Source organism: Danio rerio, chromosome 15 (genome assembly GCF_049306965.1).
Source record: "Danio rerio strain Tuebingen ecotype United States chromosome 15, GRCz12tu, whole genome shotgun sequence".
Lineage (NCBI taxonomy): Eukaryota > Metazoa > Chordata > Actinopteri > Cypriniformes > Danionidae > Danio > Danio rerio.
Window position 1 is genome coordinate 22,387,828 of NC_133190.1, and position 127,326 is coordinate 22,515,153.

Sequence of the window (127,326 nt, forward strand, 5' to 3'; positions counted from 1 at the left end):
TTTTGAGTGTATTTGACATTTATTATTGTGGCAAAAAATGGTTTGCTCTCTTGTAGATGATTTAATATAATTCATAATTTAATATGAATTATTCTAATATTGTGCTAAAATTGTTGATTCTATTCTCTTGAATAAGTGATGGAAACCGCTTTATTTATAAACACTGTGTGCAATACATTAATTACAAGTACAATCACTTTGGATGGAAACATAGCTATACTGTCATCTGTATGTCAGTCATCAATTATTGTGAGTGGGTCTGGAGGGGTGAGAGCCCTCTCAGTGTTGATCTACAGCCTCTTGGTCCCGAGCTGCTCCTGGGTTGTCCCACACGTGCTGTGCACACCATTTCTAGGTGCTATTCTCAAGCTATGCTTTCCATTACGGCAGTGCCTGTATATTAAGCAACATAGGGCCATCAGATGTGGCAATTCTTAAGTGTGATGTGCTTGTGTTGTGAGCTTGCATTGAATGAAACTGATTAAAATCATTAAAGCTATGCATTTGTGATGTTGTTTGTTGATCAGTCTCAATGTACTATTACTTTTCCTTGAGTACATTTTTATTGCAGTATCGATACTTTTACACCTACTTTCTTTTAACCTGCAGTCACTACTGTATATATATATATATATATATATATATATATATATATATATATATATATATATATATATAAAATATATAAAATATATATATTTTTTTTTTTTGTCTATGGAGATTTTAAAAATCAATCCTGTAATTCCTGTCCACTTAAATCGCACATAGAAGGTGAATCACATCATAATAAACTACCTTAAGACATGGGTGATTTATAATTGCAGCAAACTGTTTGGTAGAATTAAAAAAAGTCCAAGAAGATGTTCAAAACCTTACACACATTGATCCAGAGACTGTGTAGATGCATGTCACTGATGAGAAGATGACGCCAGCAGGCACAAGACATCAACATAATGTCAAATTGATGTTGTACTCCAACGTGCATGATGTGTTACATTTTGTTTTGATAATTAAAATCAGATTGACGTCATTGTCCAACATCCAACCTAAAATCAACCAAATATCAATGTCTGATGATAACAATTTGACGTTGTCAGGGAACGTTACCAGTATGGCGTCTATCAGATGTTGGATTTTGTTTGCCATACCTGACGGATAAATGTCAGTATTTTACGTCAATATGATGTTGGTTTAAGATGTTGGCTCGACGTTGGATTTTAGTGGCTTTCCATCACAACCTAAAATCAACCAAATATTAATGTAATTTGATGTCTTTATAGGACATCAAAATAACCTTGTCCTTAGACACTGATAGGCATTGAATTTTGGTCACCTGACATCATAACCTAAATCTAACCCAATATTAATTTCTTATGACGTTGTGTGCCATTTGGGTAATAACTAAATGCACTGCAGAATGTTACGTTTACACACATCAACAAATTACATGTAAATGCATCAGCTTTTTACAGTTTAATATTCACTACTCTTGAGTACTTCTGAAAGCTCTACTTTTTACTTATACTTTGAGTAATATTCACAACAGATACTTTTCATTTATTTGCACTATATTTCTGGGCAAGTAAATGTACTTTTACCCAAGTAGGATTTTTCAGTATGAAAATGTCAAATGTCCTTTCTGAATGTGCTTGTTAACAGGGCTAATAACTACATGCCCTGGTATACTTCAAAATAAATAAATAAAAAGAGCAGAAATGACACAAAATAACAGCTCACCAAAGAAAACTTTTTTTGGCTCCTAAACTCCTTTGAACAAACTTCGACCCATAACAATTATGCGGTCATTTAATGTTTTGTGGAACTGTGCCATCTTTGACATGCTATCCATAGAGGGTGATTGTGGTGGGGAAGGAATGATCGAACACCTAGAAAGGGGTGAGAGCAAGCGGAGACACCGGCGGCTGGTCAGTGGTCTAATCATAAATATCAACACCTGTATTTTCTAGTGATTGGGCCGGAGAGACACCTTCATAAGGGGATGAGAAGGAGAAGCCGGGAGAGAGGAGAGCCTGTACACTTGCAGACTCGACACGCACATACCCACACAGAACATTAAAATAAAAAGTTTGTGCTTACCTGATATCGCCGACCCTGCCTTCTTCTTCCCACAAAACGAACATTATTACAGTGGTGCCGAAACCAGGGAAGAAGAGTAGACTTCGCTGCCAAGATGACCACTCCATCAGCTACTCCATTTGCGGAAGTGATCCAGGCACTCGCGGTCCTCCATCGCGAACAACATGAGGCGCTGGTGGAGATCCGGGCGGACCAGGACCAACGGTTCCACGCTTTGGTGGAGGCCCAGCGCGAGGACAGCAAGCTCATTCGGAGACTGCTGGACCAGGGGATCCAGGCCACGTCGACATCTGCCGCCCACCCTTCCATCTGAAAGCGTGTGGCTGGCCGCGGGCCACGTGGCCGGTAAGAGTCATCCCGCTGCTGTCAGGCGAAGCCTAGATCGTGGCGCAGCAGCTACCGGCCCAGAATCTCCTGGACTATGCTCACTTGAAGCGAGCCATTCTCCAACGGCCCTTCGTGTTCACCCAGCAGCTCCGGGACGCCTGCCGCAGATGGCTGATCCCGGATGGCCAAGACATCGACCAGGTGGTGGACTCTGTGGTGTTGGAGCAATTAATCGCCCACCTACCCTCCCGAAAATCGGAGTGGGTCCAGTGCTACCGGCCCACCGATCTTGAGACGGCCATCCAGTTGGCGGAGGATCACCTGGTAGCGAGGTCCAGGGTCGGCGATATAACCTCTCTCTCTCTCTCATTCTCTTTCTCTCCCCGTTCCCAGACCCAGACAGCAGGGACCTCCTGTGCCAGCGCCGAGGAAGCTGGGCTCTGGGTCGGATACCTCTCGCTCGATGCCTCGGTGGGGCAGATATCCTGACAGGGGTGGGGAAGCACGCCCTCTAGTGGCTTCTCCAGCCACAACAGGTCTCTTCCGGCTCAATCGGTTGGACCAACTGGCCCCGGGGGTGCAGTGGTGAGGTCTGGGCCGATGTGTTGGCGGTGCCGGGGTGTGGACCATGGCCCTGAGAATTGCTCCACGATGGAGGTGGGGGCTTTGATCCGCGTACCCGACGCCCCGGCTGTCGCCTCCGGCTACATCAGATACCGGTGAGTATAAAGGGGGATAAATATCAGGCCTGGATTCAGGGTGTAACCAAACCTCTATCCACCCATGCCTGATGCAAGACACGGCATTGGATAAAAGCCGCATGGTTAGGGTGAGGTGTGTGCACGGTGATGAAATTCACTACCCGCTAGCGGCCATAGAAATCCAATTTCGGAGTCAAAAACATAGCGTAGAGGTAGCACTCAATCAAAAGAAGATACTACCCAATTATTGGTTCCTAAAAGCCGTCGGGAAATTCTTTTCCAGGCGGCTCATGCTAACCCTATGGCCGGACATTTAGGTCAAGCGGGCATTCACGGAGACGTCAGCAGATGGTGCGCTGCATGTCCTGAATGTCAGCTGGTAAATCCACCGGCCACCCCAAAAGGGCCATTGCGCTCGTTACCATTAATGGAGATCCCCTTCGAGAGAATTGGTATGGATCTCATCGGGCCATTAAAGCGATCCGCACGCGGGCAGCGATTTGCATTGGTCCTAGTGGATTATGCAACCCAGTACCCGTAAGCTGTAGCTCTCCGCAACATCTCCGCTAAGAGTGTTGCGGAGGCTCTCTTCCGCTTAATCTCCCAGGTGGGGATCCCCAAGGAGATCCTTACCAACCAAGGCACCGCGTTTATGTCACGCACTTTGCGCGAATTATACAAATTATTGGGCATTAAATCGATTCGCACTAGCGTCTATCACCCACAAACAGAGGGACTGGTGGAACGGTTTAATCGCACACTTAAAGCAATGATTCGTAAATTCGTTCACGAAGACGCGAAAAATTGGGATAAATGGTTAGAGCCCTTGTTATTCGCTGTGCGGGAGGTTCCCCAAGCCTCCACTGGGTTTTCCCCATTCGAGCTCCTCTATGGCAGAAAGCCCTGAGGGGTGTTGGATGTCGTCAGAGAGGCTTGGGAGGACGAGCCTTCTAACAGCAAAAATGAAATTCAGTACATTCTGGACCTGCGGGCAAAACTCCATGCACTGGGGCAGCTATCCATGGAGAATTTGCTCAAGGCTCAGAATGAACAACGCCGGCGTTATGATAAGGGAACTAAGCTACGAACATTTTCACCGGGAGATAAAGTACTTGTACTGCTGCCTCTTCTAGCTCTAAATTACTCGTCAAGTGGCAAGGGCCATTTGAGGTCACACGGAGAGTGAACGATCTCGATTATGAGGTGGTAAGAACGGAGAGGAGTGGGGCACGTCAAATTTATCATATTAATTTATTAAAACTGTGGAGGGAGCCGGAGAACATGGCGTTAGCAACGGTGATTACAGGCAAGGATTACCGGGGGCCGGAGAACGTAGACCGGAATCGGTTGAGCGCTCTGGTCGCCAGGGGTGATCATCTCTCGCCCGCCCAGCTCGCTGATGTCTGGCTCCTACAAAATGAATTTGCAGATGTGTTCTCACCCCTGCTTGGTTGTACTAATATGATTCAGCACCACATCGAGACCGAGCCAGGCATGGTCGTTAAGACTCACCCGTACCGTCTGCTTGAACTAAAAAAAAGTGATTCAGGAAGTATAGGGGAAAATGTTAGAGATGGGAGTAGTAGAAGAATCACACAGCGACTGGCCGAGCCCAATCGTCTTAGTTCCTAAGACGGTCCGGTTCTGTGTAGATTATTGCAAATTAAATGCCGTATCAAAATTTGATGCGTATCCAATGCGGCAGATTGACGAGTTGCTCGACCGGTTAGGCGCTGCTCGCTTTTATTCGACATTGGATTTAACGAAAGGGTATTGGCAAATTCCCCTTTCTCCAATATCCCGAGAAAAAACTGCCTTCACAACGCCGTTTGGATTGCACCAGTTCGTGACACTTCCGTTCGGACTGTTCGGGGCTCCGGCGACGTTTCAGCGCCTGATTGATAAAATACTTGCCCGCTTATTTGGATGACATCATTGTCTTCAGTAATGACTGGCAGCGGCATATGCAGCACCTGCGGGCAGTATTATCAGCGCTGAGACAGGCCGGGCTCACGGCCAACCCGAGGAAGTGTGCAATTGGGCGAGTGGAGGTAAGGTATCTGGGCTTCCACTTGGGTCATGGGCAGGTTCGGCCACAAATTGATAAAACCGCAGCTATTGCAACCTGTCAGAGGCCCAAGACCAAAAACGAGGTGAGACAGTTTTTGGGGCTGGCGGGATATTATAGACGGTTTGTCCCTGAATATTCGGCCCTTAACAGATCTCACTAAAAAGGGGGAACCAGATACCGTCCAGTGGATGAAGCAGTGTCAACAGGCCTTCACCAAAGTTAAAGCTGCACTTTGCGGGGGGCCGCTATTGCATGCTCCTAGTTTTGCTCTTCCCTTTATTTTACAGACGGATGCGTCCGATCGGGGTTTGGGGGCGGTGCTCGCCCAGGAGGTGGAGGGTGAGGAACGGCCAGTGCTGTACATTAGCCGCAAACTATCCAACAGGGAGGCGAAGTACAGCACCATATAAAAAGAGTGTTTGGCGATCAGGTGGGCTGTCCTCACTCTCTGCTATTATCTCCTGGGCAGGGAGTTCGTCCTCTGTTTGGATCATGCCCCCCTCCAGTGGCTCCACCGCATGAAGGATACCAACGCGCGGATCAGCCCTTTGGTATCTTGCTTTACAGCCTTTTAAATTCAAAGTGATTCACAGGCCGGGCGCGCAGATGGTCGTAGCGGACTTCTGACGTCAATCTGATTCAAATGTTATCACTCGATTGAATGGGCGATATCAGTGATTATCTGCTGATAGATATGGGCCAGTAGGGGCCTTCTGCACCTACTAATAATCTCAAAAGGCTGTTATCATCCATTTACATGCTTAATCAGCTATAGATAAAATAAGGCTATGGCCTAAAGTGAACAAGATTTATTCATATTATTTATTAAATTTCCCTTTATATTTATTTTATTAACCTCTACCCCAACCCTAAACCTAACCGTCACAGTAATTTAAAAATAGATCTGGATCTGGACTCTTCTCTATTAGTATAGTAGGTGCAGAAAGCCCATACTGGTCCATATCTATCAGCTGATAACGACTGATAATGCCCATTAATTTTTACATTTTCAAAATACCTAATTTACTATGAATAGTATTAAATTTTATTGGTTTATTTGAAGGGATATTTGGTCTCCACAACCTTGTGAATACCAGGACCACACACAAACGCACTCATGGTTAAACGGGACTCTATAGGCTTAATGCTTTTTATACAATACAAATGGTACATATATGTAGTTCAATTAATGTTACTATTTCGTCACCTTGGAATTATAAGGTTCTCTCTGCGTTCTGAATGACTTTGAGATATTGAGCTTCAAAGTTTGTGCATTCCATAGCAAACAGTATGTGTGTAACATTTGCTTTTTAAATAAAAAGTCTTAAAATGTAAACAACTTATAAAAAAACATCCCATAATGTAATTAAGTTGTCATTTAATAAGAATATGTCAATAACTCTATTTTGACAAAAATGTCAGATAGAACCTTATAATTCTAAGGTGACAATTTGTATTGTTTTATCTAAGTGATAAAAATTGTTTCTTTTATCTTGAGGAGTAATCTAGAAATTACCCAGTCAAGAAAAAGCTTTTTTTTAAATGAGTAATTTTTCAAGGAAACAAATAAATAATTTTTTTGTGACGCTATTGATCAAACCTCAGACATTTAGACAGTTGAAGATTATGGTTTTGCTGGCCTGCAGTGTCAAAAAGGAGGATCACAGATGCACTGAACCCCTGACTCAGTCGTCCTTACAAAATTCAATGAATAATTTAAGATCAGGCTCTGCATAGTGCTGGAAAATTGAAGTGGCACGCATACTGTAAGATTACTGCAAAGTGAAAATGTGGATACTATTTGATAATGACTCAGCACCCCTATGTGTGGCATATACTGCATACCCCTTTTTGCGCCCCTGTCTGGACCATCATCATCATTTAATTACAGTGTAAATTCACTAAAGTTGATCCTGGATCATCATAATCAATTAAATACAATGTAAATTCACTAACGCTGATCCTGGACCATCATAATCAATTAAATACAGTGTAAATTTACTGTATCATACACCATACACATTTACACATATCATACATCATAAACATTTAATTACAGTGTAAATCAGTGGTCACCAAACTTGTTCCTGCAGGGCCGGTGTCCTGCAGATTTTAGTTCCAACCCTAATCAGACACCCCTGAACAAGTTATTTAAGGTCTTCATAGGTATACTTTAAACATTCAGGTAGATGTGTTGAGGCAAGTTGAAGCTAAACCCTGCAGGGACACCGGCCCTCCTGGACCGAGATTGGTGACCCCTGGTGTAAATCGTCAGTGGTTAGTGTGTCGACACATGACACACTGGTGTTCATGCCTAACCAAGTTCAAAACTCCCCTTGAGGTTCTATTTTGAGGTCCTAATGTTGATCTTGGACTACCATAAACATTTAAATGCAGCATAATTTCACTAATGTTGATCCTGGACCATCATCATTCAAATAGAGCGTAAATTGTCAGGGCTTATGGTGTAGTGTTTAGTGTGTTTACACATGACACATGGATGTTCATGGTAACCGGAGTTCAAATCCTGCCTTGAGGTCCTATGCTGAAGTCCTAGGGCCCTATCATACACCCGGCGCAAAGCGCAATGAAGTTGTTGTTTGCTAGTTCAGCTTGGCGCAAGAGTCAATTTGATGTTTTGCGCAAAGCTGAACTAGCAAACAACAACTGCGTTCTGAGGTGCATTGCTGGCGCGTTGCTATTTTGAGAAACTAGAATAGATTTTCACTAGACCAGAACAAAGCTGGTCTATTGTCCAGCGCAGACCGTGTTAGTTGTGCGCCTCGCTTAAACACTGTTTAATACACACAAGATGTAGAGCAATACACAAATATCTTTACATATGAAAAAGAATTAAAATATTAAGGATATATATAGGATATAATAAGGATATATATATATATATATATATATATATATATATATATATATATATATATATATATATATATATATATATATATATATATATATATATATATATAGGACATAAATATAAAGGATTAAAATCTAACAAAACATATTATTTTCTAGCTAACATAAATATAAAAATTATATTTTCATGCCGTCTTCATCTCGGGGGGCTTTTTCAGTTTATTCGTGACAATTTGCTTTTGTATAATCTATTACTATTATCAGTATTATTTATTATATCCATATTTATATTTGTTTTATTAAAAACAAGCTTAGATTTGCCCACCTGTCAGGTTTCAGAACATGTGGGGCACAGCATGTGTATTTGGATGTAACTCAGTTTTTTGACCACACTTCGTTATTATTGTTCATTTATTCGTTTGCTGGAAATTGGAACTGAATTTAGAAATAGTTCTGAAATAAATCTTTGCGCTTAACAAACGAAATTAGTTATTTATAGGCCAATTGATGTCTGTGCATGCAAGGTTTCCACAAGAGCATAAGTGAAAGTAGATAAGGAGAGGCCTTATCTCTCATTCTCGCGCTGCAGATGCTCCGTTTAACTGTTTTCTTGCTAGTGAAATGCTCAGTTTTTCCACTTCCAAAGTCGGTCATGTAAATAGCAAATGCGCTTATGGCGCGACGCAACTGACTCTTAAAGGGAATGGGAGATGAGACTCTGATTGGTTTATTCTCAAAACACTACGGCGCAGAGCGGATTTTTTCATCCTTAAAATGGCAAAAGTGGATTCTGACACGCCCTAATGCGTTTGCGCCCTGCACTGTGTACATGGATGGTAAAAATAGAGCCCCTAATGTTGATCGTGGCCCATCATTTAAATACATTGTGAATTCAATAATGTTAATAATGGACCATCATAAACATTTAAATTTTGCTTTAATTGTCAGCACCAATGTTGTAATGGTTAATGTGTTGACACATGATACAACGGTATTCACAGTAACCTGAGTTCACATCTTGCCTTCAGGTTCTATGCTGTTGATCCTGGACCATCATAAACATTAAAATAAAGTTAAAAATTCACTAATGTTGATCCTGGACCATCATCATTTAAACACAGTGGAAATTTACTAATGTTGATCCTGGACCATAATAAACAATTAAATACAGTGTAAATTCACAAATGTTAAACCTGGACCATCATCATTTAAATACAGAGTAAATTCACTATTGTTGATCCTGAACCATAATAAACATTTAAATATAGTTCAAACTCACTATTGTTGATCCTGGACCATCATCATTTAAATGCAGTGTAAATTTACTAATGTTGATCCTAGACCAGCATCATTTAAATACAGTGTAAATAAGCTAATTTTGATCCTGGACCATCATAAACATTTAATTATCGTCTAAATTCAGTAATATTGATCCTGGGCAATCATCATTTAAATACAGTGTAAATTGACTAATGTTGATCCTGGACCATCATAATCATTTAATTACAGTGTAAATTGACTAATGTTAATCCCGGACCATTATAAAAATGTAAAAACTGTGCAAATTCACCAATATTGATCCTGGACCATCATCATATATTTACAGTGATAATTCACTAATGTTGATACTGGATCCTCATCTTTTAAATACAGCGTCAATTCAGTAATGTTGATCTTTGACAATCATCAGTTAATTATAGTGTAAATTCACTAATGTTGATCCTGGTCCATCGTAAACTTTTAAATACAGTGTAAATTCACTAATGTTGATCCTGGACCATCATAAAAATTTAAATACAGTGTAAATTCACAAATTTTCATGCTGTATCATAATCATTTCAATACAGTGTAAATTCACTATTGTTGATCCTGGACCATCTTCATTTAATTACAGTGCAAATCCACTAATGTTTATCCTGGACCATCATAATCATTTATTTACAGTGCAAGTTCACTATTGTTGATCCTGGACCATCCTAGTCATTTAATTAAAGTGTAAATTCACTATTGTTGATCCTGGACCATCATCGTTTAATTACAGTAAAAATTCACTGATCCTGGATCCTCATAAACATTTAAATACAGTATAAATTCACTAATGTTGATCCTGGACCATCATCATCGATTAAATACAGTGTGAATTCACTAAAATTAATCCTGGACAATCATAAACATTTAAATACAGTGTAAATTCACCAATGTTAATCCTGGACCATCAAAATAATTTAAATACAGTGTATATAGACAGGGCGATGGTGTAGTGGTTAGTGTGAGGACATATAATTCACTGGGGACCACAGTGACCTGAGTTCAAGTCTTGCATTGAGGTCCTATGCTGTAGTCCTAATGTTGATCTTGGACCCTCATAATTTAAATACAGTGTAAATTCACTAATTTTGATCCTGGACCATCATAAACATTTAAATTCAGTTTAAAGGGTGAAGTTTATGGTGAAAAATCAACTTAAATTCAGTTTATGGTGAAAAATCAACTTTTCAAGCTGTTTGGACATACATGTGTGTAAGTATAGTGTATAGACTGTCATATTGGGGTGATATAAACACACCCAGTACTTTATTTTTCAATTTAACAACATAAAAACGGTGGACCAATTGGATCGGTTTTTAGATCGCCCGCAACTTGATGTAGGAGTGCAGTCCCCCTGCCCACCAATATTGATTGACAGGCACGTGCCACCTAATCCTCAGTTTGTCGTTTCACGTCCGCCATTTTCAGCTAAGAGTCGAAGCAGTGACACTAAAGGAACACCCTTGCTCTATTTTTAGATGTAAGGCTCATTGGGCTCAACACAAGATCAGTATTCACCACATGATCGCTCTCATTGGAATTATTGTTTGTAACTTAGATTGTATGTAGGTGGGTTTGCAAACTAGTGTATTTTTCATTGCTTCTATCCTAAACTTCAGCCGTTTGCATTTCTCGCAATCACAGAAGCTTCCTGTGAGTGTGATCTTAACTAGGTGCAGCTGTAAAGTGCTAGTGCCTTTGCCTCACGTGACTGTAGCTCCATTGGAAATAAAATAACAAACTTGCCTGCAGGTCGCACACCAAAGTGCCGCTCGTCGATGCGGAATGTTGCGCCATGCATTTTAGAATTCTAAAAATAGGTTTTTATCAGGGTACACACAACAGCGATTCAAGTCGCCGGCTGTCCGCAGCGCCCAGCACGCATATGTATGTGTGTGAATTAGACAGCGTCATAAGACCTTTGTGCTGTCTGTGTGTGTGTGTGAGAGAGAAAAAGAGCGTGATGCCTATGTGTGTGTGTGTGTGTGTGTGTGTCACTTGCTTGGTGCTTGTGTGTGTGTGTGTTGATACAGACAGCTTGTAGGCTGTCTGGACTCTGTATAGCTGGGTGGTTTTCGGTTTTGTTCTCCCCCCACTTGTTAGTTGGGTTCGGGCTAAAACCTGGCGGTAGCGGCATTCAAAATTTAGTCCTGCGCAGATCTCTACTACAAAGCGCCATCTGAACATGAGAATGTCCATGTCTGGTGTGCCGTGTCGCGGCTCTAAGTGGGTTGTAAGAGTTGAAATATTGCAAATATTCTGATATCTTTGACAATTCAAAACATGAGCTGAAAACAGAGACTGGTGACTTCACAACCCAGCAAGGGGGAATGCGGGAAAAACCAGTTCCTGCTGCATTTGCATCTGAGTATGCTGAAACTCAGCTTCATCCCCCCAACTCACACATAGGGTCATTTCAATGTTTGAATGTTCTAGATTAACCAAACTGACTTTAACTATCATGTTTGATATCAATTGAAATGTCTCAATGCGATTGGTACAATGGTCTCATTCTCTCAGAAATAGACATAATCAAAACAATAAATATATAACTTCAGGCATCTTTTGAACCACTGTGAAGGGTGTGACTTTTCCCTGAGTGTGAATGCCTTTTGTTATTCACACCCCCTTCCTTGAGGGAATTCTTGGATTATTTAAGGTAAGGTCTGAGAAAGACCCAGCGCGATTCTGCCTAACCAGATCAGCCCATAACATGGCTTGTTCCATGTTATGTATATTTCAAAGTCAGGAATGCATCTTTTTCATCTTGGATTTATCTTTGTTAATTTGATGTTTTGTATTGATCGTTTATGAATTGACTGATTGAATTGGCATAATACATTTACCTGACTAATAAATTGTTATGTTTTGAATGATTCAAACAGAGTTCGTGTTATTATCTTTAGTAGATTGTGGTAATTTCATAGCACCACAAACCCGTTCAGGTTAGTAGCGGACTAGGACACGGTAGACGGAGCATTGCGGCACGCTATACGATGTCTCTAGAGCTCCGACTAACAAATTGGCATTTATTCATGTATACTTAGGCTGTAAAAAGATATCTAAGGGGATAGTCCTTCACCCGATAAACTTATAATACTATTTAGATAGTATAGTGATTATTCAAAGTTACTACTAGTTTAAGTACGACTGGTCTGCTTAATTCTATAGTAATGATCGTTATATGACTAAATAGCTCTGTCTGATTAAGGAGGTAGCAGACCTATGGGGACCGCATAAAAAATATCCTAATCTGAGTAAGTAGGGTTCTGCCTTTTTAGGATAGCGGTCAATCGCCCCTGTTTAGTGACCAAGACTGACATGCTTGTGCTTAAGAAATCGTATACTCGGCCGGTACAAGATTCAGGATGTTATAGGAATCCCAATGAACGAGAATAACATAAAATGATGAACCGAAGAGAATATTCAATCATAATCTGAATTAATGTGAACGGAAACAAAATAACCTTCTCAATGTTTTATAATTGGAGTCAGATAAAACGAGGATAAATATATTAATATTCTAAACCACCTCATACTAAAATTGGAGTCAGATATGAGTTAAGTTTAATATAAATCAACATTGTGCTCTGGAAAGACCGAACATGCAGTGAACCTTCATCCACCAGTGGATACAGTCATTGGACCAACTGGCTGGACCCTACAGGGTCATCCGGTGCCTCAGTCAAAGTTAACAGTGTTAGTGGTTATTAGTCTCGGTGTACAAGCTCGGCACTTTAAACTAGCACACAGTTGGCTGTAAAACTATACAAAGACACAAATGATTGTGTACTCTCTGCTTGGTCAGTGGCAGAGGCGTACATGTACGGCTGAATGCTGATCCTCCCATGCAGCGTCTCTGTCTGCCTGTTTGTTGCCAAACACAGAGCGGGGGAGCTCTTGGCTCCGCCCACTTGTCACGTTGGGTGGGAATTTGTAACAAATTTTCATGTGAAGCAACACGCCCCTAAAACGGCGAGCTGTGTACACGCCCACAAAATGACACTGTTTAACACATTCTAATAAAAAACATCTGAACTGTGTTTTGAACAGAACCTAAACTGGCACACTCAGAACCATAATATTAAAATTAAATCATAAAAAAGGGGTAAACTATGTGCCCTTTAAATTCACTAATGTTGTTCCTGGACCATCTTAAACGTTTAAATGCAGCGTTATATGTCTGCGCTGATGGTGTAGTGGTTAGTGCGTCAACACATGATACACATGATCATTCTTCTTTGGCTCTCGGCGAAGGCGGTCGCATTTTTCCCTCTCCGTCCCATATCTCTCCTTGCTAGCTCCTCTTGTCTTCGTTTTATTCTATCTTTGAGGATCTCCATGGCCTGCTATCCAAACGAATAAGGAATTATGGATTTGATCAACTGGTCTCTGAATGCGATTGACACTATCTTCTCGATGAGAAATTTGGGCTCGGGAGAGCCCACTTATCCTGCAGAGATGTTTGCAGCTGGATACGTGATGGACGGGTGGGAGAAATGGTGCGTTGTGTGCCTGGCTGTTCTGTCTCTGGAGGATATTGAAGATATTTACCTATTCGAAACTTTGATATCAGGGTTTCTGCTGATGGGCTTATGCAGAGCCCTAGGGTATCGATGTTTAATGAAAGCGGTCAGTGCTGCTCAAAACCCCACCAGTCTGGCCGGCTAGATTGAAATGTATATGGGTAGGGTCGCAAATGCTCAGACCATGGTTCTAGACCGCAAATTTTAAAACATCAGGGTAAAACTAGCGGCTCTGCAACAAGATTTGGCCAGTACTGGAGACGAGTGATCGACATTAAATATATGTGAAATTGGCAAATAATGACCGAAATTGACATAACTTTTCTTCTCTTTCGGCTTCCCTATGTTTTCCTGCCAGACGGCCTCGGCTGGAGAAAAACAACTTCTCCCGGAGAGCAAGATAAGGAGACGCTTTGAAATTCCTACTCCCTGTCAAGGACACCTGTTCGACTCTACAGGCTTACACACACATACACAGCTACAGATAAACAATCACCACCTAGCCCTGATCCTACACCTTCGTGTGCTTTCACCCACTGGAGGGGGTAGGCTGGTCTGCGACCAGCACCTCCATGGCTGCAGGACCAGATAGCTGCTCGCCCTCAGCGAACTATATCTAAACCCCCTGTTCCCATTCCCTGTGGCAGTGTTGTGTCTTGTCTTTGTGTTTCTGTGGTGGTTGCTGGGCTTTTTTTTCTCCCTGTTCTCACCCTGCCCTAATTCAAGGGCAAGGTAAGAGGGAATATTTTTGCCTCCCTCTCCTTAAATGTATCTCCTTCCTTTTCTAAATGCTACCTACTGTGACCTGTCTTCCCCCGAAAATTGGGGGGTTGACAGAAGATATTTTGAAGGAAGCTGAAAACCTGTAAAAAAACACTATGGAAGTCAATGGTTACAAGTATTCAGCTTTCTTCAAAATATCTTGTGTTCAACAGAATAAAGAAACTCAAAGGCTGTTATGTTTGCTTTATATGCATATATTTATTTTATATGCATATTTACCCACTGCACTTTCAGTCCTGAAGAAAAAGTAAAAAGACCTTTTCAAGACACAATCATGCTTGATGGTTACATATTAAAACTAGAAGAAAAAAAACTCCTATCAACATAAAAAAATAGCCAGAGGTTTACAGCTTAAAGTTGATGACTTATTTACACTTTAAATTCAATTATATAATCACTTATTTGAACTATTTTAGTATCAAAGAGTTATATTCAATGTTTCTTTGTCAACCGCAGTTTTATGGATTATGCATAATGTAGGGTCCAGCCAGTTGGTCCAAAGACGGTGTCCACTGGTGGATGAAGGTTCTCTGCATGTTCGGTCTTAACTCATATCAGAATATTAATATATTTATCCTCATTTTATCTGACTCCAATTATAAAACATTGATAAGATTATTTTGTTTTCCTTTCACATTATTTTAGATTATGATTGAATATTCTCTTTGGTTCATCATTTTATGTTATTCTCGTTCATTGGTATTCCTATAACATCCTGAATCATGTACCGGCCGAGTATACAATTTCTTAAGCACAAGCATGTCAGTCTTGGTCATTAAACAGTGAAGATTGACTGCTATCCTAAAAAGGCAGAACCCTACTCGTTCAGATTAGGATATTTTTTTATGCGGTCCCTATAGATCTGCTACCTCCTAAATCAAACAGAGCTATTTAGTCATATAATGATCATTACTATAGAATTAAGCAGACCAGTCGTACTTAAACTATTAAATAAATAAATTAATGCCAATGTGTTAGTCGGATCTCTAAAGACATTGTATAGCGTAGCCGCAATGGTCCGTCTATCGTGTTTTAGTCCGTTACTAACCTGTACAGGGGCTTGTGGTGTTATGAAATTACCACAATCTACTAGAGATAATAATTCAAAACATAACAATTTATTAGTCAGGTAAATATGTATTATGCCAATTCATTCAGTCAACTCATAAATTATCAATATAAAACATCAAATTATCAAAGACAAATCATAGATAAATAGATGCATACCTGACTTCAAAATACATAACATGGAGCGTTAGCTCCATGTTACGGGCTGATCTGGGTAAGCAGAATCGCCCCGAACATTTCTCAAACCTCCCTTAAGTAATCCAAGAATCCCCTTAAGGAAGGGGGTGTGTAAATAACAAAAGGCATTTGCATTTAGTGCTGCCTGTAGGAAAGGCACACCCTTCACAGTGGTTCAAAAGATACCTAATTATATATTTATTGTTTTGATTATGTCTGTATGATATCAAACATGATAGATAAAATCACTTGGGTTAATTTAGAACATTCAGACTTTGAAATGAACATATTTGTGAGTTGGGTGGTTGAAGTCGAGTTTTAGGGGATTCAAATGTAAATGTAGCTGGTTCTTTCCCGCATTTCCACCTGCTGGGTTGTGGAGTCAATTGTCTCTGTTTTAGCCTCATGTTTGAATTGTCAAAGACATCAGAATATTTGTAATATCTCAATTCTTACATAAATATGGATTAAAATTTTCATTTTGTGTGCTTAATGTGACTCAAAAGCTTGTTCCAGCTTGTGAATGTACATGGACAATCTGCATATGGACAGGGATACCAGCAAATTTGGTCATAGTGTAAATGTTTTTGTCTAAAATGTTTAATGTTTACCTGCTAGACTGCTCTTTTTACATAGCCATACTCAAATATCTGTAGAGAAAAACAAATAGCTACAAATATTGGAGAAGCATTATAGTAATAATTACCATCAGCTTACTTTATACAAGATTTTACTGTGTCAAGTCAAAATACAGTCAATCATATAACAAAAAAAAGACATTTTTCATAAAATATTATTTTATAAGTTTATTTGTGAAATCTAAATCAATAACCTTGTAGCAGCATACACAGTGGAGAAGGCTGTATTGTCAAGTTATGCTTGAATTGGTCTGTAAGAGACAAATGTCTCTAAGTAAAAACAGAATTAACTTGGTGTTTAAAAGTCTCGTTATGAAATCACAAGCAAACATTAAGTTAGAACTGCAAAAGTTTCATTTCATGACTGACTTTTTAAAAAGACTTCATAGGGCAATTTAATAAAGACAACTCACAATGTACAACATAAATGCACTTAATCAAAAAAACTTTGCTTAATAAGTGTTTAATTTTGCATGTTTAAAATGTTGTAACACTCCCTCACACAGATTTTATATTCGTCTAAGATTTTTAAAATAAAGGATGCCTAAGCATAGATATTAGCGTAATACTATATTACAGTAAAACATGCACATGCAATAAAAAACATTACCAAACAACATGGTATTGAAGCAGATTACACTTACCTTGCAAGCCACTCACGCCGGCAAATTTCGAAGGACAACAGCTTTCTTCCTCTTGATTTGCAGGTCTATTTTAGCCGAGTCGACTCACTAAATATGCAATACCGCCATCTATGGTGTGAAGTACGGAGCTGCGCCTTTTTTTTTTAGCATCTGGTAAGATCTGGCTTGTTTTACCGTAAGATATATGTAAAGATATATGAGATATTATAAATAAGATATAATATACCATATTCATTTTTAAATTAAATATAAAAAGGCAGTAAGTCTAAAAATAATTTTTTTAATGTCAATTTTGCAAGGTGGGTAAAGCCCATTTAATTCAAAGCTAAATTATGGCCGGCCGGATGACTAGCTAATTTAAAGCTACGCTCTGGCTATACAAATAACATATATATTTAAAAACCCAAACACTTTATAAATGCAATTGACTTTCCTTATTTGAAGGAATATCATACATATTACAAGGTATTTTGCCAAAAGAAGACAGGTAAGCAAATGTAAGGTTTTTTGGGCTAGAGTTTAAGTTCAATTTATTTATATAGCACGTTTCCAATTCCCACAAGGCTGCACAAAGTGTTTTACAGGGATAAAATACTAAACTGGTTATTCTGAGGTTTTGTTTAGGGTTGGGGTAGGTGTAAAATTGAACAAAACATAGCAGATTACAGTGAGGTTGGGCCTAGAGCTGGGGTGGGTGTTATATTAACAAAATGCAATAGGTTGTATTTTGTGCCATGTACAAGACATTGAATAAATCAAAACCTTATGGAGGTATGTTACTGTGAGGTTGGGTTTTGAGTTGGGGTAGGTTTAGAGGTTAATAAAACAAAGCAGGATACTGTGAGGTTGGGTTTAGGATTGGGGTAGGTTTGATATTCAAACATAATAGGTTGGACGCAGTGTCATGTACGAGACATTAAATGAATGAAAACTCCAGGTTTGTACAGCCCACTTGGAGCTCAAGTCTCACCCACTTGGAGCTGAGCAGGCTCCGATTTCTATTTATACCTTTCTCAGTCAGGTAACTTCCTTTTCAGTAGTATGAGCATCTGCACTGTGTGGCATATTTGCAGACATATAACAGAGACTGAAACATTGCTCACACTTGTCTGAGATGGTCATTTGGACTGCAATCTTGTTTTAGGTTGGCACTTTGTATTTAAATCTTGTCTGCTTTACGTATTTGTATCTGTGCTGCAGTAGAACGCCTCAGCCTCACAGCAAACATTTTGGTCTACAAGCTGTCACTGGCGTCTTCCCAGGAGAGCGGCTGTACTGGTTTCTTCTGGAGGTCCTGAGGGATGTACGGGACCAAGGCATGAGAGCAGTTAGGGGATCCTTTGTAAAGCAGGGGAGCACCCCACAGGCTGTGTGCTGGCGGCTCCAGAAACTTGATTCACTCCGGAGTAGAACTGAACAGCTCGGGCAGGGGCAAACGGTGTGCGTGGTGCGCTGATGGACACCAATGCAAAAAGTCCTGAGCGAGCCAGCCAGGAGTCGAACCTAGAATCTTCTGATCCGTAGTCAGACGCGTTATCCATTGCGCCACTGGCCCTGTCTGTTTTGGTGGGCCTCAAGTTGTGGTGTCGATAGGATGCTCCTACACAGAGCATGTGGCAGTCCCTCGCTAAAAGAACTGTGATCCAAGCTCTGAGACTTTCTCCTCTCCAGGAGGAGGGTACAAGCGTTAGAGTTATTTTTGTCAGAGCAGTTGCGGCACACTTGGGTGGAGGCGCAAAGCTAGGCTTGAGGGCAAGTGTTTGCCAGCACTTCCCTGGTGGTCTAGTGGTTAGGATTCGGCGCTCTCTCACCGCCGCGGCCCGGGTTAGATTCCCGGTCAAGGAACTTCCTTTATACCTTCATGGTGAACTTCGAGCTGTAGTGCCGATTTTATCTTCGCAAAGGCAAAAAAAAAAGAAGCGTCTCTGAGCGCAAAAGACATCCTTCGAGCCGGAGTCAAACCAGCGACCTAAGGATTGCCAACATGCCACCTACTGTCCTCCGCTCTACCAACTGAGCTATCGAAGGCTTATGATGGCTGTTCACAACCGCACCCTATAAAGTCGACGAAGTCCAATTGCTGGCCAAGAGCACTCATGCCTTCCCATACCGGGAGTCAAACCCGGACCACCTGGGTGAAAACCAGGAATCCTGGCCGCTAGGTATATGGAAGCTGCCGCTTTTGGGCCCCAGTCTTGGCACAAACTCCAGTTCTTTCTGATCGCTCGCACTTCACGGCTCCACTTGCACAAGTGCCACTCACACACTTATGCATTCTCTCATACACAGTTCCCTGGTTTCCGTAACCTAGAATCTTCTGATCCATAGTCATAAGCGTTATCCTTTGTGCCACCGGCACTCTGTTCAGCATTTTGTTACCACATTGCTTGAAGCAAGGACAAGGCTCTGTCAATCTGGAGTTCCTTCACCACACATTCTGCTTTGTTTTTATGGCAAAAGGTTGTGTGGAGGGGATGCTCTTACAGGATTCCTTACAGTCCCTCCATAGAAGACCTGAAATCCAGGGTCGGAGACTCTCTCCTTTCCAAGAGGAGGTTAAAGCAATGGTTTCTATTATGACTGTGTGTCAGAGCACTTAGGTGTTGCTGCAGCTCAGAGACCTACAAGCGGAGGAGATTACACTGCAAGTTGGCTGGGTGACCTCTATGTGGTAGGGACTTGTGCCACAAGTAGGCTGGGTTTACGATTGATGTAGCTGTAGTGGACATTAATAAAAGGAGAAAAAAACTGGTTACTCTGAGGGTTGTTTTTAGGGTTGGGGTAGGTGTAAAAATTAATCAAACACAGCAGGTTACTGTGAGGTTGGGCCTAGGGCTGGGGTAGGTGTTATATTAACAAAATGCAATAGGTTGTATTCTGTGCCATGTACAAGACATTGAATAAATCAAAACCTTATGGAGGTTTGTTACTGTGAGGTTGGGTTTTGAGTGGGGGTAGGTTTAGAGGTTAATAAAACAAAGCAGGATACTGTGGGGTTGGGTTTAGGATTGGGGTAGATTTGATATTCAAACATAATAGGTTGGACGCAGTGTCGTGTACGAGACATTAAATGAATGAAAACTCCAGGAGGTTTGTACAGCCCACTTGGAGCTCAAGTCTCACCCACTTGGAGCTGAGCAGGCCATTTGGAGCAGGCTCCAATTTCTATTTATACCTTTCTCAGTCAGGTAACTTCCTTTTCAGTAGTATGAGCATCTGCACTGTGTGGCATATTTGCAGACATATAACAGAGACTGAAACATTGCTCACACTTGTCTGAGATGGTCATTTGGACTGCAATCTTGTTTTAGGTTGGCACTTTGTATTTAAATCTTGTCTGCTTTACGTATTTGTATCTGTGCTGCAGTAGAACGCCTCAGCCTCACAGCAAACATTTTGGTCTACAAGCTGTCACTGGCGTCTTCCCAGGAGAGCGGCTGTACTGGTTTCTTCTGGAGGTCCTGAGGGATGTACGGGACCAAGGCATGAGAGCAGTTGGGGGATCCTTTGTAAAGCAGGGGAGCACCCCACAGGCTCTGTGCTGGCGGCTCCAGAAACTTGATTCACTCCGGAGTAGAACTGAACAGCTCGGGCAGGGGCAAACGGCGTGCGTGGTGCGCTGATGGACACCAATGCAAAAAGTCCTGAGCGAGCCAGCCAGGAGTCGAACCTAGAATCTTCTGATCCGTAGCCAGACGCATTATCCATTGCGCCTCAAGTTGTGGGCCTCAAGTGGGCCTCAAGTTGTGGTGTCGATAGGATGCTCCTACACAGAGCATGTGGCAGTCCCTCGCTAAAAGAACTGTGATCCAAGCTCTGAGACTTTCTCCTCTCCAGGAGGAGGGTACAAGCGTTAGAGTTATTTTTGTCAGAGCAGTTGCAGCACACTTGGGTGGAGGCGCAAAGCTAGGCTTGAGGGCAAGCGTTTGCCAGCACTTCCCTGGTGGTCTAGTGGTTAGGATTTGGCGCTCTCACCGCCGCGGCCCGGGTTCGATTCCCGGTCAGGGAACTTCCTTCATACCTTCATGGTGAACTTCGAGCTGTAGTGCCGATTTTATCTTCGCAAAGGCAAAAAAAAGAAGCGTCTCTGAGCGCAAAAGCCATCCTTCGAGCCGGAGTCGAACCAGCGACCTAAGGATTGCCAACATGCCACCTACAGTCCTCCGCTCTACCAACTGAGCTATCGAAGGCTTATGATGGCTGTTCACAACCGCACCCTATAAAGTCGACGAAGTCCAATTGCTGGCCAAGAGCACTCATGCCTTCCCATACCGGGAGTCAAACCCGGACCACCTGGGTGAAAACCAGGAATCCTGGCCGCTAGGTATATGGAAGCTGCCGCTTTTGGGCCCCAGTCTTGGCACAAACTCCAGTTCTTTCTGATCGCTCGCACTTCACGGCTCCACTTGCACAAGTGCCACTCACACACTTATGCATTCTCTCATACACAGTTCCCTGGTTTCCGTAACCTAGAATCTTCTGATCCATAGTCATAAGCGTTCTCCTTTGTGCCACCGGCACTCTGTTCAGTATTTTGTTACCACATTGCTTGAAGCAAGGACAAGGCTCTGTCAATCTGGAGTTCCTTCACCACACATTCTGCTTTGTTTTTATGGCAAAAGGTTGTGTGGAAGGGATGCTCTTACAGGATTCCTGACAGTCCCTCCATAGAAGACCTGAAATCCAGGGTCGGAGACTCTCTCCTTTCCAAGAGGAGGTTAAAGCAATGGTTTCTATTATGACTGTGTGTCAGAGCACTTAGGTGTTGCTGCAGCTCAGAGACCTACAAGCGGAGGAGATTACACTGCAAGTTGGCTGGGTGACCTCTATGTGGTAGGGACTTGTGCCACAAGTAGGCTGGGTTTACGATTGATGTAGCTGTAGTGGACATTAATAAAAGGAGAAAAAAACTGGTTACTCTGAGGGTTGTTTTTAGGGTTGGGGTAGGTGTAAAAAATAATCAAACACAGCAGGTTACTGTGAGGTTGGGCCTAGGGCTGGGGTAGGTGTTATATTAACAAAATGCAATAGGTTGTGTTCTGTGCCATGTACAAGACATTGAATAAATCAAAACCTTATGGAGGTTTGTTACTGTGAGGTTGGGTTTTGAGTGGGGGTAGGTTTAGAGGTTAATAAAACAAAGCAGGATACTATGGGGTTGGGTTTAGGATTGGGGTAGATTTGATATTCAAACATAATAGGTTGGACGCAGTGTCATGTACGAGACATTAAATGAATGAAAACTCCAGGAGGTTTCTACAGCCCACTTGGAGCTCAAGTCTCACCCACTTGGAGCTGAGCAGGCCATTTGGAGCAGGCTCCGATTTCTATTTATACCTTTCTCAGTCAGGTAACTTCCTTTTCAGTAGTATGAGCATCTGCACTGTGTGGCATATTTGCAGACATATAACAGAGACTGAAACATTGCTCACACTTGTCTGAGATGGTCATTTGGACTGCAATCTTGTTTTAGGTTGGCACTTTGTATTTAAATCTTGTCTGCTTTACGTATTTGTATCTGTGCTGCAGTAGAACGCCTCAGCCTCACAGCAAACATTTTGGTCTACAAGCTGTCACTGGCGTCTTCCCAGGAGAGCGGCTGTACTGGTTTTTTCTGGAGGTCCTGAGGGATGTACGGGACCAAGGCATGAGAGCAGTTGGGTGATCCTTTGTAAACCAGGGGAGCACCCCACAGGCTCTGTGCTGGCGGCTCCAGAAACTTGATTCACTCCGGAGTAGAACTGAACAGCTCGGGCAGGGGCAAACGGCGTGCGAGGTGCGCTGATGGACACCAATGAAAAAAGTCCTGAGCGAGCCAGCCAGGAGTCGAACCTAGAATCTTCTGATCCGTAGTCAGACGCGTTATCCATTGCGCCACTGGCCCTGTCTGTTTTGGTGGGCCTCAAGTTGTGGTGTCGATAGGATGCTCCTACACAGAGCATGTGGCAGTCCCTCGCTAAAAGAACTGTGATCCAAGCTCTGAGACTTTCTCCTCTCCAGGAGGAGGGTACAAGCGTTAGAGTTATTTTTGTCAGAGCAGTTGCAGCACACTTGGGTGGAGGCGCAAAGCTAGGCTTGAGGGCAAGTGTTTGCCAGCACTTCCCTGGTGGTCTAGTGGTTAGGATTCGGCGCTCTCACCGCCGCGGCCCGGGTTCGATTCCCGGTCAGGGAACTTCCTTCAAACCTTCATGGTGAACTTCGAGCTGTAGTGCCAATTTTATCTTCGCAAAGGCAAAAAAATAGAAGCGTCTCTGAGCGCAAAAGCCATCCTTCGAGCCAGAGTCAAACCAGCGACCTAAGGATTGCCAACATGCCACCTACAGTCCTCCGCTCTACCAACTGAGCTATCGAAGGCTTATGATGGCTGTTCACAACCGCACCCTATAAAGTCGACGAAGTCCAATTGCTGGCCAAGAGCACTCGTGCCTTCCCATACCGGGAGTCAAACCCGGACCACCTGGGTGAAAACCAGGAATCCTGGCCGCTAGGTATATGGAAGCTGCCGCTTTTGGGCCCCAGTCTTGGCACAAACTCCAGTTCTTTCTGATCGCTCGCACTTCACGGCTCCACTTGCACAAGTGCCACTCACACATTTACATTTTACATTTAGTCATTTAGCAGACCCTTTTATCCAAAGCGACTTACAAATGAGGACAAGGAAGCAATTTACACAACTAAGAGCAACAATGAATAAGTACTAAAGGCAAGTTTCAGGTCTGTAAAGTCTAAGAAGGGAAGTGTTAGTAGTTTTTTTTTTTTTTTTTTTTTTTTTTTTGTACAGTTAGTGTGAAATTCAAAGAGGCAATTGCAGATTAGGAAGTGAAGTGGAGACTAAATAGTTGAGTTTTTAGTCGTTTCTTGAAAATAGCGAGTGACTCTACTGTTCTGATGCAGTTAGGGAGTTCATTCCACCAACTGGGCAGATTGAGCGTGAGCGTTCGCGAAAGTGATTTTTTCCCTCTTTGGGATGGAACCACGAGGCGACGTTCATTCACAGAACGCAAGTTTCTGGAGGGCACATAGATCTGCAGAAGTGAGTGCAGAGAAGAAGGTGCTAGGCCAGAAGTCACTTTGTAGGCAAACATCAGAGTTTTGAATTTGATGCGAGCAGCAACTGGCAGCCAGTGCAAACGGACTAGCAGCGGAGTGACATGTGCTCGTTTAGGTTCATTGAAGACAACTCGTGCTGCTGCATTCTGGAGCAGTTGAAGAGGCTTGATAGAGTTAGCTGGAAGCCCAGCTAGTAGAGAGTTGCAGTAATCCAGTTTGGAGAGAACAAGAGCTTGAACAAGGAGTTGAGCTGCATGTTCAGATAAGAAGGGTCGGATCTTTCTGATGTTATAGAGTGCAAATCTGCACGATCGAGCAGTTCTAGAAATGTGGTCAGAGAAGTTTAGTTGGTCATCAATCGTTACTCCAAGGCTTTTCACCATTTTGGATGCAGTAATGGTTGCCCCATCCATCTGGATTGAAAAGTTATGGTGTAGAGTCGGGTTGGCAGAAACTACAAGCATTTCCGTTTTTGCGAGGTTCAGCTGAAGATGATGATCTTTCATCCAGTGTGAAATATCCAACAGGCAGGCTGAGATACGAGCAGGAACCGAGGGATCATCAGGATGAAAAGAGAGGTATAGCTGGGTATCATCAGCATAGCAGTGGTAGGAGAATCCATGTCTCTGGATGACTGGTCCTAGAGATGATGTGTAGATGGAGAAGAGAAGTGGCCCAAGAACAGAGCCTTGAGGTACCCCAGTGTTTAGATGCTGTAGGTTGGACACTTCTCCCCTCCAAGACACCCTGAATGACCTGTCAGAGAGGTAAGATCCGAACCATTGTATAACAGTGCCCGCAACGCCCAGTGACTCAAGCGTAGATAGCAGGATCTGGTGGTTGACAGTGTCAAAAGCAGCTGACAAGTCCAGCAAAATGAGGACTGATGATTTAGAGTCTGCTTTAGCCAGTCTGAGATCCTCCACGACCGAGAGCAGGGCAGTCTCAGTTGAGTGACCTTTCTTAAAGCCGGATTGCTTGTTGTCCATGAGGTTGTTTTGAGTAAGAAAGTCCAGGACTTGATTGAACACTACTTTCTCCAGAATCTTGGCCATGAATGGAAGCAGGGATACTGGTCTGTAGTTTTCAAGTAGCGTATGGTCCAGGTTGGGTTTCTTTAGCAGTGGGGTTACCCTAGCCTGCTTAAATGTAGTGGGGAATAAACCAGAGTCAAGAGATGTGTTAATTATGTGAGTCAGTGTTGGTATGACTGCAGGAGAGATGGCTTGCAAGAGATGAGAGGGAATGGGATCGAGTGGACAGGTGGTTGCATGGCTAGATAGCACAAGTTTGGACACCTCAGACTCAGAGAGCTGAGAAAAAGAGGTGAGTGTGTGTGGTGTTGGTGTTGTATCTTGCGTGTTTGTTGTAGGTGCAGCAAATTGAGCACTGATTTTTGCAGTTTTGGTGCAGAAGAATGTAGCAAAGTCATCAGTAGTAAGTGTGGAGGATGCGGGTGGAGGAGGAGGATAGAGGAGGGAGGAAAATGTTTTAAAAAAGAGGCGAGGATTAGTGGCATTGTTGATTTTCAGACGGTAATACGTCTGCTTTGCAGAAGTAACCTCAGCTGAGAAAGAGGACAGAAGAGTTTGGTATGTTAAGAGATGTGCAGGATTTTTAGTTTTCCGCCAAATTCTCTCCGCAGCCCGAAGTTTTGAGCGATGCTCACGGAGAGCATCCGAGAGCCAGGGTGCAGGAGGACTGGCACGGGCTGGCCTGGATGCAAGAGGACATAATCGGTCTAGACATGATGCTAGTGTGGAGCAGAGTGTATTAGTGGCACTGTTCGAATCAAGTGAAGTGAGTTTGCGAGATGGAGGAAGAGAGTCTGAAACAATGGTGGATAGTCTATTGGGTGAGAGAGATCGTAGGTTTCTGCGAAAGGTAACCAGTGTTGGAGTGTGTGGCGGCTCAGGAGTAATGTGGATGTTGAGAGACAGAAGGAAATGATCAGATATTTGTAGTGGAGTTACTATTGTTTGATCAGTGAAGCAGTGTCGTGTGTAAATAAGGTCTAGCTGATTACCTGATTTGTGGGTAGCAGAAGTAGGTGCTCTTTTTAGGTCAAAAGAGGCAAGCAAAGTCTGAAAGTCTGCAGCTTGCGGTTTGTCAACGTAAATGTTGAAGTCACCTAGCACCAATAAGGGAGTGGCAAAATTAGAAAAAGATGAGAGAAGAACATCCAGTTCATCTAGGAAGTGACCTAATTTACCTGGTGGGCGGTAGATGACAACCACATTTATGTAGAAGGGGTGGATAATGGTGACTGCATGGAATTCAAAGGAGCTGATTGTTGGCAGGGACGGTATCAGAGTAAATTTCCATTCTTTGGAAATTAGTAGTCCAGTCCCACCCCCTCTCCCTGTCTGACGAGGAGTGTGGGAAAAAGAGAAACTAGCAGAAAGAGTAGCATGTGTAGCAGTGTCCTCCGGCCTCAACCAGGTCTCAGTTAGAGCCATGAGATTATAGTCAGAATATGTAGCTATGGAGGTAATAAAATCAGCCTTGTTAACAGCTGATTGACAATTCCAGAGGCCCAGGGAGAGAGAGAGTTGTGAAATAGTAAATACATGTATTGAACGAAGGTTGTGAGGATTACGCCTGCAGCGTACCTCCCGTGTTTTGCGAGTGTTAGTAACAACAGGAATTAGAACACACATAATAAAAGTGCACTGACAACAAAAAATAAGTGTAAAGTAAAACAATAAAGTAAAGTACTCAAGTGCTTTGTCGGTAGAGTGCCGGTGGCACTTATGCCGGTGCCGGTGACACTTATGCATTCTCTCATACACAGTTCCCTGGTTTCCGTAACCTAGAATCTTCTGATCCATAGTCATAAGCGTTCTCCTTTGTGCCACCGGCACTCTGTTCAGCATTTTGTTACCACATTGCTTGAAGCAAGGACAAGGCTCTGTCAATCTGGAGTTCCTTCACCACACATTCTGCTTTGTTTTTATGGCAAAAGGTTGTGTGGAGGGGATGCTCTTACAGGATTCCTGACAGTCCCTCCATAGAAGACCTGAAATCCAGGGTCGGAGACTCTCTCCTTTCCAAGAGGAGGTTAAAGCAATGGTTTCTATTATGACTGTGTGTCAGAGCACTTAGGTGTTGCTGCAGCTCAGAGACCTACAAGCGGAGGAGATTACACTGCAAGTTGGCTGGGTGACCTCTATGTGGTAGGGACTTGTGCCACAAGTAGGCTGGGTTTACGATTGATGTAGCTGTAGTGGACATTAATAAAAGGAGAAAAAAACTGGTTACTCTGAGGGTTGTTTTTAGGGTTGGGGTAGGTGTAAAAATTAATCAAACACAGCAGGTTACTGTGAGGTTGGGCCTAGGGCTGGGGTAGGTGTTATATTAACAAAATGCAATAGGTTGTATTCTGTGCCATGTACAAGACATTGAATAAAATCAAAACCTTATGGAGGTTTGTTACTGTGAGGTTGGGTTTTGAGTGGGGGTAGGTTTAGAGGTTAATAAAACAAAGCAGGATACTGTGGGGTTGGGTTTAGGATTGGGGTAGATTTGATATTCAAACATAATAGGTTGGACGCAGTGTCATGTACGAGACATTAAATGAATGAAAACTCCAGGAGGTTTGTACAGCCCACTTGGAGCTCAAGTCTCACCCACTTGGAGCTGAGCAGGCCATTTGGAGCAGGCTCCGATTTCTATTTATACCTTTCTCAGTCAGGTAACTTCCTTTTCAGTAGTATGAGCATTTGCACTGTGTGGCATATTTGCAGACATATAACAGAGACTGAAACATTGCTCACACTTGTCTGAGATGGTCATTTGGACTGCAATCTTGTTTTAGGTTGGCACTTTGTATTTAAATCTTGTCTGCTTTACGTATTTGTATCTGTGCTGCAGTAGAACGCCTCAGCCTCACAGCAAACATTTTGGTCTACAAGCTGTCACTGGCGTCTTCCCAGGAGAGCGGCTGTACTGGTTTCTTCTGGAGGTCCTGAGGGATGTACGGGACCAAGGCATGAGAGCAGTTGGGGGATCCTTTGTAAACCAGGGGAGCACCCCACAGGCTCTGTGCTGGCGGCTCCAGAAACTTGATTCACTCCGGAGTAGAACTGAACAGCTCGGGCAGGGGCAAACGGCGTGCGTGGTGCGCTGATGGACACCAATGCAAAAAGCCCTGAGCAAGCCAGCCAGGAGTCGAACCTAGAATCTTCTGATCCGTAGTCAGACACGTTATACATTGCGCCACTGGCCCTGTCTGTTTTGGTGGGCCTCAAGTTGTGGTCTCGATAGGATGCTCCTACACAGAGCATGTGGCAGTCCCTCGCTAAAAGAACTGTGATCCAAGCTCTGAGACTTTCTCCTCTCCAGGAGGAGGGTACAAGCGTTAGAGTTATTTTTGTCAGAGCAGTTGCAGCACACTTGGGTGGAGGCGCAAAGCTAGGCTTGAGGGCAAGCGTTTGCCAGCACTTCCCTGGTGGTCTAGTGGTTAGGATTCGGCGCTCTCACCGCCGCGGCCCGGGTTCGATTCCCGGTCAGGGAACTCCCTTTATACCCTCATGGTGAACTTCGAGCTGTAGTGCCGATTTTATCTTCGCAAAGGCAAAAAAAAGAAGCATCTCTGAGCGCAAAAGCCATCCTTCGAGCCGGAGTCAAACCAGCGACCTAAGGATTGCCATCATGCCACCTACAGTCCTCCGCTCTACCAACTGAGCTATCGAAGGCTTATGATGGCTATTCACAACCGCACCCTATAAAGTCGACGAAGTCCAATTGCTGGCCAAGAGCACTCATGCCTTCCCATACCGGGAGTCAAACCCGGACCACCTGGGTGAAAACCAGGAATCCTGGCCGCTAGGTATATGGAAGCTGCCGCTTTTGGGCCCCAGTCTTGGCACAAACTCCAGTTCTTTCTGATCGCTCGCACTTCACGGCTCCACTTGCACAAGTGCCACTCACACACTTATGCATTCTCTCATACACAGTTCCCTGGTTTCCGTAACCTAGAATCTTCTGATCCATAGTCATAAGCGTTCTCCTTTGTGCCACCGGCACTCTGTTCAGCATTTTGTTACCACATTGCTTGAAGCAAGGACAAGGCTCTGTCAATCTGGAGTTCCTTCACCACACATTCTGCTTTGTTTTTATGGCAAAAGGTTGTGTGGAGGGGATGCTCTTACAGGATTCCTGACAGTCCCTCCATAGAAGACCTGAAATCCAGGGTCGGAGACTCTCTCCTTTCCAAGAGGAGGTTAAAGCAATGGTTTCTATTATGACTGTGTGTCAGAGCACTTAGGTGTTGCTGCAGCTCAGAGACCTACAAGCGGAGGAGATTACACTGCAAGTTGGCTGGGTGACCTCTATGTGGTAGGGACTTGTGCCACAAGTAGGCTGGGTTTACGATTGATGTAGCTGTAGTGGACATTAATAAAAGGAGAAAAAAACTGGTTACTCTGAGGGTTGTTTTTAGGGTTGGGGTAGGTGTAAAAATTAATCAAACACAGCAGGTTACTGTGAGGTTGGGCCTAGGGCTGGGGTAGGTGTTATATTAACAAAATGCAATAGGTTGTATTCTGTGCCATGTACAAGACATTGAATAAATCAAAACCTTATGGAGGTTTGTTACTGTGAGGTTGGGTTTTGAGTGGGGGTAGGTTTAGAGGTTAATAAAACAAAGCAGGATACTGTGGGGTTGGGTTTAGGATTGGGGTAGATTTGATATTCAAACATAATAGGTTGGACGCAGTGTCATGTACGAGACATTAAATGAATGAAAACTCCAGGAGGTTTGTACAGCCCACTTGGAGCTCAAGTCTCACCCACTTGGAGCTGAGCAGGCCATTTGGAGCAGGCTCCGATTTCTATTTATACCTTTCTCAGTCAGGTAACTTCCTTTTCAGTAGTATGAGCATTTGCACTGTGTGGCATATTTGCAGACATATAACAGAGACTGAAACATTGCTCACACTTGTCTGAGATGGTCATTTGGACTGCAATCTTGTTTTAGGTTGGCACTTTGTATTTAAATCTTGTCTGCTTTACGTATTTGTATCTGTGCTGCAGTAGAACGCCTCAGCCTCACAGCAAACATTTTGGTCTACAAGCTGTCACTGGCGTCTTCCCAGGAGAGCGGCTGTACTGGTTTCTTCTGGAGGTCCTGAGGGATGTACGGGACCAAGGCATGAGAGCAGTTGGGGGATCCTTTGTAAACCAGGGGAGCACCCCACAGGCTCTGTGCTGGCGGCTCCAGAAACTTGATTCACTCCGGAGTAGAACTGAACAGCTCGGGCAGGGGCAAACGGCGTGCGTGGTGCGCTGATGGACACCAATGCAAAAAGTCCTGAGCGAGCCAGCCAGGAGTCGAACCTAGAATCTTCTGATCCATAGTCAGACGCGTTATCCATTGCGCCACTGGCCCTGTCTGTTTTGGTGGGCCTCAAGTTGTGGTGTCGATAGGATGCTCCTACACAGAGCATGTGGCAGTCCCTCGCTAAAAGAACTGTGATCCAAGCTCTGAGACTTTCTCCTCTCCAGGAGGAGGGTACAAGCGTTAGAGTTATTTTTGTCAGAGCAGTTGCAGCACACTTGGGTGGAGGCGCAAAGCTAGGCTTGAGGGCAAGCGTTTGCCAGCACTTCCCTGGTGGTCTAGTGGTTAGGATTCGGCGCTCTCACCGCCGCGGCCCGGGTTCGATTCCCGGTCAGGGAACTTCCTTTATACCTTCATGGTGAACTTCGAGCTGTAGTGCCGATTTTATCTTCGCAAAGGCAAAAAAAAGAGGCGTCTCTGAGCGCAAAAGCCATCCTTCGAGCCGGAGTCGAACCAGCGACCTAAGGATTGCCAGCATGCCACCTACAGTCCTCCGCTCTACCAACTGAGCTATCGAAGGCTTATGATGGCTGTTCACAACCGCACCCTATAAAGTCGACGAAGTCCAATTGCTGGCCAAGAGCACTCATGCCTTCCCATACCGGGAGTCAAACCCGGACCACCTGGGTGAAAACCAGGAATCCTGGCCGCTAGGTATATGGAAGCTGCCGCTTTTGGGCCCCAGTCTTGGCACAAACTCCAGTTCTTTCTGATCGCTCGCACTTCACGGCTCCACTTGCACAAGTGCCACTCACACACTTATGCATTCTCTCATACACAGTTCCCTGGTTTCCGTAACCTAGAATCTTCTGATCCTTAGTCATAAGCGTTCTCCTTTGTGCCACCGGCACTCTGTTCAGCATTTTGTTACCACATTGCTTGAAGCAAGGACAAGGCTCTGTCAATCTGGAGTTCCTTCACCACACATTCTGCTTTGTTTTTATGGCAAAAGGTTGTGTGGAGGGGATGCTCTTACAGGATTCCTGACAGTCCCTCCATAGAAGACCTGAAATCCAGGGTCGGAGACTCTCTCCTTTCCAAGAGGAGGTTAAAGCAATGGTTTCTATTATGACTGTGTGTCAGAGCACTTAGGTGTTGCTGCAGCTCAGAGACCTACAAGCGGAGGAGATTACACTGCAAGTTGGCTGGGTGACCTCTATGTGGTAGGGACTTGTGCCACAAGTAGGCTGGGTTTACGATTGATGTAGCTGTAGTGGACATTAATAAAAGGAGAAAAAAACTGGTTACTCTGAGGGTTGTTTTTAGGGTTGGGGTAGGTGTAAAAATTAATCAAACACAGCAGGTTACTGTGAGGTTGGGCCTAGGGCTGGGGTAGGTGTTATATTAACAAAATGCAATAGGTTGTATTCTGTGCCATGTACAAGACATTGAATAAATCAAAACCTTATGGAGGTTTGTTACTGTGAGGTTGGGTTTTGAGTGGGGGTAGGTTTAGAGGTTAATAAAACAAAGCAGGATACTGTGGGGTTGGGTTTAGGATTGGGGTAGATTTGATATTCAAACATAATAGGTTGGACGCAGTGTCATGTACGAGACATTAAATGAATGAAAACTCCAGGAGGTTTGTACAGCCCACTTGGAGCTCAAGTCTCACCCACTTGGAGCTGAGCAGGCCATTTGGAGCAGGCTCCGATTTCTATTTATACCTTTCTCAGTCAGGTAACTTCCTTTTCAGTAGTATGAGCATCTGCACTGTGTGGCATATTTGCAGACATATAACAGAGACTGAAACATTGCTCACACTTGTCTGAGATGGTCATTTGGACTGCAATCTTGTTTTAGGTTGGCACTTTGTATTTAAATCTTGTCTGCTTTACGTATTTGTATCTGTGCTGCAGTAGAACGCCTCAGCCTCACAGCAAACATTTTGGTCTACAAGCTGTCACTGGCGTCTTCCCAGGAGAGCGGCTGTACTGGTTTCTTCTGGAGGTCCTGAGGGATGTACGGGACCAAGGCATGAGAGCAGTTGGGGGATCCTTTGTAAACCAGGGGAGCACCCCACAGGCTCTGTGCTGGCGGCTCCAGAAACTTGATTCACTCCGGAGTAGAACTGAACAGCTCGGGCAGGGGCAAACGGCGTGCGTGGTGCGCTGATGGACACCAATGCAAAAAGTCCTGAGCGAGCAAGCCAGGAGTCGAACCTAGAATCTTCTGATCCGTAGTCAGACGCGTTATCCATTGCGCCACTGGCCCTGTCTGTTTTGGTGGGCCTCAAGTTGTGGTGTCGATAGGATGCTCCTACACAGAGCATGTGGCAGTCCCTCGCTAAAAGAACTGTGATCCAAGCTCTGAGACTTTCTCCTCTCCAGGAGGAGGGTACAAGCGTTAGAGTTATTTTTGTCAGAGCAGTTGCAGCACACTTGGGTGGAGGCGCAAAGCTAGGCTTGAGGGCAAGCTTTCGCCAGCACTTCCCTGGTGGTCTAGTGGTTAGGATTCGGCGCTCTCACCGCTGCGGCCCGGGTTCGATTCCCGGTCAGGGAACTTCCTTTATACCTTCATGGTGAACTTCGAGCTGTAGTGCCGATTTTATCTTCGCAAAGGCAAAAAAAAGAAGCGTCTCTGAGCGCAAAAGCCATCCTTCGAGCCGGAGTCGAACCAGCGACCTAAGGATTGCCAGCATGCCACCTACAGTCCTCCGCTCTACCAACTGAGCTATCGAAGGCTTATGATGGCTGTTCACAACCGCACCCTATAAAGTCGACGAAGTCCAATTGCTGGCCAAGAGCACTCATGCCTTCCCATACCGGGAGTCAAACCCGGACCACCTGGGTGAAAACCAGGAATCCTGGCCGCTAGGTATATGGAAGCTGCCGCTTTTGGGCCCCAGTCTTGGCACAAACTCCAGTTCTTTCTGATCGCTCGCACTTCACGGCTCCACTTGCACAAGTGCCACTCACACACTTATGCATTCTCTCATACACAGTTCCCTGGTTTCCGTAACCTAGAATCTTCTGATCCTTAGTCATAAGCGTTCTCCTTTGTGCCACCGGCACTCTGTTCAGCATTTTGTTACCACATTGCTTGAAGCAAGGACAAGGCTCTGTCAATCTGGAGTTCCTTCACCACACATTCTGCTTTGTTTTTATGGCAAAAGGTTGTGTGGAGGGGATGCTCTTACAGGATTCCTGACAGTCCCTCCATAGAAGACCTGAAATCCAGGGTCGGAGACTCTCTCCTTTCCAAGAGGAGGTTAAAGCAATGGTTTCTATTATGACTGTGTGTCAGAGCACTTAGGTGTTGCTGCAGCTCAGAGACCTACAAGCGGAGGAGATTACACTGCAAGTTGGCTGGGTGACCTCTATGTGGTAGGGACTTGTGCCACAAGTAGGCTGGGTTTACGATTGATGTAGCTGTAGTGGACATTAATAAAAGGAGAAAAAAACTGGTTACTCTGAGGGTTGTTTTTAGGGTTGGGGTAGGTGTAAAAATTAATCAAACACAGCAGGTTACTGTGAGGTTGGGCCTAGGGCTGGGGTAGGTGTTATATTAACAAAATGCAATAGGTTGTATTCTGTGCCATGTACAAGACATTGAATAAATCAAAACCTTATGGAGGTTTGTTACTGTGAGGTTGGGTTTTGAGTGGGGGTAGGTTTAGAGGTTAATAAAACAAAGCAGGATACTGTGGGGTTGGGTTTAGGATTGGGGTAGATTTGATATTCAAACATAATAGGTTGGACGCAGTGTCATGTACGAGACATTAAATGAATGAAAACTCCAGGAGGTTTGTACAGCCCACTTGGAGCTCAAGTCTCACCCACTTGGAGCTGAGCAGGCCATTTGGAGCAGGCTCCGATTTCTATTTATACCTTTCTCAGTCAGGTAACTTCCTTTTCAGTAGTATGAGCATTTGCACTGTGTGGCATATTTGCAGACATATAACAGAGACTGAAACATTGCTCACACTTGTCTGAGATGGTCATTTGGACTGCAATCTTGTTTTAGGTTGGCACTTTGTATTTAAATCTTGTCTGCTTTACGTATTTGTATCTGTGCTGCAGTAGAACGCCTCAGCCTCACAGCAAACATTTTGGTCTACAAGCTGTCACTGGCGTCTTCCCAGGAGAGCGGCTGTACTGGTTTCTTCTGGAGGTCCTGAGGGATGTACGGGACCAAGGCATGAGAGCAGTTGGGGGATCCTTTGTAAACCAGGGGAGCACCCCACAGGCTCTGTGCTGGCGGCTCCAGAAACTTGATTCACTCCGGAGTAGAACTGAACAGCTCGGGCAGGGGCAAACGGCGTGCGTGGTGCGCTGATGGACACCAATGCAAAAAGTCCTGAGCGAGCCAGCCAGGAGTCGAACCTAGAATCTTCTGATCCATAGTCAGACGCGTTATCCATTGCGCCACTGGCCCTGTCTGTTTTGGTGGGCCTCAAGTTGTGGTGTCGATAGGATGCTCCTACACAGAGCATGTGGCAGTCCCTCGCTAAAAGAACTGTGATCCAAGCTCTGAGACTTTCTCCTCTCCAGGAGGAGGGTACAAGCGTTAGAGTTATTTTTGTCAGAGCAGTTGCAGCACACTTGGGTGGAGGCGCAAAGCTAGGCTTGAGGGCAAGCGTTTGCCAGCACTTCCCTGGTGGTCTAGTGGTTAGGATTCGGCGCTCTCACCGCCGCGGCCCGGGTTCGATTCCCGGTCAGGGAACTTCCTTTATACCTTCATGGTGAACTTCGAGCTGTAGTGCCGATTTTATCTTCGCAAAGGCAAAAAAAAGAGGCGTCTCTGAGCGCAAAAGCCATCCTTCGAGCCGGAGTCGAACCAGCGACCTAAGGATTGCCAGCATGCCACCTACAGTCCTCCGCTCTACCAACTGAGCTATCGAAGGCTTATGATGGCTGTTCACAACCGCACCCTATAAAGTCGACGAAGTCCAATTGCTGGCCAAGAGCACTCATGCCTTCCCATACCGGGAGTCAAACCCGGACCACCTGGGTGAAAACCAGGAATCCTGGCCGCTAGGTATATGGAAGCTGCCGCTTTTGGGCCCCAGTCTTGGCACAAACTCCAGTTCTTTCTGATCGCTCGCACTTCACGGCTCCACTTGCACAAGTGCCACTCACACACTTATGCATTCTCTCATACACAGTTCCCTGGTTTCCGTAACCTAGAATCTTCTGATCCTTAGTCATAAGCGTTCTCCTTTGTGCCACCGGCACTCTGTTCAGCATTTTGTTACCACATTGCTTGAAGCAAGGACAAGGCTCTGTCAATCTGGAGTTCCTTCACCACACATTCTGCTTTGTTTTTATGGCAAAAGGTTGTGTGGAGGGGATGCTCTTACAGGATTCCTGACAGTCCCTCCATAGAAGACCTGAAATCCAGGGTCGGAGACTCTCTCCTTTCCAAGAGGAGGTTAAAGCAATGGTTTCTATTATGACTGTGTGTCAGAGCGCTTAGGTGTTGCTGCAGCTCAGAGACCTACAAGCGGAGGAGATTACACTGCAAGTTGGCTGGGTGACCTCTATGTGGTAGGGACTTGTGCCACAAGTAGGCTGGGTTTACGATTGATGTAGCTGTAGTGGACATTAATAAAAGGAGAAAAAAACTGGTTACTCTGAGGGTTGTTTTTAGGGTTGGGGTAGGTGTAAAAATTAATCAAACACAGCAGGTTACTGTGAGGTTGGGCCTAGGGCTGGGGTAGGTGTTATATTAACAAAATGCAATAGGTTGTATTCTGTGCCATGTACAAGACATTGAATAAATCAAAACCTTATGGAGGTTTGTTACTGTGAGGTTGGGTTTTGAGTGGGGGTAGGTTTAGAGGTTAATAAAACAAAGCAGGATACTGTGGGGTTGGGTTTAGGATTGGGGTAGATTTGATATTCAAACATAATAGGTTGGACGCAGTGTCATGTACGAGACATTAAATGAATGAAAACTCCAGGAGGTTTGTACAGCCCACTTGGAGCTCAAGTCTCACCCACTTGGAGCTGAGCAGGCCATTTGGAGCAGGCTCCGATTTCTATTTATACCTTTCTCAGTCAGGTAACTTCCTTTTCAGTAGTATGAGCATCTGCACTGTGTGGCATATTTGCAGACATATAACAGAGACTGAAACATTGCTCACACTTGTCTGAGATGGTCATTTGGACTGCAATCTTGTTTTAGGTTGGCACTTTGTATTTAAATCTTGTCTGCTTTACGTATTTGTATCTGTGCTGCAGTAGAACGCCTCAGCCTCACAGCAAACATTTTGGTCTACAAGCTGTCACTGGCGTCTTCCCAGGAGAGCGGCTGTACTGGTTTCTTCTGGAGGTCCTGAGGGATGTACGGGACCAAGGCATGAGAGCAGTTGGGGGATCCTTTGTAAACCAGGGGAGCACCCCACAGGCTCTGTGCTGGCGGCTCCAGAAACTTGATTCACTCCGGAGTAGAACTGAACAGCTCGGGCAGGGGCAAACGGCGTGCGTGGTGCGCTGATGGACACCAATGCAAAAAGTCCTGAGCGAGCAAGCCAGGAGTCGAACCTAGAATCTTCTGATCCGTAGTCAGACGCGTTATCCATTGCGCCACTGGCCCTGTCTGTTTTGGTGGGCCTCAAGTTGTGGTGTCGATAGGATGCTCCTACACAGAGCATGTGGCAGTCCCTCGCTAAAAGAACTGTGATCCAAGCTCTGAGACTTTCTCCTCTCCAGGAGGAGGGTACAAGCGTTAGAGTTATTTTTGTCAGAGCAGTTGCAGCACACTTGGGTGGAGGCGCAAAGCTAGGCTTGAGGGCAAGCTTTCGCCAGCACTTCCCTGGTGGTCTAGTGGTTAGGATTCGGCGCTCTCACCGCTGCGGCCCGGGTTCGATTCCCGGTCAGGGAACTTCCTTTATACCTTCATGGTGAACTTCGAGCTGTAGTGCCGATTTTATCTTCGCAAAGGCAAAAAAAAGAAGCGTCTCTGAGCGCAAAAGCCATCCTTCGAGCCGGAGTCGAACCAGCGACCTAAGGATTGCCAGCATGCCACCTACAGTCCTCCGCTCTACCAACTGAGCTATCGAAGGCTTATGATGGCTGTTCACAACCGCACCCTATAAAGTCGACGAAGTCCAATTGCTGGCCAAGAGCACTCATGCCTTCCCATACCGGGAGTCAAACCCGGACCACCTGGGTGAAAACCAGGAATCCTGGCCGCTAGGTATATGGAAGCTGCCGCTTTTGGGCCCCAGTCTTGGCACAAACTCCAGTTCTTTCTGATCGCTCGCACTTCACGGCTCCACTTGCACAAGTGCCACTCACACACTTATGCATTCTCTCATACACAGTTCCCTGGTTTCCGTAACCTAGAATCTTCTGATCCTTAGTCATAAGCGTTCTCCTTTGTGCCACCGGCACTCTGTTCAGCATTTTGTTACCACATTGCTTGAAGCAAGGACAAGGCTCTGTCAATCTGGAGTTCCTTCACCACACATTCTGCTTTGTTTTTATGGCAAAAGGTTGTGTGGAGGGGATGCTCTTACAGGATTCCTGACAGTCCCTCCATAGAAGACCTGAAATCCAGGGTCGGAGACTCTCTCCTTTCCAAGAGGAGGTTAAAGCAATGGTTTCTATTATGACTGTGTGTCAGAGCACTTAGGTGTTGCTGCAGCTCAGAGACCTACAAGCGGAGGAGATTACACTGCAAGTTGGCTGGGTGACCTCTATGTGGTAGGGACTTGTGCCACAAGTAGGCTGGGTTTACGATTGATGTAGCTGTAGTGGACATTAATAAAAGGAGAAAAAAACTGGTTACTCTGAGGGTTGTTTTTAGGGTTGGGGTAGGTGTAAAAATTAATCAAACACAGCAGGTTACTGTGAGGTTGGGCCTAGGGCTGGGGTAGGTGTTATATTAACAAAATGCAATAGGTTGTATTCTGTGCCATGTACAAGACATTGAATAAATCAAAACCTTATGGAGGTTTGTTACTGTGAGGTTGGGTTTTGAGTGGGGGTAGGTTTAGAGGTTAATAAAACAAAGCAGGATACTGTGGGGTTGGGTTTAGGATTGGGGTAGATTTGATATTCAAACATAATAGGTTGGACGCAGTGTTATGTACGAGACATTAAATGAATGAAAACTCCAGGAGGTTTGTACAGCCCACTTGGAGCTCAAGTCTCACCCACTTGGAGCTGAGCAGGCCATTTGGAGCAGGCTCAGATTTCTATTTATACCTTTCTCAGTCAGGTAACTTCCTTTTCAGTAGTATGAGCATCTGCACTGTGTGGCATATTTGGAGACATATAACAGAGACTGAAACATTGCTCACACTTGTCTGAGATGGTCATTTGGACTGCAATCTTGTTTTAGGTTGGCACTTTGTATTTAAATCTTGTCTGCTTTACGTATTTGTATCTGTGCTGCAGTAGAACGCCTCAGCCTCACAGCAAACATTTTGGTCTACAAGCTGTCACTGGCGTCTTCCCAGGAGAGCGGCTGTACTGGTTTCTTCTGGAGGTCCTGAGGGATGTACGGGACCAAGGCATGAGAGCAGTTGGGGGATCCTTTGTAAACCAGGGGAGCACCCCACAGGCTCTGTGCTGGCGGCTCCAGAAACTTGATTCACTCCGGAGTAGAACTGAACAGCTCGGGCAGGGGCAAACGGCGTGCGTGGTGCGCTGATGGACACCAATGCAAAAAGTCCTGAGCGAGCCAGCCAGGAGTCGAACCTAGAATCTTCTGATCCGTAGTCAGACACGTTATCCATTGCGCCACTGGCCCTGTCTGTTTTGGTGGGCCTCAAGTTGTGGTCTCGATAGGATGCTCCTACACAGAGCATGTGGCAGTCCCTCGCTAAAAGAACTGTGATCCAAGCTCTGAGACTTTCTCCTCTCCAGGAGGAGGGTACAAGCGTTAGAGTTATTTTTGTCAGAGCAGTTGCAGCACACTTGGGTGGAGGCGCAAAGCTAGGCTTGAGGGCAAGCGTTTGCCAGCACTTCCCTGGTGGTCTAGTGGTTAGGATTCGGCGCTCTCACCGCCGCGGCCCGGGTTCGATTCCCGGTCAGGGAACTTCCTTTATACCTTCATGGTGAACTTCGAGCTGTAGTGCCGATTTTATCTTCGCAAAGGCAAAAAAAAGAAGCGTCTCTGAGCGCAAAAGCCATCCTTCGAGCCGGAGTCGAACCAGCGACCTAAGGATTGCCATCATGCCACCTACAGTCCTCCGCTCTACCAACTGAGCTATCGAAGGCTTATGACGGCTGTTCACAACCGCACCCTATAAAGTCGACGAAGTCCAATTGCTGGCCAAGAGCACTCATGCCTTCCCATACCGGGAGTCAAACCCGGACCACCTGGGTGAAAACCAGGAATCCTGGCCGCTAGGTATATGGAAGCTGCCGCTTTTGGGCCCCAGTCTTGGCACAAACTCCAGTTCTTTCTGATCGCTCGCACTTCACGGCTCCACTTGCACAAGTGCCACTCACACACTTATGCATTCTCTCATACACAGTTCCCTGGTTTCCGTAACCTAGAATCTTCTGATCCTTAGTCATAAGCGTTCTCCTTTGTGCCACCGGCACTCTGTTCAGCATTTTGTTACCACATTGCTTGAAGCAAGGACAAGGCTCTGTCAATCTGGAGTTCCTTCACCACACATTCTGCTTTGTTTTTATGGCAAAAGGTTGTGTGGAGGGGATGCTCTTACAGGATTCCTGACAGTCCCTCCATAGAAGACCTGAAATCCAGGGTCGGAGACTCTCTCCTTTCCAAGAGGAGGTTAAAGCAATGGTTTCTATTATGACTGTGTGTCAGAGCGCTTAGGTGTTGCTGCAGCTCAGAGACCTACAAGCGGAGGAGATTACACTGCAAGTTGGCTGGGTGACCTCTATGTGGTAGGGACTTGTGCCACAAGTAGGCTGGGTTTACGATTGATGTAGCTGTAGTGGACATTAATAAAAGGAGAAAAAAACTGGTTACTCTGAGGGTTGTTTTTAGGGTTGGGGTAGGTGTAAAAATTAATCAAACACAGCAGGTTACTGTGAGGTTGGGCCTAGGGCTGGGGTAGGTGTTATATTAACAAAATGCAATAGGTTGTATTCTGTGCCATGTACAAGACATTGAATAAATCAAAACCTTATGGAGGTTTGTTACTGTGAGGTTGGGTTTTGAGTGGGGGTAGGTTTAGAGGTTAATAAAACAAAGCAGGATACTGTGGGGTTGGGTTTAGGATTGGGGTAGATTTGATATTCAAACATAATAGGTTGGACGCAGTGTCATGTACGAGACATTAAATGAATGAAAACTCCAGGAGGTTTGTACAGCCCACTTGGAGCTCAAGTCTCACCCACTTGGAGCTGAGCAGGCCATTTGGAGCAGGCTCCGATTTCTATTTATACCTTTCTCAGTCAGGTAACTTCCTTTTCAGTAGTATGAGCATTTGCACTGTGTGGCATATTTGCAGACATATAACAGAGACTGAAACATTGCTCACACTTGTCTGAGATGGTCATTTGGACTGCAATCTTGTTTTAGGTTGGCACTTTGTATTTAAATCTTGTCTGCTTTACGTATTTGTATCTGTGCTGCAGTAGAACGCCTCAGCCTCACAGCAAACATTTTGGTCTACAAGCTGTCACTGGCGTCTTCCCAGGAGAGCGGCTGTACTGGTTTCTTCTGGAGGTCCTGAGGGATGTACGGGACCAAGGCATGAGAGCAGTTGGGGGATCCTTTGTAAACCAGGGGAGCACCCCACAGGCTCTGTGCTGGCGGCTCCAGAAACTTGATTCACTCCGGAGTAGAACTGAACAGCTCGGGCAGGGGCAAACGGCGTGCGTGGTGCGCTGATGGACACCAATGCAAAAAGTCCTGAGCGAGCCAGCCAGGAGTCGAACCTAGAACCTTCTGATCCGTAGTCAGACACGTTATCCATTGCGCCACTGGCCCTGTCTGTTTTGGTGGGCCTCAAGTTGTGGTCTCGATAGGATGCTCCTACACAGAGCATGTGGCAGTCCCTCGCTAAAAGAACTGTGATCCAAGCTCTGAGACTTTCTCCTCTCCAGGAGGAGGGTACAAGCGTTAGAGTTATTTTTGTCAGAGCAGTTGCAGCACACTTGGGTGGAGGCGCAAAGCTAGGCTTGAGGGCAAGCGTTTGCCAGCACTTCCCTGGTGGTCTAGTGGTTAGGATTCGGCGCTCTCACCGCCGCGGCCCGGGTTCGATTCCCGGTCAGGGAACTCCCTTTATACCCTCATGGTGAACTTCGAGCTGTAGTGCCGATTTTATCTTCGCAAAGGCAAAAAAAAGAAGCATCTCTGAGCGCAAAAGCCATCCTTCGAGCCGGAGTCAAACCAGCGACCTAAGGATTGCCATCATGCCACCTACAGTCCTCCGCTCTACCAACTGAGCTATCGAAGGCTTATGATGGCTATTCACAACCGCACCCTATAAAGTCGACGAAGTCCAATTGCTGGCCAAGAGCACTCATGCCTTCCCATACCGGGAGTCAAACCCGGACCACCTGGGTGAAAACCAGGAATCCTGGCCGCTAGGTATATGGAAGCTGCCGCTTTTGGGCCCCAGTCTTGGCACAAACTCCAGTTCTTTCTGATCGCTCGCACTTCACGGCTCCACTTGCACAAGTGCCACTCACACACTTATGCATTCTCTCATACACAGTTCCCTGGTTTCCGTAACCTAGAATCTTCTGATCCATAGTCATAAGCGTTCTCCTTTGTGCCACCGGCACTCTGTTCAGCATTTTGTTACCACATTGCTTGAAGCAAGGACAAGGCTCTGTCAATCTGGAGTTCCTTCACCACACATTCTGCTTTGTTTTTATGGCAAAAGGTTGTGTGGAGGGGATGCTCTTACAGGATTCCTGACAGTCCCTCCATAGAAGACCTGAAATCCAGGGTCGGAGACTCTCTCCTTTCCAAGAGGAGGTTAAAGCAATGGTTTCTATTATGACTGTGTGTCAGAGCACTTAGGTGTTGCTGCAGCTCAGAGACCTACAAGCGGAGGAGATTACACTGCAAGTTGGCTGGGTGACCTCTATGTGGTAGGGACTTGTGCCACAAGTAGGCTGGGTTTACGATTGATGTAGCTGTAGTGGACATTAATAAAAGGAGAAAAAAACTGGTTACTCTGAGGGTTGTTTTTAGGGTTGGGGTAGGTGTAAAAATTAATCAAACACAGCAGGTTACTGTGAGGTTGGGCCTAGGGCTGGGGTAGGTGTTATATTAACAAAATGCAATAGGTTGTATTCTGTGCCATGTACAAGACATTGAATAAATCAAAACCTTATGGAGGTTTGTTACTGTGAGGTTGGGTTTTGAGTGGGGGTAGGTTTAGAGGTTAATAAAACAAAGCAGGATACTGTGGGGTTGGGTTTAGGATTGGGGTAGATTTGATATTCAAACATAATAGGTTGGACGCAGTGTTATGTACGAGACATTAAATGAATGAAAACTCCAGGAGGTTTGTACAGCCCACTTGGAGCTCAAGTCTCACCCACTTGGAGCTGAGCAGGCCATTTGGAGCAGGCTCCGATTTCTATTTATACCTTTCTCAGTCAGGTAACTTCCTTTTCAGTAGTATGAGCATCTGCACTGTGTGGCATATTTGGAGACATATAACAGAGACTGAAACATTGCTCACACTTGTCTGAGATGGTCATTTGGACTGCAATCTTGTTTTAGGTTGGCACTTTGTATTTAAATCTTGTCTGCTTTACGTATTTGTATCTGTGCTGCAGTAGAACGCCTCAGCCTCACAGCAAACATTTTGGTCTACAAGCTTTCACTGGCGTCTTCCCAGGAGAGCGGCTGTACTGGTTTCTTCTGGAGGTCCTGAGGGATGTACGGGACCAAGGCATGAGAGCAGTTGGGGGATCCTTTGTAAACCAGGGGAGCACCCCACAGGCTCTGTGCTGGCGGCTCCAGAAACTTGATTCACTCCGGAGTAGAACTGAACAGCTCGGGCAGGGGCAAACGGCGTGCGTGGTGCGCTGATGGACACCAATGCAAAAAGTCCTGAGCGAGCCAGCCAGGAGTCGAACCTAGAATCTTCTGATCCGTAGTCAGACGCGTTATCCATTGCGCCACTGGCCCTGTCTGTTTTGGTGGGCCTCAAGTTGTGGTGTCGATAGGATGCTCCTACACAGAGCATGTGGCAGTCCCTCGCTAAAAGAACTGTGATCCAAGCTCTGAGACTTTCTCCTCTCCAGGAGGAGGGTACAAGCGTTAGAGTTATTTTTGTCAGAGCAGTTGCAGCACACTTGGGTGGAGGCGCAAAGCTAGGCTTGAGGGCAAGCGTTTGCCAGCACTTCCCTGGTGGTCTAGTGGTTAGGATTCGGCGCTCTCACCGCCGCGGCCCGGGTTCGATTCCCGGTCAGGGAACTTCCTTTATACCTTCATGGTGAACTTCGAGCTGTAGTGCCGATTTTACCTTCGCAAAGGCAAAAAAAAGAAGCGTCTCTGAGCGCAAAAGCCATCCTTCGAGCCGGAGTCGAACCAGCGACCTAAGGATTGCCAACATGCCACCTACAGTCCTCCGCTCTACCAACTGAGCTATCGAAGGCTTATGATGGCTGTTCACAACCGCACCCTATAAAGTCGACGAAGTCCAATTGCTGGCCAAGAGCACTCATGCCTTCCCATACCGGGAGTCAAACCCGGACCACCTGGGTGAAAACCAGGAATCCTGGCCGCTAGGTATATGGAAGCTGCCGCTTTTGGGCCCCAGTCTTGGCACAAACTCCAGTTCTTTCTGATCGCTCGCACTTCACGGCTCCACTTGCACAAGTGCCACTCACACACTTATGCATTCTCTCATACACAGTTCCCTGGTTTCCGTAACCTAGAATCTTCTGATCCTTAGTCATAAGCGTTCTCCTTTGTGCCACCGGCACTCTGTTCAGCATTTTGTTACCACATTGCTTGAAGCAAGGACAAGGCTCTGTCAATCTGGAGTTCCTTCACCACACATTCTGCTTTGTTTTTATGGCAAAAGGTTGTGTGGAGGGGATGCTCTTACAGGATTCCTGACAGTCCCTCCATAGAAGACCTGAAATCCAGGGTCGGAGACTCTCTCCTTTCCAAGAGGAGGTTAAAGCAATGGTTTCTATTATGACTGTGTGTCAGAGCACTTAGGTGTTGCTGCAGCTCAGAGACCTACAAGCGGAGGAGATTACACTGCAAGTTGGCTGGGTGACCTCTATGTGGTAGGGACTTGTGCCACAAGTAGGCTGGGTTTACGATTGATGTAGCTGTAGTGGACATTAATAAAAGGAGAAAAAAACTGGTTACTCTGAGGGTTGTTTTTAGGGTTGGGGTAGGTGTAAAAATTAATCAAACACAGCAGGTTACTGTGAGGTTGGGCCTAGGGCTGGGGTAGGTGTTATATTAACAAAATGCAATAGGTTGTATTCTGTGCCATGTACAAGACATTGAATAAATCAAAACCTTATGGAGGTTTGTTACTGTGAGGTTGGGTTTTGAGTGGGGGTAGGTTTAGAGGTTAATAAAACAAAGCAGGATACTGTGGGGTTGGGTTTAGGATTGGGGTAGATTTGATATTCAAACATAATAGGTTGGACGCAGTGTCATGTACGAGACATTAAATGAATGAAAACTCCAGGAGGTTTGTACAGCCCACTTGGAGCTCAAGTCTCACCCACTTGGAGCTGAGCAGGCCATTTGGAGCAGGCTCCGATTTCTATTTATACCTTTCTCAGTCAGGTAACTTCCTTTTCAGTAGTATGAGCATTTGCACTGTGTGGCATATTTGCAGACATATAACAGAGACTGAAACATTGCTCACACTTGTCTGAGATGGTCATTTGGACTGCAATCTTGTTTTAGGTTGGCACTTTGTATTTAAATCTTGTCTGCTTTACGTATTTGTATCTGTGCTGCAGTAGAACGCCTCAGCCTCACAGCAAACATTTTGGTCTACAAGCTGTCACTGGCGTCTTCCCAGGAGAGCGGCTGTACTGGTTTCTTCTGGAGGTCCTGAGGCATGTACGGGACCAAGGCATGAGAGCAGTTGGGGGATCCTTTGTAAACCAGGGGAGCACCCCACAGGCTCTGTGCTGGCGGCTCCAGAAACTTGATTCACTCCGGAGTAGAACTGAACAGCTCGGGCAGGGGCAAACGGCGTGCGTGGTGCGCTGATGGACACCAATGCAAAAAGTCCTGAGCGAGCCAGCCAGGAGTCGAACCTAGAATCTTCTGATCCGTAGTCAGACGCGTTATCCATTGCGCCACTGGCCCTGTCTGTTTTGGTGGGCCTCAAGTTGTGGTGTCGATAGGATGCTCCTACACAGAGCATGTGGCAGTCCCTCGCTAAAAGAACTGTGATCCAAGCTCTGAGACTTTCTCCTCTCCAGGAGGAGGGTACAAGCGTTAGAGTTATTTTTGTCAGAGCAGTTGCAGCACACTTGGGTGGAGGCGCAAAGCTAGGCTTGAGGGCAAGCGTTTGCCAGCACTTCCCTGGTGGTCTAGTGGTTAGGAATCGGCGCTCTCACCGCCGCGGCCCGGGCTCGATTCCTGGTCAGGGAACTTCCTTTATACCTTCATGGTGAACTTCGAGCTGTAGTGCCTATTTTATCTTCGCAAAGGCAAAAAAAAGAAGCGTCTCTGAGCGCAAAAGCCATCCTTCGAGCCGGAGTCGAACCAGCGACCTAAGGATTGCCAACATGCCACCTACAGTCCTCCGCTCTACCAACTGAGCTATCGAAGGCTTATGATGGCTGTTCACAACCGCACCCTATAAAGTCGACGAAGTCCAATTGCTGGCCAAGAGCACTCATGCCTTCCCATACCGGGAGTCAAACCCAGACCACCTGGGTGAAAACCAGGAATCCTGGCCGCTAGGTATATGGAAGCTGCCGCTTTTGGGCCCCAGTCTTGGCACAAACTCCAGTTCTTTCTGATCGCTCGCACTTCACGGCTCCACTTGCACAAGTGCCACTCACACACTTATGCATTCTCTCATACACAGTTCCCTGGTTTCCGTAACCTAGAATCTTCTGATCCATAGTCATAAGCGTTCTCCTTTGTGCCACCGGCACTCTGTTCAGCATTTTGTTACCACATTGCTTGAAGCAAGGACAAGGCTCTGTCAATCTGGAGTTCCTTCACCACACATTCTGCTTTGTTTTTATGGCAAAAGGTTGTGTGGAGGGGATGCTCTTACAGGATTCCTGACAGTCCCTCCATAGAAGACCTGAAATCCAGGGTCGGAGACTCTCTCCTTTCCAAGAGGAGGTTAAAGCAATGGTTTCTATTATGACTGTGTGTCAGAGCACTTAGGTGTTGCTGCAGCTCAGAGACCTACAAGCGGAGGAGATTACACTGCAAGTTGGCTGGGTGACCTCTATGTGGTAGGGACTTGTGCCACAAGTAGGCTGGGTTTACGATTGATGTAGCTGTAGTGGACATTAATAAAAGGAGAAAAAAACTGGTTACTCTGAGGGTTGTTTTTAGGGTTGGGGTAGGTGTAAAAATTAATCAAACACAGCAGGTTACTGTGAGGTTGGGCCTAGGGCTGGGGTAGATGTTATATTAACAAAATGCAATAGGTTGTATTCTGTGCCATGTACAAGACATTGAATAAATCAAAACCTTATGGAGGTTTGTTACTGTGAGGTTGGGTTTTGAGTGGGGGTAGGTTTAGAGGTTAATAAAACAAAGCAGGATACTGTGGGGTTGGGTTTAGGATTGGGGTAGATTTGATATTCAAACATAATAGGTTGGACGCAGTGTCATGTACGAGACATTAAATGAATGAAAACTCCAGGAGGTTTGTACAGCCCACTTGGAGCTCAAGTCTCACCCACTTGGAGCTGAGCAGGCCATTTGGAGCAGGCTCCGATTTCTATTTATACCTTTCTCAGTCAGGTAACTTCCTTTTCAGTAGTATGAGCATTTGCACTGTGTGGCATATTTGCAGACATATAACAGAGACTGAAACATTGCTCACACTTGTCTGAGATGGTCATTTGGACTGCAATCTTGTTTTAGGTTGGCACTTTGTATTTAAATCTTGTCTGCTTTACGTATTTGTATCTGTGCTGCAGTAGAACGCCTCAGCCTCACAGCAAACATTTTGGTCTACAAGCTGTCACTGGCGTCTTCCCAGGAGAGCGGCTGTACTGGTTTCTTCTGGAGGTCCTGAGGGATGTACGGGACCAAGGCATGAGAGCAGTTGGGGGATCCTTTGTAAACCAGGGGAGCACCCCACAGGCTCTGTGCTGGCGGCTCCAGAAACTTGATTCACTCCGGAGTAGAACTGAACAGCTCGGGCAGGGGCTAACGGCGTGCGTGGTGCGCTGATGGACACCAATGCAAAAAGTCCTGAGCGAGCCAGCCAGGAGTCGAACCTAGAATCTTCTGATCCGTAGTCAGACGCGTTATCCATTGCGCCACTGGCCCTGTCTGTTTTGGTGGGCCTCAAGTTGTGGTGTCGATAGGATGCTCCTACACAGAGCATGTGGCAGTCCCTCGCTAAAAGAACTGTGATCCAAGCTCTGAGACTTTCTCCTCTCCAGGAGGAGGGTACAAGCGTTAGAGTTATTTTTGTCAGAGCAGTTGCAGCACACTTGGGTGGAGGCGCAAAGCTAGGCTTGAGGGCAAGCGTTTGCCAGCACTTCCCTGGTGGTCTAGTGGTTAGGAATCGGCGCTCTCACCGCCGCGGCCCGGGTTCGATTCCTGGTCAGGGAACTTCCTTTATACCTTCATGGTGAACTTCGAGCTGTAGTGCCGATTTTATCTTCGCAAAGGCAAAAAAAAGAAGCGTCTCTGAGCGCAAAAGCCATCCTTCGAGCCGGAGTCGAACCAGCGACCTAAGGATTGCCAACATGCCACCTACAGTCCTCCGCTCTACCAACTGAGCTATCGAAGGCTTATGATGGCTGTTCACAACCGCACCCTATAAAGTCGACGAAGTCCAATTGCTGGCCAAGAGCACTCATGCCTTCCCATACCGGGAGTCAAACCCAGACCACCTGGGTGAAAACCAGGAATCCTGGCCGCTAGGTATATGGAAGCTGCCGCTTTTGGGCCCCAGTCTTGGCACAAACTCCAGTTCTTTCTGATCGCTCGCACTTCACGGCTCCACTTGCACAAGTGCCACTCACACACTTATGCATTCTCTCATACACAGTTCCCTGGTTTCCATAACCTAGAATCTTCTGATCCTTAGTCATAAGCGTTCTCCTTTGTGCCACCGGCACTCTGTTCAGCATTTTGTTACCACATTGCTTGAAGCAAGGACAAGGCTCTGTCAATCTGGAGTTCCTTCACCACACATTCTGCTTTGTTTTTATGGCAAAAGGTTGTGTGGAGGGGATGCTCTTACAGGATTCCTGACAGTCCCTCCATAGAAGACCTGAAATCCAGGGTCGGAGACTCTCTCCTTTCCAAGAGGAGGTTAAAGCAATGGTTTCTATTATGACTGTGTGTCAGAGCACTTAGGTGTTGCTGCAGCTCAGAGACCTACAAGCGGAGGAGATTACACTGCAAGTTGGCTGGGTGACCTCTATGTGGTAGGGACTTGTGCCACAAGTAGGCTGGGTTTACGATTGATGTAGCTGTAGTGGACATTAATAAAAGGAGAAAAAAACTGGTTACTCTGAGGGTTGTTTTTAGGGTTGGGGTAGGTGTAAAAATTAATCAAACACAGCAGGTTACTGTGAGGTTGGGCCTAGGGCTGGGGTAGATGTTATATTAACAAAATGCAATAGGTTGTATTCTGTGCCATGTACAAGACATTGAATAAATCAAAACCTTATGGAGGTTTGTTACTGTGAGGTTGGGTTTTGAGTGGGGGTAGGTTTAGAGGTTAATAAAACAAAGCAGGATACTGTGGGGTTGGGTTTAGGATTGGGGTAGATTTGATATTCAAACATAATAGGTTGGACGCAGTGTCATGTACGAGACATTAAATGAATGAAAACTCCAGGAGGTTTGTACAGCCCACTTGGAGCTCAAGTCTCACCCACTTGGAGCTGAGCAGGCCATTTGGAGCAGGCTCCGATTTCTATTTATACCTTTCTCAGTCAGGTAACTTCCTTTTCAGTAGTATGAGCATTTGCACTGTGTGGCATATTTGCAGACATATAACAGAGACTGAAACATTGCTCACACTTGTCTGAGATGGTCATTTGGACTGCAATCTTGTTTTAGGTTGGCACTTTGTATTTAAATCTTGTCTGCTTTACGTATTTGTATCTGTGCTGCAGTAGAACGCCTCAGCCTCACAGCAAACATTTTGGTCTACAAGCTGTCACTGGCGTCTTCCCAGGAGAGCGGCTGTACTGGTTTCTTCTGGAGGTCCTGAGGGATGTACGGGACCAAGGCATGAGAGCAGTTGGGGGATCCTTTGTAAACCAGGGGAGCACCCCACAGGCTCTGTGCTGGCGGCTCCAGAAACTTGATTCACTCCGGAGTAGAACTGAACAGCTCGGGCAGGGGCAAACGGCGTGCGTGGTGCGCTGATGGACACCAATGCAAAAAGTCCTGAGCGAGCAAGCCAGGAGTCGAACCTAGAACCTTCTGATCCGTAGTCAGACGCGTTATCCATTGCGCCACTGGGCCTGTCTGTTTCGGTGGGCCTCAAGTTGTGGTGTCGATAGGATGCTCCTACACAGAGCATGTGGCAGTCCCTCGCTAAAAGAACTGTGATCCAAGCTCTGAGACTTTCTCCTCTCCAGGAGGAGGGTACAAGCGTTAGAGTTATTTTTGTCAGAGCAGTTGCAGCACACTTGGGTGGAGGCGCAAAGCTAGGCTTGAGGGCAAGCGTTTGCCAGCACTTCCCTGGTGGTCTAGTGGTTAGGAATCGGCGCTCTCACCGCCGCGGCCCGGGTTCGATTCCCGGTCAGGGAACTTCCTTTATACCCTCATGGTGAACTTCGAGCTGTAGTGCCGATTTTATCTTCGCAAAGGCAAAAAAAAGAAGCGTCTCTGAGCGCAAAAGCCATCCTTCGAGCCGGAGTCGAACCAGCGACCTAAGGATTGCCAACATGCCACCTACAGTCCTCCGCTCTACCAACTGAGCTATCGAAGGCTTATGATAGCTGTTCACAACCGCACCCTATAAAGTCGACGAAGTCCAATTGCTGGCCAAGAGCACTCATGCCTTCCCATACCGGGAGTCAAACCCAGACCACCTGGGTGAAAACCAGGAATCCTGGCCGCTAGGTATATGGAAGCTGCCGCTTTTGGGCCCCAGTCTTGGCACAAACTCCAGTTCTTTCTGATCGCTCGCACTTCACGGCTCCACTTGCACAAGTGCCACTCACACACTTATGCATTCTCTCATACACAGTTCCCTGGTTTCCGTAACCTAGAATCTTCTGATCCATAGTCATAAGCGTTCTCCTTTGTGCCACCGGCACTCTGTTCAGCATTTTGTTACCACATTGCTTGAAGCAAGGACAAGGCTCTGTCAATCTGGAGTTCCTTCACCACACATTCTGCTTTGTTTTTATGGCAAAAGGTTGTGTGGAGGGGATGCTCTTACAGGATTCCTGACAGTCCCTCCATAGAAGACCTGAAATCCAGGGTCGGAGACTCTCTCCTTTCCAAGAGGAGGTTAAAGCAATGGTTTCTATTATGACTGTGTGTCAGAGCACTTAGGTGTTGCTGCAGCTCAGAGACCTACAAGCGGAGGAGATTACACTGCAAGTTGGCTGGGTGACCTCTATGTGGTAGGGACTTGTGCCACAAGTAGGCTGGGTTTACGATTGATGTAGCTGTAGTGGACATTAATAAAAGGAGAAAAAAACTGGTTACTCTGAGGGTTGTTTTTAGGGTTGGGGTAGGTGTAAAAATTAATCAAACACAGCAGGTTACTGTGAGGTTGGGCCTAGGGCTGGGATAGATGTTATATTAACAAAATGCAATAGGTTGTATTCTGTGCCATGTACAAGACATTGAATAAATCAAAACCTTATGGAGGTTTGTTACTGTGAGGTTGGGTTTTGAGTGGGGGTAGGTTTAGAGGTTAATAAAACAAAGCAGGATACTGTGGGGTTGGGTTTAGGATTGGGGTAGATTTGATATTCAAACATAATAGGTTGGACGCAGTGTTATGTACGAGACATTAAATGAATGAAAACTCCAGGAGGTTTGTACAGCCCACTTGGAGCTCAAGTCTCACCCACTTGGAGCTGAGCAGGCCATTTGAAGCAGGCTCCGATTTCTATTTATACCTTTCTCAGTCAGGTAACTTCCTTTTCAGTAGTATGAGCATTTGCACTGTGTGGCATATTTGCAGACATATAACAGAGACTGAAACATTGCTCACACTTGTCTGAGATGGTCATTTGGACTGCAATCTTGTTTTAGGTTGGCACTTTGTATTTAAATCTTGTCTGCTTTACGTATTTGTATCTGTGCTGCAGTAGAACGCCTCAGCCTCACAGCAAACATTTTGGTCTACAAGCTGTCACTGGCGTCTTCCCAGGAGAGCGGCTGTACTGGTTTCTTCTGGAGGTCCTGAGGGATGTACGGGACCAAGGCATGAGAGCAGTTGGGGGATCCTTTGTAAACCAGGGGAGCACCCCACAGGCTCTGTGCTGGCGGCTCCAGAAACTTGATTCACTCCGGAGTAGAACTGAACAGCTCGGGCAGGGGCAAACGGCGTGCGTGGTGCGCTGATGGACACCAATGCAAAAAGTCCTGAGCGAGCAAGCCAGGAGTCGAACCTAGAACCTTCTGATCCGTAGTCAGACGCGTTATCCATTGCGCCACTGGCCCTGTCTGTTTTGGTGGGCCTCAAGTTGTGGTGTCGATAGGATGCTCCTACACAGAGCATGTGGCAGTCCCTCGCTAAAAGAACTGTGATCCAAGCTCTGAGACTTTCTCCTCTTCAGGAGGAGGGTACAAGCGTTAGAGTTATTTTTGTCAGAGCAGTTGCAGCACACTTGGGTGGAGGCGCAAAGCTAGGCTTGAGGGCAAGCGTTTGCCAGCACTTCCCTGGTGGTCTAGTGGTTAGGATTCGGCGCTCTCACCGCCGCGGCCCGGGTTCGATTCCCGGTCAGGGAACTTCCTTTATACCCTCATGGTGAACTTCGAGCTGTAGGGCCGATTTTATCTTCGCAAAGGCAAAAAAAAAGAAGCATCTCTGAGCGCAAAAGCCATCCTTCGAGCCGGAGTCAAACCAGCGACCTAAGGATTGCCATCATGCCACCTACAGTCCTCCGCTCTACCAACTGAGCTATCGAAGGCTTATGATGGCTATTCACAACCGCACCCTATAAAGTCGACGAAGTCCAATTGCTGGCCAAGAGCACTCATGCCTTCCCATACCGGGAGTCAAACCCGGACCACCTGGGTGAAAACCAGGAATCCTGGCCGCTAGGTATATGGAAGCTGCCGCTTTTGGGCCCCAGTCTTGGCACAAACTCCAGTTCTTTCTGATCGCTCGCACTTCACGGCTCCACTTGCACAAGTGCCACTCACACACTTATGCATTCTCTCATACACAGTTCCCTGGTTTCCGTAACCTAGAATCTTCTGATCCATAGTCATAAGCGTTCTCCTTTGTGCCACCGGCACTCTGTTCAGCATTTTGTTACCACATTGCTTGAAGCAAGGACAAGGCTCTGTCAATCTGGAGTTCCTTCACCACACATTCTGCTTTGTTTTTATGGCAAAAGGTTGTGTGGAGGGGATGCTCTTACAGGATTCCTGACAGTCCCTCCATAGAAGACCTGAAATCCAGGGTCGGAGACTCTCTCCTTTCCAAGAGGAGGTTAAAGCAATGGTTTCTATTATGACTGTGTGTCAGAGCACTTAGGTGTTGCTGCAGCTCAGAGACCTACAAGCGGAGGAGATTACACTGCAAGTTGGCTGGGTGACCTCTATGTGGTAGGGACTTGTGCCACAAGTAGGCTGGGTTTACGATTGATGTAGCTGTAGTGGACATTAATAAAAGGAGAAAAAAACTGGTTACTCTGAGGGTTGTTTTTAGGGTTGGGGTAGGTGTAAAAATTAATCAAACACAGCAGGTTACTGTGAGGTTGGGCCTAGGGCTGGGGTAGGTGTTATATTAACAAAATGCAATAGGTTGTATTCTGTGCCATGTACAAGACATTGAATAAATCAAAACCTTATGGAGGTTTGTTACTGTGAGGTTGGGTTTTGAGTGGGGGTAGGTTTAGAGGTTAATAAAACAAAGCAGGATACTGTGGGGTTGGGTTTAGGATTGGGGTAGATTTGATATTCAAACATAATAGGTTGGACGCAGTGTTATGTACGAGACATTAAATGAATGAAAACTCCAGGAGGTTTGTACAGCCCACTTGGAGCTCAAGTCTCACCCACTTGGAGCTGAGCAGGCCATTTGGAGCAGGCTCCGATTTCTATTTATACCTTTCTCAGTCAGGTAACTTCCTTTTCAGTAGTATGAGCATCTGCACTGTGTGGCATATTTGGAGACATATAACAGAGACTGAAACATTGCTCACACTTGTCTGAGATGGTCATTTGGACTGCAATCTTGTTTTAGGTTGGCACTTTGTATTTAAATCTTGTCTGCTTTACGTATTTGTATCTGTGCTGCAGTAGAACGCCTCAGCCTCACAGCAAACATTTTGGTCTACAAGCTGTCACTGGCGTCTTCCCAGGAGAGCGGCTGTACTGGTTTCTTCTGGAGGTCCTGAGGGATGTACGGGACCAAGGCATGAGAGCAGTTGGGGGATCCTTTGTAAACCAGGGGAGCACCCCACAGGCTCTGTGCTGGCGGCTCCAGAAACTTGATTCACTCCGGAGTAGAACTGAACAGCTCGGGCAGGGGCAAACGGCGTGCGTGGTGCGCTGATGGACACCAATGCAAAAAGTCCTGAGCGAGCCAGCCAGGAGTCGAACCTAGAATCTTCTGATCCGTAGTCAGACGCGTTATCCATTGCGCCACTGGCCCTGTCTGTTTTGGTGGGCCCCAAGTTGTGGTGTCGATAGGATGCTCCTACACAGAGCATGTGGCAGTCCCTCGCTAAAAGAACTGTGATCCAAGCTCTGAGACTTTCTCCTCTCCAGGAGGAGGGTACAAGCGTTAGAGTTATTTTTGTCAGAGCAGTTGCAGCACACTTGGGTGGAGGCGCAAAGCTAGGCTTGAGGGCAAGCGTTTGCCAGCACTTCCCTGGTGGTCTAGTGGTTAGGATTCGGCGCTCTCACCGCCGCGGCCCGGGTTCGATTCACGGTCAGGGAACTTCCTTTATACCTTCATGGTGAACTTCGAGCTGTAGTGCCGATTTTATCTTCGCAAAGGCAAAAAAAAGAAGCGTCTCTGAGCGCAAAAGCCATCCTTCGAGCCGGAGTCGAACCAGCGACCTAAGGATTGCCAACATGCCACCTACAGTCCTCCGCTCTACCAACTGAGCTATCGAAGGCTTATGATGGCTGTTCACAACCGCACCCTATAAAGTCGACGAAGTCCAATTGCTGGCCAAGAGCACTCATGCCTTCCCATACCGGGAGTCAAACCCGGACCACCTGGGTGAAAACCAGGAATCCTGGCCGCTAGATATATGGAAGCTGCCGCTTTTGGGCCCCAGTCTTGGCACAAACTCCAGTTCTTTCTGATCGCTCGCACTTCACGGCTCCACTTGCACAAGTGCCACTCACACACTTATGCATTCTCTCATACACAGTTCCCTGGTTTCCGTAACCTAGAATCTTCTGATCCATAGTCATAAGCGTTCTCCTTTGTGCCACCGGCACTCTGTTCAGCATTTTGTTACCACATTGCTTGAAGCAAGGACAAGGCTCTGTCAATCTGGAGTTCCTTCACCACACATTCTGCTTTGTTTTTATGGCAAAAGGTTGTGTGGAGGGGATGCTCTTACAGGATTCCTGACAGTCCCTCCATAGAAGACCTGAAATCCAGGGTCGGAGACTCTCTCCTTTCCAAGAGGAGGTTAAAGCAATGGTTTCTATTATGACTGTGTGTCAGAGCACTTAGGTGTTGCTGCAGCTCAGAGACCTACAAGCGGAGGAGATTACACTGCAAGTTGGCTGGGTGACCTCTATGTGGTAGGGACTTGTGCCACAAGTAGGCTGGGTTTACGATTGATGTAGCTGTAGTGGACATTAATAAAAGGAGAAAAAAACTGGTTACTCTGAGGGTTGTTTTTAGGGTTGGGGTAGGTGTAAAAATTAATCAAACACAGCAGGTTACTGTGAGGTTGGGCCTAGGGCTGGGGTAGGTGTTATATTAACAAAATGCAATAGGTTGTATTCTGTGCCATGTACAAGACATTGAATAAATCAAAACCTTATGGAGGTTTGTTACTGTGAGGTTGGGTTTTGAGTGGGGGTAGGTTTAGAGGTTAATAAAACAAAGCAGGATACTGTGGGGTTGGGTTTAGGATTGGGGTAGATTTGATATTCAAACATAATAGGTTGGACGCAGTGTCATGTACGAGACATTAAATGAATGAAAACTCCAGGAGGTTTGTACAGCCCACTTGGAGCTCAAGTCTCACCCACTTGGAGCTGAGCAGGCCATTTGGAGCAGGCTCAGATTTCTATTTATACCTTTCTCAGTCAGGTAACTTCCTTTTCAGTAGTATGAGCATTTGCACTGTGTGGCATATTTGCAGACATATAACAGAGACTGAAACATTGCTCACACTTGTCTGAGATGGTCATTTGGACTGCAATCTTGTTTTAGGTTGGCACTTTGTATTTAAATCTTGTCTGCTTTACGTATTTGTATCTGTGCTGCAGTAGAACGCCTCAGCCTCACAGCAAACATTTTGGTCTACAAGCTGTCACTGGCGTCTTCCCAGGAGAGCGGCTGTACTGGTTTCTTCTGGAGGTCCTGAGGGATGTACGGGACCAAGGCATGAGAGCAGTTGGGGGATCCTTTGTAAAGCAGGGGAGCACCCCACAGGCTCTGTGCTGGCGGCTCCAGAAACTTGATTCACTCCGGAGTAGAACTGAACAGCTCGGGCAGGGGCAAACGGCATGCGCGGTGTGCTGATGGACACCAAGTCAGTCGCGTTATCCATTGCGCCACTGGCCCTGTCTGTTTTGGTGGTCCTCAAGTTGTGGTGTCGATAGGATGCTCCTACACAGAGCATGTGGCAGTCCCTCGCTAAAAGAACTTTCCACATTGTTTTGAATGAATTGACGAAAAGAGATTAACCCTCCTTGTCTTAATTGTGTGACCATGACAGATGGATTGGGCTCACAACTTTTTTTTTTAAAACAATTTTATTATACAAAACATTATTTTTAGCCTATTATAATTTTATTATTGATGATAATAGATCACAGGAAAAAAGTGACTCTCCAGGTTTGATGGCGCTTCTAAAGGAACAACTTTTCTAATTATATAAAACAATTCATGGCTTATTTGAGGATTTTACCGAACAGATCCATCGCAAAATTACAAGCAATATCCTTTGTTGAGTAATAAATAGTCTTTTATGCAATTATTTAGGAAATTAACTTACCTTCACAATTCATGGTGATGCCCTTAGGATGGTATTTTTTAAAACTGGCACCTAAATTCGCCCAAATTCAGCCCAACTGAAACAGTAAAAAACAACAACAATAGAAACCACTAAACAAATAACCAAAATTACTAATTTTGAGCATCTACAGCTGTCATTTCAATGGTTGACAAAAATATGTAAATACCCATTTTTGCAATATTTTGAAATAGATTATTGTTAGTTGCATATTATGAAGGACCAGGAGCAACACTTAAATAAATGAAGAATGAAATTATAAATGGATAAATTAGGCATTAAAACCTATTCATGTAGTATATGTCGGTTAATTATGTTTTTAAATGCCATATATTGTTTTACAAAGATAATTGAAAATTCAAATAGCTAAAAATATACTAAAAGATAGCTTACAAAAAAGTCAACAAATACACATTCATAATAACTTGTATTTCTTCTGTTTAAAATTTTCTTTTAAGCATAAAAGCATTATGTAAGCATTCAAAATGACATCTAAATATTGACTATAATCAAATGAACAAAATAAATTTTGCATGAAAATAGTTTATGAACTTCCACTTTTAATATAACATCTGTCTTCTTGTACTGGCTCATATGCATTATATGTATATAGATAATATTCATTTATATATCAGGCCCCTTCTATATCAAAAGTAGCTATGTTTGCTTTCTGTCTGATATTTCCAAACAATCATCCTGACTTTTATTTTGCCCCTGACCAGGAAACACACGTCATGACCTTCCCCATCCTCTCAAACAAACATATTACCCGCGTTTCCCTCCGTCTGCTCATCCGTTCAACGGACATGGAGTTTTATATATTTTAATTTCCCCTCAAATGAAGCAGTTTTACCGAACAGAGTTTAACGTTAATTATTCACCACGTTTTAAGACCATGTAAATTTCACTCTTTGTTGCTGTCTTCAATGTTTTGCGCTTTCTGAGCCTCGACCAGTTGATGAAACCCAACTAGCATCTGATCTACAAAGCAGACTCAATTAAGTTACATCCGAGTAAGTGCATTTAATCTTTCATCATCCATTCGACACTATAAGTATGTTGTAATGCAATCTTTTAGCTTTTGTTTTGTGCGTGGAATGATAAGTAGTTAACCTTGTTTACATTCTGAATCAATACGTTATATGTTTGTTTACGTTACATCTTTAGAAGTCAGCACTTATATAACAGCTTGATGGTTCACCCAAAAAAATAATAATTATTTACTCGCCTTGCAATTACTAAACCTTCTTGAGTTTCAGTTTCCTTCTGTTGTACACACATGACTGTTGACATCCATAGTAGGATAAACAAATGCTATTTTACTATTATTGTCAGTGTTTGGCAGCATTATTCAAAATATCTTCTTTTGTGTTGTCAAATTGAGTAAATTGTGACAAAATGTTCTATATGCACAGCTAGTGCCAATGATAAACTTCCGGTAATGCTTAATGTAAAAAATATTTTCAATTTCTTGACGTTCCTTTTACAGCATCAATGTTGTTATGTAAGTACAATACAGTCATTAAATAGACTCAGTTAGATAGACATTTATTAAGTTGATCAAGTGTAAAACGAGATGAAAGACAGAAACTATTAAAAATACTGGTGTAAAATAAACTGTCATTTTTAAGGACATGGCGGGGGGAAATGGAATTGAATGCAGTGCTTATTGTGCAGTCTGAGACCCACTTCATACCATATGTCTATCAGGCAGTGAAGATCACTGATTTTTAAAGAAATCAGACCTTAAACGTGGCCATTTTGTAATGGAAAGGCAGTTCATTGAAAGCGCTGAGGCTGGCTGTCTAAAATTAAAAGTCATTATGCATGTTTACCCTATTGTATTTATTTATTTTTGGTAAACCATCCATTTGAAATCATGTGTTATATTATATTATTGCAAAATAAAAAGTGTTTAATTTATGTAGTTGTATGCTCTCTCTAAGGTTAAGATGGCGAAAAGAAGAAATGCTTCAAACATAGTAGTGGCCTGCGAATGGGCATCTTGCTCTTTCAAGAGTCAAAGTATGGAGGAGTTGAGTGATCACATGTCTCTACATCTGAAAGAGCATCTTGGGGAAGGAGACGCCATGGAGGAACTGGGTAGGAGATTGTAATTTATGATCAAATGAAATAAAGACATCTATTCTAATCACCCTCTTTCTTTTAAAGGGATAGTTCCTTTCTTAGCTTTATATATGTGTCATAATAGTCTTTTTAGCAACATGGGACATATGTATATATATATATATATATATATATATATATATATATATATATATATATATAAATAGCTGCTTTTCCACTATTGTGCCGAACCGTTCTAAGAACACTTCAGTACGGTTACGGTTGTTTCTCCACTGAGCCTGAAATGGCGCGGCACGATTACAAACCGTTCACGGCATGGAATTCTCGGCACGGTTAGACTGTGCTAAACTGTGCCGACAGATTCTGTTTGTTGATGTCGCGGCTCTGTTGCCAGGCTACCACAGCTGGCTCAGTGGAAGTATGCAACTACAAGGCAACTACTGATACAGTTTGTGTAATGTTTCAAAGAGCTTTGTCGCAGCACGACAGTGGAAAATGAAACCATATCCTTGCTGTCTGGCCTGGTTTGGCACGGAATGGAACGGTTCTGCTTTAAGAACAATTCAGCACGATAGTGGAAAAGCAGCTTATGACTGTCATCATCTCAAACAATATGTTTTGGTTTTTCGTGACCCTTTAAGTATACTTTTTTTGACATCTTCTCTATTGTAGAGGATTATCCGTGTCTCTGGAGGGGTTGTGAGTTCCTAGCAATGGGAAGCCAAAGTGAGCTCATGGCTCACGCACATTTCCACATCTTTCACAGCAAGTTGAAATACATCGGGACTCAACTTCTGGAGTCGCACCCTGACCTGCCCAGCTGCACTCAGGATCTCCACAACAGCAGTCTGGTGCCGGACGTCTCGGAGGGATTTGTCTGTCAGTGGCAGCACTGTGAGGTCAGTATTGAGAATTACATACAAAATACATCTGTTTGAGATCAACATAAACATTACATAACAAGCTTGTCTGAAATTCTGCACCATCAGAGTTCATTTAATAACCCAGAGTGGTTCTACCGCCATGTGGACATGCACGCGCACTGCACAGAGCTTCAGCCTCTTCCTGACAGACAGCAGGCTCTCTTCTGTAGCTGGTCAGGTAAATGCTTTCTGCAAACCAGGATGGACTCTTTTTACATTTCCAGGGTTCCTCAGTGGCGGAAAGCATCATAGTTGCGTAAACTTATAGTGCAGTGAATGGGAGAGTACAAAAAATAAATATTTTGTATTTCTGTTTGGTCAAATAATAAAAAAACACACTCAGCAGTTGTGTTTTCAAGACTTTCAGAAAACGGAAGAAAATTTGTGTGCAGGTAATAACGAAAGCCAGAAGAGAGAACAACATAAAACTTACTGTGCCACCCATAGACACTGCATTAGAAACAGCCTTGTCAGTTATTCATTTTTTTTATAATTAGATGATGTAATACAAATTATAGCTTTATTATGTACATAATTTTTAAAAAATCTAAATATTAAAAACTTTACAGTATTTAAGATGCTGATGACCATAATTATTGTGTAAAAAGGGTCCATTATTTTTCCGTGTGTTTAAAAGTTGTGTCTCTATGTAGGGCTGCACGATATTGGAAAAAATTGACATTGCGATATTTATTGCAATATATATATATATATATATATATATATATATATATATATATATATATATATATATATATATATATATATATATATATACTTAAGACTAGGGCTGTGATGGTCACCGAGACAACCGCGTCACCGCCGTGGTCAATTGCCACCGCCGTTGTCCATTGCCACCGGCTGTAGTACGTGACGTCACGCACTTTAAAACACAAATACTGTTATGTTGCCAAGTATTACATATCTGTTAGAATATAACATTAGGCGCGATTTAGCAAGTTAAAGTTCAACCATGAATCTTGTTAGAAAACGAAATCTTACATTTGGGAACACTTTGGATTCATGCCGACCGAGAAAGGTGAACGAATTAATTTGGATTAAGCTTTTTGTAGGGGGGTTTTAAGTGTTAAAGTGTGTTTTAATATTCACTTCTGAGAGTCCAAACACTGAAGAGCAAATCCATCGATATGCAGATCCATGGGTCCCGAATCATGCAAGCCAGTGGCGATTGACGGCAAAGGAAAAAAGCCATGTAGGCTTAATCAACTCCTGTCTCCTAAATGCAAAAGCCCAGCTCAGCCAGGCATGGCAGAGGCATTTGCAAAAAATGGCCAGATAAAAAAGAGAAAGTGATAAATGGAAGACATTGACGAGAAATGGAGCAACATATTTGGTAACTAGTTAAGAACGTGCCGCTCCACAGCGTAGAGAAACCTGCGTTGCGAGTAATGCGGGCGGCACAGAAACAAGAAGCCCTCTCTCGCATGGTTGTGAAAAAGTAGCCTGTCTGTGCATTTTCGCTACAAGCACACCGTCTGACAGTGTATTGCTGGAAACATTATAACCCCATTCTTCACTTAAACCGGACAAAGTCAACATGTTAGTTTTTCTGGCAAATAATTTTAAATATGAATACAAAAGGTGGAGAGAACCTACGTTGTTTTTTTAAACATCTGACTTATATTGTTACTAGGTTAATATTTACTTTTTACTTATAATTATTAATATTTATATTATTATTACACTGATTAGTAAAGTGCCATTTAGGCTATTTGTTAAGTTCTTTAAAAAATGTCACGTTTATTTATTATTATACGGTTTCAAGCAGTTAAAGTTATTTAATATTTAACTACCATATTTATAAACAGTTTTGTGTTGTTTTATTAACGAAAGTTCAAAAATAAACACGTTGGCCTACGTTTATATGGATGTTTTATTTGTTAATATTTAATTAAGTTAAGTTATTCCTTAATTTTTACATAAAAGGTCAATTAATTTAGGTAGGCTACTTTATTTGTTGATGTACGAGATCGAGGAACATGTTTGCCAGTAAATAATGCTCTCACCACTTTAAAAAAATAAATAGATAAATAACTTGCGAAAAGGATGCAATAAAAAATGCAATCGCTTAATCATTCTTCACAATCGGATTCGTACGTGCAATAAGCCGAGGCTATATTGCGCCGAAGAGAAACAAGCCCTAAAACAAAGTCTAGAGAGAGAATTAATATTAGTTAATATTAATGATTATAAACACGAACTGCGTTGTATGTTAAACGCCTCACAATTTCGTGATCTTTTCTGAAGAACAGATAATCCATGTTGTCACCGTCTCCCCAGCCAGGTTTTCATCTGCTTTTTTTTTTTTTCTTCTCGCTACAAACAATAAAGTATCAGCGCCAAACCAGTGGTTTAAATCATATTTTATTCTCCTGATTTCTTTTCTTTTTATTAAAAAAAAACATAAATGTTTAAAGTTTTGTATTGCATATATATTTTTAAAGATTGTCATTCAGCTTACCTGCAGCGAGAAGTTGTGTGCTGGGTAAATGCCCTTTAATCATGCTACCTATGTCATTTATGACACTGTAAACTTGACTTGGCAGGCTGATCATCTTTAAACTCAAAAAGTATTTTTAACTTCTGCATAATGTGATGTTTCTTATTACAACTGTTAGCGGTGTCAAAATGAAAGCAATTAAACAATAAAAAGGGTTTTGTTTTATCAATTGTATAGTTTAGTTTTAATAATAATGTATATAATAAATTATAATATTGAGTAATGTGTAGACTACAGTGTCCAACAAAACATTGTTATTAGGTTAATAGACCTAATGCCTAACTGAAAAACGAATGTGAAAATGACAGGCAGTTGCGTCTCTGCTAAAATTAATTTAACGACAAATTTCTTTTGCATTTTTTCCCCTTTAGAGGATCAAGAGAGCTGTATTTAAAGAATTATTTAACTAAAACATGAATTGAATGCCCAGTTCTTTCCCGTATGAGTTTAGTGCGCCTCCGCGTCTGCGTTTTAAAGTTTACAAGTGCACCCTGACCTGACGCGGGGACCAGATCTCTGCACTATTGCTTTAATTTCACAATTTTCATAACTGCATTGCATTTTCATATGGTAAAATATCAAAATTTATGTTCTGAAAGTAGTAATGACGGGAGTGTTAGTAGTTAATGACAGAAAGAACTTTCACTTTTGAGTGAACTTCTGTCACGTGTTTTTTAGTATGATGAAAAAAAAATTGAACAAAAATAGTAATGCAGTATTTTTAGCTCTGCCAAGCTCTCTCTGTTGCTGTTGTGGAACAGCAGCATGCTTCAGTCACCTTTTTTCCCCGGCCCCACCCCGCCTCCGACTCCTGAACGTCTCACTCACTCATGCGGGCATGCACTGCGGTCTCATGGTGAAACGCAGCTTTTTGATATAATGTTTTTCTTGTTCCCCGAATACAAATAATTTTTCAAGTATTTGTTCGAAATAAGTATTGGTAAAAACACGCTATTCGTGCTTATCCGAATACCGTATTCGGGTTCTGCTCCACCCATAATACATATAGCCTATATATATAATTTTTTTTTGCATCGCACCCTCCTGCGATGTGAATATCGCGGATGCGCACATTGCTATTTCGATGCTGAAACGATGTATCGTGCAGCCCTATCTCTATGTAAAGTGGGTTGTGCGTTTTGCAGGTTGTGACGCTTTCTTCAAGATCAAGTACCGTCTGCGGGAGCATCTGCGCAGTCACACACAGGAGCGACTGGTCGCCTGTCCCACCTGCGGATGCATGTTCTCCAGCAATACCAAGTTCTTTGACCATATCCAGAGACAAGCTGAACCTGAAGGTTTGTTCGCTTTTTCCACTTACTGACAATGTAAGAACTTCGGATCAAAAAAAAGCAAGCATTTTGGAGCAATCTATTTCAGTCAAATTGTTCAAATATCTGAAAGTACCCAAACTCAGTTTTGTCATTTTTTTTAGATTTTGTTCTATTAAAAATAGTGATTTGGCCATTTTGTGCACTTGATCAAAATTAGTCAAATTGTAGGGGGGAATTGATTGCAGAAAGTAGACAGAAGCATTGTTTTTTTCACATACAGAGGTTTGTAGTCTGTTAGTTTAATAGTTGATTTCACAATGTCTGTAGAACAATATGACTGATATGTGCAGATCCAAAAGTAGTAAACATCTCTTAGTTTACCTAGGAATTAAAAATAGGAGTAATAATTTATAAAGTTCATTCATTCATTTTCTTTTCGGCTTAGTCCCTTTTATTAATCCAGGGTCACCACAGCGGAATGAACCGCCAACTTATCCAGCACGTTTTTACACAGTGGATGCCCTTCCAGCCGCAACCCATCTCTGGGAAACATCCACACACACTCATTCACACTCGTACACTACGGATAATTTAGCCTACCCAATTCACCTGTACCGCATGTCTTTGGACTGTGGGGGAAACTGTCTCCACACAGAAATGCCAACTGACCCAGCCGAGGCTCGAACCAGCAACCTTCTTGCTGTGAGGCGACAACACTACCTACTGCACCACTGCATCGCCCTAATTTATAACATAATTTTCATATTTGGGTGAACTAACCCTTCAATAAATCTTTAAATTATTGTTTTTTTTTTTAGTTGCCATATAGTTTATCACTCACATTAGACACAGGGATTTTAGTATGCTTGAGTTGGAATGGAATGCAATATAATTTGATGCTCCATAAATAATTTATTTTGCAGATTCTCTGACATGTGGACACTGTGACAAAGCATTTGCCAATGAGAGGCTGTTGAGGGACCATGTTCGTCAGCATGGTGAGTATCAAAAATGTAATTTCAATTTACTTTTAACCAAAGCTCGGCACATATGGTTCTATTTTTTATAATCTTTTATGAGTGAAGTTCTGTACGAACATGATCCCCATCATCTCATACTGTAAACTATAACAACAACCAAGATGTGCCAAACACAGACAGACAGACTTATTCTGAGTTTCATATCATCAATCGATTACCTGTACAGCAACCCAAAAACATAAACAGTCTGTAGTGGTAACTTTGAAGTTTGGTTTGAAGTTTTCATCGTTAGCTTCTCTACTCTAATTGGTTCTTGGTTTAATAGTTGCCGTAATAGTCATGCTGCAGGAAAGTGTCTGAAATCTTTTGAAAGTGCCAGAACTTAATCACAGAGAAAATTTGATTGCGACGGTCATTAATCATCTGTTAGTGAACATGCCAAATTAATGGAAAAAAACACAGATTTTAAAATAGGATTATAGGAATCTTTTAGGAATTACAAAATGTGTCTTAGATAACCAAATCATGGATGGCCAAAATTACACACTGTGAGTCAGGCTTTTTTATGGATATTGAATATATTAGTAACATATTTTCTGCTGCTATCAGAGATTTATGTTTATGAAACACTAAATTGTTTATGCTCTATTCACCCTTTTTCTTACATTTAAAGGACATTTACTGTTGCGTAACATCAGATAAAAGTAGCTGTAATTTCATAAAGAATTTTATACAATCTTCAGCCATTACCTAACCTCAAAATGAATATGAATTAATAGACTTGAATCGACAGTTATTGATTTTAGTTTTAATTTGTATTTGGATATATCTTACAGCTTGATAATAATTACTTGAATAACTGGAATAATACAAAAAAATGGCCTTTATAGATGCTTCATGTCATATAAAGTTGCTTCAAAACAGCATTTCAGTAAGAACAAGATAATAGTATTATTTAGTATTCAGTTATGAAAAAACATGCACTTTCAGCTGTAAAAGCAAAAAAAAAAAATGTATATATATATATATATATATATATATATATATATATATATATATATATATATATATATATATATATATATATGTGTGTGTGTATATATATAAATGTATTTATTTATATATATATTTATTTATTTATACAACAGTTCTGTCTGGTTCTCGAATCTGATTGGCTGATCTGATAGCCGTGATATATTTAAGTAATATCAGCACCCATACAGCCTCTTTAACCTTTGTGTATTACTCCGCCCACATACAGCCAGTAAAAAACAGACAACACAGATCTAAAGTTTAAAAGATTCTTCCTCAGCTGTTTAACTTTCAGCGTATGATTTGAATCCAAGGTGGAAGAAAGTAGTTCCTCATATAAAAGGGTTTTTGAGACTCTCCATGTTTGATTTTGTTTTTATATACACAATTATGCCGTCAAACTGTTGTATAAAAGCAATATCACTCTCATAGCAGTGCGATATGGCTGTTTATCGGCACTGGTGGGGGCACAGCCATATCGCACTGCTACTCGTGTGATATTGCTCATATATATAATACACATTTTCTACAGGATATATTGGCTATGTGTAAAATACTGTAAAGATTTCTTTTACTTTTAGAATGAGAGAGGATTGAAAATCACCAGTTTAATACTATTGTTTTTATTTCCTTTTCCTAGTGAATCACATAAAATGTCCACTTTGTGACATGACCTGCACATCACTTTCCACCTTGAAGATCCATATCAAATTTCGGCACTGTGACGAGCGGCCCTTCCCCTGTGACTTCTGTGAGAGCAGGTGATGAAGAGAGGTGAAACAAGACAGCCCACACACACTGGAAAAGATATCACTGATATTTATTGCTTTGTGTATTTACTGTTAGCTTCAAGAATCAGCATGATCTGCGGAGACACATGGAAACACACAATGAAGGTGCAGCGTATCACTGCACAGTGGAGGGTTGCGGATACTCCTCACGAATGGCCCACACCATGAATCAGCACTACAAACGAGCACACGAGGTCAGACAGCAGAGGGCGCTGTAACACCAACCACTAAATATGACCAGAGATTACTTGACAATTCTGATTCTCTGGATTTTTTTTTAGCTGTGGGTTTGAGGAAAATGTTAAACATGTTTAATCCTATAATAGTCTGATTACATTTCTTCCAGAAAAAGGTTATGTAGAACTTTTTTTTAAAGAAAATAACAGTTGGCCGGAATAACAAATGCTTTTATTTGTTGTGGTTAATTTTATTTAATCAAGTATAGATTTCTTAACTCTTGTGAAATTAAAACATTGCTATTATTTTGTCTTTAAATGTATAGAAATGTCTCTGAAATGTGCATTTTTAGTTTTTACTATTTGCTATTATTTTAATCTTAAAAGGACATTTTCTATTTTTAGCTTGGAAGAAATGCCATCAGTAGTTCATAAGATAAAACATAACGCATGTTTTACTCAAACACATAGCTATTAAACACAAATTAAGAGAATTTTCAAGTGGTTCGTTCACTTGTTTTCATAGCTGTATGTGATGGAATACTCTGGTTATGTTGACAGTACTTGTGTGCAAATTTAGAATTTAGGATAAATGCATCCTACAGTTTTGTTTTAAGAACACAGTGGTTCAGAGCAAATTCCCCTACTCTTTTTGGAGCCCTACAGATTTCTATATATATTATATACAGGGCTTTACATTAACACCTGCCAAATGCGGGTAGATTTCAGCTCTGGCGGGTTAGACAGACACCTCCACTTGCCACTTTGGCTGGTTGGAAATAATTTTTAATTTATAGTTTTCTTAAAAGCAGGGTTGGACAATGAGCATGGCCCAATATTCGGGTAAATGTGATCTTAAAAATCGAGAAGCAGCACGACTGACAAAAATAATTGTGTTTGCGCGAGCAAAAGAATGGTGAATACAGAATGAGAGCATAATCACTTATGCAAACAGCTGATGTGATGCACGCGACTGAGCGCGTGTTCGCGCTCCCGTTTACTTGCGCCAGAAGCAACCTTGCCTAGAGGAAGCGCAACGGGTGTGATTGATTCCCTTTAAAAATAGACTGGACACAGAGCGATGATCGTGCACCCACAGTCCTGCTGCTTTCAAGAGCTCAAGATTAAAGAAATACACATATTCTATTGTAAGCAGCAGCGGTCACTTCTTTCATTTTAATTATTCTTAGAAGAGATTATTAACAGACCTATATTAATGTTTCACCTGCTTTTTTTTGCTTACAGGTATTTTTGTTAATATGGTTTAATTATAAGTTTTAACAATAATATTGCATTAATGGGAGATTACTCCCCGTTTATGTGTAGTTTACTGCTGATATGGGACTTTTAGCCAGGACAGATTAATGTGCATATTTTAGAGACATGACAATAGTTATTTTTTAAATATAATATTTTTTTTAAGAAAAGTTTTTTTGAATTAAAATGTGCACCTATAAAGCCATATTTACCTTGTTTTTACACATTAAAAATTGTGGCTAAGAAATACTTATTTGGTGTGGTCAGAGATCAATTTGGTAAATCCTTAATATTAAGCCCTGAAAAGTCGTGAAATAAAAACTGATTGCATTGTAACACAGTCCATTTGCTTATGCACACTGAGCAAGCTAATACACAATACACACAAGAAGTTAAATGAATGAGGAGGCATGTGGACATATCTAAACACAATATGTAAATCAAGTCATTTAGCATGTCAAAGTCAAATTTAAGCAAAATATATTTTCCTAACAAGAAAAGTGTGGCTAGTGTAAATGGCGAGTGGCTAGTAATATTGGAAATCTATTAGCCACAGTGGTTGGTGATCAAAAAAGTTAATATCAAGTCCTGATTTTATATATATATATATATATATATATATATATATATATATATATATATATATATATATATATATATATTTTTTTTTTTTTTTTTTAAATTTCTATTTTGTTGCTCATTGTTTAGCTAATGAATATGTAACTAAATTACATATGTCAATTTAAAGCACATTTTCCCTCCTATATTTAGGACCATGGGGTTATTTATTTATTTGCTTATTACATTTTTTTCATTATTATTATTATTTCTACATATAAACATAGAGCGCATATTTAGTGCTACCAAAATAATGACTTCTTTTACAAGAAGTACTTATTCAGTATGTGATTTTTGTATGCCGCCAGTGTTTATTATTTGTTTATTTATAATACAGTTTATTTTTAACTTTTGCAAATCACCATTAACACAAGCACACAAATACTGTCAACAGAGATCAAACTATATTGGACCAGTACCTTCTTTTATTGTAACTTAAAAAATCTGAGTTTACTTGGCAATGACAAAAAATTAACATGTTTATTAACTGACCACAACAGGACAACATGGTTCCACAGTACAAGTGTCACCTCTGCGACAAGACCTTCTCCTGGTGTTACACTCTGACCCTCCACCTGCGGAAGAAGCACCAGCTCAAATGGCCATCTGGACACTCTCGATTTAGGTAAGGTTACATCAATAAATAATGGCTGAACTCCAGTCAGAAAGAATGGATTGTTTACCCAAGAATGACAGTTCACCTCAACACAAACATGTATTTATTTATTTATTTTTTGCCACAAAAAAGGTTTTGAAAAATTAGAAACTATTACACGCTGACACTCATAATAGCAAAAAAATACTTTGGAACATTATTCTTTAATCATTTTGTTCATACGCTAACTCAAAGTCTCCTGGAACATCTAACTTTAAAATGAATCTCAATGACTTATCAGTCTGGGTCACATGACCATAATCAATAACAGTCCTCCCTTAAAGGTGCCATAAAGCAAACTTGGAACTTTGCTCCTGGTGTTATGTATGAAATGTAATTATAATTCTATTAAACAAAAGGGGCAGACATAGATGTATTTAGAGTTGTATTTTGTGGTTTTAACGTATTTGATATTGACCTTCTTCTTTAATGCGGAATGGCTCTCGTTTTTGTGATTGTTTTAGAACGTCCGATTCAGTTGTCTATAGGAGAAATGACTAGGAATAATAAAGGGCAGGAAACTACTTGCTCTATAAAAATGTGTGTACATGACCATAGATAAAAAGTAGAATAATGTCATAAGAAAATATAAATTTGCAACATCAAGCAGCATAACGAGCTGCTTTATGGGCTAAAAATGAATGGAAGGGAATGAGACCGGAAGTCTCGAGCCAAAAATTCAAATGGCTGCGCCCACTCATATGTGAAGAAAAAGTTCAATAATGATAACACAAGAGGAATTAATAGCAGCCTCTTCATAAACAGATCTGTTTTGAAGTTAAATAGCATCCTTTTCTCTAAAAAAAAAAGACAGTAAGAGTACATGTATTAAACACTTACCAGCATACATGTGTTTGTTATAATCCATCTTTCCCAAATGTTGCATTCTGATGATGAATTGTGATGAGATGGTTGCATTACTGGAGAGCTCTACAATGTCCCCTTTTCAAAATAAGAGTCCCATATACACTCCCTTTCGGCTTGATCCTTGATTTATCAGGGGTTGCCACAGCGGAATGAACCGCCAATTACTCTGGCATGTGTTTTATAGCCTTCCAGCCGCAACCTAGCACTGAGAGTACACTTACTCATGAACCCCAGTGCTGGGAAAACTCCCATATACATAGTAAGTTTATTAATTGGTAATCACAGTTATCTCTTTGGGAAATGTTTTGGGGTGTGTGTGCACATTATTAAACCTGTGTGCAGCAGAACCATGTGTGTTTTGTTTTGATTGGCCTGTTTTCACCAGGATTTTACACTCACAATGGTTTCTTAGTCCCGTATGCATTATATGGCACTTTTTGAAGGATTTACTTTTATTGTTCACACCCATAAAACTGGCATCCCCTTTCCAAAATGCACTTCAAGCATGTCTAGATTCTCGAGATCTTCCCTTTATGTATATTCTTATACCTGTTGAACAGGTATAAGAAAGATGAGGATGGGTATCTGCGGCTCAACATGGTGCGTTTCGAGACTGTTGAGGTCACAGAAGAGCTGATCAAGAACATGGCCGAAAAGCGCACCCCTCGCAAAACCTCGGCTCCAACTAATCACTCTAAAGAGCCCCTGCTGCATCTGGACAGTGGAACCAGCACACCTCAAAACTCCTGTTCCTCGCCCTCCTCTCCTTCTTCCTCTTCCTCAGCCTCAGAGCTGCTGGACGGGCCAGAAAGTGGTGCAGGCAAAGCGGATGAAGCCTCGGTCTATTGTGTGTTGAACACAGTGACCGAGATCAGCGGGGAGACGGAGGAGCTGCTGGAGGCTGGTGGGCCCTCAGGGGCCGTTCGAGCTCTGGCTGCGGTGGCTCGAGGTTTAGGGATGGATGTGGTGTAGGATTACGCAAGTCATTTGATCTCATCTTCCTTTAGGTCATTTATTTGTTTTTAATAACTAATATGCACAGTTCAGAAGGTGATAAATTATGTTTGGTATTATCTTTTATTTAGCATTTTGTTTTTTGTTTAATGTTCTCAGGTACGAAATACTTTTTTTGTATTTTGTTTTGTCTGAAAACTAGCACTGCTTTTTTAAAATGAACAAGTTTTACCTTGTATAGTTTAATCTTTGTCTTTTAAAGGATGTATTTTCTTTGTTTTTAAAATATATTATGTTTAGCTGGATAAGTTGAGCACTAACAGCTGTTAATATTTGTTAAATAGTACTGCATTGCATTCTCTTGTTCCATTGTTGCCTTGATTTAGTTGCAAATAGTTGTGTATATTTAAAATCCCTTTGGTTTCAAATGTTTCCAAAGTTTTAGAATAAAGTAATTTTTCTACGAAGTCTTGTTTTGTTTTCATAATTTTTTCTTATTACTTTTTTTTCCACTTTGTTTTAAAAATGCATTTTCATGATCAAAAGTCTAACTTTTTTATTATTGTCAAATATTTAGCATGTGGTAATGTATTTCATGGTCCCATTGTTGCTTTGCTTTAGTTACAGATATGTAGTACATCTAGAGTGTATTTTTAAAAAGCCTTTAGGTTTCCAATTTAACCCTTTAACTACCCCACCAATATTTTTTTGATTATTTCTTAACTAATAATGTAGCTAGTTAACACACTCAATGCATTTTTTTAACACATCCCATAATTTCTAAAATATCAGCCTCTACCAAATGGTTGATATGTTGGTTTATGGTAAAAGTATTGGACTTAAAACATATCATTTGAAAAATCTGAAAATATAAAATGTACGACCAATTTTAAAAAAGAAAAAAAGTCTAGTGCATTTTTGTATGATTTTTAAAAATATATCATTATTTATATCCTCATGTTGTTTAAATAAATTGTTTATATTTGAAGGATTTAGATGCAAAAAACTCTAAATGCTGTCTAATATTTTCTAAACTGAACATTTTTCTGAGACTGCTGTCTGTGGGCTCAGTAATTTTACATTTTAATCACAAATAAGTTCTTTTTAATGTCTTTAAAGTGAAATAATGGAACAAACATAAGAGGCTGAGAAAAAAAGATCATTTTAGGTGTAAATTTCTGATGGCATTTAAAGGCTTTTGCATCTGAACTTTTTATTTTAGGTTACCAATATCAATTGGGTTCATTTTTGACCAATTTGAATAGCTATAATATAAATTATTTGTTTAACATTTTGCCATTTTATAAGCCCTTTGCTTTTAAACATACTTTATTGCCAACATTTAAGGAGAATAAAGCCATTTTTCTCAGAAAAGCCATTTAATATTTTTTGGCAAAAACAAAACAAAAAACTTTTTTTGACTTTCCACCACTGTACATTTCATGACTACACTTAGTTTCACATGAAGTGCTTGATATACATGAGTCCTTCAGTTCCCAATACGGTCCAGCTTACCGAGCCTCAGTGTCTCTGTGTGGGTGTGAAAAAGGTCTGTCCAAAAGAGGGTTTGTTCGTCTCGGAGACCCTGACCTTGCTGGTAGCATTGGAAAAAGTGGATGTGGTTGGGCATGTACAAAGGCAGCAGGTAGAGTTCTACTGAGAGGGCTGTAATGTGGGAGCCCTGCACCGGGATAAGCTGCTGCTAAGAGTCCTGGATGTGCTAAGTGTGGATCCAGTGCACTGTGGTGCATAGCCAATATGCGGCTTCTCTCGCTCTCCTCCCTAAGGAAGGCCAGTCGCTGCCGCTCCTCCAGGTGATTCCTTTGCTCCAGAGCCATAGACTGAAGAAATGGCTCCCGTGGGTAAGCAGGGTGCCCAATTATGGCACGTTGGAGAGGGTCGGCCCTCATTAAGAGGTCCTTGCCCAACAAGTCTCTACGTGGAAGGTCTAGACCCCGGTAAACATTCCGCATAGACTCCCAGTGCTGAGGTGAGTAAGGCAGCCTTTCAGCTACAGGTAATGGACCCACTCCCAGAAAAGGTGAGACCAGCCTGGACCTATCCAGACCAGGGTGGCCAGCTGGGATTCCTATTGGCAAAGGAAGTGTTGAAAGAGATGAACAGTTTGTAGCAGGGGTTCTGGGACCCTGCCATGTTTTTTCTAAAACTTTCAGGTGTGATGTAACATCATGGTCCTGGTCATCTCTCCTTTCCTCCTTGACCCTCACCTTGCTAGTCTTGGCATGGGGTTCAAACTCCCCTCTTATCTTTTTCTCAGCTGGCTCCCAGGGTTGAATATCAGTATTTGGCCTCTTCAGATCCTCTCTCTGCTTGGGCGATGAGCTCTCCTTTGCTGCTGGCTTGTCCTCTGCAGGCTGCTGTTGCTCGGTCTTGACATCCTTTTCTTTTTTGTCACTGTGAATCTCTTTGTGTTTCTGCTCCTCGATTTCTCGGTTCTGGTGCAGGAGCTCTTGGGCAGGGGGTTTCTCTCTTGCCCGCTCTTCTTCCTTATGCTCATCCGGAGTGGAAGCTTTTAAAGACTCTGTTGATTGTTTGTTTTCCAGTGTAATGTTTCTGACAGGGGATAATTGCCTTACATTTGATTTGTCTTTCAGGCCCCTGCAATTTTTAAAATAAAAGATTAACAATCTGAGAATGTTTATCAAGTGGTCAACCTTTAAGAACTCTTGTGTTAGCTAGAACCAGGTATGTCCAATCATGCTCACAGAGTGCCATTGTCTTTAGTTTAGCTCCAATCAGCCCTAAACTGACCTGCCTTGAGGTTTCTTTTAGTCTTAAAGACCTTAATTACCTGGTATGCATGTATTTTATTTGAGTTAAAGCTAAACTGTATAGAATAGTAACCGTCCAGGGACAAGACTGGAAACAATACACTTTTCACTCTAACCGGGAGTGTTCAGTCCTTCTCATAGAGGGCCACTTTCCTGAAGAGTTTATCTCCAATTAGTGTTTATTTAAAAGTCTGGAGACCTTGATTAGCCGAGTCAGATGTGTTTATTTTTAAGTTGGAGCTAAACTCTGTAGAACAGTGACCCCTCCAGGGACAAGTATGGCCACCTGTTTGTTTAATGATGGCAGTTCTGCAAAAACAGGTTTTATCAAAAGTATTGAAGCTACTATGGACTCAGATTTTTGTAGTTTATGCTAGGCAACTGATATGTGAATGGTAATGCGACCGTATAACATGCCGAAGATTACTACTTGCTCTTGGAGATAGCAAAATAGATATTATATCATATGTACCTTTCCTGGTCCTGTTTGTTGTCCACAGAGTCTCTCTTATTAGCTACTCTGTCTGGTACAGAGGGAGCTCTTTCGGGTTCAGAAGGTCTTGGACACAGAGGGGGTGTAGGGAAGGATGAGGGCGTTTGGTGAAGTCTGTTCCAGGGCTCTAGTGTCCCATTTGAAGTTGCAGCCATTTTACCATCTTTAGTCCCATTTGCTGCATTTGGTGCTGTGAATGCCCAAGAGTAATTATTAACAGTCAGGGAAATAGGTTTTCACTTATCACAGAAGTCAGGATAAAAGTATGTCCTTACTTAGTGAAGGGTTTCCTAGTCCTCCAAAGGCAGATGAACTCAGTGTAGTTAGGCCTCCAAATGTGACTGCTTTATTAAGAGATTCTACACAAAAGGATATATATGCATATAGATTTTGGCAGGACTGTTCATTTAGTGTGTATTCAGTCGCCCAGTAATTATCCTTACCATGATGGGGGACAAGACCAGACTGGAGATTGCTTGGAGTATGCTGTAAGGATCCGTAGGGTGAAACTGAAGGGTGTGTGGGACCTGACAAGAGAAATGTTGATACTGGATGAGGACAGTCCTGATACTGCTATATAGTCTTTATAACATTTATGTTTTCATTAATTACTGAACACTCTTCATTCATTCATTCATTTATTCATTTTAGCTTAGTTCTGCTCATTTCACATGGTTTTAATGATTTGTCACCACAAGGTTTTTTTTTTAAAGTTTTTGCTCATGCCCCCCTTTTTACAACTCCTCTCATTGACTTTGTTTTGTAGAAGCATGCCATCCTCCAAACATACTTTTTTCTGTCTTTAGTGCCATGCTAGTTTAGATGAAGCCAAGTCAATGTTTAAAGAAGAAGGTATAAGAGGGACTGGTGACCCCCTTTTACATAACCAGTATGCTAAGGTTGGAATATATGGTTATATATAACTATATAACCAGTATGTACTTGAACTCAACCAAAACACAAATTTTAGTGTCTCATTTCAGTGCCAAAAAGTGCCATATGTTACATTTTAGGTGCCAGTATGACTGTCATTGGGATAAAAAAAATGGAAATTATGCCTAATAATTATTGTAATATATGATTAGCTTTTTCTTACATTCCTGATCCCTGAGAGCTACCAAACAAATTCAGTTGTATTACTACAATGACAATAAAATCTCTTACTTAAACCCCTGACCTCACCCAAGGTGTCCAATTCTGTTCTCGGAGTGCAAATGTCCCATGTAATATAGGTCTAACATGGCCCAAAATAGCTAGGAGTAATCCTTTAAGTAATCCTGAAGACTTTGATTAGCTGGTCCAGGTGTATTTAATTAGCGTTGGATCTGAATTCTGTAGGACAGTTGCCATCTAGCAAGAAGATTGGACACCCCTGCTCTAACCTTTGCCATGAACTACCCTTACAATAAGTGGGAAGAATGACCCTAGTGGTAAGCCTAGCCCCAAACGTAACCCTATAATCTAATTGGTTGATAGGAATATAGCTCCAGGACCAACACGATGGTGATCCAGGAACATCCTACTTGGCAAAATTACATTGGTTAATGGGGTTATGCTCCAAGCTGTAATTCCTACCTGCATTAGAAAGGATGGTGGATGGACGGGGTAAATCACGTGGCTGCAGTCCCACGAAGTTGGAGCCAGATGACTGATTCAGAAACTCAGGCTTAAAACCAAACTCTAACTTATGTGGCTCAATCTGCATCTGTTTCTGTAACATAGGAATGGAAAAATGGTTTTTGACCGAAATTTTGAACAAAACTAGATATCTTGTAAATGGACTTTTATTCGGTACCTTAATTTTTTGTTGATGATGGTAAACCTGCCATGCAATGTGAACATGCATTGCACACCACTTCCCAGGTTTCTGATGAGAATAGAACATAGACAAACAATGAATGAAGGCTAAAGCATTCCTGATTTGTAGATAATAGAATAGGAGCTCTTAAAAATGGGTTTGATAATGGCATGCAATCATTACCTTTGGTTTACACATGGGGTCAAGGAGCTAGAAATAATAATATAGCACATTAGCACTTTAATTTCTTCAACAATAGACAGAAAATAATAGCACAAATATGTAATAAGATGCCTCAACATGACCAACCTTATCTAATTAGAGAGACTTGCAACAAAGGATGCTAAATGGAAACTTACCCTTGAATCTTTCTGCAAGTGTTGGTGTGGCACTGATCCTGGTCTTGACACCACATCTAGTGGGTTGGAAGCCTGCAAATACAAAGGCTTTTTTAAAATATGGTGTCCCTATTAAATGGAATTATTAACATTAATCCTTTAGTTCAGGGGTGTCCAAACTTCTCCTGGAGAGTTTAGCTCCCACCCAAATCAACCCTGCTCCCCTGCCCCCCTGAACAAGCTAATCAAGTTCTTAGTTCTGCTCAGATATACTAGAAACTTCCTGGCAGGTGTATTAAAGCAAGTTGGAGCTTAACTCAGCAGGACATCGGTCCTTTAGGACTGAGTTTGGACACCCCTGCATTAGTTGCTCTATTCTTTCTCAGTGCACAATTGTGACAAGCCTAGAATCCAGTGTCTAAGTAAATTATTACATGTATTATTATTTCTGGCTTTTAAAAACAGGCTTTGCAAATGTGGGGCCAAACATAAACAGTCTACAGAATCCCATCTGAGAAACCATAGAAAACCACAGGACTTGTTTTTTTCTTTTCTTTCTTTGTGGGAGGTCATCTCAACCCAAGAAATATCAAGTTATTCACAGACTTCTTTAGCGTTGTCAGGGCCTTTTAAGAATGCAGCGTTTCTAACAAAACAGAAAGCTAAGAGATGGAGTGGCAGGCAAACCTTGGGCTGAAAAGCTCCCTGGAGAGAGCTGAATGGTCCAGCAGGTGGAACCATAGGAGGTATTCCAGTCATTACTGACGGATAGGATGGGACCAACTGGAGGGAAACAGCAGAAAAATGTCATTAATGTCAAGAAACAAAAGTCTGCTCACGCTGATTCAGGACATAAAGGCATTTCTGTTTCTGGCCGTTAGAGTGAAATCAAAGTGGTCCCTGTAAAAGTAAAGCACTTACTGTGGCCATTTCACTTGTGTGGTACGAAGAAAAAAATTGTTAACATGAATGCATTAACTAACACGAACTAGCACTGAGGAATATATTTTTATGACATCGATTAATCTTTTTTAATATTAGATAATATAATGATTCATTGGTTATTCAAGTTAGCTCACATGGTAACAGATGCAACGTCTGGTTAAAAAGAAAAGGTTAATGCTAAAATTAACATTAATTTAGATGAGTAAATGCTGCTGTCAGTTCTTGTTACCTAAAGAAACTGTACTTGTTACCACAAAAGCTTTCAAAATGTAATCAATTTAAAAGCAAAAATTATAAATAATAGGCTGTTTGTAGTTTTCATTTGACATCGCCTCCTAATGAAAACAAAACAAGGCTTTCCTTCCATCACAGCAATCATTTATTAACCATTAACAAACTAATGTAAATGATAATGTTTTCAGTATCATTGAGGACAGAGACTCCACACTAGGGTTTCTCCAGGTTTCAACAAGTTAAATTTAAGACTTTTTAAGACCATCATGAATGAATTTCAGACTTATACAAAGCTAAATTTTAAGGATTTTTTTTTCTGAATATCCAAGTATATTCACTTGCCCTATCAAAAAATTATTATAATTTAATAAAACAGGGTGATTCAAAAAGAATAACACAACTTTGAAAATCTGTATGTAATCAAAGAAACAAGATGGAACCTTGGGTAATTAATCAATGTGAAGAGTACTTCAATTTTTTTTTCAGTAGAAAACAAGTTCGTAGATGTTTAATATGACCCTTCCAGACACTCGAGTGACACCAACCCGACAGTTGTGGTATTCTTTTTGAATCACTGTGTACAATAATAATAATTTAATAAATATATAGTTTCAGTATTCTCAGCATTAAATAAATAGAGCACTTTTAAATAAATGTTATGTAAGGAAAGTAATTGGGATTGTTGATGATTGTATATTGTGTTAATGGCCAGATTGGATAGCTATATATAAACAAAGGAAAATTAGGACCTGTTGAAACGATTTAAGGCCTTTAATACAATATTTCAGTAGATTTTTGACTTTTTAAGGCCTAAAATTTAGCTTTTGAGGTTTAAAACATTTTGAGAATTTTTATGACCCTTCAGATACCCATTTTCCATATTCTATAATAGAATATGGAAAAAGCTCAATTGCATGTTAAACATTTCTCATAGATAACCCATTTTAAAAGAATCAGTATGGCTAAACTCATTAAGACAACATTTATATTGTTGAATCATCTGCTTTTATGTGTAGAATGCATCATCAAAATGGTTTTTACTGGATTTTATCTTTTAATATCGATATACAATATCTATATATTATATATTTTAATATTTTTACCCATTAAACTGTGATTTTAGTGATGTACATGCACTGTAAAAGTCAAGATAGCATTTTGTTGCTTGAACTTTTAATATGTGAATCAGGTTTCAACTATTTCTACAAAGTTTAACTTAATATTTTATTCAGTTTAAGTGAAGATGACTAAAAAGTTCAGTTGATTCATCTACAAAATGTAAGGCAGCAAGATTTTTTTACAGTGTGGACCTCAAGAATACGTTATACAGATACTATGGAAATATATGATGAAATATTTGTGCTTTTAAACAAATAGTAACTTTTAAGGTCTGGACTGCAGTATTTTTTGGACGCTTCACTACCCAGGTTTCACTAGTCTAGGATTGAAAACTATAAATTGGACACTAACCAGTAGCTAATCTCAGCCTCCAATTCTAGCCATTTTTGTAAACGTCTAGAATGAAGCATTAAAAGTGTAATCACCGGCCGTTATGTGTCCACCTGCTGTAACTTACACTGTGTCTCTGAAAGCTGTCCACTTTAGCAGGATATTTTTCAAACTGCAAAAAAAAAGAAAGATATTTACACTCAGTTATGAAAATTATACAATTCATATGGCTGAATTTCAGTTCAAGGTATTAATTTTGTTCTCACTTGTCTGGCAGGGGTACGCACCAGTGGTGCTGCTGGACTGGGCATAATGGAATGGGGGAAGGGAGTGAAGGTGTGCTGATGTGTGTGTTGGTGCGTGTGCTGGTGCTGGTGAAACTCTGTGCGCAGGTAAGCTGGAGGAGCCAGAGCACCTCCTCGATCCGCGGTCTGAGAGGCCAGGAAACGAGAGTTTAGCTCCTGCCGTAGCAAATCATGATCTAAAGGCCACAAAATCAGAACAAGTTTAGTGGATATACACGTGGGATTTCAGGTATATTTTGGTGGTGTGATGTGTTTGGTGTTGCTCTACCTGTGTATGGGCCGGCTGATGGTGTACTAGGCACCGGAAGAGCACTTCCTGTTAGGAGAGGAGGAGGAGGAGGCAGGGCTGTCGTTGGGGAAAACATGTTGAGGTGTTTGGAAAATGAGGTGATAGTAGTGCTCTTTTGTTTTCAAGCAGATGCACTCCAAAGGTGCAATTGTTTGTATAAGTGACTTCTTCTTTTGTTGTTTTGGGTTCTAAATATGTCCTCCTTGTGGCATTCTGCCTTCAGTTTTCTGTTCTCGCATTTGTGGTATTAGCAACATCAGCAAGACCTGCAGGTCAAACAAAAAAACACATGAGAGGTTTAGGTTTTGAGTACATCAGGAAATCAAAGTTGCATAGATTTTTTGCAAAACTCAGTCAAAGGTAATGTCTGAGGCTGGTCTTGAAAGGGTTTACCAATTACTGTGCAATATTAGCCTCTACTACCTGACATTTACACCCATTTTCTGAAATGAACTCCTGTCCTATACTTATTTCATGGTAAATGTCCTTTTTCAGTTATCGTGTGTCACACTATCCTGCAGTGATTATGTCAACGCCAAGATTACAGTGTCAAATAAGGGAAGCAGAGCTTGTAAAAAAATAAAGAGAGCAGGATATCTCTATTTTTACAGCATTAGCCCATTCACAAGCTGCCATATTGCTGGTGACGTCGGTTTCACCGTGACATTTACTAGTCCCCCTGGGGGGGTGCTAAGAGTGAATGCAAATGTGATGAAGGGCTGAAATCCCTTAAGGATTCGCCCATCTATACAACCTGCAATTACCTCCTTTTGAACAGCACTCATGCACATAAAGCAAAGCAGTAAATCTCTTTTGTGTCGAGCTGTCAATTTGGGCCTTTTCTCCAGTGCTGCTGTATCTATAGTGAAAGGTCTTTTGAGAGCCCCATAATGGATTGTTAGCTTCTCCAAGGGTTAGACCTCCTTTCGTGAACACCGGGGGTCCACAGAGGAGGGAAACACAAGGAGCAACTTATTCGCCTGAGCTGAGCTCCAAATCCCTTGTGATGAGCTGTTTGTATTGAATAGGGTGACACAGAGGCAGGGGTCATTCAAATGTTGAGAACAGTAAATGTGTGTGGAGAAACCCACTAAATGTGAACTGTGAAATGTGAACGTTTGACATCTGAAAATAAAGCTGTTTAAAGATTCTTTAAGACTGCAATCATTTATACACTTCTAAAGATTACAAAATTGCCTTTTGATAATAAGTGATGATGCCACAGAATAACTGTTTTTGATTCCCCAAAGTACCCTTTAGTCAACAATACTTACAAGAATTTTTCTTATTTAAATAACGTACGTTTTTTTTGTGACATTAATGGCTCAATGATGAACCTGGAACCTTTTCATCACATAGAGCAAAATGGCTGTATATAGACCTTTAAAATGTTCTTTACACTGAGAACATTTTTAGAACTTAAGGAAACCTATTGAACACCATTTTAGAACCTAATTAATATACAAGTAAAATGCATCAGTGCAAAATCCACTTTATTCTAAGAGGGTTTTTGAGGGTAGTGTAAACGGACAATCACCAGGGGTCTCATGTACGAAGACTTTTTTGAAATCATACTAAAACATTGCGTACGCACAAAGCTGTAAATGTGCGTACGCAGTAAAAAATTCAGATTTATGAAACACTGCGTACGCCAAATCCCACGCATATTCTTTGTACATCCGAATGAACGTGAAACTGAGTGCAAAACCCCTCCCTGCCTCATCCCCCATATGAATATGCCAATGAATCTACTGTGGCAAAACCAAACGATAAATCAAAGGTAAAAGCAAGCAAGAAGAGAAACTTTGAACAGAATGTGAATTGGAGGTGCTGCTTTCGGAGGTAGATTGGAGAAAAACTGTGTTATTTGCAAGTTTGTTCTCCGGAATTAACAACAAAAGAAGAAAAGAGAGTGGGGAGAGTTTAGCTGATGCAGTTAACACAGTTAAATCTGAACATCTGAGTGGATTAAAAAAAGAAATCGATGTATAAGTGCAAAATGTTGTAGTGCTCTTAATAACAGCCTGGGTGGCGCAGCTTGTAAAACGCATGTCAACATGTTTTGACACGTTCGAGCATGAACTCGTTTCGAATCCAGCATCTGCTGAAGTCATTTTTCTATTTTTCCCCCCGCTACATATCAGATTTTGCCAACTATTTATCACGAGGAAGACAAGTAGGAATCATTAATAAGTCTGTTCATCATATTTTATTTGCACATTTATTGAATGGAAATGTTTCTTATTCACGCATGCAAATTCATCTTTAGATAGTGTCTTTATAGCAATGTGCGTGCAGTAGATAGCTCCGATTACATTGGGAAAACCAGCAATCGCTGCAAATTGCGCTTTAATGTTTGGCTGGTCAACTGCATGGTATGGAAACCTAATATACCTGCTAGATGAACTCATCTCTTACAGCTGCCATTGCACGGCTCAAAAACACAAAAGACATGGAAATAAACAGACACGCACAAAAAATGTGCTGCGCCAGCCATGAAGTTGGCGTGGAGCTGCGCACATTCTCACGTTCATTTAATCGTCAGTAAATCCAAACGTGAGCGATTCTGAGCGTGAAACCTGGCGTACGCAGCGTTGATACATGAGGCCCCAGATTACACTACATAGTTTCTCAGACATTTCAAACTTCATTATCCAACAAATGTCAAAAGCCATTAAATGCAAGTGCCAACCAATGCCAATAGACACAAAAGGTGCAGTCACATTTAGGCAGGAGATGATAACTTTCAAGGTTTGGTAAATGTATGTTTTAGGCAAGTAGTATCTCTGGCATAAAATATAACTAAAGATGTTGTTTTAATTTGCAAAGAAATCTTTGTTTTTGAAACTTATGAAGACAGCAGAAGTCAATGATTCATTTAAATTATTAAGCCTGACATGTTTACTGTTCCAAAATAATTGAAATATTTCTTTGTCTTTATCGTCTACTACTCAGTATGTACTGCATTTGAATTGACTACATGACCATTAGAAAAGTACATTTTATACAGTATGATTGTGAGTAGTATGAATGGAGCTTGTATGTATTGTCAATACCACTCTGCTGGGATGCAATACAAAAATATTCCAGAACATTTAACATGCCCCATAAAAAAAAACTATTTAGGTCCCTTGAAGGTCTTTTCAGTGAACCATTATAAAGAATAACTTATTTCTTAGTGCGAAAAACATTTACAGAACATTTTTACACCATAAGGACAATTTTGTTGAATGCTTAGGATGTTAAAGGATCTTCATGTAACATCAATACCTTGGAGGAGTTTACAACATTCATTTTTGAGCCTCTAAAGAACCTTTTAGCATTCAGTTCTGAATTTTTAAACATTTTTTGCTAAATTTAAGGGCCGTTTGTCCACTAAAACCCCCTTTTGTGCAGTTAAAAGGGTCCACAGATCAAAAAGTTTCTTCAATAGGAAACCCTTAATTTTAAGATTGTAAAGTGGCAGACCAGCATGTCAATCCTTAATAAGACCAACAGGAAAAATGCTGGCGGAGAACACAAGTCTCTAGAGGGGGGAACAGACAGTCCTCATCTAGTCCGTAATGAGTGGTACAGGCCACATGGCACAGCTCAATAGCTGGACCGGCTACACACTAATCAAGTAAATCTAAATAATAAGCACAGAGAGTCCTTAATAGACCTTTGGATCATATTGGCGCTGGTGTTTAAATCTAATTTACATCCAGTTTAATCAAAGAACAGCATGTGCTGATGTACCCTTCCATCAAACAAAGCAATAATGAACTGTAAAAATAAATGAAAATGTTTAGCTTGTGCTTATTAGACCAGTTTCGCTTAAACTGCTTGTTTTCAATTAGTGTCATGGTACGGTAATGCTCTATTTTGATGCAGGTCAGGAATTAAGCTAAGCCTCTTTTTGGAGCTGTCAGGCCACCAGCGAATTTGTCTTCCTGTGTCAGTTGGCAGCTCCTTTCCCCAAGCCATTTTTGTCATTCATCAAGCCCATTACTGGCCTAACCCTTCCAGGCATGCAGAAACCAATGGTCTAATCCCTTCATTCTCACAAAGACAAGATTAGCTGGAGGTTAAACACTCGTGTTCTTTAAATTTTGTCCTTGACAGGGTGCCAGGGGAAAGCTCTTAATCTCGTGAAGGAGCAGTTGGATGGAAGCTTTGTGTGCATACAAAAGTAGAGGAGGCAGAGCACAGGTAAGCCCTCCTAAAAACTCTTCATAATCTTCCAATCATGAGCGTGTTTACCGTAGCCGTCCCTCTGCGGGTTGCTCTCGCAGATGGCGGGAGACGTCTCATAAATCATCTGGTGGCATCGAGGGCCACGTGCGTTATTGCTAGGGCACAGTTGGCAAAAGCCTCAAACCGAGAAACAGTTGTTCTTGTGTGCTGACAGGTTCCCACATGGTTTTTAGCTCGCTGTGAATGAAGCCCTCTCAGCTTAGGTGCATCTGTTCGGCTGACACTTGTTTGATCTCTGCCATGAAGAACGCTATGTGGTTAGATTTCTCCTGTGCACGTGAAAATGCCCACAAAAACAAATACTCGAATGTTTAGGGATAGTCATGAACTCAACCTTTATGTGTAAACATTGGTATCCATATTGGGGGGAAAAATACTATAAAAGTGGATAATAACCAGCTTCCTGCTTTTTTTCAAAATATGTTCTTTTGAGAGAAAGAATGAAACTCATAAACACATTTCACCACCTAACAGTTCACCAACTGTTTATTTAACAGATAAAAAAACAGCTAAAGGCTCCTACCTCTACTTTTCTGCACTCTTATGTCCAAAACCCCAAAATGGTGCATGAATCCACTTGAATTGTGGCGTTGCAGTTGGTGGAAGCTGAAATCTGGCAGGTTTGGAGTGTCTCTGGTGCTGCGTTCAGCAGGCGTTCAACAGCTCTTGAATAAGACACAGGGGAACAGTATCTCTCTGTATTCTCAACTTGCCAGTCTGTCTGCAGGATCGCAGTCTGTGGTGTTGGGTATCACACAGACTAAGCGAACACTTCCTTTATGGTGGTGCTGTCTCTTTCTCACTCACTCTCTCTCTCTTCCTCTCTCTCCAGTTAATACATCAAAGCAGTAAGCCAACTGGGTGGTATGCACAGGATTTGCACACTTACTGTGATTTATATGGATCAAAACAGTATTACGTCCAGATCTTGGCTATGAAAGTGGGATTCTACACACCGATTTAACCAAGGAGGTGAAGAAATAAACACTGTTTGGCAGCAGTTCACCATAATGCCAGCTTAGAGTTTCTAAAGCAAATGCTTTCTAGGCTTTCTATGGGACATTTTCTATGGGACAAATGAGAGCAAATGGAGGATTAAGTGTTGCTTTTGACATTTTTACATAAGCTGCATTTATATGTTAAAAAATAGATTTCAGTCCGGTTTCTGTTTGTTTAAACATTTCTCGTTGAAAATGGTCCTAGCTAAATTAAATATTTCATAATTAAGTACATCTTTGTACACTGAGATTCAGAGATTTATGTATTATCTAAATGCATAAAATAAGATTTCCATTGTTTTAAATTTTGATAGGATTGGACAATATTTGGCTGAGATAGAAGAAATTATTTGAATACGAGAGTTCCAATAAATTAAAATACTGGGGAAAATGCTGTAAAAGTTGTCCAAATGAATTTATTAGCAATGCACAGTACTAACAGAACGAGATCTTTACTTAATATCTCAATGATTTGTGGCATAAAAAAGCTATAGTTTTAACCCATACAGCGTATTGTTATTGTCCTTGTTCTGCAATGCAGAAGTGCGCTTGTTTTTGTTGCTTTTTGTTGATTTTTGTTCCAATTTATGTGCCAATTTACTTTTAATTCATTTGCCAATGGGAGAAATGACTGGAAATAATAAACAGCAGAACTAATAAGCAGTCAAACTACTTGTTCTACAAACAAGTGTGTTCACGATTACACATAAAAAATAGAATGATATAATAAGAAAATATCACTCTGCAACATTGAGCAGCATAACAAGCAGTTTTTAATGTCTAAAAATCAATAGAGGTGAATGAGACTGGAAGTCTCGAGCCAAAAAGATTCCAATGGCTGTAAGCGCTTATACTTGAAGAATAAGGTCAATAGCCAAAAATATACAACTTAAGGTTTTTGGTTTTGTGATGCAGGGTCACAGATATTACTTTTAGCAATTAGGTCAATTGTCACCTACTTATAAAAAACATCTCATAATGTAAATAAGTTGTCATTTAATAAGAATATGTTAATACCTTAATTTTGACAAAAAAGTCAAATAAGAACCTTATAATTCTAAGGTGACAAAATATATTGAATAAATAAGGGTTACTTAGATTTACCAAGATTGCAAAAATACTATAAAACAAAAACATTCTGAAATATTATAACACTACAACATACTATTTCATTTGTATTTACTCCAGTAATAGTAAGAAATAAACCATTAACAATAAGTTTTGCCTTAATAAGCTGCTAATTGCTCCTGCTGCTTGGTAATATGGTTGTGGGTTTAGATATTAGGTAGAATTAGAGATGTATATTAAGATCCTGCAGAAACTTTACCTTAAAAAAAAGCTAATAAACAGCCAATAGGTAACGAGCCACTAGTTAATAGTGAAAATTGATACTTAAACCAATGTGCTGCCCAATTTTTGTACTTTTTTTTTACAGAGACACCATTACTAACCCCAACATTTTGAATGCATGCTGTCTTTTCAGAAACATTTGTCTTAAGTTTAAAATCTTAAAATCCCAACAGCTCAAACAGCAATTCTTCATCCCAAACCTTATTTGTTCCACCAAGTACAGCATGCGACAAAGACTCAAGCTGTATTTGAACAAATCATCTCTTGTTATCATAAGATAATCCCTTCACAAAGGATGATGTGAAAGGCTAGTTCAGGACACAAGCGCAGGACGTATAAATTGCTGCGAGCAAAACGACAACGTTCTCCCACAGTCTTTACAATAGGCGGCGGTGCTCAGCGCAGAGCTGTTTCATTATTCAGCGCTCAGGTTTCGTTCAGACGGGGATTAGTGATGGGGATGTGGGCCGGTCATGCACACAATGTCTCCTGATGCCTGTGGGATGTGTTTTACCTCCTGCTTCCGAGAAACCGTAGCCCCAGTAAAACAATCAGCAGTATGGAGGAATCAAATGGCTACATAACAGACTCTTAAAAATCACTAAAAGAGCTTGTTGTGCTTCTTATCGCTGTGCTCGGTCAAAGTTGTAACATGTGGGAGAGTTGTGGGCTAAAGTTGGATAGTCAAAGTGTTTATTTGAGTTGTGCTGAAAGCTCCAAACAGTCAGCTGTCTCACTGATCTCTCAACAGCGCCGATCTCGGCTATACGCTGTCCCCTGACGCTTGGGCCCGTCCCGGGTCAGGTTACCCCATGAACAATGCCAACACTGTTCTGACTGCCTATCTCACAGACTAACATGTATACCTATGTCTGCAACTGGCAGGGGATGAACAGATTAGACTGTGGCCTTGAATAGTTTCGCTCCTACTTTGAAGGTGGCTATGCTGATCATGCCTGTGAAATGCATTCTGGGCCCTGTATAGCATGTTTAATCTTAACACAGCTTTAATAAGCATCACGGGAATGCAAGAAAGCCTCCATCCAGGCCAGTTTACACACTTTGGCCAAAACCGTGGGCTGAAGGAAAGACAGCTCTGTGAATAGTGGTTCAGTTATTCCTGGCAGAAACACATTACGGCTGCGAGTGTTGAGGGAAGCTGTCAACTTTTGACAGCCGAGTGTTGGGCGAACAGATTACACAGCTCCTTAGCGAGCCGGCTCATATTAGCATTAACAACACACTACCATAACAACAGGAGTCAAACATAGCCCACTGCTTATATTCCATCAGGGAAAAGGTATATTAAAATCTATGTTATTATACAATTTTTAAATATACGACCTAGTTATATTAATACAAATTAATATTTTAATAATAATTATTTTTACTATTCAAAAGAGTTATTTAGTGCTTAATGTATTTTAAATGTTTATTCGTTTAAGGCAAAAGTTTATAGTGTCGTCCTTCAGAAATCGTTAAAATACGCTGATTTATAAAGAAACATTTCTTTTTATTATTAGTGCTGAAACAGTTGTACTGCTTAATATTTTTCTTAAAAAAACTTTTTTGAATTTTCTGCATTCATTTATATAAAAAATCCTCTATAACATTATAACTATCTTTGATGCCACTTTTGATCAATTTAATGCTTCCATGACTAATTATTTTCTCTCAAATAACTGCTGATCCCAAACTTCTTTCATAAATATTTTCATTTACTTAATTAAATTATTTTACCAGAAATGTCCCATACACAATACAATATCTCTTCTACCAGGGAGTCCTGCTCAAGAAACCACAATAGTGTTGGGTGATATGGCAAAAATGCAAACTTGATAATCATTTTCCATGTTGAATGATAGCGATATATTTTACTATAAGTTGCTAATGCTTCCTGATTTAAAAGTGTACCCCAACAATGATTGAAGCCACAAAAGCTAGAAAGCCCATTATACGGCATAACATTTTCAGCCGATACATTTTTGGTAGCCAAAAATTCAGTGCATTTCTAATATGAACACACTTATAGATTCCCCTTGTTGCACTTTTCTGCTGTTTGGTCGGCTCTTAGATCAAAATGGTCTACAAAAGTCTTTTATTGTTATTGACATCAATTTTATCGTGATTCGATATAATATCGTTTATCGGCCCAACCCTATGTCACAACACATAGACACACAAAAATAGTTTAAACCGTAATCAATTGTTAAAATGTGCATTGTTCTAAATTGACAGTCTTTAAAAAAAATTTAAATATAGTCATAGATGGTACGGATTTTATATGTAGTATATCTTAAAGCTCATTATTCCAGACATATGAAGCATACTTGGAAAATGCAGCTCTACTTAACTGTAAAAAAATGGCATCTTAAGTAAGATTATATCTGCTAATCTGGTATTATAAGTATTTGAACAGTACTCCAACAAGCTAGATACAGTTGCAATCCGAATTATTAAAGCCCCTAAATTATTAGCCCCTCTGTTTATTTTTTTACCCCCTCTCCAATTTCTTGAGATTTTTCCAACACATTTCTAAACATAATAGTTTTAATAATTCATCTCTAGTTACTGATTTATTTGATCTTTGCCATGATGATCGTAAATAATATTTGACTAGATATTTTTTGAGACACTTCTACACAACTTAAAGTGACATTTAAAGGCTTAACTAGGTTAATTAGTTTAACTAGGCAGGTTAGGGTAATTAGGCAAGTTATTGTATAACAATGGTTTGTTCTGTAGACTATCGAAAAAAATATAGCTTAAAGGGGCAAATAATTTTGACCTTAAAATGTCTTTGAAAAAATTTAAAACTGCTTTTATTCTAGCTGAAATAAAACAAATGAGATTTTCTCCAGACTAAAACAATATTATCAGACATACTGTGAAAATTGCTCTGTTACATAGATAACTTGGGAACATAATTGGGAAATATTTAAAAAAGAAAACGAATTTCAAAGGGGGTTTAATAATTATTTATATGTAAATTTATATACTGTGGTAAACTACCAACTAAAGCTTTAAAAAATAAGAACCAAGATATGTTGTTTTGTCCTTGACTCTACTGAAGTCAATTCTGTCTATTTATATAAATTACAGTTATAAATAACTTTAAATATGGCAGAACTGGCAGTAGAACTCAGTCTCAACAATTGGATGATGACTTAAAGATCAGAAATGTTATTCATTTTATGATTTGTACAACATAATGAATAAATATTCATGACTAAAACTCAAATAAAACCTGAAAATAAAAATACTGCCATGCTATATCATCACAAAATGTATTATTTGTATAATTTAATCCATCTTACATTACACCAAACTCTAAGCAATCAAGATTTAACTAAAAAAAATCATAACCAGATTCAGTCTTCCCATAAGTTTCATCAGGACCACACTGTCACATCTAAAAATATAGCCTTTCAAAGAAAACTGACCAGAAAAGTGATGCTTGTCATTCAAGGAATGGCTGTCTAATTAAAAACTAAATTCCACGAAGCCTTTGGCAGAGCGCTGAGCAATACAACAGACTCTGAAATCTGTCTAATCCCCCTATGATTGAGACAAGCGTCCTTTAACTCAATTGCATTAAGATGGCTTAAGGTTTAATAGGCTTCCCAAAACAAAGCACTATGTGCTTTCTGTTACCTTACAAAACCAATCACCACACAAATCCTATGATTTCAAAAACAGTGCTAGAAAACACATGATGCACGTTGGCTCCAGTAGATGCATAACAGACTGACCAAAGGCCGTGACCAAGTGGTCCTGCGAGACTCCAGATTTCAGCCCCTGCTGATGAATGTGCTAGACAGCAGCCTCCAAAGCACCCGCTTTAACCGAAAGACGTAAATTCCATTAACTAATGCTGGTGACTCTATGAAAGTAATCTGGTTAAGTTCTTAAGTGTCTCTGATTTGATTGAAGAAGCCAACAGGAGTAAATGGTGATGAGTGATGCAAGGAGAAACGACTGCGGTTTTCACAAATGCTTCGTCACTTAAACGTGTAAGGGTGCCAGTAAAAAAATAAATGCAAGAACACAGTGTTGTTGAATAAATCAGCAAGGCTAAAGTGTTTTTGGCCGGGTTGGCTAATGAGTGACTGAGCCTCTATCCAATTAAGTGGACGATTACCAGCACGTACTTGGCCTGAAAGCACTCACCTCCTAAACTTATCAACAGCCTAATTGGCTCTAAAGGTATTGTGTTTTACATCCTTGTACTCAATCCAGGGGATTTCTTACCATGCCATCTGTCCAGCGCACATATAACATGTTTTTATGCTTTTGTTCCAATAGTCACCCCTATTGCATGACAGAAATGTCATGATCTGTCAAATGTCCCATGCAATACAATGGTAATATATAGCAAGCTTTAATCCTGATATTTCCGTGACATGGTTGAGACAGATGCTTTGTGTACAGCATATAACTATTAATTAAATTCACCTAGGAGAACTTCATTTAATGCTAATGCATAAAAATCAAACACAATTGTAAGTAAATATAAGGTTTCCTGTCTCCTTGGGATGAGAAATGATGTAATGACACTACCACTAGATATTTCAGCCTATCAATCAATCTAATCAAGTTTTAATGCTTGCTAGTGATTTACAATCTAGACAGGCAGGTAAACATAGCCTGTAATTATGTTTTAGTAATGTGCAAGCTCTAAAATGGGAGCAGTAATACAGGAATTTGAAGAGATTTACATACCTTCATTTGGAGGAAGGAATGTCTCTGTTTGTCAGAGTGACCTGCAATATGAATACATTTCAGTAAATATGATCCATTAGCCAACAAATGCATTTTAACCACCAGAGGACACTGTTTTACCAGTGGAAAGCATGACAAGTGGCTTCACTCTTAGTGCTTTTCATGACAGGAAACAAACACAAATATAACATAGGCACATTAATATTGTGCACAAGCAAAAAAAAWTATATATATATATATATATATATATATATATATATATATATATATATATATATATATATATATATATATATTCTCAAGCAAGTTTTGCATTTTCATAACCACCCCCTCAAGAATTTTTAGATTGAACTGTCAATTTCACGTGCATAACAAGAACCACCAATGTAAAAGCAACCAAATTGTAAATTAGTCGAGAGATTATCAGAAGAACTTACCCAAAATGTCAATGAACAGATGAGTCAAGAATGATAATAAACTCTGCTGTTTCAATGTAATCCAAAATATCACAAGACAACAGTCTTTTCAACTATCCAATCATTTTCAGAAAGGTCATTCCAGTATCAGAATTAAGAGTGTCAAAAAAGTTGAACAAACCAAAAAACAGAGCTCCCTCCAAAATCTAGGAGCTCTGACAAAGTATTTGTTTTTGTTTTTTTTTAAATCAAGGCTTGTATTATGTTGAACATGTCCATCCTTAACCAATCCTTAATCTATATCCAGTAAAATCCTCCAAACAGTGTAAAACCTGAGGCTTTGTGCTCCTTCACCACCAACAGATTAAGTGCAAATCCACCCGAAGCAGGTCTGTGATCATGCAGAGATCCTTTCCAGAGCGCGTCCGGCTCAAGAATGCTCCTTCAGTAGTGAACAGCACATTCCTGTGATCCCTCCCTCCCTCAGCAGACACTCCCACCGCCTCCCACCTCGGCCCGGAGAGCAGAACAATTACAGCACTCTCCTCCTCTTTGCTCGACACGTACGTACAGACAGTCCAGTGATTATGGCCATCCTCTTAATTACAGGCCCAGAATAACCAGAGGGGACAGCCGACACATCCAGAATGCCGATGAGATGCTTCCACCTCACACTCAAATGAGACTTTGCTCTCATTGGGCGAAATCGTCAGCTCCAATTAATGCCACGGTGCTGGTATGTGCTTTCGTAGGGTGAGAAAAGGATGATATGATTTAATGCAAGTGTTGCGTTCGTACCTGTCACAGCTTTTTATAAAAGCCTCGCATACATGTTGAGGAATTCTTGTCGAGATCCACCAATCGCAGAGCTCCCCGTCGGACTGGGAGCTGTGAATGTCAGCGGGAAAAGGGCATGGTGAGATGATAAATCACAAGACGGGGCATTATCACAACAGATATATCACATAATTTATTAGGAGCGTCAACACCCCTGTGGGAGGAGGCAGATGAAAGCTCCCTGCACTCCTCCGTCTCTAATGCGCTGTCCTCTCTGAACCGGGGATGGGCTCTCTAGGGGAGATAGCAGTAGACTTCAAAGTCCGTGGCCCCGTCAGGAGCTCGGGGAGGTCTCATTCAACCGTTGCCCCTGTCGGCCCTGAGGGAGTTTCTAATTGCATTTCACAGGCCCTGAACAAAACGAGGCCTTGTTCAAGCTGAAGTTGGTCCTCCTGCTGGGACGTAGTTGTGATTTGTGACTCCTCAGCAGGACGTGGAGCTTCGGCATGCCAGCACCGCTGAGAAAAACAGTTTTAGCTTCCTCCTTCTGACTGAACGCACTGGGATGGCCATTGGTGGATGAATGTGGGGCGACCGCAAGACCTTGCTCTTCTTGGTTTGTGGGACTCAATGTGGGGTCTCAGGTTGAGATATTAATTTAAATCTACAGGAGAAAGGCCAAATCATATGCAGGCCATCAGATATCATCAAACAGACCAAGATTAAGGGGGTTCATAATTTATAGGGTGCAAATAACTGCAGATTTACTTTTAACTAGGTCTAGCTGAGGCAGATGTTATTGCTGTGTGTTATTATATTGACTGAGGATTTTCTAGCCCGATGGTGATATAAGCGTAGACCTTATTTATGAGTTGTCGATAAAAATGCATTGTGGTTAAATCAGACATGCAACATGTATGTGTATTTGACATTAAGAGCCAGCAGTGAGATACACAGCACCTTTGCATGCAGTATTCAAGTAGCATACATTTACTGTTCTTACTAATTACTAAAAACAAGTTTAAAATCAGGGTGACAAGGTGGCACAGTGGGTAGCACGATCGCCTCACAGCAGGAAGGTGGCTGGTTCGAGCCTTGACTGGGTCAGTTGGCATTTCTGTGTGGAGTTTGCATGTTCGCCCCGTGTTCGTGTCGGTTTCTTTGAGTGCTCTGGTTTCCCCCAAAGTCCAAAGACTTGCGGTTATAGGTGAATTGGGTAAGCTTAAATTGTCCATAGTGAATGAGAGTGTATGGATGTTTCCCAGTGATGGGTTTTAGCTGGAAGGGCATCCACTGTGCAAAACATATGCTGGATAAGTTGGCGGTTCATTTCGCTGTGGTGAGCCCAGATTAATAAAGGGACTAAGCTGAAAAGAAAATGAATGAACAAGTTTAAAATCAGACATTTATCTAATGCTATACATTCAAAGAAATTGGGTTGTTTCATGTTTGGATAAAATATAGGCAATAATCGTTTGTATTATATATTTTTGACCCAATTTTAACCTGATGGTTTAGTTGGTCCATATTTTACCAAAATATGAATTGAAATAACAGCATTTTTCAATACTCCTCAGCATTGATGTTGAACTCAAAGCAAACAATAAGTTTGAATAAATAAGTCCACTGCTTTTAAAGCATTACTTATTTGAATATGTAATACATTAATTCATGAAGGAATGACTGTAATTTTAGATTACTAGATCATTATTATTATAAGTAGCAGTAGTAGTAGTATTGTATTACATGCAAGTTAAATGCAGATGCCACAAAACGTTCCTGAAGTTCATACTTTGCTTCATTACAGTATTATTTTTTGGTCACCCTTTATTTTGATGGTCTGTTTGTTACATTGCATCTACATGTCAACTAATTCTTATTAGATTATAAATAGACTGCTAGGTTGGGGTTAGTGTAAGTTGTGTACTTGCAAAGTTTCTTATAGTCAGTTAAATGTCTGTTGAAGAAGCAGTATTAACAGATATTAAGCAGACAGTCTACTAATACTCAAATGTACCATCAAAATAAAGTGTTACTGATTTTTATATATATATATTATGTTAGACCATGATCCAATTTAATATAAACCTGAGTATTTAACAGTTTTTTTAAAGAAGCCACTTAAAACTAATCTTTTAGGAGTGTTTTTAATTAGTGATATCTTTTTTCTGTGCTATCTATATCTTTATATCTTATTCTCACTGTGTTTTTACTGTATTCTTTATTGTTTAATTGTGCTTTTTTGTTTTGTGTTTTTTACTGTTTTGTAGTGCTTTGGGTCTTAGAAAAGCACGTTATAAATAAAATGTATTATTATTATTATTTTAAATGTTAATACTTCTCAATCAAACAAACAGCAAACATTAATTTCCCTATGAACTGAACTTGAACCTGTATATGATATAGATTTCAATCGCTGCAAAATCCAGTGATAATATCACTGAAACGACCTAGTCTTAGCAGTTTTAACAGTCACATCACGGTTTAAGCAATTTCCAAAAACCATAATCATATATTACCAGCACAGCATTTATGAATAACATAAAACAGTAAATCACTGCTAAATTGTCTCATCATCATCATCAGAGGCAGATAATCTGAGTCAGATGTGATTACTGAAAATGAGCTGCAGAAGGAGCGATTTTATTAACTCAGCGCTCTTTCTAATAAGTTCATTCTTGTGTAATTATGACAGAGAATCAGTGGTGTTCATATATATACATCTGTCACAGCTTCAGCCACACCCCAAGGCTCTTAAAAATCAAAGAAATTGTATAAAAAATGAGCACATGGAGGTTTTTCCATTTCTCTCTTTTTTTTTTTTTGAACACCGAAAGATTCTTGCAGACTCGCCTCAAAGGCAAAGTCATTAGCGCAGACTCGGCCTGATTGTTTTCACTGATTTTCTGTCTGAAGGAGGAGTAAATTGATGCCTTAGCCCTTCAGCTCCAGTCTGGCTATTAATTTCAAAGAGCAGGTTTGGCCCGATGGCCCTTTGAGAGAAAGCTGATTTAACTAGATCATTTTTAATGGGGATGGATTCCTCCATACTTGCCCTTTGGAATAGCTTCTGTCCTCCATAACCACTGGTCTGTAATGGCGAGCTCCTTCTGAGACCATTACTAAGGGCCAATTGGCCTTGAAATGAAATACATAATCTTAATGTACTGGAAGATGTGCGATCCGTTCGCTCGTGGAAGGGAACGACTTGGCGCCGCAGGATTATTCTTCAGTCCATAAACAGATATGCAGCAAGACGCCGCCAATGTCGCGCTGTCAGATGGAGGTAGCGCCTGTATGCAAACTCGCATGACAGCCGCAGCTATTTCCAGGGAGAGATAATCAAAGGCATTTGACTTGTGAGAACCATGGCGAAATAGCAATATTCTTGGATTTCAAAGAGCGTCTAACCACTGAATAGGCTTCCCATACGGCCTTTCATTGGGATGACACAATGTTGCATCTGCGCGGCAAGGGATAAATTAAGCATGTGAAAGTTTTAGTGAAATCCCCATTTTCCAGTTAATCAAATCTCCCCTAATCAAATTAGGAGCTGTAATTCCCCAGGATGCGTGTGACAAAAGTGTATTATTCCTGCCTTTAGAGCCGCGAGAGAGAAATCAGCGTGAGGCCATTCCCCTCTGCTTCAGTGGCCCTGAATTGAATTGCTCTTCCGACTGACCCGAGCGCAAGAGGCAGGGTCGAGGTAAACTTTGGCAGTGTTTGAGTTCCCAGCTCATTAAAGAGCTGCCTCGGAGGCCACCTCCAGAGACTGTTGAGCCATTCATTAATGAGGCACTTGTGTAATTTTCCCTGGACATCTGTGACGAACAGGCTCTGTTCCCAATGGCGCACAAAAACCACCCCGGACAATGAGGCTCAGGGAAACGGCCAACATCCGGCATATAAAATCATCTCCAATCCTACAAAATCACGATGATCACCTGTGAGGCTGAAAGAAAAGTCTCAAGACGTGATTGAAGGTCTTCGGCAGTGCTGGCATACATACAGAAAGTGCCCTTTCATACTGGTTTAGCAGGGCACTAAATAGGTCCATGGAGAATTCGGATGCCACTTATGAAGTGCTCATAACCTATGTGTACCTCGCAGCTTTGCACAACAGCCTCCTTCCAAAGCAATTCATGTGGCAGCTAATGAATATGCCACTTTAGACTTCGTGAATTGTTCCTTTCCGTTCACTGGCCCCAGTGTTAACACCTCTTTATACGATTCTTAACACCTACTGCACTGCCTCTCAAGGTCACTCTGGCTGAACGGAGAGCTGGAGAAAGCCGCACAAAACCTGAGAGGCTCAATTCCTATTCATTTGTCACATTTGCATGCATGCCTCTATACTCAATCACACAAAGGCCACGGTAGCTTAGCCATTGCCCCCTACCAATTACAAATGAGTCCATTAAGCTGTCTGCATCGGGCCCAGCCTCTTCATGGTAATGGCTTGTGAGATTTCCATCATAATCGCAGGGCTCCCACTGCAGTCATGAGTGCAGATGGAGGAGGAGAGTGGGTAAAGAGCTATCAAACGGGGCAGAGTGCATTCCTTCAGCTTTGTTTACATGCAAGAGAACTCAAAAGCCAGTGCTTGCTTGCTTTAGAAGCGAAGCCTTTTAAGACGATCACAAAATTCTGTGAGATGCACGTGCAAAAACAGCAGATTCAATACTGATAGACTGATCAATACTAGCAATTATTTTCAACTTACAGATGAAATAACAATAGCATTTAAATTCTGCACTAATTAGTTTTAACATTCACTATCATTTGTAATATTTTTAGACATTTGTTATGTCAGAATCAAGTTGCAAATGTGAAAGCAGATGGGATGTTTCTTGTGGTGACAAATATTTTTTCCTTTTTGGTGCCCAAAATGAAATGGCAGGGGGTGATTTATGCACCTTCTCTATTAGCAATCTTGGATGAATAATGTGAACAGCTTTTATTACATGCTGGTTGTTACACTGACACCTAATTTACAAAGTCTGTTAATGTCTAAAGGGAAATAACAAATCATTTAGGCCAGACAATCAATTCCATAAACATGCATTTATCAAGCTCATTTGTGAAGCTTGACCTAGTTCTTTCATGTCATATAACAGGACAACTCTATAAAGGTCTGTTCACAAGAGAAGGTAAATCAGCTCATAAAAAACCCTGACAGGTGTCAGCATTTTAAAGCAATAAAGGCTTTCACATACGCTGCCTGTCCAAAAAAAAAAAAAAAATCACACAATCTACTATTTCATTGTACTGCCGTTAGCTTTGATTATGGCACATATTCGTCATGACATTGTAATATGCTTTTGCAATGTCACAACATTTATTCATGTCCAGAGGAGTTGGACTACTGCACGATGTGTTCCAACACATCCAAAAGATTCTCAATAAGGTTAAGGTCTGGATTCTGTTGTGTCCAATCCATGTGTAAAAAGTTTAGCTGCGTCCCAAATGGCACACTATACACTTTGCTCTTATCCACTATGTACTTATGCACTTACACACTCAACTGCATAGTATATGAATAGAGTGTCGTTCTAAATGGAACACTAACGTTTTTTACTAAGCGGAAATTCAAACATTTTCCCAGATGACCTTTGACGGTTGCCAAATTATCAAAATGAATGACCAAACTACCAAATATATATATATATATATAAAATACACTTATTCTTTTTAGAGTTTTCAGTGTGAATGCACTACTTACACTTTTTATTCTACAAAATGGCGTAGAATAGGGTACAGGTTTGCGATTTGGGATGCACCTTATGTCTCATACTCATACATACAAAAGTGTTGTTTTTAACCCCACTAACTTTCATTGCTTTGACAAAAACATCTTAAACATTCTTCAAAATATATTGTTTGTTACGTATTCCGAAAAAACAACAAGCAAGCGAGATGCTAGATAGATGGATGTCTGGATAGTTAATTCCCAACTGAATATTCATTGCTTTAACAAGAATGTCACAATATGTTTGATTGTGTTCCATAAAAACACTTGAGTTAGTCATGACTTAAGAGATAATCTTTGTGAAAATTGAAAAGTGAAATCTGCTGAGAACACCAAGAGACATGAAACGCTATGAATGTAAACAAGCCTACACATGTTATGATGCCACAGAAAAGAAGACAGTTACGAGTGATGCATTTCCTGTCTACCGTTTCTCAGCATAGATCACACTTAATATCCGATGGTCTTGTGAATAGTAAAGGCATATATTGCTTCTCCTCCTGCCCTTAGACTAAAATCACAACCAAAATCCATTCAATGTTGCATCCTATTAGTGTTCTGTATTGCTGTAGTGAAAAAAAGCAACTGTAGCTCACTGAGTTGTTAAAGAATCTGATAACATACATTGTGCACCTAAAATAACGGCACCCCATAGTACAAAAGAATGGATTTGGATTTTTTTTAAATAACTTAAATCTGTCATGGGTTTCCTACTACATATTTCAGTAAGAGACATCATTTATATTAAAGCATGCAACTCTTAATACCCATATATATATATATATATATATATATATATATATATATATATATATATATATATATATATATATATATATATATATATATATATATATATATATACGCTCACCGGCCACTTTATTAGGTACACCTGTCTAACTGCTTGTTAATGCAAATTTCTAATCAGCCAATCACATGGCTGAAACTCAATGCATTTCGGCATGTAGACATGGTCAAGACGATCTGCTGCAGTTTAAACTGAGCATCAGAATAGGGAAGAAAGGTGATTTAAGTGACTTTGAACTTGGCATGGTTGTTAATGCCAGACGAGCTTGTCTGAGTATTTCAGAAACTGCTGATTTACTGGGATTTTCACGCACAACCATCTCTAGGGTTTACAGAGAATGGTCTGAAAAACAGTGAGCGGCAGTTCTGTGGGTGCAAATGCTTTGTTGATGCCAGTGGTCAGAGGAGAATGGCCAGACTGGTTTGAACTGATAGAAAGGAAACAGTAACTAAAATAACCACTCATTACAACTGAGGTATGCAGAGGAGCATCTCTGAAGGCACAACACATCGAACCTTGAGGCGGATGGGCTAAAGCAGCAGTAGACCACACCGGGTGCCACTTCTGTCAGCTAAGAACAGGAAACTGAGGCTACAATTCAAATAGGCTCACCAAAATTGGACAATAGAAGACTGAAAAAACGTTGCCTGGTCTGATGAGTCTTGATCTCTGCTGCGTCATTCTGATGGTAGGATCAGAATTAGGATAACATGATTGCATGGATTCATCCTGCCTTTATCAACTAGTCAATGGTTCAGGCTGCTGGTGGTGGTGTAATGATGTGTGGCATATTTTCTTGGCACGGTTTGGGCCCATTAGTACCAATTGAGCATTGTGTCCATGCCACAGCCTACTTGAGTACTGCTGATGATCGTGTCCATCCCTTTGTGACCAGAGTGTACCCACCTTTTGATGGCTAGTTCCAGTAGGATAATGCGTCATGTCAAAGAGCACGAATCATCTCAGACTGGTTCCTTAAACATGACAATGAGTTCATTGTACTCAAATGGCCAACACGGTTACAAGAGCTCAATCCAATAGAGCACCTTTGGGATGTGGTGGAACGGAAGACTCACATCATGGACGTGCTACCGACAAATATGCAGCAACTGCATGATGCTATCGTGTCAATATGGACCAAAATCTCCAGTACCTTGTTGAATCTATGCCACAAAGGATTAAAGCAGTTCTGAAGGCAAAAGAGGATTTGACCCACTACTAGTAGGATGTACCTAATGAAGTGGCCAGTGCGTGTATATTTGCCTTTATTTTCATGGACAAAACAGCTGAAACATTGTTTAAAATATCTTCTAATAACAATGTCAGACAGTAAACAATGAGATGATGAATAAATAATGGCAAAACAATGACTTTTCGTAGCGCTATTCCTCTACATCCGTTTCTGGATAATCTATGTTTGTCAACCTTAAAGTGTGCAGCTTGTGAACCTGCAACACTATTTACAAGAGTTACAACCATTCTGCAGCAATACGACCTCTCGCTGCAAAGTTAAAACGCTATTGCTCTGCCCGCTCTACTATATTTCAGAGAAGCATAGCATCTCCTCAACCGTTACACGGCGAGAGTGATTGCAGCAGATCACCTTGAGGACATCGAGCCCTAATGCAGTGCCCCAGTAGTGGAAGAGCATGAAGAAAGATGATAGGACTTCAGAGGTATTAATCACCACGACAGAGAGAGGCTCAACCTCCAGCCACCAAGGGCTCAGGATAAGCTCGTAAAAATTGCACGGCCCTCCACAGGGCGCTCATGTCTTACTTGTTTATGGCAGCGAGTCCCAGAGGACGTGGCAGTGATGTGCTAGCCTCTAAACCCACAGCGTCAGGAATGATGTATGACCATCATTACCAGAAAATATCACTTCAGCCGACCCATGATCTTGCTCCGCTAAGGGTCATATTATCCATGAAGAACAAATTACGATCCCCTCCGCACATTTAAATTACTGGCAAAAAAAATGCTAGCGCAGAGACGGTGATATGTCATCGGTGACAATGCCCCCCAGTGTAACGCAGATAAAAACCCACCTGAGAAATCATCGTCCCACACCGCGCTAAAGTTCACTAGCGCTTGCTGTCAGGCAGAAGCAAATATACAGGAAAGGTTGCGCTCTTTAATTTCCCCCATTTGAGCTATTAGTATATTTACACAACACCGTCAGTCATGAAATGGCAGCTTCAGATTTCTCTGTTTGCTTCTCAGTTTTATAGGAATATTTTTAAGTTGGAAAGATTCTAACTCATTGTTCCCACAGAATATTTAAATATGTGACCCTGGACCAAGTGTCAATTTTTGGAAATTGGCTTGTTAGGATATGACAGTACTTGGCCAATATACAACTATTTACAATCTGAGATGTAAGGATTAAAATACATTTTTGCCGTTTAAAATTGTCAAAATTAGGTTCTTACCATACAAATGATATTACTAATTATTTCAAATATTTAGTTTTAATATATATACGGTCGGAAATTATGAAACATGATCTTGATTTACCAGTCTTATGATGTTTGACACCAGCCTTATGATATCTGACATGATTCTTTATTTATCAGTCCTATGATGTTGATGTTTGACAAAAAAAATTAAATAAAATAAATAAATAAATAAATAAATAAATAAATAAATAAATTTGGCTATTCCTACAAATGTACTTGTACAACATAAGAAATAAGTTTGACACCCAGATGTTGAATTAGGTATTGCACGCCTGGTTCAAAATACACGCAAGCACAGGTTGCCAGACTGATGACACCAACAGGAGTGAGCCTGACTATTGAGCCTAAAGGCTGATTTAAGTCATGTTCTAAATAAAAGCAATGGCACATGAAAGAAGAAATATCTTCCATGTTATAGAAGTTTTTGTACTAACCAACACCAGAAATTTATATTTTATAAACAGTTTCTATTTCTAGCAGCTGAACAACAGGATAAACCGACAATGATCACGTCAGGTACACCTGAGATGTATGATTAATTCAGTGTTAAATGCTAATAATGTGAGTTTGAATGTCATTTTACATTACACTTATTGCCACACTACTAAAAGCATTAGCAGATAGTTCACCTCGGATCTTGAAAATAAAATAAACTGTTCAAAATTGAAGTTTAGAACTGTGACTCAGTGCAAGCCAACACATCAATGATTCAGCATGTACATTTAATAATGTTAGAGAGATTTAATGTGTATTAATTAAATTCTAAACCTTACCATTTCGTTAGAGTTCTGTGCTTTTAAATGGCTGTCTTTAAATGTATGTCATCTTTTTTTTCTGGTGCAAACAGCTAAATTGTTTATCACTGCAAATCTCATCTTGTAGCTTGTTGTTAGGACACAGGGGTTACAATGTAACCTGCTTACTTAATGTTTACGTATTATTTTTATTATTTGCTAATTAATAACACCTCACGTGGAACTCTGAAACTGTGTCTCATTTCAGATTCTGATTTCGGTCATGCATAGTTTGAGAGCCTTCCTGACTGAATGAATGAAATATGTGGTTTTCAATCAAGGCAACTCGGGGTGCTGAAATATAATTGGCCAAACTGGCATTGGGTGGGTTAAATGATCAAAGACAGACGTTCCGGCACCTAACGGACATTTTCAAAGCAGAATAACTGACTTCAGCATTGTTTTTCAAATAAACAAGAAAGTTCAGTTAGCATGTTTATTAAATACCTGCAAACATATTATGGTATTTTTATGCTTTGGAAGAGTCAAAAACTTACATACAGAACCTTTAAATAAATTCTGAAAATTTCAAGATTGACTGCTCAGGGGCGATGCAAGAAAATAGCGACGCTCTTGCCAAGATTTTTTATAGGGCTAAATATCATCACCTTCAAAGGGTTTTGCCAGCTGTGCTTTAGGATATTTCAAACCCCCTTTGGCTTATTCCCATTTAATATGTTTCATACAGAAATTTATTATAAAGTACATTTATTGCATTTATGGATTTGCCAGACATTTTTATCCAGAGCAACTTACACTCAGAAGACACATTTTTATGAGGGCTTGCATCCCCTTGAAATCAAACCTATGACCTTGGCACTGCTAGCACTGAGCTCTGCCAGCTGAGCTACAGGCAAACTACTGTAAATCCTGAATATAATAAATACTCACTCATAAAACACACTATACCTTTTCCAAAAAATATTTGACAGATTTGTATAATAATTTCAAATTGCTTTACTTATATTCACTATGCTTATCTGAATGAGCAGTTCTCACCTTTTCTTTTTCAATAAACAACAATGTAACTTCCTTCGGTTTAGTTCAGCTCTTCAAAAAAGCTCACACAGAACTTTTTTTTTTTCATTTAGCTATAGGATTCTAATACCACATTATTTCACAATGAAAAAATGTGGCAACACAAGGTAGGGTTAACACTTTGAAAAAGGAAACACTGATCTGGAACAGGGATTCAAAACCTCAGGCCAAAAAAGTCCTTTACATTCTTGGCACTCTATAAAATAAAGGTCCAAAAGCTGTCACTTAAAAAAATACTTTAGATCATTTTGTTTTTCCAATATGTAGACTTGTAGACTGGTAACTTCTCACTGTTAACCAAATGTCACATTCTCTCACTCTTACCTCACTTTCACTGACTAAAAGCTGAATTTCTATTACCTTTAATGAACTGAAAAACAAGGCACCGTTGTACTTATAATAATATTAAAAAACATTTGAGCTGGATCACATTTTTATGAAATTTATAGTGACTATGAGAGGAACAGTGGATCGTTTATCTCAGGTTTCCAAAAGATATGAGCACTCACTCAGTCTTTGAAGCGGCCATTTTGTTGCTCTTAAAATGTACATTTTCCAGGCATGATTGCCTTATTTAATAAGTTGAGCTTGGTGACTTTCAGCTGACAAGCAGAGGAATAAAAAGCAATAAATATATCCTAACCAAAGAAAATAAAATTTTAATAAATGGAAAGTAAAATTTCAAGTAAAAAACAATACACACACACACACACTATATATATATATATATATATATATATATATATATATATATATATATATATATATATATATATATATATATATATATATATATATATATTAGCACTGTCAATTAACGTAGTTGCAGGTTTTTTTTTTACCTTCCTGTTTTGGTGGAAGTGTGTTTAATATGCAAGAAATGTGGATAAGACCAAGGAAGCACTTTTTGAAGGCAAGTTTCAGTATAAAACAATTAGTTGCATCACAGGTTATCCAGAGTTTCATGCAATTTCGGGTGTTTCATTTTTAACTTTCTATTGTAAGTTGATACCGCATGGCGAACAGAAAGAAAATCCTCCGCATTTTGTGACTCGGTGTTCCTTTAAGGTAATAAATCACTTCTTAGGCTACACGGTAGAATTTTAATAAGAGTATAATCTTAATCATATTAAAATCGCAGTATTGGTGTCTTATGTAAATGTACTCAGAAAGTCTCTGGTGAAGTCGCGAGCTGTCAAAGACAGGGCATTACTTTACCTTTCAGCATGAGCCCTCCAAGTTTAGCGTGTTTCGAAAGCGAAAGCGTATGCTTCGCGTTGTTGTGTCAGAATCCTTGTGAAATACAGTAATACTTTAGGACGCTTAGTTTAAGCAAATTTGATGAACGTGATCATGCGTGTTGAATCTGAAGGGAGTCGCTCCAGCGCGTTGTGTGTGTGTCTGTGTCAGGCCCGTTGAGGGGTGTCAGGGGTGGAGTGAGCGACGTATCTAAGTAGGGGTGTGAGCGCGCGAGACGTACCTGAAGGACGGTGGGAGTGAGTTGCGCGCGACATACCTGAAGAGCTAGGAGGGATGCGGTGGAGAGGGGTGTGCAATGTTTTTAACGACTGGTTTGCGAGAGATTATCATTCATTTGCGGGCATTTGGGATTCTCTGTGCATTTGCGGGATGCTCCTAGTCTTAGCAACTGGATGAATGTAAAGGAGGATTAAGCAAAATTGTTTCTACTCTATAACTAATGTTCTCAACTCACAGCAATAAAACTTTACAATGAGTGCAACAGTTTGTATTCTATAAATTATTATTATAATTTTCCATTTTCCATATATGTAATGCCTGTATTTTTGGCATTTTTTTGCAGTCCACTTAGAATCCAACATGGAAATCAATGTTTTCTTTATTGGCATTGATTGTTTTGAAATTGAAATGTCATTAACATGCCTGTGTTTTAATTTCTGTAATAAATATGGCTGTCAAGCAGGATCTTGATGGTTTATTGTGGGTATGTTGTTTACATGAAGAAATCTGTGTTACAAGTTAAACAAAAATTCTAATAACAATTATATTTTGAATTTAAATAGATTTTGTCTTGCGTTTACATTATTTTTACATTTGAATAGCCAAAATTACAAGTTTCAGTATTTTAAATGCGATTAATCGCGATAAATATTTTTTAAAAAGGTGCGATTAATTAGTTTATTTTTTACGGAACCCCGGAAGGGACGTAGTGGAGGAGAAAAAAGTTGGCTGGGTGAAAAAAAAAATGGGTGAAAGAAAAAAATGGGTGAGAGGAAAATATATATTTCTAGGTTTTTGCGTTCTCTCGCAAAGTTTTGCGTTATCTCGCAAAGATGTTTTGCGTCCCCTCGCAAAGTTTTGCGTTCCCTCGCAAAGATGTTTTGCGTTTCCTCGCAAAGATGTTTTGTGTTCTCTCGCAAAACTGTTTCTCCACAAACACTTCCTGTTCACTTCACTCATGTAAACCCTCCCGTTTTTGCCGAAATTCTCCCGTATTTTACTATTCTATCACACTTTCTTTACATTACTGTGCGTCGATCGTTGCCTTTTATATGCTACCTCTGAACCAGTGAATGCATGTATACGCGCTGACTGACAGACGCGCTCCATACAATAAACTGATCCTAGATCAGCGTCTGTACGCGCCATTTACAGAGGAGCGATTGTATGTTTAAACTGACTAATACACTGAATAATATGTAAACATGTCCGTCCTGCATGTTTTATTGTAAACAACTTTTTTTCTCTTAAATGAGCACAAACAGTTTCTAAAGTAATGGAATGCTTTCATTATAGATCTGTGCATTTTTACAGAGACATGTTATCAAACTAAACAAAACATGAGATTCATTGCTGCTCACTTGTTTGATAACAGAAGTGTCCCTTTAAATGGCGCGTACAGACGCTGATATGGGATCAGTTTATTGTACGGAGCGCGTCTGTTAGTCAGCGCTTATACATGCATTCGTTGTTTCAGAGGTTGCAAAGTGAAAGGCAACGATCAACGCACAGATTTAATGTAAAAAAAGTGGGAAAGAATGGTAAAATACGGGAGAATTTCGGCAAAAACGGGAGGGTTTACGTGAGTGCAGTGAACAGGAAGTGTTTGTGGAGAAACAGTTTTGCGAGAGAACGCAAAACATCTTTGCGAGAGAACGTAAAACTTTGCGAGAGAACGCAAAAACTTAGAAATATATATTTTCCTCCCACCCCTTTTTTTTTCACCCATTATTTTTTTTTCACCCAGCCATTTTTTTTCTCCTCCACTACGTCCCTTCCAGGGTTCCGTAATTTTTTTTTAATCGATTGACAGCACTAAATATATATATATATATATATATATATATATATATATATATATATATATATATATATATATATATATATATATATACACAAAGTCAGAATTAGCCCACTTTTGATTTTTTTTTTTTTTAAATATTTCCCAGATGATGTTTAACAAAGCAAAGAAATTTTCACAGTATGTCTGATAATATTTTTTCTTCTGAAAAAAATCTTATTTGTTTTTGTTTTGGCTAGAATAAAAGCAGTTTTTTTATTTTCTGAAAGCCATTTTAAGGACAAAATTTTTAGCCCCTTTAAGCTATATTTTTACCCGATAGTCTACAGAACAAACCATTGTTTTACAAAAACTTGCCTAATTACCCTAACCTGCATAGTTAACCTAATTAAGCTTTAAATGTCATTTTAAGCTGTAAAGAAGTGTTTTGAAAAATAGCTAGTCAAATATTATTTACTGTCATCATGGCAAAGATAAAATAAATCAGTGACTAGAGATGAATTATTAAAACTATTATGTTTAGAAATGTGTTGAAAAAATCTTTTCTCTGTTAAACAGAAATTAAGGGACCAAATAAACAGGGGTGCTAATAATTTAGGGGGACTAATAATTCTGACTTTTAAAATTATGAAATTCCCCGACTTTTAATGTCTGGAACAACCTTTTTAAAATTATGTGATGTTCCAGAAATTTCATGACCTGCAGGAACCCTGTACAAATATGGACCCTTCGGTATAAACATATACCTACAACTTTAGTACCTTTATTTATCAGAAATTTGGGGTTAACATTGGGATTGAAAATGACAATGGGTTAAAGGAATAGTTCACCCAAAAATGAAACTTTACTCAGCATTCCATTTACTTGATCTAAAACAGTTTGACTTTCTCCTGTTGAACACAAAAGATTTTTTCACACTTTTTTAGTGTTCAACAGAAGGAACAATATTTAGAGTGAGAGTAATGGTGAGTACATTTTCATTTTTGGGTGAACTATCCCTTTAAGTCAAGTTTGAAAATACCTGATGTTTTGAAATGATTTGGAGTTGACAATATATATAGTATAAGAATGCACAATACTAGAGCTTTCATGTAAATGCTTATAAGCTGTGTTCATCCACATAACCACATTGACCCAACAAATAGGTGCGTTAAGTCAGGGTTTGGCATTATACAGTGCTTGTGTAAATGCTCGTGTTTGAATAATACAGAGAATCATTTGTTTACTCTGGGTAGAATGAAAAGCATGTTGCATACACTGTATGATGCAGATTTAAGGGTGCATTTACACTGCAAGTGTTAGTTCTCAATTGTAATTTATTAAACGATCCTTATTTTGATTTAATTTCTTTTTCAAAATATCCATTCATTCAAAAACTTAACATTATTGCTTGTTGGAGATGCACATCAGTTATGCATATGAATTTAGGAAACATTTTTGCATGGAAAACTGGCCAAAATGTCTTTATTTTTTTTAAAATCCTTATTACATTTGCGCTTCTGCTATTTCGAAGAAAAACAGAATGGGGACTATTGAACTCATTGCTCATGTGATATTGCTTATGAACCCCAACTACACAATCATACAGTGAGTTTTTCAACAGCTGTAAAATGTAATGTATGTCAGTGGTGGGTGCATCTCTAATGCATTATGTTTTATAACAGCTGTTATGAAGTGCAAAATAGACAGTTTGTTCTTAATTATTTTGCTGGTCAGAAACTGTGTGACGGGCATCATGGTGGCGTAGTGGGTAGCATGATTACAACATAGCAAGGTTGCTGATTCGACACTGGCTGGGCCAGTTGGCATTTTCCTCTGAGTGCTCTGGTTTTCCCCACAGTTCTAAGACATGCTGAAAGAGTGTGTAAGGGTGTTTCCTAGTGTTGGGTTGCGGCTGGAAGAGCATCCGCTGTGTCAATCATTTGCTAGATAAGTTAGCAGTTCATTCCTCTGTGGCGACCGCTGATTAATAAAGAATCTAAGCCAAAAAGAAAATGAATGAATGAAATTGTATGATATTGATATCACTTTTTTTTAAAGTACACTTCAACAACATATTAACTATGTATATGTTTGACTGCTGCAATGTTCACCAAGATTCACAGTTTTTTTTTTTGACTGTAATGTAATAATGTGTGCATTTTGCAAAGCTGCTTTGGTATGTTAATTATTTTGAAAAGCGCTATACAACTCAAGATGAATTGATCATAAAAACTAATTTTATACAGTGAGGGGAATATGAATTCAACAATTCATGTTTTCTTTTCTGGGAAAAAAATGTTATAAAGCAGCTGTTGACACGGAATTTAACCAGATTTTGGTAAAAACCCAAACAAAACAAACATAAAAAATAAAAACAATACAAAACACAATATGAAAAAAATTTGTCAGATTGAAAAGAACAAATCAAGTTTACGTATGTTAAATGATTAATTCATGTTATTTGAAACTGAATCAAGAAATAATCAAATGAATTTGATCAGAACATGTTGATTCAATGAGACTGAGACGCTTCAAATCGACAAATCTCACTCTGGAGAGTCACTTCGCACATATCAGTAGGTGGCGGTAGTGCGTTTGGATGTCACCATACGAAAACAACAAGAAGTATCACCGCGTGTTTTCGGCACAGTTTGGGAATTGGTTTTCCCAAGAGCTTGAATGTTATGCATGTTATGTTGTTGGCTAAATGTTTCTTATACATTTTATATTACATATTTCAATTTTGGATATTATATAACATTTTGTATCAGAATATTAAAGAAGAAATTTGTTTAAATGTGATTGGTGCCTGCCAAAGGCTATAATAAAAGAAATATGTATATATATATATATACAGCAAGAATGTCGCTGGGTCGCTGGTTCGAACCTCGGCTCAGTTGGCGTTTCTGTGTGGAGTTTGTATGTTCTCCATGCCTTTGCGTGGGTTTCCTCCGGGTGCTCCGGTTTACCCCACAGTCCAAAGACATGTGGTACAGGTGAATTGGGTAGACTAATATTGTCCGTAGTGTATGAGTGAATGTGTGTGAATGTTTCCCAGATGGGTTGCGGCTGGAAGGGCATCCGCTGTGTAAAAAACTTGCTGGATAAGTTGGCGGTTCATTCCGCTGTGGCGACCCCGGATTAATAAAGGGACTAAGCCGACAAGAAAATGAATGAATGAATTTAAACAACAATATTGAACAAGAAATTTACTGGCTGATTTAACAAGACATAATTTTGTTAAAGTAAAGCTTTAGTGTTACATTGAGAAAATTAGAAACATTTTAATTAGAATAACACAATACAAACATTTTGAGTCAATTAGTTGCAAAGAAGTTAGACTGACATATTGAAACCATGTTTTATCTACAAATGTGCTTTGTGTTCATACAACATGTTCAAAGCAGTTCAGGTTTACTTGATTGGATTAGATGCATAAAGGGTGCCACGATTTAATCATGTTCATTCAACAATTTTTTTTGAGTGTAATAAAATTTGTTTTCTTTGCATACATGGATTTCTTAAGTTGTTACCAACATCTGGAGAAAATTCCAAGTCAGTAAGACCTTTAGAAATATGTTTTCTCAGAAAAAATGTAAAATATATGTATATATATATATATATATATATATATATATATATATATATATGTGTGTGTGTGTGTGTGCGTGCGTGCGTGCGTGCGTGCGTGTGTGTGTGTGTTACTGAACAGTTTATTAACCTGATTTAAAGAACATGCTTAAGCATTGAATATTATAGTTGAATAACTTGACTGTCTGCTAGACTGGAACTTTTTGTTTTAGCACTTCCTTGTAATGCAACAGAACGAACAATTAAGGTTACAACGTCGTGGTCATTCTCTTTGCCTTTGGAAAATGAATCCCTTGATAATTTATAACCGAGGAGAAACAAGCGGCTGATGAATAGTATCCATTATCATGCATCATTTACTGTAATAACAGGCTGCTATTTCCATACAAGAAATGACAAAAAAAAAAATCCTCCATAAATTAGTTTCGAATTTCGCCTGTGGATGTTGGGAAGAGAATAAAGGAGCTTGTGAGCCCTACCACCCAATATCAATTTCAAGGTCCATTTACTTCCTCATCCCTGATCCCTGCCACGCTGAACAGACGGAGACCCCTGAGTGGGCGCATATGGCAGAGGGCTGGGAGTCCACTGGAGCTGGTAATGATGGCAGCGGTGGACTGGTCCATCACCGTGCCAGCACTGGGCCTCCATTGGCGCAGAGTAATTGACAGCCATGAGCTTCCCTACAGAGCTCAAACACCGCCGCCTGCTCTCTGGCACACACTCCCTAATTCACACACGCGGTCTTGGCTGCTGGCTCAGCAGGGGCAGGCCATCCAATTTACAGCTCTGTCCAGCACTGCCCCGGGAGCCATCTCCAGCCTGCCCAGCCGGCCCAACAGAGACTAATGAAGGGCTCCACCAGCACCTCATACATTATGGAGAGAGCGGAGACGAATCCGGAAAACACTGCCAACGCACTCCGCTTTTCGGAACGGAAAGAATCAATTGGGTTGTTGTGGGTAACTGCTCCCCTGCTGTGACACCGCTCTCCATTACACGCACTGAGGTGGTGATGGAGAGAAAGAGCAAACGAGCTATTATTTTTGCCGCTCCTTTACTTATGTTCCTTCACATTTTCAGCACCGCATGTAATACCACTTAAAGCTTTGTTTCCACTTACTAGTTGTGGAAGCAAGATTGTTTCGCCTTTCCAGGGTAGATGGAAGAAAACCTTTTCTCTTCTCTGACCTCTCTGAATCTAAGAAGAAATGTAAGCAGTCATTGCACATGTAGTTTTAAAGCTTAATGGAGGTCTGTCTACATAAGCATGTGAAGGCTGTGTGTATGATGGAGCATCACTTCATTCTGTTCTTGCATACTTATGAGAGCATAGAGCGCGCGGGACCACTGCTGAGCCTGCCTTGGCATGCTGTTACAATGAAACAAATTGTATTCTGCGATGGCTCCGCATGAGTCTTGGCTTCGCTAACGTCCTTGGGATGCTTACCATCTGGCAGTCCCATCACTGTGCTCAGATACGCTGCATTACAAAACGAGACAGCACAGAATGTGAAAAATAGCGAGTGTTATCAGGTACTTTACTCAAATGTTGAGCGGTCATGAATTCAATATTTCATCACTGCGCAAAGTGATTTGTGATTTTTTTTGTTATTTTTAACTAAAGTTAAAGTGTTTTGTTAAATGAAGTTAAGCAGATTTCAAAAAGTGTACATTTTAATTAAAGAACCTAAATTTTAAAACCTAAACCTAAAAAGCGAAGTTTAAAAATACTTAATGTTTTAAAATGTTCTGGAGTTGACTGCACATAGTCTGAGAATGCACAACACTAGAGCTTTTGGGTAAAAGTTTGAACGCTGTGTTCATCCACATCACATAAGCACATTGACACTACAAATTGGTGCATTAAGCCAGGGTTTATCATTGTCCAGTGTTAAATGTTTGTTTCTGAATAATACAGAGAATTTTAAATGAAGAGCTTAAATTTTAAAACCTAAACTAAAATAAAAAAGCTACATATAAAAATTGAAATAATTACAAAGTGACAAAACAAAATGACTAGATAACATAAAATTAAAACTAATTCAAAATAATAATAAACAAAAATAATATCAAAATGACACTGATTTGTCAAAAAATATGGCATACATTAAAAATTATTCTAGAAATATTGCAAATAGCTAGTATCAAATGCAAACAAATAAGGACACACTTTAAAAAAGACTTTTGCTGCTTGATCAAACTGCTTATTTAAGTTTTACGTTTTTTTAGGCATAGTTAATTCTTTTATGTTTAATCCACTTATATTTGTAAAAATCATAAGTTACAAGCGATTTGTGTTTGGGCAACATAAAGGATTTGTGTGGAACCCAGCATTTTTAAAGTGTAGGACGTCTCTTAAAACAATTTTCTGGTACGTTTTTTTTTTTCTTTTTTGTAATGACACCAACTAGTGTAAAAGTCCACTGTTTGAATAATTATGAACTTGTAATATATTATGCATCTAATACACAAAATTACATTTACAAAGTGTACCTTAAGCATCCAAACACTTTGAATATAGAATATACATTTCTATATACATTGCATAAAACCATATTTAGAAACTATATATTTACAGCTCCACTGTAAATCTAGAAGTAGCTATTAATATATTACATTATATTATTTTTCGACTTGCATTTTTAAGGCCCAATCCCAATTCTATTTTATACCCCTACCCCTACCCCTTTCCTAGGCACCCCTATGAAACAGCTCTTCAGAGCTTCAAATTTTACCCCATAAGAAATGGGACAGCACTACTAAACCTGCATACGTCTTGATATGTCATCATGATCTCTTACTATATATTAGATCAACTATGGCGACTGCTGTAGTTATTTCACTTACGTTATTTTTTAGTATTCATCTTCATGAATTCACTAAAGGCAAAGATGTCATGTTATCATAACTATAATCTGGCAGTAAGCTCATAACTGTACTGTGTATTTACACCATGGCCATAATCATTTATGCAAACACACAAAAACAACATAAACGTTATAGCAGACACTTTAAAAAGATGAATCTTAGCCACCAGACTTTTCTGACAGGGTATTTGAGTATCAGATGTGAAATTATGTTGTGGGACTACTATACAGGAGTTATTATAAAAGATTAAAGATAACGAAATGTAGCTTTTTTTTAATCATACTTTAAAGCATGCCGGTAAACCACAAACGTCTTTATGAATGTATTAAAACATGCTTGTTTGTTGTAAAAATTCATAATAATGACGATAAATACAGATTAAAAAAAATACTGAAAATACTTCGTGCATCTCCTGACTAGCGTGCGACAGCCATGCTGTCGTTGTAGCTGGTGTATTCTGGGAAATTTTCGTAGCCCTTGGTTTCTAGCACTGTCGCTGTTCGGTTGCCTCCCTGCGTGTGTTTGGAGTTTAGGTTCGCAATTTACAATTTAATCATAAAATTCCTCGTCATTCGCTAAGTACTTGTCTCTTACTTAGGGTGAACAAACCCTTAATACATTTATACAAACAAATCTTCTTTAAAACATTCTGTCCCTCGAGCATCCGCTTGTTGTTTGTAGCTTTAGCCTACTAGCACCGCTAGTCAGCTAAAGCTACCGACCTCTTCCATTCGGCTGCGGGAACAACAAGCCCTGCTTGATATACCCCATGCTGCAGCTGCCTCATCTGAGGTAAGTGGACGATACAACCACAACATTCCCTCTACCTCAACCCCACGTGTTTTTCTGTCCAGGCCCAGCTCACAGATGACGAGGTTCGCCCAGGCGTCGTTCACACCGACACCCGGCTGCCACGGCCCCTGGGTGCAGCCATGTAAGGTGCTTACCAGGTCCGGGGGCAAAAGGTCTCCTCCTTCCGTGTTTGAGATCTCCACGGAGAACCGCTTCGCCCCTTTCCGCGAGACGGGTCGTGATGTGGCTATCATTGGGGACTCCATGGTTCGCCACGTCCGCACCGCCTCCTCCAAAGGTAATAAAGTATGCACTTTCTGCTTGTTTGGTGCCTGCGTTACATAGATACCTACTATCCTGAGCGCTGCCTCCACGTGGGGACAAACGACACTGGGCTCCGGCAGACAGAGATCCTGAAGAAGGACTTCAGGAGCCTGATCGAGACGGTTCGACACACCTCACCCGCAATGCAGATCATCGTTTCTGAACCACCTCCTTCCTACTGCCGAGGAAATGAAAGGTTCAGTAGACTTTTTGCTCTAAATGAATGGCTATTAACATGGTGTAAAGAACAGAAATTGATCTTTGCTAATAACTGCAATCTTTTCTGGGAGCATCCTAGACTTTTCCGTGCTGACGGCCTGCACCACAGTCGAGCTGGAGCTGAACTCCTGTTGGACAACATCTCCAGAATACGTTGCTCTATCTGACTAGTGAGTAAAAATTCACAAAATTCGCATTTTAGCCAAATAGACTCTTGTTTGTCCCACATAAATATCAGTAATGCATATCTGGCAAACCCAATAGAGACTGTTTCTGTTCCTTGTATTATTAGATCAAGAAATAACATACTGTGTGCTCGAGAAATAATCTATTAAAAAAAGCAGCTATGCTAATTATTCTCTTTATTCTACAATTCCACCTGGGGATACTCATCCCGAGGCCCTCAGACTATCGACATTGACAGACGAGTCTTCGCTAAGGTCCAGCTTCCAGCCTTCACTGCTAAGACTGCAGCTCTGCACAAGACGTCTGGCCAGCAGAGAAATTGAAATGGTCGTGCCCAACTGAGTCTGGTTTCTCTCGAGGTATTTTTTTTCTTCACTTTCCCCAATTGGTGAAGTTTTTTTTTCCCTCGCCGCTGTCACCGCTAGCTTGCATGGTTCGGGATCGGTGGAGCTACACATCGATGGATTTGCTCTTCAGTGTTTGGGCTCTCAGTAGTGATTATTAAACCACACTGAACTCAGCTAAACTGAACTGAACTTAAACACTAAAAACTGAACTATACTGTTCCAATTTACTATGATCTTTTATATGAAGCTGCTTTGACACAATCTACATTGTAAAAGTGCTACACAAATAAAGGTGAATTGAATTGAATAGTGTGGTTCTAAAAAATCTCTGTTTCAAGGGCTATTTAGCTCTTACCCTTAGCCCTTCGCCTTTTAGCTAAGGAGAATTGGGACACCCCTACCCCTTCACATGAATGCACAAAAATAGGGGTAGGGGTAAGGGGAAGGGCTAAGGGGTAGAACTGGGTTGGGCCCAAGTCACACATTAGATCTGCTGATTGGCTTTCAATGCATTCAGTGTTTTCTTAGCGATCCTTGGGAATTAGTTGTTGCTTATCATGGTCACACTGGTCAAAAGGGCAATTACTCAGAAGCGAGTTTGACTCTCATTAAACAATTGACCCTTATTTGTGCCTATTTTCACAGGGCACTGCTGCAGAAATTGGGGCAGGAATCAGCCTGGTTCATCCATCAGCTTTATGGCAGGTGGCAGGAGCTCCTTATGCTCAATGTAGTGGAAAGCAAGGCTTTATTACCGCTGGTTTCTCATTGAGAGAGATGAAGACAGAAACAATAGAATGTCCAAGGCTGACGGGTCAATATACGTCTGTTCTGTAAATCTGGTGTTTGGCCACAGCATTGCAGCCGCAGAGCAGACAGGGATGGTGTCCTTCACAAAAGAAAGCCTGTCTGCTCGATTTTATCGTCTCTGCAAAATGGCGTCATCAAATTATTGGTGACAGGTGAGAACTGTCAGCGTGTTTAACACCCTGAATATGAGCCGATGTCTTCTGACTTCCGTAGAAGCAATGAAATCCACAGATGACAGCTTACTTGACATTTACACACTCCGAATCTCGTCCTTTAATAGCTGTGCTCCATCTCCCTGGGGTTTGCCAGCCAGGCCGACTGATAACAAACCTGTCAGGAGGGTTCACGAGGGATATGAATCCAGCACTGGCAGAGAAATGATGTGTTCAGTGGAGGAATATGGAGACTGACATGAGCTGCTCGCCGGCTTAGTGACAGATGATTTGTTACACCGTGCGCTAAATGGAAGTCGCCACAACGGCTGATTAGGTCTTATCAGGGCCGTTTCGAGCGAGCAACTTTTTCATTTCACCTCTCTCCAAGGAGCCGCCATCAAAAGAGATCACGGAGGTTTCCTCGCCGAGCCTGTCAGCTCAAGGTGAAGCCGAATGGGGGAGGATAACAGGGATGAGGAAATAAACTGCTGTCTCAGATAACATTAATGCTCAAGCTTCACGGCTGACAGTTACCTGATAAAACATTATCTCAGCCAATGAGAGACAGGACAGGACAAACACGTCCCCACGCACACAGTTTTTCTAATACATCTGGCCAGATTACAGCACACCGCTATTCATCTGTGGGTCATATTGCAGCTCTGAAGATCCGTTTCCTTTTATTATAGGAAAGGTCATCCATCTCTCTTGTTTTTTTACCAAATGTATTATTGGATTGTCACTCTCTAATGGAAGTGGACTGGGTGATATTTTAACAGGATGTTCTGTGAATTATATCATTACTAGCTAAATGAAATAACTTAACCAATTTAGGTCTTTTCACTTTAACTATAAAGATAACCACAATCATATTATATAGCATCCACAATGCACGGTAATGTTTCTTTAGCATACATTATGTTTTCATCCATGTTACCATGTTACATTCTCGAACTCTTTGAGGTAGTGTTTAAAATCAGAATCTGATTGGCTGTCAATGCTTTTTTGTCAATCATCAGGAGGAAAGCACCCATTAAAGGCTTGTTTAAAATAAACATTCTGTTATTATTGCTGACTATCATGTCGAGACCTTTGTTCATAATCAGAACACAATTAAAGATATTTTATATCTATTTATATAAATTCCAAGAGAACTTTTAATGCTAACATTGTTTATTGCTTGCATGCTCGCTGACGTTCTGTCTGCTATTTAAATGCTCAGGTTCATATTTTTAGAAACTACCTGAAATGTTTAATTTTGAAAAGTATTACTACGATTTTACTTCTGGTAATATTCAACAAAAGATGATTTTAATTTTAATTGAGTCAAAGAGAACAAAATTGTCTCTTTCTGATAATCTGGAGCCAAAATTAAAAAAATATTTGCTGCATTAGAAGCCATTTGCCCCCCTTTGAATTATTTGTTTATTTATTTTTTATTTCCCAAATGATGTTTAACAGAGCAAGGAAATTTTCACTGCATGTACGATAATATTTTTTTAAGTCTTATTTGTTTTATTTCGGCAACAATAAAAGCGGTTCAAAATTTTTTAAAAACTATTTTAAGGTCAAAATTGTTATATAAAAATATAATTACATGTGCCTCAGAAGATGAAATCCAATAAAGATACGGTGGAGGTCTGAGACTGCTTTTTGGTAGTGCATAATCTATAATGCCCATTTTTTAAATTTATGCTAATTGTGGTATTTTCATTAAGCGTGTTTTACACCCGATTCACATGGGGCTTCAGCATCATGAAAATAAGTGCAAGAAAACATAGCTTATAACTTAAAGTACACATGAAATCAAATCAAGCCTAACATATTGATTTTTCTAGCTCACATTGCTAGTTTTGTGGTGAACAATTCATCTGTGTATGTCATTAAGGAAAAAATCTAAAACGTTTTCCCTTGTAATCTTTTGTTGATATCTGAAAATGCACTTCCTGTTTGTTTGTTTTGTCAGTTAAATTGTCAGATTACGTATGTCTTAGGTATTGTGCGTGGCTAACATATTTACCCACACCCATCCAACAGTAAGTTTTGACAACAAATAGTGTACAGGAGGTGTCTGTTAGGTTGTAATGACTCTTCTAAAACGCATTTCTGTCTAAATAAAATACCTACTTTACTACATCCAATCATCTTGTAGTGAAAAAAACAAGCCATGCCCACTGTTTGCTCATTTAATATTCTGTTTCTATAGGAACTGCATCACAATACAAAAACAAAATGAGTCGCAGCTTCCGCTTTATGTGGACTTTAAACATTCCTGAGCGTATTTCTTTTTGCACTATTGAATAATTAATTCAGTGACAGTGAAAAAGTCACCAAAAATCCACAAAATAGATAAATATGCTAAAAAAAAGAAAAAAGTAGAATCACATCAATATTTCAAACACTGACTCTAACTCACAATCATCCCGAACAAGCATGAAATCCTCTCAGAGTGAGCAGATGGTCCCTTTCAGCCCTATATGCAACATCATCCACATATTGACTGACATTTTAATCCAGATGAGACCACATTAGACCGCAAATTGACATCTATCACAAAGACTGAAACGTCCTCTTAGTGGTGCAATGATCTATCAGACGGTTCCCTTGCAGATCAATAGAAACAATAATGTGTTCTTGTTTCACAAATCCGGAGCATTGATGAATCTAAAACTCTATGTTTCGCAGCTCCTAAATAACACAACATATCGTTTGCATCACACCAACCACAGAAGTTCAAGCCAGCAGTTGAGATGTGACAGAAAACTACTCATTAGGACACCTTGGCTCAGTCTACATCCTCAAAGTGTATCTGTTTACCCATGGATCTCATTTGATGAGACATAAGGCAGTAATTGGATGAGGCTTGTGATCAGATGTTCTCTTGGGGAAGCTAATTCCACTCTTTCTGACCTGCCTAATCTTCTAAGACCAAGCTGGGGTTAATGGGCTGCTCTTCCCCCCACCAACTTGATATCCAGACCGCTGTATGGAAAACGCTTTGCTGTATTTTAGCTCTGCAGTAGGATGTGACAGTCTGAGCTGCACAACACGATCCATGATAAAGTAATTTATGCATGAGTACTGGACCGCAAGTGAATAGAAGATACATTTTCATGATTAGGCGAGTAGAGGTCATGCGTAAATGGATATCATATAGCATCCCTTCTGACAAAAATCGTTAATCTGACTGTAATAGTTGCCATTTACTGGAATGTGTGTTTTTTCCCCCTCCACTGGGAGATGGCTAACAAAATATTATATTTTAACAGACAGCAACCACATTTTGTGCTGCCTGGGATGCTGTATATGATACACTCTTCCGTTTAAGGGAAAAAATTGGAAGTGTTACTTTAGAGGTGAACTAGACAATATCTCAACTGATTTTTGGTTCAGTAATATAATGGTGATTACACTTCTACTTCAGGTCTCTTGGTTAGATTAGTCCATATACCAAAATCATAATATGTTTAGTGCAGATTTGCCAAATATTAATGTCAGATCTTACTGAACTTCCAAAACAGTACTAAATATAAACTACCTGACAAAAGTCTTGTCGCTTATCCAAGTTTTAGGAACAACAAATAATAACGTGACTTCTTATTGATCATTTGGTATCCCAAGGGCTTATATGAAGGCAAAAGCCTCTAAATTACGCTTATTATACCAAAATAAAATATGATCATGACTTGATTTTTATTGATTGCATATTTTGTTTAAATATCTAAATGGACATGGATACAATGTATGTGGAAACCTGATTTGCAGTGCCAAAGTCTTTTAAAAGCCTTACAATAAGGTTCCATTAGTTTATTTAATAGTAACTTTTACAAATGCAATTTTTAAATACAAAGTTGTACTTGTTAACATGGTAACACTTTACAATAAGGTTCATTAGTTAATGCATTTACTAACATGAACTAATCATGAACAACACATGTACAGCATTTATTAATCATAATTGAACATTTACTAATGCATTATTAACATCCAAGTCCATGCTTGTTAACATTAGTTAATGCACCATGAGTTAACATGAACTAACAATGAACTATACTGTATTTTCATTAACTAACGTTACTAACATGAACAAATGCAGTAGTAGATGTATTGTTCATTGTTTGTTCATGTTAGTAAATGCATTAATTAACATTAACTAATGAATCTTATTGTAAAGTGTAACCATTAACATTAGTGTGGGTTAACAAGAACTAACAATGTACATCTGCTGAATGAATACGGCAATCAGATGAATACAGCAATTAAAGCATTGACTGTACATGTTAGTAAACACAAGAATTGTAAAGTATGAACAAAATCCTTATTAAAATCATATTGTACTTAATTTATTGATAAACATTTTTTTTTATAATTTTGTAAAATTCCTTCGACAGAAATTGCTAATCAAGTCAGCGCCAATAGCCTAGTGGTTATTGTGTCGACACATAGCACCAAACTGCTTGCAGTGACCAGAATTAGATTACCGGCTCGAGGTCCTTTGCCGAACGTTCCCCTGTCTCTGCTCCCCACACGTTCCTGTCTGTACAGCTCCATGTTCCTATCAATCAAGGTGAAAACCCCTACAAAATAATAATAAAAAGAAATTGCTAATCACTCCTACTACTATTAATAATAATAATAATTCTATTAACAAATTGAAAATTAGCAAATTCTTTGAAAATAAAATGTATAAACAAATAATTTTTATAGTTTCTGAAATGTAACTGTACACCTTTAGTCTTCCTTTCACTGTTAGTTACATAATTTTTTTTTCTTTTAAAAATAGCTCATATTGACGAATTTGCTTAGCTTTTTAACAGTGTTGATTTATTTATTGACCATTTAAAGTGAAACTAAATTCCGCTTTCAGATGACCTTTAATGCTTATTTTAATGCACACACACACACACACACACACACACACACACACACACACACACACACACACACACACACACACACACACACACACACACACACACACACACACACACACTTCAGTAACTGAGGCAACCACAGTTACATCCAACAACTGTGTTAAAGTCTGAAGAATGCAGGCATTGTCAACAACTTTTACAAAAATCTAAGGCAGTGTGTACAAAACCAAACTCAACTACACAGTAAAGAAATCCTGGTTGCCTTTAAAACTGAATCAAATTAACCTTATGAGTCTATTGAATATGTAACTAGTGAAGGTAGAACACGATTAACTTAGTTTAATATGTTACAACGAGCAAAAACATGATATCACTACTATTTGGTCATATAATTTTTTACAGTGTAGTTGTGCATGAATCATGATGTCTTAAATGCATATCAGAATTGGCTCTTTTGCTTGTTACAAGAAATCACAAGAAACAAGGTACTTATTAACTCACCAGTGTTGCCAGATATTGTTAGAAAAATGCAAACAATCCCATTACCAAAAGCTAAGAAATAATTCAATTCAATTCAATTCAGCTTTATTTGTATAGCGCTTTTACAATGTAGATTGTGTCAAAGCAGCTTCACATAAATGGTCATAGTAACTGGAACAGTGTGGTTCAGGTTTTAGTGTTTAAGTTCAGTTCAGTTCAGTTTAGCTCTGTTCAGTGTGATTTAATCATTACTGAGAGTTCAAACACTGAAGAGCAAATTCATCGATGCGTAGCTCTACCAATCCTGAACCATGCGAGGCAGTGGCGACAGCGGAGAGGGAAAAAAAACTTCACCTGAGTGAAGAAAAAAAACCTTGAGAGAACCAGACTCAGTTGGGCACGACCATTTTAATTTCTCCGCTGGCCAAAAGTCTTGTGCAGAACTACATTCGCCGTGGTTTATGCTGGAAGATGGCCTCAATGAAGACTCGTCTGTCCCTGGAGCGTCGCTAATCAAGCCATCTACTAAATATATAATAAAATATTGTTCCCAGCAGTTGCTTACTATATTATTTGTATAAACTGGTTCATGTATGGCAAAAGTGGTATGTTTAAGTGGACTTGGCAACACTTTAAGAACATAGAGGAGTGCAGGGCACTAAGTAAGACGGGGGAAAATGTAACGGTATTTGTTAAGTGTTAGCCATGGCATGCTTCAAAGGTTTTCACCACAATGTCGGCAGACATCTTTCTGTCAATTATAGAAAAAGTTCAGCGAAATTTGGATGAGAAACAATGGAGAAAATATTTTTGCAGCATAACAGTTTTATTATACTCAATATATTTTTATTTGTAAAAATCTGTTAAAGTATGTCAGTAAAATCTTATATTGTTGTGATTACCGTCTTCTAGGCTAAAAGATGGAACCATTTTGAAAGATGACTGCTGACTTTTGATTGGTAGCCAGTTTTGAGAAAAACACAACACAGTGGGGTTAGTTAACTGTGTTATAAATACACACTGTTCGACACCAATTAAACTAACAAAATAATTATTGAATTTTGAGTGTTATGTTTTCAACTTTTTAAACTTTTTAAACTTGCATTTGTCCGTTTCTGAAAGGGTCGGATGTCAGAAGCACTTTATAATATCACGCACACGTTATTATCATTAACTCAAGAAGTTTGTTATTTTTAATATAGGCACGATCACAGAGCTCTCTGGAAAAAGTGAAACCGCTTGTACTTTTAGACGGGCTCGTAAAACAACAACAGGGCACCGCAGATTCGGTTCTTCTCGGCTTTGTGGCTGGTCATCAAGATGACGCCCCAGTTTTGTTTGAGCTCCGGTCGACCATTATTATCAGTGGCGGATTTAGGCATTGGCAATATGGGTGATCGCCCAGGACGGCATTTTGCAGGGAGGGTGGCAGGGGGAGATGGTGCAAAACAAAAACAAAAATTTTGCCCAGGTAAAAATGATGTTGCCCAGTAAGCTTTGAGATATGTTTTACTTTATGCAAGTTAATCCCAAGAGTGGTAATGCCAAAATAATGACGTTCATGGCTATCACCTTTTGGCATCTTTAGCATGCACAAGTTTGTTTTTCTCTATGTGCAACTGAAGCAAAGCTGGTCAAAGCAAGCTGATACATGTGCACACAGAACCATTACCGCATGCCTCCTGGTGTGAATCCCGGTTGGTTACATGCACGTTGATAGTTGACAAAACTAAAGTTGATATATGATTTTATTTTGACTAAGTATTGCTATAGAAGCAAAAAGGATGGGTAATGAGACAGGGAGACTTCATAACATTAATTCTCGGCCTTGAGTCAACTCTATTAACAGATCATTCTATAACACATGTATATTTTTTGTATTTTATAGAATTGCCAAATAGTTTTTCAATTACATTTAGGATTGATTTCTGTTATTTATTTATAATAATCATTGTAAAATAATATTAATAATAATAATAATAACAATACTATCATTAATAATATTATTATTATATAAATGTTTAATCATTCTAATTCTGGTTTTGTCCATATTTCACCCAATGTTAGGGTAAAAAACCAATTACGTTTAATGGTCCATTTCTATATACACTAGATGTAACCTTCTAGAACCATACTAGAACTACACTTCTATAAACCAACTATTAATTATAGGCTTGAGGGAGGAGGGGAGCGTATATGGAATGGTTCACCCAGGGTGCCATTCAAGCTAGCACCGCCACTGATTATTGTATGTATATATATTAACGCTGTAATGTCTCAGCTGTGTATTAAAAAATGGCGGTTCCTTTGTATTCATTCTGACTTGTTCATGAGCGAGTGACGCATCTCTGTAAACCAATAGCGTTTAGCTGTGCGTCTAGCTCTGCCTTTGGTACCCTTTGCAAAGGTTACCCGAAAGTGGTACGGTATGGTTCGCTTTTTGGTACACTTTGACAGTGGAAACGGCCATAAAAGCGTACTGAAATGTACAGTACCGTACCACTCAGTGGAAACAGGCCATTTGTGCCCCGCTCTCCTTAGCAGCCTTCCCGACAAACAAAATAAGAAGCTTCGGTTTACAGTGCTTTAGCTAAAATTGAGCACCATAATGAGTATTTGGCTACTGTAATACTACTGTGGTCAAATAGCACATACCAAATATGCAAAATGGCAAGAGGTTGCTATGGTGAGTCAATTATAAGAATATCAGAAGCGATTCCTGTTCTGTACACACAAAATTTAGAATAGAAGGAATTCAACCCTGTATTTAAATGCAGCCATCATTCCGGAAACCTTAGTGTGCACATGGCCATTATTTATCTGTATTAGTTTCACTTTTTAAAGCACTTTGTGTGTGAGCAATGAACATTATAAATGCAATTTATTACTATTATTATAATTAGAGAAAGAACAGTTTTCAAACTGTAGTACACTGTATCCGACTGACTTCCTTTTCATTCTCTTCTTTAAGAGAGCAAATTTCCTCATCTCAAAGATGATAGATATCTTTAAAAATCCTGCACACAATGGCCACTGTGGAGCGTGTTGGCAGTCCAAAAGGACCACCTGCCTCCTCTCAGAGTCCCAAGCCTGTAATTGTGCATTGATTTTGACAGACAGCTACATTATGATCAGATGAAACAGAGCTAATCACGCTTTCCTGTCTCTTTCATCTGCACCAACGAGCTCTTTCCACGAGGAATTCAATGACATTTCGCTTTTGCGCCACAGATGAGCAAAGGTCTTCTGTGGCCCCCGTTCTTCAGGCCCGCTCACATGCAAAGCAGGTTATACAAGAGCCTTCCTTTCAGCAGGGGCGACCGCAATCACAGGCCCTCAGATATAATAAAAGACGATTATAGGCATCGGCCTGTTCCTTATATTAAGCCTTTCTATCTTTTCTCTGCAGAAATGTGTAGGCAATTAATTAAATTCTCATGTCCGTGCTTGGCAGTCATTAGCCTAATATCGGCTTTCAAGGGAGCACGGAGACGGCGGTCGCAGTGCCAGGTCACATCACGAGAGACGGCGAACCTCTGCTTCCCGTTCGCCCTCTCCTTTTTTTATTGCCATTCATTTTCCATCAGCAATACGATGCCCGCATTATGCTTGACTGATGTGGGGAGACAGAGCAATTTCCTGAGACACTTAACACCAGGTCACATGGGGTTGAAATACGATAGACAGATCCAACCATTCACAGGCTGCTACTCGAGATGATGCCAACCCAGATGTTATGTCAATGGCTCGGGGTGAGGAAAACACTTTCTCAGTGCTTCCATTTTCAAGGGCGGCAAAATTGCGCCTCGAGTGCGCTTTCAATTTGCCCAAAGGAACGAGGTGAAAGCGAGTCCTCGTTCGAGTAGATATTCAAACGCGTTCATTCAGCAGCCTCGCAGAGGAGACTAAATATGGAAATTAACGTTGACTGCCAGATGTTTCCTCTGTGTAATAAGAAGTCATTACCGTCGCATTTAGCGCTGCGTTTCCAAATCGCCTCACATTACGCGCTGAAACGTATTCCTCCGCGAGCTCGGCAACAGTGCATTACGCGCAGATAATGATGACTTTGTTATCCTGTGGTCGGTGAGGTCCATTTCCCAGCTCTCCCTAACTACAAATGTCAGGCCCGACAGGCAATTACAGGGGTCCGATTACTCCCTTCCCTGCTATCGCTCTCCAATCTCAGAGACCCCTGGCGTGGTGAAGAGCTAAAGGTAATTTTCCCTCGGGCCTGAAACAAGGCCCTGAACTTGGCTATTAGAGGCCTAACAGGTTTTGTCCGATGGATGCTTGAGTGACACGCGGTCGATATCCCCCGTCCTCTCGGGTCATCTCAGCTGTCACGGGATGAAGTTAGGTAATGCTGCACTCAACAGCTGATAAACTTGAAAATCAGCCATAAAAGACGGCTTTCGTAAGTGCACATATTACAGGAGGTGAAAGGTTTGCTGCATTAGCTAAAGCACCTCAAATGCTGAACAAACGTGTGTGTTGTGGGTTTACCTGCAGTGATGTTGAGACTGCGTCGGTGTTTTCTGCTCTTCAGTGGCTTTAAGATGTAATGGAAGCACGACAGCTCCACCTGCCGGACACATTAAGTCTATAGCAGTGCACTGCACATTTATCATGATAACCATATTTTCAGGCAGAGCATATGTAATAATATGGCATGCATGTGTTACAAACATTTAAAAAATTCTGTATCTGTTCCAGTGCAAATGTCAACAGAGTTATAGCAAGATATTTATGAACTTGAGAAGAAATATGCGAGAGAAGTGGTTTCTGATACAGGCCATTTCATTGTGATGTCATTGGCGCATGAACATTTCCTGCTTGTCATCAAACTATTTCATAACTTTAACAGGGGGCAATTTAATTATAACTTAATATTAAAAACTGCTATCATAACATTATTTATCAATACGTAGACCTTTTTGGGTTCTCGGAAGCTATGGAAATTAAAAATGTAAAACAGGAAATACGTTGGGACCATTTTTGTTTATATCTTTCAAAATGCTCTATATTTATGACATTATGTTATTTAATTTTAAACCAATTGGTAGATAATAGTTTATAAAGTTTATAAAAAGGGCTAGATGATCCACCGTGGTGACCCCCTAAAAGGAACAGCCAAAAGGAGTTGTCGTTACAGACTTTAATGGAGGTCAGGCCATCTGTGGAATGAAAACACAAATAAACCTAGTGGCATTGAAGTGCTTGAGCATTAATAGTAGCTGTTTGCAGATAACTTTTCTTGTTTTCAGCATAAACCCAATATTGTTTTGTTTTGTTTTTTTCAGACAAAAAGGCTTCATTTTACACCCCAAGGCCTAAACAAGGAAGAAAAAAGTATTTACAGTGAATTCAATGTTACCACAACTTTTTAAAAACATGTTTAGAATAACATTGAAAAGACAGTTTGTCCGGAAATGACAATTTATTGTTCACAATCAGAGAAACGCACCTTGTTTTCTTCACAATTGCCTTTTTTTTTCGTCTCATAGATGGTCACCTCATGTGAACTTAAGAACAAAACTTTATGGGGGCAGAAATGATGACGTCAGTCAAAACTCGATTTTACAACAAGAAAATTACAAAGACTTTTTATACTCAAACACAACTGAATATACAGTTGAATTATTAGCCCCTCTGTTTATTTCCCCCCCAGTTTCTGTTTAACTGAGAGATCTAAACATCTAAACATATTAATTTTAATAACTATTTATAATAACTGATTTTTTTCATCTGTGCCATGATGACAGTAAATAATATTTGACTAGATATTTTTCAAGATATTTCTATACAGCTTAAAGGGACATTTAAAGGCTTAACTAGGTTAATTAGGCAGGTTAGGGTAATTAGGCAAGTTATTGTATAATGATGGTTTGTTGTTCTGTAGGCTATCACAAAAAAAAAAGCTTTAAGGGGCTAATAATTTTGACCTTAAAATGGTGTTTAAAAAATGTAAAACCGCCTTTATTCTAGCCGAAATAAAACAAAAATATTATCAGACATACTGTGAACATTTCCTTGCTCTGTTAAACATAATTTGGGAAATATTAAAAAAAAAAAAAGAAAAAAATATTCAAAGGGGTAATATGTTGCCTTCTACTGGTGGCATGTTAAAAGCCGCTAAATCCTGAAAATCCCAAAGCCACACTTCCGGTCAGTGAATTTTGTTTGTTTTAATTGTGAATAGTTATTCATTTTTGTTAATAAAGTTTTAACAGCATTTGTAGAGGAAACGATTAGAACATTTATAAAGGTTTATATTGTTTTT

At 40.9% G+C, this 127,326-nt stretch overlaps 2 protein-coding genes and 43 non-coding genes across 54 annotated transcripts; 15 read left to right on the forward strand and 30 right to left on the reverse strand.

Moving 5' to 3' along the window:
* Window positions 1-18,696: 18,696 nt before the first annotated feature.
* On the reverse strand, window positions 18,697-18,769 carry trnar-acg (transfer RNA arginine (anticodon ACG)). The gene has a single exon. It is a non-coding gene; the product is annotated as a tRNA-Arg (tRNA).
* Window positions 18,770-19,155: 386 nt separating this feature from the next.
* trnay-gua (transfer RNA tyrosine (anticodon GUA)) lies at window positions 19,156-19,242 on the reverse strand. Its single transcript is given in 2 exon segments — window positions 19,156-19,191; window positions 19,206-19,242. It is a non-coding gene; the product is annotated as a tRNA-Tyr (tRNA).
* Window positions 19,243-21,151: 1,909 nt separating this feature from the next.
* On the forward strand, window positions 21,152-21,223 carry trnae-cuc (transfer RNA glutamic acid (anticodon CUC)). Its single transcript has one exon. It is a non-coding gene; the product is annotated as a tRNA-Glu (tRNA).
* Window positions 21,224-21,317: 94 nt separating this feature from the next.
* On the reverse strand, window positions 21,318-21,404 carry trnay-gua (transfer RNA tyrosine (anticodon GUA)). Its single transcript is given in 2 exon segments — window positions 21,318-21,353; window positions 21,368-21,404. It is a non-coding gene; the product is annotated as a tRNA-Tyr (tRNA).
* Window positions 21,405-23,025: 1,621 nt separating this feature from the next.
* Window positions 23,026-23,098, reverse strand: trnar-acg (transfer RNA arginine (anticodon ACG)). Its single transcript has one exon. It is a non-coding gene; the product is annotated as a tRNA-Arg (tRNA).
* A 216-nt stretch (window positions 23,099-23,314) lies between these two features.
* trnae-cuc (transfer RNA glutamic acid (anticodon CUC)) lies at window positions 23,315-23,386 on the forward strand. The gene has a single exon. It is a non-coding gene; the product is annotated as a tRNA-Glu (tRNA).
* Window positions 23,387-23,481: 95 nt separating this feature from the next.
* Window positions 23,482-23,568, reverse strand: trnay-gua (transfer RNA tyrosine (anticodon GUA)). Its single transcript is given in 2 exon segments — window positions 23,482-23,517; window positions 23,532-23,568. It is a non-coding gene; the product is annotated as a tRNA-Tyr (tRNA).
* Window positions 23,569-28,708: 5,140 nt separating this feature from the next.
* trnae-cuc (transfer RNA glutamic acid (anticodon CUC)) lies at window positions 28,709-28,780 on the forward strand. Its single transcript has one exon. It is a non-coding gene; the product is annotated as a tRNA-Glu (tRNA).
* Window positions 28,781-28,874: 94 nt separating this feature from the next.
* trnay-gua (transfer RNA tyrosine (anticodon GUA)) lies at window positions 28,875-28,961 on the reverse strand. Its single transcript is given in 2 exon segments — window positions 28,875-28,910; window positions 28,925-28,961. It is a non-coding gene; the product is annotated as a tRNA-Tyr (tRNA).
* Window positions 28,962-30,582: 1,621 nt separating this feature from the next.
* On the reverse strand, window positions 30,583-30,655 carry trnar-acg (transfer RNA arginine (anticodon ACG)). The gene has a single exon. It is a non-coding gene; the product is annotated as a tRNA-His (tRNA).
* Window positions 30,656-30,871: 216 nt separating this feature from the next.
* Window positions 30,872-30,943, forward strand: trnae-cuc (transfer RNA glutamic acid (anticodon CUC)). Its single transcript has one exon. It is a non-coding gene; the product is annotated as a tRNA-Glu (tRNA).
* Window positions 30,944-31,037: 94 nt separating this feature from the next.
* On the reverse strand, window positions 31,038-31,124 carry trnay-gua (transfer RNA tyrosine (anticodon GUA)). The gene is given in 2 exon segments: window positions 31,038-31,073; window positions 31,088-31,124. It is a non-coding gene; the product is annotated as a tRNA-Tyr (tRNA).
* Window positions 31,125-32,745: 1,621 nt separating this feature from the next.
* On the reverse strand, window positions 32,746-32,818 carry trnar-acg (transfer RNA arginine (anticodon ACG)). The gene has a single exon. It is a non-coding gene; the product is annotated as a tRNA-Arg (tRNA).
* Window positions 32,819-33,034: 216 nt separating this feature from the next.
* Window positions 33,035-33,106, forward strand: trnae-cuc (transfer RNA glutamic acid (anticodon CUC)). Its single transcript has one exon. It is a non-coding gene; the product is annotated as a tRNA-Glu (tRNA).
* A 94-nt stretch (window positions 33,107-33,200) lies between these two features.
* On the reverse strand, window positions 33,201-33,287 carry trnay-gua (transfer RNA tyrosine (anticodon GUA)). Its single transcript is given in 2 exon segments — window positions 33,201-33,236; window positions 33,251-33,287. It is a non-coding gene; the product is annotated as a tRNA-Tyr (tRNA).
* Window positions 33,288-34,908: 1,621 nt separating this feature from the next.
* trnar-acg (transfer RNA arginine (anticodon ACG)) lies at window positions 34,909-34,981 on the reverse strand. The gene has a single exon. It is a non-coding gene; the product is annotated as a tRNA-His (tRNA).
* Window positions 34,982-35,197: 216 nt separating this feature from the next.
* Window positions 35,198-35,269, forward strand: trnae-cuc (transfer RNA glutamic acid (anticodon CUC)). The gene has a single exon. It is a non-coding gene; the product is annotated as a tRNA-Glu (tRNA).
* A 94-nt stretch (window positions 35,270-35,363) lies between these two features.
* On the reverse strand, window positions 35,364-35,450 carry trnay-gua (transfer RNA tyrosine (anticodon GUA)). Its single transcript is given in 2 exon segments — window positions 35,364-35,399; window positions 35,414-35,450. It is a non-coding gene; the product is annotated as a tRNA-Tyr (tRNA).
* A 1,621-nt stretch (window positions 35,451-37,071) lies between these two features.
* trnar-acg (transfer RNA arginine (anticodon ACG)) lies at window positions 37,072-37,144 on the reverse strand. Its single transcript has one exon. It is a non-coding gene; the product is annotated as a tRNA-Arg (tRNA).
* Window positions 37,145-37,360: 216 nt separating this feature from the next.
* On the forward strand, window positions 37,361-37,432 carry trnae-cuc (transfer RNA glutamic acid (anticodon CUC)). The gene has a single exon. It is a non-coding gene; the product is annotated as a tRNA-Glu (tRNA).
* Window positions 37,433-37,526: 94 nt separating this feature from the next.
* trnay-gua (transfer RNA tyrosine (anticodon GUA)) lies at window positions 37,527-37,613 on the reverse strand. The gene is given in 2 exon segments: window positions 37,527-37,562; window positions 37,577-37,613. It is a non-coding gene; the product is annotated as a tRNA-Tyr (tRNA).
* A 1,621-nt stretch (window positions 37,614-39,234) lies between these two features.
* On the reverse strand, window positions 39,235-39,307 carry trnar-acg (transfer RNA arginine (anticodon ACG)). Its single transcript has one exon. It is a non-coding gene; the product is annotated as a tRNA-Arg (tRNA).
* Window positions 39,308-39,523: 216 nt separating this feature from the next.
* On the forward strand, window positions 39,524-39,595 carry trnae-cuc (transfer RNA glutamic acid (anticodon CUC)). The gene has a single exon. It is a non-coding gene; the product is annotated as a tRNA-Glu (tRNA).
* A 94-nt stretch (window positions 39,596-39,689) lies between these two features.
* trnay-gua (transfer RNA tyrosine (anticodon GUA)) lies at window positions 39,690-39,776 on the reverse strand. Its single transcript is given in 2 exon segments — window positions 39,690-39,725; window positions 39,740-39,776. It is a non-coding gene; the product is annotated as a tRNA-Tyr (tRNA).
* A 1,621-nt stretch (window positions 39,777-41,397) lies between these two features.
* Window positions 41,398-41,470, reverse strand: trnar-acg (transfer RNA arginine (anticodon ACG)). Its single transcript has one exon. It is a non-coding gene; the product is annotated as a tRNA-Arg (tRNA).
* Window positions 41,471-41,686: 216 nt separating this feature from the next.
* Window positions 41,687-41,758, forward strand: trnae-cuc (transfer RNA glutamic acid (anticodon CUC)). The gene has a single exon. It is a non-coding gene; the product is annotated as a tRNA-Glu (tRNA).
* Window positions 41,759-41,852: 94 nt separating this feature from the next.
* On the reverse strand, window positions 41,853-41,939 carry trnay-gua (transfer RNA tyrosine (anticodon GUA)). Its single transcript is given in 2 exon segments — window positions 41,853-41,888; window positions 41,903-41,939. It is a non-coding gene; the product is annotated as a tRNA-Tyr (tRNA).
* A 1,621-nt stretch (window positions 41,940-43,560) lies between these two features.
* Window positions 43,561-43,633, reverse strand: trnah-aug (transfer RNA histidin (anticodon AUG)). The gene has a single exon. It is a non-coding gene; the product is annotated as a tRNA-Arg (tRNA).
* Window positions 43,634-43,849: 216 nt separating this feature from the next.
* On the forward strand, window positions 43,850-43,921 carry trnae-cuc (transfer RNA glutamic acid (anticodon CUC)). The gene has a single exon. It is a non-coding gene; the product is annotated as a tRNA-Glu (tRNA).
* A 94-nt stretch (window positions 43,922-44,015) lies between these two features.
* trnay-gua (transfer RNA tyrosine (anticodon GUA)) lies at window positions 44,016-44,102 on the reverse strand. Its single transcript is given in 2 exon segments — window positions 44,016-44,051; window positions 44,066-44,102. It is a non-coding gene; the product is annotated as a tRNA-Tyr (tRNA).
* A 1,621-nt stretch (window positions 44,103-45,723) lies between these two features.
* On the reverse strand, window positions 45,724-45,796 carry trnar-acg (transfer RNA arginine (anticodon ACG)). Its single transcript has one exon. It is a non-coding gene; the product is annotated as a tRNA-Arg (tRNA).
* Window positions 45,797-46,178: 382 nt separating this feature from the next.
* trnay-gua (transfer RNA tyrosine (anticodon GUA)) lies at window positions 46,179-46,265 on the reverse strand. The gene is given in 2 exon segments: window positions 46,179-46,214; window positions 46,229-46,265. It is a non-coding gene; the product is annotated as a tRNA-Tyr (tRNA).
* Window positions 46,266-47,886: 1,621 nt separating this feature from the next.
* trnar-acg (transfer RNA arginine (anticodon ACG)) lies at window positions 47,887-47,959 on the reverse strand. Its single transcript has one exon. It is a non-coding gene; the product is annotated as a tRNA-Arg (tRNA).
* A 216-nt stretch (window positions 47,960-48,175) lies between these two features.
* On the forward strand, window positions 48,176-48,247 carry trnae-cuc (transfer RNA glutamic acid (anticodon CUC)). The gene has a single exon. It is a non-coding gene; the product is annotated as a tRNA-Glu (tRNA).
* Window positions 48,248-48,341: 94 nt separating this feature from the next.
* Window positions 48,342-48,428, reverse strand: trnay-gua (transfer RNA tyrosine (anticodon GUA)). The gene is given in 2 exon segments: window positions 48,342-48,377; window positions 48,392-48,428. It is a non-coding gene; the product is annotated as a tRNA-Tyr (tRNA).
* A 1,910-nt stretch (window positions 48,429-50,338) lies between these two features.
* On the forward strand, window positions 50,339-50,410 carry trnae-cuc (transfer RNA glutamic acid (anticodon CUC)). The gene has a single exon. It is a non-coding gene; the product is annotated as a tRNA-Glu (tRNA).
* A 94-nt stretch (window positions 50,411-50,504) lies between these two features.
* Window positions 50,505-50,591, reverse strand: trnay-gua (transfer RNA tyrosine (anticodon GUA)). Its single transcript is given in 2 exon segments — window positions 50,505-50,540; window positions 50,555-50,591. It is a non-coding gene; the product is annotated as a tRNA-Tyr (tRNA).
* Window positions 50,592-52,212: 1,621 nt separating this feature from the next.
* trnar-acg (transfer RNA arginine (anticodon ACG)) lies at window positions 52,213-52,285 on the reverse strand. Its single transcript has one exon. It is a non-coding gene; the product is annotated as a tRNA-Arg (tRNA).
* A 216-nt stretch (window positions 52,286-52,501) lies between these two features.
* On the forward strand, window positions 52,502-52,573 carry trnae-cuc (transfer RNA glutamic acid (anticodon CUC)). The gene has a single exon. It is a non-coding gene; the product is annotated as a tRNA-Glu (tRNA).
* A 95-nt stretch (window positions 52,574-52,668) lies between these two features.
* On the reverse strand, window positions 52,669-52,755 carry trnay-gua (transfer RNA tyrosine (anticodon GUA)). Its single transcript is given in 2 exon segments — window positions 52,669-52,704; window positions 52,719-52,755. It is a non-coding gene; the product is annotated as a tRNA-Tyr (tRNA).
* A 1,621-nt stretch (window positions 52,756-54,376) lies between these two features.
* Window positions 54,377-54,449, reverse strand: trnar-acg (transfer RNA arginine (anticodon ACG)). Its single transcript has one exon. It is a non-coding gene; the product is annotated as a tRNA-Arg (tRNA).
* Window positions 54,450-54,665: 216 nt separating this feature from the next.
* trnae-cuc (transfer RNA glutamic acid (anticodon CUC)) lies at window positions 54,666-54,737 on the forward strand. The gene has a single exon. It is a non-coding gene; the product is annotated as a tRNA-Glu (tRNA).
* A 94-nt stretch (window positions 54,738-54,831) lies between these two features.
* On the reverse strand, window positions 54,832-54,918 carry trnay-gua (transfer RNA tyrosine (anticodon GUA)). Its single transcript is given in 2 exon segments — window positions 54,832-54,867; window positions 54,882-54,918. It is a non-coding gene; the product is annotated as a tRNA-Tyr (tRNA).
* A 2,842-nt stretch (window positions 54,919-57,760) lies between these two features.
* Window positions 57,761-71,609, forward strand: zgc:112083. 8 transcript variants are annotated; one of them, NM_001017764.1, is given in 10 exon segments: window positions 57,761-58,019; window positions 58,953-59,109; window positions 59,767-59,993; window positions 60,084-60,195; window positions 63,684-63,836; window positions 64,736-64,810; window positions 66,465-66,585; window positions 66,671-66,809; window positions 69,167-69,291; window positions 70,749-71,605. In NM_001017764.1, coding segments are annotated over 9 exon segments (1,515 nt in total). In that variant the 5' UTR covers window positions 57,761-58,019; window positions 58,953-58,958; the 3' UTR covers window positions 71,161-71,605.
* An 893-nt stretch (window positions 71,610-72,502) lies between these two features.
* On the reverse strand, window positions 72,503-91,951 carry auts2b (activator of transcription and developmental regulator AUTS2 b). Of its 3 annotated transcripts, XM_001921276.8 has the most exons (14): window positions 91,529-91,951; window positions 91,092-91,132; window positions 79,765-80,051; window positions 79,458-79,672; window positions 79,319-79,363; window positions 77,251-77,346; window positions 76,585-76,656; window positions 76,409-76,435; window positions 76,223-76,294; window positions 76,003-76,138; window positions 74,871-74,954; window positions 74,703-74,786; window positions 74,407-74,617; window positions 72,503-73,761 (listed from the first exon to the last, which is right to left on the reverse strand). In XM_001921276.8, exons 3-14 carry the CDS (start codon window positions 79,859-79,861, stop codon window positions 72,654-72,656), a joined length of 2,247 nt encoding a protein of 748 aa, XP_001921311.2. In that variant the 5' UTR covers window positions 79,862-80,051; window positions 91,092-91,132; window positions 91,529-91,951; the 3' UTR covers window positions 72,503-72,653. The 3 variants fall into 3 exon arrangements, with proteins under 3 accessions (XP_001921311.2, XP_073779701.1, XP_073779702.1); XM_073923600.1 differs by lacking the exons at window positions 91,092-91,132; window positions 91,529-91,951 and adding an exon at window positions 84,545-84,774; XM_073923601.1 differs by lacking the exons at window positions 79,319-79,363; window positions 79,458-79,672; window positions 79,765-80,051; window positions 91,092-91,132; window positions 91,529-91,951 and adding an exon at window positions 77,719-78,633 and having other exon boundaries at window positions 77,251-77,551.
* Window positions 91,952-127,326: the final 35,375 nt, after the last annotated feature.

Coding starts and splice junctions, on each gene's coding strand:
- auts2b (XM_001921276.8), bottom strand. CDS start 79,861: ATGTTTTCCCCAACGACAGCCCTGCCTCCTCCTCCTCCTCTCCTAACA. Junction 79,364..79,457: donor TGCGTACCCCTGCCAGACAA/GTGAGAACAAAA, acceptor TTTTTTTTGCAG/TTTGAAAAATATCCTGCTAA. Junction 77,347..79,318: donor ACAGCTTTCAGAGACACAGT/GTAAGTTACAGC, acceptor GTTTCCCTCCAG/TTGGTCCCATCCTATCCGTC.
- zgc:112083 (XM_021481408.2), top strand. CDS start 58,959: ATGGCGAAAAGAAGAAATGCTTCAAACATAGTAGTGGCCTGCGAATGG. Junction 63,837..64,735: donor GAGACAAGCTGAACCTGAAG/GTTTGTTCGCTT, acceptor TTTATTTTGCAG/ATTCTCTGACATGTGGACAC. Junction 69,292..70,748: donor TCTGGACACTCTCGATTTAG/GTAAGGTTACAT, acceptor CCTGTTGAACAG/GTATAAGAAAGATGAGGATG.